The 143,869-nt window shown below is 39.4% G+C and overlaps 9 protein-coding genes and 1 long non-coding RNA gene across 18 annotated transcripts in view; 4 read left to right on the forward strand and 6 right to left on the reverse strand.

Moving 5' to 3' along the window:
- txnb (thioredoxin b) overlaps positions 1–817 on the reverse strand; it is a 3,556-nt gene extending 2,739 nt beyond the window's left edge. Inside the window, exons 1-2 of the mRNA XM_083541564.1 lie at positions 662–817; positions 57–161 (exon numbers count right to left, since the gene is read on the reverse strand). Coding sequence (XP_083397690.1) covers positions 57–161; positions 662–802 — 246 coding nt within the window. The 5' untranslated portion in view covers positions 803–817. The remainder of the gene's footprint in view (positions 1–56; positions 162–661) is intronic.
- Positions 818–1,677: 860 nt separating this feature from the next.
- On the reverse strand, positions 1,678–5,254 carry LOC310726979 (prostaglandin reductase 1-like). The gene is made up of 8 exons (XM_083543013.1): positions 4,947–5,254; positions 4,815–4,860; positions 4,123–4,182; positions 3,837–4,019; positions 3,451–3,724; positions 2,918–3,023; positions 2,536–2,654; positions 1,678–1,914 (listed from the first exon to the last, which is right to left on the reverse strand). Exons 1-8 carry the CDS (start codon positions 5,140–5,142, stop codon positions 1,801–1,803), a joined length of 1,098 nt encoding a protein of 365 aa, XP_083399139.1. The 5' UTR covers positions 5,143–5,254; the 3' UTR covers positions 1,678–1,800.
- A 4,610-nt stretch (positions 5,255–9,864) lies between these two features.
- Positions 9,865–14,391, reverse strand: LOC310727002 (prostaglandin reductase 1-like). Its single transcript, XM_083543034.1, has 9 exons — positions 14,325–14,391; positions 13,086–13,234; positions 12,957–13,002; positions 12,541–12,600; positions 12,256–12,423; positions 11,448–11,721; positions 11,215–11,320; positions 10,182–10,300; positions 9,865–10,055 (listed from the first exon to the last, which is right to left on the reverse strand). The coding sequence occupies exons 2-9, from the start codon at positions 13,189–13,191 to the stop codon at positions 9,945–9,947; spliced, it is 990 nt and encodes a 329-aa protein (XP_083399160.1). The 5' UTR covers positions 13,192–13,234; positions 14,325–14,391; the 3' UTR covers positions 9,865–9,944.
- A 211-nt stretch (positions 14,392–14,602) lies between these two features.
- Positions 14,603–20,691, forward strand: haus3 (HAUS augmin-like complex, subunit 3). 3 transcript variants are annotated; one of them, XM_083541470.1, is made up of 5 exons: positions 14,603–14,747; positions 15,829–17,142; positions 17,660–18,114; positions 18,758–19,040; positions 19,506–20,691. In XM_083541470.1, the coding sequence occupies exons 2-5, from the start codon at positions 16,183–16,185 to the stop codon at positions 19,719–19,721; spliced, it is 1,914 nt and encodes a 637-aa protein (XP_083397596.1). In that variant the 5' UTR covers positions 14,603–14,747; positions 15,829–16,182; the 3' UTR covers positions 19,722–20,691. The 3 variants fall into 3 exon arrangements, with proteins under 3 accessions (XP_083397596.1, XP_083397598.1, XP_083397597.1); XM_083541472.1 differs by having other exon boundaries at positions 18,758–18,992; XM_083541471.1 differs by having other exon boundaries at positions 14,604–14,747; positions 16,097–17,142.
- On the forward strand, positions 20,249–76,815 carry poln (polymerase (DNA directed) nu; the record flags this gene model as incomplete). 6 transcript variants are annotated; one of them, XM_083541410.1, is made up of 27 exons in its annotated part: positions 20,249–20,417; positions 20,920–21,007; positions 21,290–22,212; positions 24,413–24,534; positions 26,558–27,127; positions 27,603–27,772; positions 27,898–28,010; positions 31,298–31,446; positions 34,320–34,388; positions 34,483–34,543; positions 34,971–35,035; positions 35,605–35,688; positions 35,821–35,916; positions 36,736–36,792; positions 37,002–37,055; positions 38,160–38,225; positions 53,108–53,165; positions 54,656–54,742; positions 63,180–63,291; positions 66,258–66,340; positions 70,637–70,768; positions 73,321–73,431; positions 74,322–74,400; positions 75,062–75,129; positions 75,214–75,275; positions 76,125–76,246; positions 76,400–76,815. In XM_083541410.1, the coding sequence occupies 26 exons, from the start codon at positions 20,249–20,251 to the stop codon at positions 76,218–76,220; spliced, it is 3,744 nt and encodes a 1,247-aa protein (XP_083397536.1). In that variant the 3' UTR covers positions 76,221–76,246; positions 76,400–76,815. The 6 variants fall into 6 exon arrangements, 4 of the variants coding, with proteins under 4 accessions (XP_083397536.1, XP_083397535.1, XP_083397537.1 ...); XM_083541409.1 differs by lacking the exon at positions 76,400–76,815 and having other exon boundaries at positions 76,125–76,354; XM_083541411.1 differs by lacking the exon at positions 76,400–76,815 and having other exon boundaries at positions 20,923–21,007; positions 76,125–76,354.
- Positions 76,816–79,549: 2,734 nt separating this feature from the next.
- On the reverse strand, positions 79,550–91,125 carry nat8l (N-acetyltransferase 8-like). The gene is made up of 3 exons (XM_083541546.1): positions 90,586–91,125; positions 88,821–88,985; positions 79,550–82,972 (listed from the first exon to the last, which is right to left on the reverse strand). Exons 1-3 carry the CDS (start codon positions 90,878–90,880, stop codon positions 82,605–82,607), a joined length of 828 nt encoding a protein of 275 aa, XP_083397672.1. The 5' UTR covers positions 90,881–91,125; the 3' UTR covers positions 79,550–82,604.
- On the forward strand, positions 81,237–85,963 carry LOC310726235. The gene is made up of 2 exons (XR_014533663.1): positions 81,237–83,707; positions 83,928–85,963. It is a non-coding gene; the product is annotated as an uncharacterized lncRNA (long non-coding RNA).
- A 17,864-nt stretch (positions 91,126–108,989) lies between the features above and the next one.
- On the reverse strand, positions 108,990–113,008 carry nicol1 (NELL2 interacting cell ontogeny regulator 1). 2 transcript variants are annotated; one of them, XM_083541574.1, is made up of 4 exons: positions 112,880–113,008; positions 112,504–112,628; positions 111,802–111,890; positions 108,990–109,855 (listed from the first exon to the last, which is right to left on the reverse strand). In XM_083541574.1, exons 2-4 carry the CDS (start codon positions 112,610–112,612, stop codon positions 109,784–109,786), a joined length of 270 nt encoding a protein of 89 aa, XP_083397700.1. In that variant the 5' UTR covers positions 112,613–112,628; positions 112,880–113,008; the 3' UTR covers positions 108,990–109,783. The 2 variants fall into 2 exon arrangements, with proteins under 2 accessions (XP_083397700.1, XP_083397701.1); XM_083541575.1 differs by having other exon boundaries at positions 112,504–112,753; positions 112,880–112,975.
- Positions 113,009–116,347: 3,339 nt separating this feature from the next.
- Positions 116,348–127,642, forward strand: nelfa (negative elongation factor complex member A). The gene is made up of 11 exons (XM_083541584.1): positions 116,348–116,599; positions 120,326–120,497; positions 122,678–122,839; positions 122,973–123,062; positions 123,186–123,310; positions 123,440–123,509; positions 123,605–123,693; positions 123,838–123,949; positions 125,085–125,380; positions 125,506–125,605; positions 126,859–127,642. The coding sequence occupies exons 1-11, from the start codon at positions 116,390–116,392 to the stop codon at positions 127,041–127,043; spliced, it is 1,611 nt and encodes a 536-aa protein (XP_083397710.1). The 5' UTR covers positions 116,348–116,389; the 3' UTR covers positions 127,044–127,642.
- Positions 127,643–129,957: 2,315 nt separating this feature from the next.
- On the reverse strand, positions 129,958–138,049 carry faah2b (fatty acid amide hydrolase 2b). The gene is made up of 11 exons (XM_083541587.1): positions 137,802–138,049; positions 134,839–134,921; positions 134,200–134,336; positions 133,910–134,119; positions 133,537–133,656; positions 133,312–133,447; positions 132,285–132,402; positions 132,075–132,194; positions 131,722–131,833; positions 131,426–131,602; positions 129,958–131,343 (listed from the first exon to the last, which is right to left on the reverse strand). Exons 1-11 carry the CDS (start codon positions 137,979–137,981, stop codon positions 131,168–131,170), a joined length of 1,569 nt encoding a protein of 522 aa, XP_083397713.1. The 5' UTR covers positions 137,982–138,049; the 3' UTR covers positions 129,958–131,167.
- Between the last annotated feature and the right edge of the window lie 5,820 nt (positions 138,050–143,869).

The following is a 143,869-nucleotide window of genomic DNA, read 5'->3' on the forward strand; positions in this document are numbered from 1 at the left end:
TTCAGAAAGTCACTGAGCATACACTCTGACAACTGCAGATTAACAGAAGTTCTTACTTTAAAGACGGGGCCAATCATTTGGCATGGGCCGCACCATGTGGCTGTGAAGTCCACTACAACTAATTTACCCCCTGCATTTTTCAGGGCTGCTTCGAAAGCAACCTGAGGAGAAACAAAAGCGTGCTTGTCAGTAATGGGTAAAGCAAGTACAAAAAAAAAAAATCACTATGGGCAGACACAAACAACATATTTAGCACATAAATCATTTTGTTCAACATGACGTAGTAAGTGCACTAAGAGTGGTCCTCTTTAATAAACATTTTCAGAGTTATCGGGTAATTGCGATGTGTAATACAGTCATTTCAATTATGCAACAGTGCAATAGATCCAAAGTCTGCCTACAGATTTATCTGAATAGTAGTGCTGTTATACATGGACACTGAGGTTGTGTCCTAATACTGATATATATATATATATCTATATATATCTATATTGTTGTCAAAGGTCATGTATTATCAGCAGAATCTAGTCATAATGTTGCTTCGACCATAAAACTAGAATTCCAATAAATTAAACAAGCATGCCTGATGCTGAATTATATATAGGATATTATGTAACAATTATATCTGAATATACTAAATAAATAAATAAATACAACTTACCAAATCTTCGATTACAATAACCATGGTGAATGTTTCTCTGGGTCTCAAGTGGGACAATGTCGCGTCATTCGTGTTATAAACGTGCCTCTTGCTCCGCCCTCCTGTCCACAGCGAACCAATCAGTAGCTGCAATGGCGACATAACCCCGCCCACTTCATTCAAGAACCATTTTCCGGGAATGAAATGAAGAAGTGAAGTGGTCCCTCCTTTTCCTTTATATGGGAAAATGTGGACGCAACCCATTGTGTTTGTTAGGAGTAGGAATGGCTGATTTAAAGTATAGAATAAGCTGTAGGCAGTTTATGAACACGCCAGAGAGAATGACAGTGCATAGTGAGACGTGATGGAGGTAGCAGGCGAGTAAAAGTGAAGTTGAGACTGTCCAATGTTTCCAGTCACCATGACTAGACAGTTCTCTGAAATTCCGGAATGGGGTTAGGTAGTGACGCATAGCGAGGTCTTACCTGATTGGCTGCTTTTTTTTCCCACTCAATCTCTGTATTCATGTTTAACCTTTTTTTTTTCCAATCTACAGTAATAAGCTTTTTTTTATGTTATGATCTGTAAAGCTATCAAATGGAAGACCAAAAAACTTCTACATATAATTTTCTATAAATACAAAAAATAAAATTGTATGTACAGTAGTAACTGTGCTGAAAACTAAACATGGTACAAGAGTAAATTTTTTTTTTAGTATAATAATGATATTAGAAACCAAATTCAGCTTCAACTTCAGAATAAACTACATCTTGACGAAATATATCATACAGGTATATCTGTAGTCAGTAAGTCTAGAATGCCATAAATGCATGCAAGATGGAACATGCCTGAGATTGAAATTGTATGGAAATTTTGGATTAGCCAATTCGAACGAAACCAGCTGGAAACAGAGCTACCTGCTGTACTATGTAGTAAATATTTGTATGCGCATTTACACATACAGTACATTACTATTATACACATGCATATATACATAATATACATATCCCTTGGAAGTAAAACACCAGAAAATCTAATTTCATGAAACTTGTATTGTTTATTTGTGTTCCAAATTTTTTTAGAGCAAGCATGCACTAAATATTCAAAATGTGCCATTCTATTTTTTTTTTTTTACATATGTGGCATTACAAAAATCGAAGTCATTCCACTTTCACGACAGCTTTTCCCAGTTCTGTCCCTTTCAGCATCTGGATGAAGGCAGCAGGCATCTTCTCAAAGCCCACTGTGACATGTTCCTTGGCCTTAATTTTCCCCTACAACACACAAAAAAATTTATTTGTTGTTGTGATGTGGTCTTGTTTTCTGGATAGATACATTCAATTATCAATTCAGGCTGAAATAAAGTTGACATTTTAAGCCTAAGCATAACATTATGTTCTCCACCACGGGGCAGTGTTTAGGGCCGAGGTGGTTTCTTAGTAACAAGCTGCTTTGTTGGTCAAATTAATGACTGGTCACATGTGCTCTAATGTAAGTAATTTGTTTTGTGAGTGTAACACAGTAGTGGTTTCTACAGAAGAATTTGTAAAATTATGTTCTTTAATACATTTTTTTTTAAAGGCAAAGGTATCTTTTGTAAGCATTTCACTGCCCCTAAAATACTCAGTCAGTTTGTCAATAAATCAGAGGTCTACAGGTCTTGACATCCCCACTTCTCCCCCAAAATGAACACACTGATTTAAACTTTTCTGATTATTACTCTGCTGCGCCAATGGTGATTTACAGTAGACATGCTGATTTAGCAGAAACCCCCAAACCTTAGAACAGAAGGCATTTTATCTAGATCAGCTAAACCTGACATGACTACAGCTTTCACCTCATATCTTTTAAGGTAATTCATTGCAATTAATTCGGCCCACTTATTTGAAACTTGCCTCCTTGAGCCATGTAAGCAGTCTTCTGACAGATGCCTCATCTTTCTCTGGCCACTGAGTGACTTGGAATCCTTCCATCCTAATGCTCTTGACCAGCATGGCCATGTGAGGAAATGGACCTAGAGTGCATTTGGAGAAAGCATAAAAAGCATGGCTGCACGAGTTCATCAATATCTTTAAACATAAAATTTCAGTTCAGTGGAAACTTTAGTTCACTTGACAATATTGAGCCATAGCACCATCTTGTGGTTATATACACCATATGAGCTGTAATAATAGGAGGAAAACCTCAAGTAAAAACCTGCAAATCATTAATCCGTGCCTCGGCATGTGTAATATCAGTTGGCAAAGAGACATTAAAGTCACATTACCCAGCACTTACACATCTGAGGTGTGGTGGCATTGTACAGCGATATTGCACCACACACAGCTATGCGTCCTCGAGGCCTCATCTGATTAAGTGCTGCATTAAAGAAAGCACCTCCAACCTGCACATGAAGGACACACTTATAGGACCAAAAACATAAATTATTTCATTATCCTTAATGCAACAATCCAACATCAAGAAGAGGATAAGTTTTCCTTTGAGTCTGGTTCCATTCAAGGCTCTTTCAAGCATCTAAATTTCAATCAAGATTGCCTTGACAATTTGAATTAAAACATATTATTATTATTATTATTATTATTATTATTATTATTATTATTATTATTATTATTATTATTATTATTGTTGTTGTTGTTGTTGTTGTTGTTTTTGTGGTTGTTATTGCACTCTTATTGAGTAATTATTTTTCTTCATTTTCTTAGTGTAAAATGTCACCATCATGTTAGTTTAGAGCGTGTGTAATTCATAAAAAAATTGGGAGTAAAAAACAATTTTTTTTATTATATTAATAATCTGAGCATCTTACTTACATTCTCAAAGTAGCAGTCATAACCTTCAGGTGAAGCTTGCATCAGTGCCTCATCCAGAGATTGAATGGTCTTGTAGTTGAAAACACAGTCAAAGCCCAACTCCTTCAGGTAGGCCACTTTTTCCTCACTCCCAGCAGAACCCACCACTTTACAGCCTTTAATCTTACAAATCTGACCCACCATGGTGCCCACGGCACCAGCTGCTGCACTCACAAGCACAATCTCACCTGGCTTTACCTGCAGAATATCCTCTAATCCATACAGGGCAGTCAACCTGATGCATAAAGAATTAGCGCATAAGGCAACATTCATGTTGCGAATCTGTTTTGTTTACTTTAGAGATGGTTGGAATTAACAGCTTGTTCTTAATGATAAAACATAATTACCCAGGCATCCCTAGTGCCCCAAGATTTAAGGAAAGTGGGACATTTTTGGGCCAATCATGAGGAATTCGCCTCATGTCAAGGCTAAAGATTGCTTTTCCATTGGTCACGCTGTGTGTCCTCCATCCACATGGAGCGACCACATAACAGCCCACAGGATATTCTGGGTTTCTGCTTTGCAATACCCTAGTAAAAAAAATAACATGCATTGATGTAAGATTTGTTTTATTTTATAAAACCACAAATTACAGCAGAACTGTCTGATCAGTGGTGTGTTTGTTTGTCTTACTTTGCAACTTGAGCTCCAATCTGAACATCACCTTCTTTCATTAAGGTTGAACTCACACCTCTGCAGTAACAGATAAACATACTAACATTTCGCAGCCCAAACAATAAATCATTTGATTACCCAAAAGTCCATCTTGTAACATAATCATGCAAAAATGACATATTGCAGTATTACACTGTATTTTGCTGTATCCAGGACATCAATTTCAGGCTGAGGTAAGCAATAGGTAATGTTGTAGTTGTTATTGTCCTCCCTTATGATTTCAGCTGAAATAATTTACTAAAATACTTCACACCTAAGTATGATCTGAACACGGTCCCCATGAAGACCCTATCAAATTTTTTTTAAGCCACATATAACATGAGGTACATATAAAATACACTAATGGTATGATGTCTCTGTGCAGAATTACAGGGCAAAATGCGTAAGCATGTTTAATAAATTAGTAACTTTTAAACACATTTTTTTTTTTAAATGGCATGTAAACATTGTGATGTTTTCTCTAATATCAGTCAAGCTGTTTGCATGCAATGTCACCATGTTACAATCCATTCTGCTGCTTTCTTTCTAGCCAGGATTAAAAATACATTTCTAGATAAAACCTTTTGCAATAGCACAATCCCTTTATTACATTATCACTGAAAAGCTTTCACATCACAGTGAATACAAATCATGCATTGCAACTAATGTACCTCATATATGGATCAAGGCTGAGAAAGACGGCCTCCAAGAGAACCTCTGAAACAGTTCAATCACATATTATATGTCAGCAATATTTCCTGTATATGCCATGCACCTCTGCCAGCAAACAGGCACACAGTTACCTCCATTTTGCAGCTCAGGTAGTGTTTCCTCTTTAAGCTCAAAATCACTTTCCTTTGGAAAGCCAACAAAATGCTTCCGAAGTGTCCAGACCTTAGCTTTCACCATGTTTCTTTCGCAGTGAAAAACTTTCCTTCTAACACGCTCTACTGTATAAACACTGGAACACCCTGCTTTCATTTCGAGCACTCCACCCATCAACAGCAGATTTCTACGTCCAATCACTGGATGTAGGATAAAGTTAGGTATGCTGTGTAAGTAAACAGTGTCTAAATGAAGAAAGAGAATGCATGCTCATGCCTGTTGGCTCGACTTATACCATTTACTTACTAAAAAGATCAGTTTCGGGTTGAGCTGCATGACTGCAACACGCAAGTCAGTGCATAAGTAAATGCTATTGTATTGTTGCAAGTCAGGATTTCAGCTCATTCCTCAATCTGACAGATTTTTCTTTCCCACCAAATTTACACAATAGTTTAAATGTTTAAATCATTGGTCACAGTGATTCAGGTTTAACCAGTGACGATAGAGTTCACATGTCCTTAAATTATCTGTATTTTCAACTCTTTATAATTCCAAACGTCTAATTTTTACATTTATATACAAACTCTACTGCTCCATCACACCTAAGCACACAAAATAGCCTCAAAACATACAAAGAAAACACTACTTTCCCTCAACTCCACTCAACTATGCATACATTCATTCGTTTATTTGTCTATTTGTAATTGTCAGAGGTTTTTGTTGATCCTGCATCTGCCGAGTCTTTAGTGTCATGGTTTCACGGCAACCTGCTCAGCATCTGAAGATTTAAGCTCTTTGTAGAGAAGCTAGCATTATTATTGTTTAAAATCAGTCATGAATGAAAACCTGACCATCACAACCATCTGTTTATTGAACATCATTTTTCAAATACAGTCCCCATTTGCTGTCATGATTATCTCCACTTCTGTTGAATGACTTTCTAATAGATTTTGAAACTTAACTGTGGAAATTAGTGCTCATTGAAGCAAAAGCATTAGTGAAGCCTGATGTGTAACTGCTGTTTTAATTAATTCCCACAGGCGTTCATTGGGGTTTGTGAGTCCCTGCTTTGCCACAGTGTAATCACAACAAGTAATTAAGCTTTTTATTTAAGCAATCATTTTTTGCAACCCCCACATTTGTTTGCATGTTTTGCTGTTAGACAAAGTAATTTTTTAGTTTGGAAATTTAGGAATGTGTTACGTTTCTACATATGATGATGCAGTTTACTACAGCCTATTACTACATGCTCTGATGACATTTTCAAGTAATATAATATATATATATATTTATTTATTTATTTATTTTTTTTTTTTAATGCTATATATGATAACATGAATCGTCAAGTTTTATGCAAATTTGTGGAATGTCATATTGAATAGACACATTAAAACAAACAGAGGAATGAGTAAACGGGAATATTAAGAAACTTATGTGAAAGATTCTATGATCACACAAATTGTTGGTGAGAATATTGTTTGGATTTTAGACTTTTAGACATTATTGTAGGTCTAATGTGAAAAGCATGCATTTTAGTTGTGTTAAATTATTATACTTGATGGATGCTTCATTGTGTTAATTGTACAACAACACTGAAGGCACACAGCAGGATGCCTTTGGTATATAATAACATTACATTTTCACTTCACTTGAACCAGGAGACCCAAACCTGTTTCAGCATGACCTTGCTCCTGTGCACAATGTAAGCTCTATGAAGATATGATTTACATGGATTGGAGTAGAAGATCTTAAATGGCCTGTTGCAGAGCTCTGACCTCAACCCTACTAAACACCTTTGGGATAAATTGGAACGCTGGCTGGACCCCAGGCCTCCTCACCCTACATCAGATCCTGACTTTACTTACATTCTTGTGGATGAATCAGCACAAATCTTTACAAGCATGTTCTAAAATCTGGAACATCTTTCCAGAAGAGTGAAGGTTACTATAACAGCAAATAGGAATGGGATGTTCACAAAGCACATATGAATCTTATAGTCAGGTGTCCAAAAGGTTTGTCCATGTGTACTGTATGTGTGTAGTACATCATGCAATGGACCAGTGCCCTATCCAGGGTGTATTCCTTCTTCACATCCAGTGCTCCAAGGATAGTTTGGAGATCCACCACAGCCCTTGTTCCAGTGAAAGTAAAAAAAAATGGCATAATGGTAATGCATCATAGTAAAGACACAGTGGGAGAAGTTAGTCATAAATAAATATGCCCATTTACCACTGCATTAGCAGATATTGATAATTCATGTAATCCTTTTATTCTGGCTCACTACTCCCAGTGCATTCAACAAGATATTCCATTTAAAAACCCTGGAGATTTATGCAGACCAGACTCATTTGCTTTAATGCGGCACAAGCAGTTGATGGCATGTTTTTGTAACCTCTCATGTGGACAGTACTGCCAATTCCTACTGAAGTAAAGCAGTTAAATAATAAGCATGGCAAACTATTGTTTTACAATATGTCATTAAATAGCAGATAAAATAACAATTGCCTAATCTGGCTGACTAATGTACAAAGCAATTTGTAATTGAGACACACCCTTGATGTGACCCAAAATGAGGATGGGTTCCCCTTTTGAGTCTGGTTCCTCTCAAGGTTTCTTCTTCGTTCATCTAGAGATTTTGCAAGAACTTGCAAGTGATAACCTACACTATTAGATAAAAAGTTTGTCACTCAATGATTATGAATGATGTTAAAAAAAATGAGTGAAAAAAAACTATTTAAATCACTAATGTGGTACAAAAATTCAGATATTTCCTCACTGGATATTCTTTTGTTAAAAATAATGAGCTTCGGGTTATTAACAGGACCCCTGCTAAATCAGTTTTCTTTTTCTTATCTTCCAAACTGAGATGTATTACTTAGAAAATGTTATATGAGCAATGCATTTTTGAACAGCTATACCAACTAATCATGTGAGCCATGTAAAAGCCAAAATGCCACCCAGCACCTCAACTGTCAACAATATATAAAAATCATTAAAGGGCTAATATTTTAAATGTTTTAATTCACAACAATGCTTTAAGGACAGATTGAGACTGGTGTAATAAGTCATTAAATGTGGAAAAACATTTGACATGATTTATCTTGTTTGCATTTTCTAAGATCATGAACAATTTTATCACTTTGTAGACTTTTGCTTTGTAGCTTTTTATACTCACCTAAATCCTTACATAATGTGCAAATGTTTAATAAACTAATGAGAAAAAAAACCAAAATATATACAGTTTTAGACACATAAAAGGTCATTTCATTCATTCATTATCAATTTATGCTACTTAATGTGTAAAGAACTGTATCACACTCTGAGCATGAGGTGGCAGTACTGTAAATGCTCAAGGTCATGTAGAGAAAAGCATGAAAACACAGAAATCACCACAAAAGAATTCATCAATAATTTAAATAAATATTTCAAGAAACCTGTTGAAAAACATTAAGCCATTTTAGAATATTTTATCATAGCACCATATAGAGGGTGTCAACCATTCTGAGCTGTAATAATAACTCCCCTATCATTACCACCTGATGAGGGGCCTTCTCATCTTAAATCATTTTTTTTGCACTATAGGGCTCTAACGGTATTTTTTTTGGGTACAGGGCTTTCGGTTCGATATTGCAATCATTTTTATGTGCAGAACAGTTCAAATCTAAGTTTCCTTAAAAACGTATAAAGTGGCAAGTTTGTTTATTATCCACTCCGCACTTTGATTTATTTTATTTAATCAATTTAATTCGTGCCTATTTAATTGATTTCTCAATTTAATCAATATAAATAAATTTGTAAAAAGTATTTGATTTATTCTATATTTTTATACAAATATATTATTTAACTAAGCAGACATTTCATTTAAAATTGTTTTAAAAATGCAAACTGTTCAAATGTTGATCATAAATATTAATAATAATAATAATAAAAAACTGTTTATAAAAAAAAAAAAAAAAATTACAAGCAATTCTATGTTTTGCATTTCTTCCCTTTAAATGTACCAACATTAAACCAATTTATAACACGGCTTAAAAACCGAGGCACGTACCATGACTTTTGTGTACCGTTACACCCCTATTGTGCCAAGTGGACAGTGATTTTTGACATAGTTAACATTGTTGACATCTACGGTTGCTCATTTATCAGTACGACAGATTAGTTTTTTCCACTTACACAACAGTAATAACATTTAAAGCCATGGTCACAGTGATTCAGCAGAGTTTGAATCATACCCAGTGACTAATGTGGTCACATCTCTTAAAAGTCTAGATCTTGAACACCTGAAACTGTAAATTTTAATTCACATGGACATGATTTTTCTCAGAGGTGTCAGGGAGAGAGAGAGAGATACTTTATTCATCCCAATGGGAAATGTACAGCTTCCAGCAGTTTCCACAAACATAGGCAATAAGGCATGCAAAATACTAGAAATGTAAAAGGTACATTAAGGGTAAAAAAAAAAAAAAAATATATATATATATATATATATATATATATATATATATATATATATATATATATATATATATATATATATATATATATATATATATATGTTTGTTTAGTCTGTCCAAGTTTAGTGTCTAGACTATCGAGTCCTGTGTGACTAAAAGCTTTTGGAGAGTTATGTGCAATCCGGAGTGTTAATGTGCATAGTGTACAGTGTGTAATGCAAAATAAAGGTTTTACATTAAGAGAAAGTGTTTAGTAAAGCGGCCTTCATTACATTGCAGGGGTTTCAATAAAATATAGGCTCTGAAATACCAAACTGATCTAAACCACAAGCATTCAACCAATACTATAAGATCTTTAAATCTTCTGCCACAGTGCATTCTGAACAAAAGTAACAGCATCACATCTTTACTTGTAAACCACTACAAACCAAAAGAAAAAAAATCTCTGCAAAACAAGATTTTATTACATAGTGTAGTAGGAGACAGTTTATCAGTTGCCATACTGAGCAGGAAGAAAAACCCTCAGACTTTAACAATTGCTTTCCCAATGTTTTCTCCCTGCAGCATCCCCATGAAGGCAGCTGGCATGTTCTCAAATCCAACAGTCACATGCTCTCTACACTTCAGCTTTCCCTGCAGAAGAACACAAAAGACAGTCCACAAAACATGAATTCATGCTGACCCTGAAAGACTGATTATAATCTAACCAGGATGCGTTCAGTGATGTGCAGTCAAAGATTTTAAAGAACTACGACTTGCCTCCTGCAGCCAAATCAACATCCTTCTCTGAGACTCCTCATTCTTATGCTCCCATCTTCCCACCAGGAAACCCTCCATCCGCAACTGCTTAAAGATCATAGGCAGGTGTGGATATGGACCTGTGAGAAGCACACACACATTCAATTCACCATTTGTGATATGCTAGAGAATATATGGCAAACGTAAGTGGACACAAAACGTAAGTGAATCACAACCAAGCAAATTGTTGCTGAAAACTTAGAAGCGCAACATTTAGTAAAACTCCCTTCATCACTGGAAAGAAGCACAAACCCTGTTCCAGCATGACACTCTGCACAAAGCAAGCTCCATTAATACATAGTCAGCCCAAGTTTGGAGTAGAAGAGCTTGAGTGATCTGCACAGAGCCCTGACCACAACTCCAATGAATCACTTCAGACCTCAAATCAGCAAGTGCCTCACTAATAAGCAACACAAATTATTAACACAAATCTTCATCCAGAATATACTGAAAATCCTTCCCAGAACAATGAAAGGTATTATAACTCTGTTAATGACCATGGTTTTGAATTTGGCACATTTGGTCTAGTAGGATGATCACATGCCATAGAGGATGTGCATTAAAATTTGTTCAGTCGTTCATTAATTCATACTTAATAAAAAGAACTGTTCAACCTTTGATTGAAAAAATTCCCCTGCATATGGAGACACACTGAGTGCCTGAACTCGCTCTCTCACATGTTCACCATTTACTGTTCTACACAACACTATATTGGGCCAACAGAAAAAAAAAAAAAAAAAAAAAAAAAGACTGAACTCAAACAACCCTCAACACTCTAGAAAACCATTATCGTGACTTCACATTATATAAATCTGAATGTAACATATATCCTGTTAACTAAAATAAATAAATATGACCATTACAATATACCAGTAACAAAACCTGTTGGCTGTAGGAGTCTTTGGATTATTGATTTACATTTATATAGCAGATTTTTCAGCTCTGGTATCTATCCTAACAAATAAATAAAGTTCATCGTTTAATGTAGACTGACCTGTTTGAGGTTCTATATCGTTGTAAAGAGAAATTCCTCCACAAACAGCGATCCTTCCAAACTGCTTCATCTGGGAGAGAGCAACGCTGGAGAAATGACCTCCAACCTGTTAAAATACATCCAGGTTGTCTTTTACAGCATCAACAAACTCAGATCATCAGTTAATTTCTATTTTATCATCAATTAGGTACTTAAAATAACTTGCTTTTAGAGCAGGAAAAAAAACCTCTTACGTTCTCAAAGAAGCACTCATATCCATCTGGCGAGGCCTGGTTTAGAGCTTCCTCCAGCGAGGGAACACTTTTGTAGTTAAAGGCATAGTCAAAGCCCAGTTCTTTCAGATAGGCCACTTTAGCATCGCTCCCTGCTGAACCCACCACCTTACAGCCTTTCAGTTTAGCGATCTGACCCACGACGCTTCCTACAGCACCAGCCGCCGCGTTCACCAGGAGCGTTTCCCCCTGTTTAATGTCCAACACCTCTTCTAAACCATATAGAGCGGTCAGCCTGTGGCAAGAAATAGGCACATGTGATCTTAACAACAGCAACAAATAGTAAACTGAAAATGAATTGCAGCGAAAATGGATTGTATTGAAAATGGAAATACATATGCTTAAAGCAGCAAGCCCTGCAAACCAGACTAGCAGCGCCATTAAACACAACAAAAATAAAAAAATCACAAAGAATGGCTAAAAGCATTCAAGCTTCCCTTAAAACCATTCAAAACAAGCGGCATGATTCATAAATATTTAATAATTGCAAGTTTTCCAGTGAACCCCAAAGCTGCCAGTCATGATAAAGCCAGCAGCAATTATAAATATTAGCAAATTAGAAATCATCTGTTTCTTCGGAATGAGGCGCGATCACTCACAGCACACATCAGTCTCGAAAGGAAGAGAGTATCTCTAATTGGATTTTCGGTCATCACAGGTAATGCTGATGGCATTAAACAAATGCAAACATTTTAATACATACGTGTAATTTTCCACCTTTATCCTTACTGTTTATTTGAATTCCATATGATTTATCAAGAATGTGTACCCTGGCATGCCGATGCCTCCAAGAGCAAGAGAAAGAGGAACATTCTCAGGCCAGTCGCTCAGGATCTGGGAGAATCCTGTTCCGTTCGATACCGTATGAGTCCTCCATCCGCATCTACCGACCACATGACTGCCCTCAGGAAACGCTGGGTTTTTACTCTGAATTACTCTAAAGAGAAAACATGAGGTGACGAATGAGGTGAAGAAGGGATGAACAGAAATGGCAGAATATAGGCATAAACCGTTTCAATAATGTACAATAAACAACAGAGTTTGTCTTTCTTACTTGGCCACCTGAGTTCCTATCATCACATCTCCTGGGTTCATTCGTACTCTACTGAAAGGCCTGAAATTTTGATCACAATTAATACAACTGTTTTCTCAAAATAAATATGATTAACTCTGCAAACAGATGGTAGCAAATAAAAATATTCATGTTCATATCCAATGTGTGAACTATGAAACAATAATATACTGTAATAGATATAAACAAAATAAAAAATTAACACTATTCAGATTCTGTAAACAATTCTGTAAACAAATATGGAGCAGAATTTTATTTTAAAAAATATCATGACAGTATGCCCAATCTCAGGTCTTAATGCAAAAACTATGAAAGGCAATGTCCAGTATTTACAGAGTAAAAAAAAACACTTTCACTGACCTCAAATCAGGCCTAAGAACAAACAGATGGATGCTTACCGCATGTAGGGATCCACACTTAGGAAAACTGCTTCCACAAGCATTTCTGCAACAATTATTCATAATGAGCAAAAAAACAATACAAGCATCAGTCGGAGCGAAATAGAAATAATGCATTTATACACAAACCTCCATCTTTCGGCTCAGACAGCTGCTCCAGCTTCAGCTCAAAATCACTGTCTTTAGGAAAACCCTTAAAGTGTTGCTTCAGGATCCATACTTTGGCTTGGACCATGATTCCTTGCAGGAGGTACTGTACTGTAAACTTAGCTATGTATCTTGAATTGGGAATGCAGACAGAATTAAAAAAAAAAGTTAATATCAAATGTTACATACTGAGATTCATTATACCAGACTTCATACTCAAATTCCACTTTTAGCCCCAAGGTAATATCATACTGCTATTATAACTGACAACGTTTGACTCACAATATCTACACGTCATCCCTGAAACAATGCCACATCCCTGCCTACAGGCTGTTTAAAGACTCTGCATGTTTGAAAGTACATAACTGTGTGAGCAACTGCTCTGAAGATGAACAAAAGCACATGTAGGTTTCATCCCACTGATGCACACCTTCACTGAATTCTGAGTTCCTCCAGCACAGAACCTAAACCCAAACAATAAATGATGCCATAAATCTTCCTCAGGCAAATGTAAATAAGAACTGAATGTAGTATTTTTACTTACTTATTACTTTATTTTCACACTTTATTATTCTGTATCCTGTCTGTCTTTTTTGTTCATTAAATGTTGTCCATGTTTGGCCTTCTACTTACACCCAGTATTTCATTCTGGACCCCTTCTACTTTTAGATTAACACCAGTGATTTATGCAGTACCTTGAGATTTAATATTATACTAAAGTGTAATTGATTGGAAAGATAATTACACCTGTGCTGTTGCCTACAAAGCTCATTCATGTAGGAAAACTGTACATGTAAAGTAATTGTTTTATTATTATTTTTTTTTCTTATATCAGATTTTAAATGTTGGGAGTTTTTTGTGGGAAAAATAATGAATCCTAGTCCTCCCATTAATAAATAAATACAACAACAACAACAACAACAACAACAACAATAATAATAATAATAATAATAATAATAATAATAAATTATTCAATTCCAGATTCTGCCACACAAACATCAGCAGACTGAAACTAAAATATGAGAAAAGTTCCCATAATTATCCCATTATTTCTGGAATCAAACAGCAGACTATCAGTGCAGCTTGAACTATAACCGAAAGTAAAATCTATTTCCACGCCATCATACCAAATTATACAAAATGTATTTTATTTAAATAATTTTATAAATAGTTTATAAAGTCTAAATATTATCCATATATATGTATAATTCTTGTTCTCACTTCGTGCTCTGGCTCTCCCCGCAACTCTGCGCTCGTGAACCGGACGTGTGAGGGCGGGCGTTCGGCGTGATTCCTTCCTTTTCATAGGTTGACGCTTTATCGTCTGGATTTTGATTGACTGTTAGAGTTGCAAAAAAAATACATATTTTTATTTTAAGTAACCGTAATTGTAAATCGCATATTTATATGTTTTCCATAATGAAATTACCATTTTTGAAATGTAATATTTATTTAATACTTTTTAATATAAATAAACCGCCCACTCGCAAGAAATGACGTAGGCGTGCGCGCGCCCTTTCTGTCGGTTTTTGAAAAGGCTTCGCGAGACGATGATGCACGCGCGTTCACTGAGGTGTTAGCCACACTGCTAACGGTTTGCGACAAACGGGCACAAACTGGCCACAATTACAGCATTATAAACAGGTAAAAAATATATCTATCTATATATAAAATATAATATATATTAAATATATATCAATGTATATATGTAATTATCCAGTTGGTGTGTATTTGTTTACTGTCTTTAGCTAGTCCGCTAGCTCGACCTAACCCTTACCTTAGTTCGGGTATTTTACAAAAAAGTTATTTACTGATTAGTAAGTTATCATTTTAATAAGGGGACATGAGTTATTAGTTATTATATCGCACAGTACCATAGTGTCTGTAATAAGTCTCTAACTGACTGCAGCAACTCAAATCACAGGATTGTATTACTGCTCTGGATCTAATGTTGTGCTTCGTTTTATAACAAATCATTAATAAGTATGTGCATTAATAATATGATCATTATAATCAGGTGTGGGGCAATTTTGCGTTGAAAATTGACTATAAATATTACTGTGGTAAATTTTGTGTAAGGAGACGTTCATGTGACTTTTATAAAAAGGAGTTTCTTGAATTTAGGAGCATGCACTGTCTCTACATTTATCTATCAGTCTTTCTGTATCACTCTCTCGTCTGTATGTCTGTCTGTCTGTCTGTCTGTCTAATTCACCCATCTACTTAATGTCCCTTAATGATTCCACTTCTGTTGCTCTTTCTACCAGCAGCCATCTCTGTCATGTTTTTATTTCTTATGTAATGTGAATTGTGGTCTTCTGAAGTCTGGCATCACATCACTTCGGGGTAACTAGATCATTAAATTGGTATCAATGTCTATAGACACATTACTTGTGTACTGATTCTTATATACACAAAATCTTATTAGTCAATGGTCTACTAGCAAACTGTGCATAACATTTTTTGAAATTTTTTGTGCCCAAATATTTTTGGAAATTATAATATTTTCAAAAATATTAATAATATTATTATGACAACAAACAGCTAAATAATTATTGAAAATATTTGGGCATGCGCACATTTAAAAAAAAAAATAAAAAAAAAAAAAATAAAATAAAATAAAATTATATAATGTGCGCATGCCCAAATATTTTCAAAAATTATTTAGCTGTTTGTTGTCATAATAATAATAATATTAATGCAAATTTTGTTTGTCATTCCACAGTCTTTTGTACTATAGCAATACTGAAGAAAAAAAATCAAGCATCTGTAACATTTCTCTTATTTTATTTTCCTAATATGCATGACATGCTTCCACTTGCTCTCCATCAACTTCTTCCACAATTTTGTTCAAAGGCCAATTAACAACCAGATGCATCTTTCAATAAATGACACCAATCCTCTTGTGTTCATTTAATGCTCTGTAAAAACAAAACAAAAATCTCCTAGGAGCAGTTTTATTTTGTAAATTCCTTTATTTCTTTGGTCTGTAGGTACAATATATCTGACTTTTAATTTCATAATTTACTGCAGGTAAAAAAAGTTTAAGCTTTTTTGGGGGCTCCACTTTCAATCAATCATGCTTGATGGGGAGCGGTTCATTGAGGCGCTGTCACGGTTGGGTTATCCAAATGCATCTGCACTTAAAAGTTCAGAATTTGATTGGTTGTTTGAAGCTGCACCGGACAACCTGCATCTTTTGCGTGTCTTTTGTCACCGTCTGAACCGCAAGAATGCTCTCACACCAGAAGAAGTGCAAGCCTTTCTGGTGCTACGTGAATCTGGAAAGCCCATCTTGGATGAAGCAACACTTGGTGATCTCTTAAAAACATGTGGAACTAGCGATGCAGGTGGATCGCTATCCTCTCTTTGTGGAGAGGAGGACGTTTCGGTGGAAGATTTAGAGGCTGAACTCCAGGCCCTTCGGAAAGAGAAGCAGCTGAAGTTGCGAAGACTAAAAAAGTTGCAGGTGTTGGCTGCCAGCCGGGGTGCCGACTCGTCTGCATGTCTAGGGCTACTCCAGAAAGGTAGCAGCGCAATGAAAGATGCCAGCTCTGCTCTCGCTGTTGAAAATGCAGCAACAAATGCTGCCTTGGAAGGTCTTGTGAAGGAGACGCAGAAGCTTGCTGGTTTCTTAAATACCGAGGTCTTTTCAGTGGAACAAAATAATGAAACCTCTGCACCTCCCACTACTCAGTCAGTGCTGGTCTCTCAGCTTCGTCTGGAACCCTACCTCCACCAAGAGGAACAAAACACCAAAGCTTTAGCCACCTACACCCAGCATCAGTTCTTCCAGGGCATCTCAGACTTGGTAGAGACCTCAACAGCAAAACGCTTCCAGCTGACCGAGCTGAGCAGCTGCAGTGAGAGTGAGGAAGAGGATAATGAGAAGCTTGTGGAGAGCAGGAGGAAGGAGATGGCCCAGTTGCAGTGGGCTCACATTGTAGCACAGCACCAGTTGCTAAAGGAGCAGGCAGAGGAGCATGGAGATCAAGCATTGAGAAACTGGCTCACTGAGAAGCTCAGCAGCCAAACGCAGGTATATGTACACACTAAATAATTTTTATTTAGATGTTTTTATGATTCCTCTTCAAAGATTTAATGTAGGACCATCTTAAAATGAAAACGCATGCATCAAAATTTACTGTGGCCCAATCATGACTATGATTTTTATGCCCTAGATGAGAATAAACAATATGATGAATAAAAATATTCCTTAATAAAACGTTACCTGGGCTGCTTACAAAATGTAGCTAAATACATTACAAGAATTGCTACTTTCATATTTGTTCTCCTTAAAAATTGTGTTTTCATGTGCTTTTCACTTTTTACTTGTGCTGTAATGCTAAAAGTAATTTTTTCATTTTTTGGATACACTTTCAAAGAAATGTTGCAGGCCCTTTTATAAACACTAATGATTGCAAAAACATATACATTTAGTTGACTAATATCTATACAATTATGTTGGTTAGTGCAGCATTGTTTCTTGCACTGTAATATTTTTCCATCTTTTGTATTTTTTTTTTATTGTTTCTCTTTTTCTCTCCCCTTTCTAGCCAATGAGCTCACTGCAAGCCTCCAGACGTGAACCTGCTCTGCACTCTGAACTGCTCTCTGTTCAGTCTGATCTCAATGTTCTGATGCAAGAGCCTGTCCGATCTGCTCTGCGTGACAGTGCGCGTCTGCTGAACGTGCCTGTGGTGCGCGGTGACCTGGCGCTTCAAATAGCCAGACAGAACTATTACACAGCCAGGCAGACTGAGGTCAGGGACCAGCTCCTCAGACAGAAGGCATCGTTTGAGGTGCTGCGGATGGCGCAGGACACTGAGCTCAAGAGGGGGCAAAAGACTGTGACTCAACTCGACGAGGTCATCAACAGGCTTGAGGGGGCATCTCGGCGTGCAGCTCAGAGAGGGAACATGATGACCCAGCCTGAGCTGACCCAATCACCCTGCCTAGGGCTCAACGCAAAACTGCAGGTTATCAGCTCTAAAGATGTAGCTTTTAGCAGGTGAGGATAAATTAATGAAGACTGAAACTGTGTTTGCTCATTGCTGTGCTATAGATTAAACAAATTACCTTTTAACCTGGACATCATCTAATGCAGTGGTCCCCAACCCCTGGGCGGTCAGCGGGTCAATTGGTACACACAAAAAATGCATAACTTACATTATTTTCGTTGTATGTATAATCTGATTCTGAACAATGTTTTATTTTGGAAAATTACCGGATTCTTTCCGCCACATCTGTCTATGACTCACTCTTGATGCATGTCAAGATGCTTGCCTCGGTCACATGTCTTACCTCCATCTGCTAACCTCTAAAAGGGGCTGTTCCGGCCAGTAACACAATACATTGCCGTTAAATTAAAACCCCCAGGCTAGCACAACAAACAAAAAAAAAAAAAACACATTGGATTCACATTTATTATAATATATAGAAAGTACCCGTCGTATCGTTTGATTTTGTTGTATTTATCTGCCACACCTTAAAGGCCGGTCCTATATTGTCTGACATTAAACCGGTCCGTTGTGCAAAAAAGGTTGGGGACCGCTGATCTAACTTTATTTCATTCTCATTGTACCTGTGCTCTTTTCAGCGATTCACAATTAAATTACATACTAGCTTCTAATTTCTGTGTGTGTGTGTCTCAGACTTTTGCACATGCTGGAACTGGGTGATCTCTCTCAGTGTAAGGATCCTCTCCTGACATATGGGAGGTTGGAAACTAAGGCATCCAGCTTACAAAAAGAGCTTGCATCTGTTCAGGATGCTTTGGGACGGGCAGCTCAGGAGCAGGGCTACTGCAGTGTGCGGTTAGAGCGTGACCGTGACGCTCTGGAGCGCTCTACCTACTCGGATATTGTGCAGCCGCTCCTGAGGCCGCAGGTACGTGCTATAGCCACACCTGCTCCGGAGCTCTGCCCTAACGCACAGGTATGTTTTCCTCACACCTATAAATTCCTCAACATCATCGCCGTTTTCCATTCTGAGAGCTCGCGGGTAGCGTGAGATGGTTTTAATTATTATCCGCTTGCATATCTGGTGGCGGTACTGCATGATTTTTATTGGGTGCTTTTACATTCTGGGGTCCGGAGTGTTATCTGCCTCTCCCACTAAATTCTCTTGGTGTAATATATTGTTGGGAATCAGCTGGGAAGTATCTTGGAAAACAAAACATGTAATTCTTTATCTAATTTTTGTTTTCTTTAAATTGCATGTATGAACATTTTATGCAAAAAAAAGATCTGTAAAACAAAAACCCTATTAAAGTGTAGTTTTGTAACTTTGGCGCTTTTGCGAAAAAAAAAACCCAACTTATATCTGCACAAACTGTAGCACTGATGTATTGTCTAATTTCTTATTAAAATAAAACTGTTCGTTCAATTCTTTTGTATATAGGAAGTATCTGTTGTTCTGAGTGAGCTGGAGGAAAAGCAGAAGACCCTGTACAAGCTTTTGCAGGACATTGTGGGAGACTTGAGAACCAAAAGGGCTCGACTAGAGCAGAGTGCCATCCTCAGACGAGAGAGAGAACTGTATGTGTACTTTCATCTGGACCCCACGCTGCTCAACAAGGTTGTTAATGAAATGGAGAGCAGAGCGGGTGTTAAGTAGACCGAGGAGAAGAATGTACTTCTGACCACAAAGGAACAGAGCTCTGAAGCTGAAGCCAGGAAAGATGAGATGCAGTTTTGACTCGGCGTGCTCAAGTTTGTCCTGTGCCTTTTTTGGATTCTGGACTGCCTTTACTGCAGAGCTACTCAAAATATCAATGACCTATGACTGTAATGTAATACTTTTGCTTGTATATCAAAGGTTGACACTTTTTTAACAAGAAACCTTGTTGATAAAATATGTATGTGCCTTTTCTAAATGTGTGTTTGGTATGGTTTGACTTCCTGTTATCTATTAGCACTAGTTACTATTAAAAAATATATACTCTGATTAAAATTTTTCAATTTGAATAGACATTTTTTTGTTGAGTTTAAATCTGACCGTACAAAAATGTTTTTATGTATTTGTTAAATTTCTTCATTTTATAAAAATTCCTTATTTGATTTATCGGTAAATAATTATTTGTGTAACTTATTAATGCACATAATTTGATAATTTAATTTAAGCCTACTCTAACTAAGAAATACATGCCTTTGTGTATGGTTTTAGGTCATTTGATGAGTAAGAACAGAGAAGTAGGTGAGATGGAGTGTCGTCCCTGTAGCACATTGACTGCAGGTTGTCTGTCTGCAGCTGCTCAGAGGGTCATGACTGCCTTGAGAGCTCAGTATGCAGGCAGAATAAACGGAGCACAAAGTGAGTCAGGCTTAGGAAGAAATGTGGAGGAATGTGAGCGTGTGTTTTGTATGATCAGATTTAGCCATGGCACCAGTCTGATGATCTGTATTTAGTGATGGTAGCAGTAATTGTGAGTCTGATAAAAGGTGAAAACCTATTTGATCTTGTAACAAATATCACCATCCTTTTTGGGAAAGAAATGTATTTTTGGAACTAAAATTGCTTATGTATAGCTAAATGGAGAATGTGTGGTATAATGTGCCAGTCAATAAAATATCTAGAATTACCCAGACAGCCAACTCGACCTGAATTTATCAACTCAGTTTATTAGGTTTAACTGATGTTGCTTTTCACTGATGAACATTTCATAGCTGCTGTGTACAATATAAAGTTGCCTATTGCATATTTGCATTCCAACTAATGGGTTTTTGAATTACTTCCAAAATCTAGATGATTGTGATCTGAATTTTAAAATACTGTTTCGTTGTTCTAAAAAGAAGGTTGTATTTTGCTTGTTCAGCAGTAGACTTTCTCAGCACAGTCCCCAGGCTGTCCCAAAATCAGGGCACCTTCAACAAAACTGCAGTGCCACACACAGAGACCAACATGTGAGTTCTTGAACAAGCTAATTAAAAAAAAAGTCAGTTGTGACTGTCATTATTTTTAGATACTTTGTAGTAAAGATAAAAGACTGCCTAAGATCTGCACTTGTCCTATATAAGGCTTATGTAAGCTATAACAGGGAAAGCATTGTAAATCTTCAGCCTGACCTTGTACAGAAGCACATCTATAACAATAAATCCAGAATAAGTAGTTTCCCAGCCCCCCTAAACATTTCACCTGTAAAAATCTGGCAAAGTGATTAAAAATCCTCTGTTTGTTCTTTCCAGACTTTACAAGGGAAGAGAGAGGCAATTATTAGAACACTCCCCATTCACAGAGAAGTTCCTCTGTCATCCTGACCTCCGGCAGTTACACAATCAAGATAACACATATAATCAGTGCAGAGCAGATAACCGTGGTAATTGGAGGCAAAGGGATTGTGGAGATGATGTCAGTCTGTCAGGATTTAATTCTGGTAATAATATCCATGGTCTCAGTAGAAGCCCTCCAGAGCTAGATCTACAGGGAGAAGAGCTTTTCCAAAGGAATGGCTTTGTTAGACGGGGAAGCCCACAGGCTGTCATGGAATTACCAGAGACACGTAGTGAGATCTTCAATAAGAGCAAAAGAATCCAGCTACTGGCTTGTAATGAAGAGGATTGTAAAATAGAGGCAATAACTCACACCCCTGCTGTAAAGAGACAGCGGTTTGCTAATGTGCAAATACCCATCATCACCTGTTCGAAACAGTTTGAGGAAGACTATTCTGGGCAAAAAAACGAAGATGTGAGAACATACAAAAACCTTGATACGGTGCAGTTTTGCTGCTTTGAAGACAAAACAAAAATAACCAAAGAAGTTGATCTAAATTCTTACGCAGAAACAAGCGAGAAGCTTAAATTTAATTCAGTTTTGTTTGAGGGAGTCTTTAAAGAAAGTAGTGACAAAGTATGTGAAACTGGACAGAAAGAAATAGAAGAATACTCAAGCTCTTCAACATCCAGAAAAGAGAGTCAGAAAACTAGCCCTGTCTTGGATGACTCCTGTCATGATTCAGATACAAATAAAATACCAACTAATGAAGGCGATCTGTTTGTTCATCACAATTTGGTTTCGCTTAGTGACCGTGATCAGTACACAAAGGACAGAGAAAACGCAGCTGCGGTGGAGACAGGTCCAGCCGTAACTAAACATGTCTGTCATGATGCTGGTAAGTGTAATAACTCTTGCACTGCCAGTAGGTGGAGCTCAAACACTTGGCTTCCATGAGATCCCCAGAGCAGTGACACTTCAGTTAAACACTAGCGATTGAAAGATACACTATATTGCCAAAAGTCTGCGAACACCTGACCTTTACTGCCATATGTGGTTTTGCTCTAAACCTTTACAACAAAGCTGAAGGCACACAATAGTACAGGACGTCTTTGGATGTAGTATAATAAAACTTGGAAACCCAAACCTGTTTCAGCATTGTGCATAAAGCGAGCTCCATGAAGATATGGTTCGGAGAGGAAGATCTTGAGTGGCCTGCTATAGATCTCTGATCACATCCCTACTGAATACCTTTGTGATCAATTGGAACACTGACTGCACCCCAGGCCTCCTCATCTCACTTACATCATTACCTGACTTCACTAACACCCTTGTGGCCGATGAATACAAATGTCCACAACACACTCCAAAATATAATGGAACATCTTCCCAGAAGAGTGGAGGGAAATATAAGAGCAAATTGGGGAATGTGATGCTCAAAAAGCACATACCTACTTATGACCAGGTGTCCGCAAACTTTTGCCAATATTGTTTAGGATTATTTTAGTGACTTCTTTGAATCTTGTTCATTGAAATTAATCTTTTTTGAGTCCTTTAGTTAATTTTGTTACTTTGATAAGAAATAATGCTACATTTTTAATAAACAGATTCCCCAACACGTCTGTATACACTAACTTTCAATATAGCTCCAATAATGACTTATGACAATGCAGCTAAGCCAAAATTCAGACAACAAAAACCGATCTATTGCTATCGTGTAGCATCTGTATAGCAACAATAATCATATATATATATATATATATATATATATATATATATATATATATATATATATATATATATATATATATATATATTATAAACATATAATAGATATTATTACGATTATTAAAGACTCGTTTGCGATGAACGAGTTCATGAACGACCCATCACTATTAAACACTACTTAACAAGTACTAAATATCCATTAATAATAATAGCAATAATAATAATCTTTGATGGTGCAGCCCCTTTTACTACATACAATTCAGTTCAATGAGAGTCAAAATGAAAATGAGATAAGACCTAAGCAGAGACATGAGTGCCATGCTGAAACGTGCAGCAGTAGCAGTAAGGTGTATTGCATTACATCCTTGAAGGTAGTTCTTGCAGAAGTGAACTGATATGGGTTCCTGGCATCTAGGTTTTGTTCCTTTCTTGTAATCAGTGTGCAGTGGGTCATTAAGCAGGGTGAGTCAGGAGATACAGGCTGTACAACTTGTACCTGCTTTTATAGATTTAAGTCTTAGGTTCTCATCCTTAAGCCAAGTTTCCTCATTGATGATTGCCTTCTGCTAGTGTTCTGAGCTTGTCAATACCACAATATACTTCTATGTTTTTAAGCTTGTGTTTGCAGCAGGCATGCTTGTATCGAATGTGTTTAAATGCTACTGGGTCGAATTACAACACACTTTTGTCAGTGGTGACTGTTACAGAGCTCACACAACTGTCTAACACTGTGAAATGCTAAATGCACTATATGGCCAAAGCTATGTGGACAGCTGACCACCACACTCATGCTTTTTGAACAACCTGTTCCAGATGTAGTCCTCCTTTTGCTTGCATAATAATCTACTGTTCTGGGAAGGTTTTTCACTAGATTTTGGAGAGTAACTGTAGCGATGTTCTCATTCATCCACAAGAGCATTAGTGAGGCCAGACATTGAGGATTGATGTAGTGCAAAATGGCCTGGAGCACTGTTTCATCCACAAATTGCCCCTGCCCCCTGAGTGTGTAGGACGCATTTACTTTCTCCTTGTCAGTCAGAGGTGAATTATATAACAGTGTGCAGTTAACCCTTTTCCAAGTGCATTCAGCCACCCTGTGAGTTAGCATGAGTCCAGTGCAGATCACCAAGCACACAAACATGCACACACTAATACACATTTGGAATTCTGGATTTGTTTATTAAAAGTAACAACAATAGCAAACAATATGAACAGGACTTTTTTAATAACTGAGATGATGCATAGCATTTGGGATTTCATCTTCCTTAACTTTTTTTTTTATTGATTTTAAACTGTATTTTTCACCCAAAATGCAAGTGTGTGTATGGTGTGTACTTGTGCATTCACATGCAATTTTGTATCGTCTGCAGGCGTTCATCAGTCTGATATGAAAACCAATCAGATGGAAACCCAAAAGTGTAGCCTAGAGCCAGGGCACATTGCAGCTACTAAAGCCACAGAAGCACATCAAGACAAGCAGATCTTCTTACAGGTATATAGACCAGATAGAAGTTTATAATTTTTTGTTAAAAATGTATTTTATTAGAAATGTAAGGCTGGTCCCTTGTACATCATTAAACCTTGCAAACAATGATGTATATACCTAATGAATGCTTTAAATATTTGGTTTTTTTTCCTGCTTATGTAAATGTCAATTGTGTCTTGGATATGCTAATTACTTAGCATAATTCTTAACATTACATTTACATACATTTACTTGTTAGTACATTTAGACATTCTAACAAGCCACTTCAATTGTATTGCTACAAAATTTATCTCTGGGACTTGACTTGAATCTTCTTTTTGCTGTTGAGAACAGTAACAGCTGAATCAATTGATCTTTCTGACCTCTATAAACTGCTTTGCAACACCTCAGAAATTAGCTGACATCATCAGGGTGTGTGTGTGTATATGTGTGCCCTGCATGTGTATGTGGAGTTTTATTAAAATGAGGAGATCTGGAGTTATTCACACCTGCTGCCCAGGGAGTAGTAATACATCCAAGTTATTGACCTTTGCATTTCATTTAGAGTTGACCACACTGCAGTCCTCTGCACTGCAGTACGTTATGGGTGTGAATATTTTGTGCTGACTAGATGGATGTATATTCAGAACCTGCTTTAATCTACAGTACAGACCAAAAGTTTGGACACACCTTCTCATTCAAAGATTTTTCTTTATTTTCATGACTATAAAAATTGTAGATTCACACTGAAGGCATCAAAACTATGAATTAACACATGTGGAATTATATATGGAATTATATACATAACAAAAAAGTGTGAAACAACTGAAAAATGTCATATTGTAGGTTCTTCAAAGTTTGATTACTGCTTTGCACACTCTTGGCATTCTCTTGATGAGCTTCAAGAGGTAGTCACCTGAAATGGTCTTCCAACAGTCTTGAAGGAGTTCCCCGAGAGATGCTTGGCACTTGTTGGCCCTTTTGCCTTCACTCTGTGGTCCAGCTCACCCCTAAACTATCTCAATTGGGTTCAGGTCCGGTGACTGTGGAGGCCAGGTCATCTGGCGCAGCACCCCAACACTCTCCTTCTTGGTCAAATAGCCCTTGATGCCTTCAGTGTGACTCTACAATTTTCATAGTCATGAAAATAAAGAAAACTCTTTGAATGAGAAGGTGTGTCCAAACTTTTGGTCTGTACTGTATGTATAAATCAATAATTTAAACCCTACCCTGTGTTTGTAACATGTGACACATTTGAACACACTTTCATCTTAACTTTAGATAGTGATGTTAGTTTATTATACATCCATATGTATCCATAGAAAGCACATACAATGTGCAAGCAGAGGCATGCCTGCTACTTTTCTATTCTACTTGTATATTTATGTATAGGGCATTACCTCAAGATGAAACCGAACCTGATAAATAATAGCTGCATGCTTAGATTTTGTGCAGAACCAAAATGCTTTTATAACTGATCAAGATTGAAAAGACTGTTTATGGTCAGTGACTTAAATGGAAGAAAATTGTTCAGTTTAATGTAATGTCTTAGTGTTCACGTTGCTTTCATGTTTTCCTAAATACTATTTCCAATGAGACAGAGATCATACCTTGGTCATGTTAAATGGTATAACATCAATAAAATGTTTCATATAAAAACAAAATTTAAATACCAATACAAATACCCCTTGTTCAGACAAGCAAATAATTTTAAATCTGAAATGATTGTAAATTGCTGGTCAGCAAAATTGATCTGTAGGTTGGGGTTTTGTGCGTTTGCATACAGACGGTCCCTGATCTTGTAGGGTCAATTGTGTATAGCTTTTTAGCAGATAAAGAGAAAATTATGAGTAAATATGCTTCTAATATGCAGTATACATTTTACAGTAAAATCTTCCTGATGAATTTTTGTTCTTTTATTATTTAAAAAAAATGCAATGTTTAATTTGACATACAATTCTTTACAGTATATTTTTGTACAATTCAGTACAGTAACACATTATTTTAACCTTTTTTTTTTACTCAGTCATTTCTTGCTATTCATTTGTAGGTAGGTCAGAGGAGCTCTGGAGTAGCGCGTATACATAATGTGAACCTTCCATCCAAGCAGTCTGCAAAGTGGAAGCCTCCTCAGTCATCCCAAGGGACTTCTCAGATCACATTGTTGCAGAAGCCATGCTCTAAACCAACCTCCAGCATAAGTAGAGACAGCAAAGTTCAAATTGTTCACAAGGCACTGCAGAGCAAAGCCAGAAGGCGTTTCTTATACCCGCAGAAAAGTACTCAAAATCAGGAAGAAATGCCAGGACACACAACAATCCCTTCAATAGAAGGTAACCAACAGTCCAATGTGGAAATCCTCTCCCCCGTGCCTAAAGCTGTCCAACAGAGGCACTCTGCTTCAGAGGGGAACGAGCAGACACATCTGGAGATGGACTGGAACAAGACCCCAGATCCAACTAAACACGCTCTAGCACTAATCTCTGACCCCCAAGTTTGTGATGCCAGCCGTTTCTCACAGGAAGAGAGGATGTGTGTGTTGGAGGAGACTGCAAGAGCAAGGGCACTGGTGGTTACGATGGTTTATCAGGATGGAACCACACAGCTGGACCCTGAGCAGGTGGGCTGAAAAATAGACTGACTGTTATACCAGTTTTGCACTACTTGAAGAGGCCTGTCTGATACTATTTACTGCACACAGCCTTTTAACTCTTTGAAAAATGTTTCCCCTTTTTTGTATTTTAAGCTTCCATTTTGTTTTCATTCCTCGAACGAGTCTCAGTGATACTATTGGTTATTCTATTATATTAGATCTTACATGCTAAGGCATTAAACCTGCTTCTCAAATTGTATTGGCCAATATGATGCTCTGTAGATTTCACAATGGTTTTATTGTATATGGTACATACTGATTATATATTGGGAATAAGACCATTTCTTGGATTTGGCCATGCAAGTATGTGTTGAAGAAGCTTTTTTTTTTTTTATTGGTTTTGGTTTATGTGAGGCAAATGCACACTGCATTTATTTCCTTTAGAATAAATGTTGCTTATTGATCAGATTTACTGTGTTGCGTTTTGACCTGTGTTAAACAGAAATGTCCCCCTGCTGTGTGTGGAGTTTTGGTTTTGCTGAAGAAGAGTTTAGATTCACTTGTTCTGGAAGAGACCAGAGCAGCTGAGGAGAGGTTGCTGTTTCTGAGATTGGACCAGAGACCTGCCTGGGCTCAGCAAAACCCACAACACAACCAGGATCTATTCACTAGGTGTGTACACACACACACATACACACACACACACACACACACACACAGTCGTACAAGTCTGGAGTTCAGGTAATGCATTATTTTTGCTTTATTTCTGACAGATGGTTCTTGTTTATTTGTTCTAGAGAGATGATGTTGAAGATGGTGTGTGGAACACAAATATTGGTGTGTTATAAATCTAAAGACCTCCTCCGAACAGTGCTCAGGCATTTTAGCAAGGATCTGAGCTGGAAACAAGGCAAGACATTAACATCTGTTACACACACCATGACTGTTATACAGCTGGAGGCTCTTAGCACAGGTGTAGACTGAAGATTGAACAAATACCATTCTGCTTCATTTATTTTCCATCAGTTGCTGAATATTAACAGCCGATCTTGTGCATTTATCACTCGTCCACTCACTGTTCATGTAATCAGAAATACAAAGAGATTGAATTGTGACAAAACTCTGCAGCTATGTAGCGGTTTTCATGCTACAATCTGTAAGCAAATCTAAAAAAAAAAATAAAAAAAAACATTAAATGTGATTGGGAGCTGTGAATAACTATTAGCAAATATGTAGAGTATATTAAAATAAAGACATGGAAATATTCACCTGTAAGATTTCTTTCCTTTCCTCTTCAGAAAAATTAGCAAACGTTCATGCAAGAATTGTTCAAATAACTGCAGTAATATTTAGGCTCATTATTGAACTCATTTTAATCATTAAAACTCATTGTTTCTTTTTCCTTTTACCAAATGTTTGCCTCAAAGATCAGTTCCACGTCGCTTCCCTTTTATCATATTTATTTTAACTCGATAAGTCACGATAATTTGGCAGCGTTGTCCTAGCTTGCAGTGTTATGTAGATGACACTGAGATCTGTTATGTGGCTATGTGATCCATCATAAGGCTACCACCCACATCTCTAACAGCATGTGTTTATGGGTTATGAAGAATTATGGATGAACTGTTAAATAGAAGGTGAATGTTTGCTGAAAGCTTTTCTGTAGCATCACAACATTTTTTTCACTTAGAAGATAATTTAATTTGAAAGATGCAGAAACTCCAGTTTATGCTTTTATAATCTAATGCCTATGCAACTGCAGTTCTCTTGTCATTTAAATATCCATTTAAGTTAGTTGCCGGGACCTTCAAACACATTTATAGAGACATTTCAAACTGATCTGTTTCCCTACAATGGCTGTCTATCTCCTGAGTATTACCTCTTATATTTAAAGTACTTAAAATCTAATTAGTATCTCACAGATCAGCTAACAAAATCCTTTCCATAATTTCTGTGTCATTGTACTTTGTCTTCTGTCAATAATATTCAGGGTTGGTTTTTTTTTTTTTTTTTTACCTTTCTTTCTTGTTTTGAGCATTAGAAAGGCATACATATATATATATATATATATATATATATATATATATATATATATATATATATATATATATATATATATGATAAAATAAGATAAGATATACCTTTATTCGTCCCACAGTGGGATAATTTATTTGTTACAGCAGCAAGAAAAACAAAATGCAGATAGATAGATAGATAGATAAATAGATAAATAGATAGATAGATAGATAGATAGATAGATAGATAGATAGATAGATAGATAGATAGATAGATAGATAGATAGATAGATAGATAGATAGATAGATAGATAGATAAGGAAATATCTGTATGTACACTCTACACCATATGACTTAAAAGGACCTTATTCTGTTTGCTGATGGATAAAAAGTCGAATACACTAATTTAAACAGCATAATCTTTTAATGAATTATATTTATGGGGTGACAAAGATACCCTTACAGTGAGGAAAATAAGTATTTGAACACCCTGCTATTTTGCAAGTTCTCCCACTTAGAAATCATGGAGGGGTCTGAAATTGTCATCGTAGGTGCATGTCCACTGTGAGAGACATAATCTAAAAAAAAAAAAAATCCAGAAATCACAATGTATGATTTTTAAACTATTTATTTGTATGATACAGCTGCAAATAAGTATTTGAACACCTGTCTATTAGCTAGAATTCTGACCCTCAAAGACCTGTTAGTCTGCCTTTAAAATGTCCACCTCCACTACATTTATTATCCTAAATTAGATGCACCTGTTTGAGGTCATTAGCTGCATAAAGACACCTGTCCACCCCATACAATCAGTAAGAATCCAACTACTAACATGGCCAAGACCAAAGAGCTGTCCAAAGACACTAGAGACAAAATTGTACACGTCCACAAGGCTGGAAAGGGCTACGGGGAAATTGCCAAGCAGCTTGGTGAAAAAAGGTCCACTGTTGGAGCAATCATTAGAAAATGGAAGAAGCTAAACATGACTGTCAATCTCCCTCAGACTGGGACTCCATGCAAGATCTCACCTCATGGGGTCTCAATGATCCTAAGGAAGGTGAGAAATCAGGCCAAAACTACACCGGAGGAGCTGGTCAATGACCTGAAAAGAGCTGGGACCACCGTTTCCAAGGTTACTGTTGGTAATACACTAAGACGTCATGGTTTAAAATCATGCATGGCACGGAAGGTTCCCCTGCTTAAACCAGTACATGTCCAGGCACGTCTTAAGTTTGCCAATGACCATTTGGATGATCCAGAGGAGTCATGGGAGAAAGTCATGTGGTCAGATGAGACCAAAATAGAACTTTTGGGTCATAATTCCACTAAACGTGTTTGGAGGAAGAAGAATGATGAGTACCATCCCAAGAACACCATCCCTACTGTGAAGCATGGGGGTGGTAGCATCATGCTTTGAGGGTGTTTTTCTGCACATGGGACAGGGCGACTGCACTGTATTAAAGAGAGGATGACCGGGGCCATGTATTGTGAGATTTTGGGGAACAACCTCCTTCCCTCAGTTAGAGCATTGAAGATGGGTCGAGGCTGGGTCTTCCAACATGACAATGACCCGAAGCACACAGCCAGGATAACCAAGGAGTGGCTCTGCAAGAAGCATATCAAGGTTCTGCCGTGGCCTAGCCAGTCTCCAGACCTAAACCCAATGGAGAATCTTTGGAGGGAGCTCAAACTCCGTGTTTCTCAGCGACAGGCCAGAAACCTGACTGATCTAGAGAAGATCTGTGTGGAGAAGTGGGCCAAAATCCCTCCTGCAGTGTGTGCAAACCTGGTGAAAAACTACAGGAAACGTTTGACCTCTGTAATTGCAAACAAAGGCTACTGTACCAAATATTAACATTGACTTTCTCAGGTGTTCAAATACTTATTTGCAGCTGTATCATACAAATAAATAGTTTAAAAATCATACATTGTGATTTCTGGATTTTTTTTTTTTTTTTAGATTATGTCTCTCACAGTGGACATGCACCTACGATGAAAATTTCAGACCCCTTCATGATTTCTAAGTGGGAGAACTTGCAAAATAGCAGGGTGTTCAAATACTTATTTTCCTCACTGTATATAGTGTATTATATTTATAGTATGAACAGTCTTTATCTTTACTGTGAAGAGATACTGTGGCTGGTTATTGAAGACGTCCTGATCTGTCTGCTTTTTTCCTCAGTGACTGGTTGTCAGGTTTTGGATCCTCAGATTGCTGCCTGGTTACTAGATCCTGCTGATTCTGCTCCCTGCTTTCAGAACCTTTTCAACAAGTACTGTACTCATCCTACCACAAATACACCTGCACAGGCTGAGCCCAGACATAAGACGGTCAGAACACACACAGATGACTTTTTTACACAAAATAAACCTTAAACCACATCACCAGAGCACAGGCATGCGCGCGCACACACAAACACACACACACACACACACACACACACACACACACACACACACACACACACACACACTGTATATATATACACACAGGTACATATGCATATATAAAACACTTTTTCATGTTTTGCACTACACCTACAACCCCAGTTCCAAAACAGCTGGGACACTGTGTAAATTGTAAATAAAAACAGAATGCAATGATTTGCCAAACTCATAAATCCATGTTCTATTCACAATAAAAAATAAAAATACAAAAAAAGTTTAAGTTGAGAATATATACAATTTTAAGGAAAAAATAAGGTCATTTTAAATTAAATGGCTGCAACAGATCTCAAATAGGGCCAGAGCCATATTCACGCAGACCTTCTTCTTTGCATGATAGAGATTAAACCTGCATTTGTGGATGTCATGGCAAAATGTGTTCACAGACAATAATTTCTGTAAGTGTTAATGTTAAAAGTTAATGAGCCCATGCAGTGATTTTCATTACAGAAAAAATGTGTTGAACACTTTTGAACACTTTAACCAGACTTTTGTTGCTCCATCCCAACTTTTCTGAGACGTGGTGCAGCCATGGAATTCAAAATTACCAAAATTTTTTCTAAAAAAAAAAAATTATAATTCCACAGTTAAGACTTTTGATATGTTTTCTGTGTTTTATTGTAAATAAAATATTGGTTTATGAGATTTGTAAAGCATTCTTTTACACAATATTTTACAGTGTCACAGCTAATTTGGAATTGAGGTTGTATGAACGAGAATGACACAAACGAGTAAAACTCAATTATTGGTCAGTCTAATGATAGGTGAAAGTGATACTTTCACATGGCATGTAATTAAATCAAAAAGCACAAATATTTAAAGTGCATCGTGGGATGGTTAGAGAACATATTAGAAACCCTTTCTTACTGGTCAGTAATATGGCAATGATTAAGAGTACAAATTTGGCAAGTGCATGAAAATTATTTGAGCAAAAATTCCAACTAAAAATCATATATATATATATATATATATACAGTGAGGAAAATAAGTATTTGAACACGCTGCTATTTTGCAAGTTCTCCCACTTAGAAATCATGGAGGGGTCTAAAATTGTCATCGTAGGTGCATGTCCACTGTGAGAGACATAATCTAAAAAAATAAAATCCAGAAATCACAATATATGATTTTTAAACTATTTATTTGTATGATACAGCTGCAAATAAGTATTTGAACACCTGTCTATCAGCTAGAATTCTGACCCTCAAAGACCTGTTAGTCTGCCTTTAAAATGTCCACCTCCACTACATTTATTATCCTAAATTAGATGCACCTGTTTGAGGTCGTTAGCTGCATAAAGACACCTGTCCACCCCATACAATCAGTAAGAATCCAACTACTAACATGGCCAAGACCAAAGAGCTGTCCAAAGACACTAGAGACAAAATTGTACACCTCCACAAGGCTGGAAAAGGCTACTGGGAAATTGCCAAGCAGCTTGGTGAAAAAAGGTCCACTGTTGGAGCAATCATTAAAAAATGGAAGAAGCTAAACATCACTGTCAATCTCCCTCGGACTGGGACTCCATGCAAGATCTCATCTCGTGGGGTCTCAATGATCCTAAGGAAGGTGAGAAATCAGCCCAGAACTACACGGGAGGAGCTGGTCAATGACCTGAAAAGAGCTGGGACCACCGTTTCCAAGGTTACTGTTGGTAATACACTAAGATGTCATGGTTTGAAATCAGAAGGTTCCCCTGCTTAAACCAGCACATGTCCAGGCACGTCTTAAGTTTGCCAATGACCATTTGAATCATCCAGAGGCGTCATGGGAGAAAGTCATGTGGTCAGATGAGACCAAAATAGAACTTTTGGGTCATAATTCCACTAAACATGTTTGGAGGAAGAACAATGATGAGTACCATCCCAAGAACACCATCCCTACTGTAAAGCATGGGGGTGGTAGCATCATGCTTTGGGGGTGTTTTTCTGCACATGGGACAGGGTGACTGCACTGTATTAAAGAGAGGATGACCGGGGCCATGTATTGTGAGATTTTGGGGAACAACCTCCTTCCCTCAGTTAGAGCATTGAAGATGGGTCGAGGCTGGGTCTTCCAACATGACAATGACCCGAAGCACACAGCCAGGATAACCAAGGAGTGGCTCTGTAAGAAGCATATCAAGGTTCTGGCGTGGCCTAGCCAGTCTCCAGACCTAAACCCAATAGAGAATCTTTGGAGGGAGCTCAAACTCCGTGTTTCTCAGCAACAGGCCAGAAACCTGACTGATCTAGAGAAGATCTGTGTGAAGGAGTGGGCCAAAATCCCTCCTGCAGTGTGTGCAAACCTGGTGAAAAACTACAGGAAACGTTTGACCTCTGTATTTGCAAACAAAGGCTCCTGTACCAAATATTAACATTGACTTTCTCAGGTGTTCAAATACTTATTTGCAGCTGTATCATACAAATAAATAGTTATAAAATCATATATTGTGATTTCTGGATTTTTTTTTTAGATTATGTCTCTCACAGTGGACATGCACATTCGATGACAATTTCAGACCCCTCCATGATTTCTAAGTGGGAGAACTTGCAAAATAGCAGGGTGTTCAAATACTTATTTTCCTCACTGTATATATATATATATATATATATATATATATATATATATATATAATTTTTTTTATTTTTATTTTTAAACCGTGGTGTGAGATTTATTTTTTGTTATTACTTTTACTTCAGTAACAACATCAGCATCTTTTTAGCTATTGTAATTATTGTCATGTAAATTCATTATTTTTGTTTATTCCAAATTGAATTCAGGTATCCCATGTGATCTTCAGCCTGTCACGACTACACAGGGTAATGGTAGAACTTCGGAACAAGCTGGAGGTACATTCTTTTGACCCAAAATATAATACAATATAATACAAAAAAGAAAAACATTATTAAACATAATTTTGCCATTGCTTGTCTCCCTCTGTAGACGCAGGGTCTGTGGCAGCTCTACTTTTGCGTTGAACAGAAGATGATTCCAGTTTTAGCAGGTACAAACAGTTTTTCCATGTACAGCATTTGGCAGATGCCCTTATCCAGAGCGACTTACAATTTATCTCATCTATACAACTGCGCAGTTCAGGGTTTGGGGCCTTGCTTTTTTAGTAGTGCTGGGATTTCAACTCATGACCTTTCGATCAGAAGTCCAAAATTATAACCACTGTGCTACCACTGTGATACTCTCTATAGGAGGTGTCTGCTACTTAAAATTTGGTTCTACTTTTAGATCTGGGCAAAAGGAATTTAAGAGTGCATATAAGTAGTAACGATTACAGTCTGGTGCATTTATCTTCATTAATACAGTATCATGTAAGGAAGTTATTTATAATGGGATATATGATGCACATTTAATTACTCTGAGTAGATACTAACTCCAGTCTAGTTTACCTAAGTGCTTTCTATATCTATTTCTCTTAGCTATGGAGAGCCACAGGATCCATGTGGACAGATTTGCCCTAAAGAAGACATCGGAGATGCTGGGGGTAATAGATTCTGTGTGTTTATGTAGGAAAGTAGGGGTTTGTCAGTACCCTTTTTACATTGTATTGCCTTTGGGATTTTAATAAAAGAAATCTCAGACAAGTGCTGTAATATCTAGCACATAGTGTGCATGTACAGTGGAGAGAGAGAGGGTGGGGGATGGGGGGTCAATTGTGATAAAGAACGCTCTCGAAGGAACATTCTGCCCCAGGGAGGTATGCTGTAAATTTAATATTGATGCCAGGACCTGCTACTTTTGGCACTTACCTGTTCACAGAGTACAGTGTGACCTGCCTCCCTCTTTCTGCCTCTAAAATTATCCACCTCCTTTTAACTTTATCAGAGATCTCTCTCTCTCTCTCTCTCTCTCTCTCTCTCTCTCTCTCTCTCTCTCTCTCTCTCTCTCTCTCTCTCTCTCTCTCTCTCTCACTCTCTCTCTCTCTCTCTCTCTCTCTCTCTTTGCTCTCTCTCTCTCTCTCTCTCTCTCTCTCTCTCTCTCTCTCTTTTGCTCTCTCTCTCTCTCTCTCTCTCTCTCTCTCTCTCTCTCTCTCTTTTGCTCTCTCTCTTTCAGACTAAAATGAAGCAGTTGGAGCAAGAGGCTCATCAAAGTGCTGGTCAGAAGTTCCTGGTGTCCAGCAGTTCCCAGCTGCGACTGGTCAGGGTTCACAAGACAAGCTGTGGTCAAATGTTAATAGTATTTATAAAGAATGCGAGCCATGTATATGTCTTTGTTAGATACATATGTCTCTCATGTCTCCATACTTACATTAATTCTACCTGTCGTCAGGTTCTGTTCGAGAAGCTTCGCCTGCATGAACGCTGTGAGAATAAGAAGCTCCCCAAAACCATGCTCAAACAGCAGCAGTCCACCTCAGAGGCTGTGGTATAAACACTTCCACACAAACGCAATCTACAAACTGCAGTCTAAATGAACACCCCTGAAACACCCACACCACCCTACTATGATTTGTTTATTCGGGTAATTTTCACAATAAAATATGAAGGCCATGCTTTATCATGAGGCAACACAAAGCAACTACATTTTTCATCGTCTCTTCAAAGGAACTGTTTTGTTATTGCGTGATTTATTTTGAAAAAAATTCTGAGGATATTCAAATGATGCTGAATATAATGTTTGTTTTTGTTTTTGCAGATCTGTTGGTAGAGAAATTGTAGAGATGCCAAAAAGATAAAGATTTGATTGTCCTGCCTCATTATGCAGAATTTCTTTTTCCTGAATACGCCCATATTTTAAGCTTAAAGCCATTTACACTGTAACGGTTTCTGTGATTTATGGCTTTTGTACTTTGGTATGTTCAACTTAAAATAACACAATGACTGTCAGTGATGGCTTTAATGTTAAATTCCCATTTCACATGAATGCTTTAGAAGGATTTATGCTCATTATTTGCACCTTCAATATGCAGTCTGATTTTAAATCTGTAATCCCAAAATATATTTTGTGTCTTCCCAAAGGCTAAACTGCATGTTTAGTTGCTGCTTGTTATGGGTTATTAGTTTCAGCTTTATGTTCAGGGCGTGATGGATGAAACGATTTAGTTGTCATGTCAAACTTTTCACTCACCCCTAAAAGCCCTGCTCTGTTTTATGTGACTTAAATTCTTAAGTCAAACATACCAATACTAACTAACAAAAAAGTCTTGGCATTTTTCCATTTTATCTCTTTCTTTGACTCTTACAGCTCTTAAAGCTCCAGGACCTGCACCCTCTTCCCAGAATTGTTCTTGAATACAGGCAGGTGAGTGTTTGTATGGGCCTTCGGCTCAGATTGAGTGCTTTTGCCCTGTGTGTGTGTGTGTGTGTGTGTGTGTGTGTGTGTGTGTGTGTGTGTGTGTGTGTGTGTGTGTGTGTGTGTGTGTGTGTGTCTGTGTGTGTGTGTGTGTGTGTTCCTTTACAACCTCCAGTCTGTGTGTAACCTTTTCTCGTACTTTTGGTTTTCCTCCATAGGTTCACAAGATCAAGTCTACATTTCTGGATGGGATTCTGTCTTGTATGACAAAGGTTGTCCAACTGATAATTAAAAAAAAGAAAAAGAAATTGAGGCCTCATATTGACCTAATTTATTGGTAGCCTTAAGAGAAAAAACTCCTCTTGTGCTCTCTAAGCACTACAATATCAGCAGTAACTCTAACACCTTACCAACTGTTTTCTCCAAGCTGTAGCAATCAAATTTATCTCTTTCTGTCTGCTATTTAAAAAATACAATATTGTAAGTGTAAATCAAGTGTAATATTCCTTTTATTGCAATTTACTTCATTGCTTTTTTGTTCTTTTAGTTATTTATTACATCTTGCAATTATTGGATTAAGGGTTTTCCCCCAAAATATCATAGTTGTAGTAGTAGTACTAGTAGTATATTTTATCAGCAATGGCAAATCGTTGTAAAGTTGATTAAATGTACCAGAAATATAAGTTTAGCTGTAGCATATTGTAGTGTATTATCTGCGTATTCATCTATTGTGCTCATAATCAATAAGTTGTGAATCAACATGTATTTAAATATATATGTAGTTATTAAGCAAATGCACCTCTCCAGAGAGGTTTATAAACCTTTCAGACAGCTTAAAGCATAGCATAGTGTGCACATAGTGAAACTGTAGGAATGTGTACTCTGATGGAGACTAATGCAGGTTAGTGTTTTGGAGTGGGCTTGGTGCTGACTCACAAAATTAACATTAATGCATTAACAATACATAAGGCACTAAAGATGAATTCAGATCTAAGTGTGTACATTATAATAAAAAATTCAAACCGAATCCATACAGAAGTAAAATTGCTCCCATTTTGAAAGACATGGTGCTGTTTGGCATTGTTTCATTGCTGCATTATTAATTATTAAAATTTACATTTACACATATGCTTATATGTATTTTAAAATCCAATCTCATTGTTTACAGATACTGATTTTTATTATTTAATTTTCTACATACACAAGCAACACCAGATAGCACAGTGTGACAACTGTAAGATTATTAGAAATACTAAAATCAGTGTGCCTTAATTGGTCAAATGAGTCTTGACTGACGCTAATGCTGTTTTAATTCTACTATTCATTTTTATAATATTAAATTGACTTTTGTTTTCTTTCTCTTTTTTTGGACCCAGACGTTCATCTCCTCCACATGGAATCAGACAAGTACTGTGAGTGGTCGACTGTCTGCCAAACATCCAGTGAGTGTTCTCCATTCCTTGTTTATCTAATTTATTTTCCTTCATCATTCTTAATACTCTTTCCTGCTTACCCTTTCTTTCTTTTTTTCTTTTTATGACCACTGAGTTTCCTCTTTTGGTTCATGCACAATACAGTATGGTATATATATATATATATATATATATATATATATATATATATATATATATATATATATATATATATATATATATATATATATATAGATGTTGACTGAGTCATTGGTTTTGCTGATAAATTGGCAACGATAGTTGATTGATGGAACGTTCTTCTATCAGCAAAAATCAATACCAATAGTTTTTCCGGGTTTTGGTGGAGAAGGTCCACTGTCATTACAAGAGTAGCCTCTAGAGGCGAACGACTGAAGCTGACTGATGCTGTTTGTTTTACACACACGCATGCCTAACTTGTTTTTTTTTTCTTTAATGCCTGCACTTTTATAACCTCTCCAATCACTCAGCTTTTATGAACACCCTCATTTTTTGACTGCAGTGCCGGATTTATGGACACAATTTGTGCTCCAAAACCTTTTGTGATTGTGGTCTATTGTAGTTTTGTCATTCTTTGCTTTTTATTTTTGTAACAGTGAAGCAAAAGTGATTAAAAGCCCCAGTATTGTTCTTCTACTTGCTATACATGACTTTAAACAATGAAGGTGTGAAAGACTGTAGAAAATGACAAAACTCATTTACATTTACAACTTACATTTACTACAAATTATTTTCTCTGAAGAGAGAGCGTTGAAAATCTTCTATAAATGTGTGTGCAGGGTTTGCAGAGTGCATTGCACTTCTGCTTCGATGAGATTGTCAGAATCTAATGTGGGTCTTGTAGAATGTTCAACTCTCCTTCGTGTGCATGTGTGTGTTCGAAGTGAGTGGATCGATAGCTCATCTCTCATGTCGTTGTACAATCGAATTTTGGCAAGCTGAGATTGACCTCTCTCTCTCTCTCTCTCTCTCTCTCTCTCTCTCTCTCTCTCTGTCTCTCTCTCGCACACTCACTCACTCACTCACTCACTTACACACACACACACAGAGCGGAGTCAGATATCCACAAAAAGCTCTTCTTTTTAATCTGGCAAATGAATCCATTATTTGCTTGCCACTCTTTCCATGCAGTGTGATGTTCATGTCTCTCATGTCAAAGTCTGTTTTGCTTTTGCCAGCTACAATGTATTTTAGTCTTCATTCTCATGCTGGAGTTTAATCAGTGTCACTTTACAAGCTATCATTTCTCTATTGAGTTACATTCTAGCCTGAAAGACCTGGTTTTGTCATAACTGAAAAAATCGATTAATAGTCATCTATTGAAACAGCAAGGTTTGAGCAGTCAAAATGTATAAATTGATTACCTACCTTTCACTTTCATATTTTCTTTTACTTATATCATAGTGTGATATCTTTGTTTAATGGAGATTTTAAACTATACAAAATTAAGTCTAAAATCCTGTTATACCAAACTTATAACAAAATGGGAGAAATGTGGACATTAGGGGACATTTTTGCTTTTTATGCATCTGCTTTTCTCCAACACAAACACAAATGGGAAAGTACAGCATATTGCATCTCCTCCTCTGCCTCCTGCAGTTTTCTTGTACTTCCTCATGCACTTTCGGCTGACGTCTCGGTCACTGCTTCAAACAGAGAAACACACACAGGAAACTTTCATACACACAAATAGAACGGGCTGCTTTCATATAGGTTTATTTAAAGCACAGTGTGTGAAAATGCAGCAGCACATCCTTCAGACTTGGAAAGAAAACTTCTAAGGGACTGGTGTCTTTCACCAACCACAGTCAGTTAAGAGGAAAGAAAACCTTCCCCCAGTCACACATGAGCACAAGTCACTCACACACAGATAAAATGCACCCACAAACTTCACATACAAACCAAATGAGTTGTTTAGATGCATTTAGAAACTTACCAGATTGTAATTACATTTTTTTGTTTTACTGTGTAAAAAGATTCAATTAAAATTGAAAATTAAATTGTGTGCTTTATCCTATTAATAACCAAAATAAATGAATAATGCAGGAAATATTAAATATGCTGTACAAATGAGGCCTTTTTAAAAGTATTTATAGGTTCCTTAAATAGCTTTAATTCAAACTAAGTGACCGAAAACGTAATGTCTCATAAAATATAATAAAAAAAAAAATTATATTATTTGTGCAAGTGGCTGAAGCTTTGTGACTTTTTTCGAGAGTGAGAGAGCGATAAGATTGAGCACGTTGAGCCTGTAACATTAGAGAGAACAGAAACGAACCTGTGTCTCGGATGTTCTATAATAATACAATTACAAATTAACTGTCAAAACGCATGTTGTTATTAATTAATGAATGAAATATTGTAATCACGTTTATGTAAGGGGAATAACACATTCCAGACCATGCAGTTGCACAAAAGTAATGCAAATATGAGGTGACACTGGTGCACTATGCAGGCGGGTCATGTCGCATCAGGAATTCAGAAATGGGGTGTAATAATGATAATAATTAGGTTTAAGTGGAGCTGGTGGTTAACCCAGCCATTAGGGGGGCACAAGCCAGTGTACTCTTAGTGCCGGTCCCAAGCCCGGGTAAATGGGGAGGGTTGCGTTAGGGAGGGCATCCAGCGTAAAACATGTGCCAAATCAAATATGCGGATCACAAATGAGAATTTCATACCGGATCGGTCGAGGCCCGGGTTAACAACGACCGCCACAGGTATCGTTAGCCGACAGGGTACCGGTGGAAATTGGGCTACTGTTGGCCGAAGGAGGAGAAGGAGAGGAGGAAGGCGTCTACAGAGACGGCAGGAAAAGGAGCAGTGTAGGAGAGTAGAGGTTCGGGTTGGTACTTTAAATGTTGGTACTATGACGGGTAAAGGGAGAGAGATAGCTGATATGATGGAGAGGAGAAAGGTAGATGTGTTGTGTGTTCAGGAGACCAAGTGGAAAGGGAGTAAGGCCAGGAACATTGGAGGTGGGTTTAAACTGTTTTATCATGGTGTGGATGGGAAGAGAAATGGTTTAGGGGTGATTCTGAAGGAAGAGTACAGTAAGAGTGTAGTGGAGGTGAAGAGAGTTTCTGATAGGGTGATGATCGTGAAGGTGGAAGTTGAAGGGATGATGATAAATGTCATCAGTGCCTATGCTCCACAAGTTGGCTGTGAGATGGAGGAGAAGGAAAGATTCTGGAGTGAATTAGATGAAGTGGTCGATGGTGTACCTAGGAAAGAACGATTGGTGATTGGGGCAGACTTTAATGGGCATGTAGGTGAAGGGAACAGAGGTGATGAGGAGGTGATGGGTAGGTATGGTTTTAAGGAGAGGAATGTGGAAGGGCAGATGGTGGTAGATTTTGCTAAAAGGATGGAAATGGCAGTGGTGAACACGTATTTTAAGAAGAAGGAGGATCATAGGGTGACGTATAAGAGTGGAGGAAGGTGCACACAGGTGGATTATCTTCTGTGTAGGAGATGCAACCTGAAGGAGATTGGAGACTGTAAGGTGTTGGCGGGGGACAGTGTAGCTAGACAGCATCGAATGGTGGTCTGTAGGATGGTTTTGAAGGCGAAGAAGAAGAGGAGGAAAGTAAGGTTTGAAAGAAGAATAAGATGGTGGAAACTGAAGGAGGAAGAGTGTAGTGTGAGGTTCAGGGAAGAGGTCAGACAGGGGCTTGGTGGTGGTGAAGAGGTGCCGGATGATTGGGCAACTACCGCAGGAGTGATGAGGGAGGCAGCTAGAAAAGTACTTGGTGTGACATCTGGAAATAGAAAGCAAGACAAGGAGACGTGGTGGTGGAATGAGGAAGTGCAGGAGAGCATTAGGGGAAAGAGATTGGCAAAACAGAAGTGGGATCGACAGAGTGATGAGAAAAGTAGGCAGGAGTACAAGGAGATGCGGCAGCAGGTTAAAAGGGATGTGGCGAAAGCCAAGGAAAAGGCATATGAGGAACTGTATAAGAGGTTGGACACTAAGGAAGGAGAAAAGGATTTATACCGATTGGCCAAGCAGAGGGACCGAGCTGGGAAGGATGTACTGCAAGTTAGAGCAATAAAGGATGGAGAGGGAAATGTGTTGACTAGTGAGGAGAGTGTGTTGAGAAGATGGAGGGAGTATTTTGAGCAGCTGATGAATGAGGAAAATCAGAGAGAGAGAAGGTTGGAGGATGTGGAGTTGGTGAAGCAGGATGTAGATAGGATTAGTAAGGAGGAAGTGAGAGCAGCGATTAAGAGGATGAAGAATGGAAAGTCGGTTGGACCAGATGACATACCGGTAGAAGCGTGGAGATGTTTAGGAGAGATGGCAGTGGAGTTTTTAACCAGATTGTTTAACAGGATTCTGGAAGGGGAGAGGATGCCTGAGGAATGGAGAAGGAGTGTGCTGGTACCGATCTTTAAGCATAAGGGAGATGTGCAAACCTGCAGTAACTACAGGGGAATTAAGTTGATCAGTCACACCATGAAGTTATGGGAAAGAGTAGTGGAAGCCAGGCTGAGAGAAGAGGTGACCATCTGTGAGCAACAGTATGGTTTCATGCCGAGGAAGAGCACCACAGATGCCTTATTTGCTTTGAGGATGTTGATGGAGAAGTATAGAGAAGGACAGAAGGAGCTGCATTGTGTATTTGTGGATTTAGAGAAAGCGTACGACAGGGTGCCGAGAGAGGAGTTGTGGTATTGTATGAGGAAGTCAGGTGTGTCAGAGAAGTATTTGAGGGTGGTGCAGGACATGTATGAGGACAGTGTGACGGCAGTAAAGTGTGCAGTAGGTACGACAGACTGGTTCAGGGTGAAGGTTGGACTACATCAAGGATCGGCCCTGAGCCCTTTCCTGTTTGCAGTGGTGATGGACAGGTTGACGGACGAGGTCAGACAGGAGTCTCCCTGGACTATGATGTTTGCAGATGATATTGTGATTTGTGGTGAGAGTAGAGAGCAGGTTGAGAAGAGCCTGGAGAGGTGGAGATATGCGCTGGAGAGAAGGGGAATGAAAGTCAGTAGGAGTAAGACAGAGTACATGTGTGTGAATGAGAGGGAGGGCAGTGGAGTGATGCGGTTGCAGGGTGAAGAGGTGAAGAAGGTGGAGGAGTTCAGGTACCTGGGGTCAACAGTGCAAAGTAATGGAGAGTGTGTTAGGGAAGTAAAGAAAAGAGTGCAGGCAGGGTGGAGTGGGTGGAGAAGAGTGACAGGAGTGATTTGTGATAGAAGAGTATCTGCAAGAATGAAAGGGAAAGTTTATAGGACTGTGGTGAGACCTGCGATGTTGTATGGATTAGAGACAGTGGCATTGAGTAAAAGACAGGAGGTGGAGCTGGAGGTAGCAGAGCTGAAGATGTTGAGGTTTTCGTTGGGAGTGACGAGGATGGACAAGATTAGAAATGAGTTTATTAGAGGGACAGCACATGTAGGATGTTGTGGTGACAAGGTGAGGGAGGCGAGATTGAGATGGTTTGGACATGTGCAGAGAAGGGACATGAATTATATTGGTAGAAAAATGCTGAAGATGGAGCCACCAGGTAGGAGGAAAAGAGGAAGGCCAAGGAGGAGGTTCATGGATGTGGTGAGGGAAGACATGCAGGTAGTTGGTGTAAAAGAGGCAGATATAGAGGACAGGGTGGTATGGAGACGGATGATCCGCTGTGGCGACCCCTAATGGGAGCAGCCGAAAGAAAAAGAAGAAGAAGAAGTGGAGCTGGTGGTTGTCTTTGTCAGTCTAATTTAATAATGTGGTTTGGAGCAGAGCTCTATGTGGTGTTTATCGGTGCTAGTTATTGTGTAGTGTGAGTCATTCTACGAACCTGCTAGGAACTGCCACACTTTCAGGATCAGGCTGCACTGTCTACAGCTGCTCCTCTTAAAACCTGAATTATAGCTCTTAAGCTTTCCTGTGCTTGTTTATATTTTAACACTGTGCAGTAGATTAGCATTTTCACACTTCATTTTAGCACTCCCATGTTTACAGTGTATAGGAAAGTTGTGTGTTTATTTAGATGTGTTTGCGTTCTTGTGACTCTGTTCAGATTAAGAGGTCAGACAAGAAGCATCTGTAAGCTATCTCTCAGCATTACGCACCCCCATTCTTATCCTCATATATCCTCACACACTCACAGGTTCAAAAATCCTTCATTTTACACACACACACACACACACACAAACACACACACACACATGCGCGCAATTCTCGTGAAAGCCATTTACTCTGCTTTTCTGTAGCTGTAGTCAGCACAGTCGTTTTCCTGCTGCCAGCTTCTGGCTCGATGTACAATGCATTAGGTAGACGTCTCTGAAACGCTGTCTGTATCATCAGCACTCGCATTAATAGTGAAGCTCAGTGCAGTCGGCTACATACAGCAAGGTGTGTGTCTGTGATATAAATGGTGGGTGGGGGGTGAAGATGTCTACATATCAATATAGAAAGAATGAGTGTAAACAACCTTTTCCCTGTAACATTCTACTAATTGTTTCATTTTGAGTTGTTTCTCCAACAGTAGCAGACTTTGTATTGCTGCTTAGCTGAACACAAATTTTCAGCTACTCGAAGAAAAGCAATTTCTTAATTATATCTATAAATAAATCTTTTAAATGTAGGTGCTGCCGGTCCTGTTCAGTGCGTTTAATCCTGTCTGTGGTCTAGCAGGTTTTAGTGTGAGGTTAAATAAGTTCTTGGTCTGTTCTTAATTCAAGCTGTGTGTGTCCACCGATGTTTTTTCCTTTGTTCATTGACATTCATTTGTAATATAAATTTTAAGGTATTTTACTAATCTGTGAATTCTCTTTGAATGATCCTAATTGTGCTGTTTGAAAAAAATATATATTTCGAACTATTCAAATAACTTTATAAGGTGGAATAAATCGTTTTAGGTCAGATCTTTGTTCTTTAGTCTGAGGAGCCACAAGGTTTGGTCTGCATTGAAGTTGTAATTGTGGAGAACACCGTGTTGGAGTGCTGGAATTGTTTGAAATTTCAAATCTGCTAACTACAGGTTGCTATCCAAAAGACTGTCAGTGAATGAAAACGATTCACAATTGGAACACAATTTATAGTCCTGTTTAACCTGATGCCGCCTCTGCCAAGTTCATGTCAGTAATGTTGCAGTCACTGAAACTGCTGGTGGCCAGTGTTCAGTACGTTCAGCTTGATGTTACAGAGCAGAGAGCATTTAGTCAAACTCACAGTCAGTGAGTGGCAGAGCAAAGCTGTTAGAGTATTAATAAATCACAGTGCCAGGTGCAGCAGTGCCTTTAAAGCATAAAACAATAGCAAGAAAGCAGGACAGCACTCTTATCAGGCCTCTATTCAAAGTCAATGAGGTGCTTTAGTACTTAATGCAGGTCTTTTACTCAGGACGTGTTCGTCGTTCGAGCCTGCGACAGTCCATCATGTTTTATTCACTGTATTGGATTTGATTAGTTGCAAAGCAACAGCCACCAGTGTTTAATTGGGTTTTATGGTGCGGTGCTGTGCTTTGTGTTGTGTTAAGCAGTGCAAACAGTGGATGAGCAATAATTGCAGGAGGAGACAGAAATAGCAACAGCATGCTAATTCAATAAACTGGGAAGGGCTGATACAAAAGAATGGATGCGTGCTTTTACCAAAAACAAAACCCTTTTGTAGCCACCTTTTGCAGCTTTGCCCACTTTTAGCATTCACACAGTCAGCCTCATGAGGTTTCAAACCTAAAATGGTTTTCCATAAAGCTTGAGGAGTTCCCAGAGGTGTTGAGTGCTTGTTGGCTGCTTTTCATTCGATCTCATGTCCAAGTCGTCTGATGCAGTCCAATGGTTTAGGAGACTTCACATGGGGATACATTTGAAGTTCTTAAGATTTTTTGGCTTGACTAATCTTCATATCTAAAATTAATGATGGACTCTTTTTTCTCTTTTTTTCCACAATATGGATTTGTACAGTAGCTGTAGTAGCACTCATAGGGCTGTTTTTCCTCTGCACAAGACTGATACTCTTCTTACAAATTAACTTTAGACAATGCCCATCTGTGAACTGCAACCCAGTCCAGGTGACCAGGTGTGTGTGTGTGTGTGTGTGTGTGTGTGTGTGTGTGTGTGTGTGTGTGTGTGTGTGTGTGTGTGTGTGTGTGTGTGTGTGTGATAGCAGACATTTGTTTCAGGTAGAACATGTTGGAAGAAAATCAGCAGCAACAAAGATTATTCAGCTCTCTTTTCTTTTTTTGTTTTCCACACTAACACCTGAATCCCAAATTATGGTAAACTGGATTTACTCTTGTGTAATGTGTTGTGTGTACATAATCTGTAATGAAAGTAATGATAATTAATTCATAATCCAGTTTGCCCCGCAGTGTAGATTAGAAACGGGATCTCGGTTCAGATCACTTGACCATCTTTGTTCTTAGAAAACAAAATATGTACAATGGTTTATGGTGAATTGTTTAATTTGATTTGTGGTGTGTGTGTGTGTGTGTGTGTGTGTGTGTGTGTGTGTGTGTGTGTGTGTGTGTGTGTGTGTGTGTGTGTGTGTGTGTGTGTTGAATTCTGCCACCTCTTTAATTCACCCACAGAAAAAGCACATGCAGCGTGTTCACTGTTGTCATACCAACCGGCTATTACTATGGGATGTCAGTGGAGCTCGCCCATCGCCAGGAGGATTGAGAGGGTGCAGTTGCCATAGCGACCGCTTAGCTAGTGAGAGAGTGCAGTGAGTGGGTAATTAGGTTTGAAATGTGTCGAGAAAAGGAAGGTGTTATTTTGATCAAAGATAACAGCAGGGAAGGAAAATACACTCCTTTGTCTCAGAGACGGGGGTTGGGGGGAGGGGTGCAGGGGGCAGGTCTGTGACATGGCACCACTTTGTTTTCACTGTCACTTTATGTGCTTAAGGCCACATTTGCATTTGGATGATTGATCTCCGTACGAGGCTCTGGGAGACTTGGAAGCACTGAAATAGATGAGTTTTACAGATCATGATTTCCTTTCCAATTAGATCTCTGCCTCTCTTCAAAGGCTTTGTGTGTCCACTGTTTTGAAGTAGCATTGGTGCAGGTTTAAACTGAGCAGGTAGCTTTACTGCTATGATTCAATTACTCAGTTTATTAAAGCCGGTTGTCACAGTGTATGAGAATTCTGTAATGGACTGTCTGATAATGTTCTCCATGTCAGACTATATGATAAACATCCTCTAATTTTAGACTTGTGATAAAAGCTAATTACTATATTCTGCTTACATCATTATTTAGTCTGAAAGCAGCTGTTTAGAGAATTTGCTAATAGAATAGAAACATTATTTAAAGTGGGCTTTGAGATAATATGGATATTTTTTCTGTTTCGTCGTTTGCCTGTAAAATCGTTATAAACCTGTGAGTTTTGTTAAATAAGTCATAGCACTTTGACTTCTTCTAAGTTTGAATGCTGTGCCACTGAAAGCCACCAATAGTCTCGCCATGACCAGAAGTGAGCATGTTACCTGTTTTATGACCATCATTCTGAACTCATGACCCAATTATTATTTTACCCATGCTAGGCCCAGGTTTAGTTCATATGCACTGCTGGTCTACTCCAGTTTATCCCCTAATTTACCATAAGCTTGACTCAGGACACCTGGCTGTGTACCCTGCATATTCCACTTCCATGGGAAACTCATTCAATGAATAACGTATCATTTTTCAGCCTAATCTTAGAGTGCATTTGTATTGTGTATTAAGAATTTCAGCACCTTTCCCTGTACAGTGAAAAGAACAGGAAACTAGTTTCCTCGATTAAAATTGAACACTTGTAATAGAAGTTGAAGGGCAGCTGTTGAACTCAAGTGTATATGAAAATATATATAATGTTGTAAAATGTTACATTTTGCCTTTTGTCTGTGGTAATTGTAAGCGCTAATAAGAGAGCGAGAGGATTACTTTTCTCAGGGTAATATTTGCGGTTCTGAGTGTAGGCAGTGTAGCTCAAAGTAAACACAGAAGCGCCTCAGGTTCTCCCTGAAAGAAACTAAAATAACCAATCAATAACCGGAGTTACTTTTTTCTGTATTGCACTAGAGGCAGCAAGATAGAAATTTTCCTCATGTTGAAATTATTTAGCAATCACACATACATGGACATCCTGGAGTAGTTCCTTTAAATCCAATTACTTCTTTCATCTCCTACTTCCATTACAGTGCAAAAAAATACAGCCACTCATTAAAGTGGACAGAAAACCCCCTCATCAGCTTTATTACCAAGGTATTGGTGTGTGAGGGAAGTGTGTGTGGGGTGGGGAGGGGGGATCTGGACCTATTCCAGCTGTGTGTATGAACGTTTTATATCTTGCAGAGACCCACACATCCAGCAGGTGGCAGCATGAGCAGTGACTGGCATAAACTCCTTGCACATAATGGACTGCTGGTGTGGAGAGCCTCATCCTCTCACTCTGATAGTAGTGAGTGTACCTCTAGTCAACTTGAGTGTGTGCTAATACACTCTTTAGTAGGTCTAAGTGAGATTTCACTACAGCACAATTCTTCCAGTATCTTAATTCCTTATACAAACTTCCTTGTACAGACCTGCATTTACAACTTCTTCACACTTTTTTTTTTTGCCAAATCCTGGATCAGATTCCCAGCAAGGCGTGCTGTTATAGAAAAAAAAATCAACAACCTGAGTGAAGTGTTACATTCCTTTTGTAACACAGCAGCATTCCATCGGTTACTTTGGTAAAAAACTGTTATCGGGAGCACGTTAAAGAGGCTGTTGTTTGCTCTTTTTTCCCCTCTTGAAGTTAATAAGATCGAGTTTGCTGTTTATCAAAAAAACCACAAAGTGTAAACTCATCAGTCCTGATAACTTTCATCTGAAAGAAGCCACTTTCACTTTTTCCACAAGTGTTGTACTTAATGAAGCTGATGTTTAATAAACATTTACACCATTGTCTTTAGCATGGACCACACTACAGTTTGATTAACTAGCAGAACCATGGAGATATTCTTCTTCTTTTGGCTTCTCCCATTACGAGTTGCCACAGCGGATTCCCCCCCACGCTAACAAAATCTCCATTACTTTGCACTGTTGTCCACAGGTACCTGAACTCCTCCACCTTCTCCACCTTTTCGCCCTCCCTCTCATTCACACACATGTACTCTGTCTTACTCCTACTGACTTTTATTCCCCTTCTCTCCAGCGCATATCTCCACCTCTCCAGGCTCTTCTCAACCTGCTCCCTACTATCAGCACAACAAGGAGAAATTAATGCTTCTAAATATGTCAGGGAGCTCCTGACTAAACCTCCTGCAGAAACGCTGTGTGACTGATGTTTATTGACTCTGTGTGTGTGTGTGTGTGTGTGTGTGTGTGTGTGTGTGTGTGTGTGTGTGTGTGTGTGTGTGTGTGTGTGTGTGTGTCAGCAGTTATACAGAGAGCTGACCCAAGCTTCTTCATTTCTGCCCCCATCTTCTGTCTGTGTTACCGCTGAGCCAAACTGTCAGCACACTCTCTAACACTTACACCCTCACAGAAACACACGCGTGTATGTAGCTGAGAGCATTAGTATTTTTCCTGGAGAGTGATGGCCTCATTATTCACCGCTAATGAGAGAGAGCTTCCACTCAGTGGAACACAAAAATAGAACACATATGGTGTTTATTTTTATTATATTAGATTTGAAAATTGATCCATGCTTTTGAAAATACGTGGAAATAAACAAGAAATTGCATGCATTTACACTGCTTCTTGTAAAAAAAGTTTCTAGAAGTGAGTAGAACATTTTGTTTGCCTTTAAAGTGTAAATATTATGCAAATGCACACAGTGTTTGAACAGTGAAGCTGTGTTCACTATGTAAACCATAAAATATATAAACTCCAAAATCATACAAAATGAAAACACTTTTATATGAAATTTCATCCGTATGGATACACTTGGATGTGCATGTGCATGTCTGTGTCGTGTGTGTGTGTGTGTGTGTGTGTGTGTGTGTGTGTGTGTGTGTGTGTGTGTGTGTGTGTGTGTATGTGTGTGTGTGTGCACACTGATAGTGTTTCGAGTGTAGCATATGCTTAGGAGAAGAAGCCCGCAGGGTGGAGTCCATCCTTCTGTCACCCTGGCAACATTCCCCTCTTTGCCTGCCTCACAATGTGCAGCACATTAGTGTGTGTGTGTGTGTGTGTGTGTGTGTGTGTGTGTGTGTGTGTGTGTGTGTGAGAGAGAGAGAGAGAGAGAGAGAGAGAGAGAGAGAGCAAGAGATAGATAGAGAGAGAGAGCAAGAGAGAGAGAGAGAGAGAAAGAGCGAGAGAGAGAGAGAGAGAGAGAGAGAGAGAGAGAGAGAGTTATCCAAGTTCATGATCAAACGAGGTACACTGAAGCTGTGAGGAACACTAGCCACTGCACCATTTTGGTAAAAGATATATGTCTTGCTTGCTTTGCTCCAAAGCTTTGTGGCTCAGTAAGCCACCTTCTTCCTATTCTTTTTCTTACTCTCTCGCTCTCTTTCTTTCTCTCTCTCTTGTTTTAAAAAGAATCGAAAATTATTCGACTGCTGAATAATTAACAGGTTTACTTGTGGATGTACTGTGCTGGAGAGAGAGAGAGAGAGAGAGAGAGAGAGAGAGAGAGAGAGAGAGAGAGAGAGAGAGAGAGAGAGAGAGAGAGAGAGAGAGAGAGAGAGAGAGAGAGAGAGAGAGAGAGAGAGAGAGAGAGAGAGAGAGAGAGAGAGAGAGAGAGAGAGAGAGAGAGAGAGAGAGAGAGAGAGAGAGAGAGAGAGAATATATATATTCAGGCTAAAAATCCTCTTAAAGCAGCTTAGTGTCAGTGCCTGCACATGTTCTCAGATGTACACTTTATTGTCAAAAGTTTGCAGACACCTTGTCATAAGTATGGTATGAGCTTTTTGAGCATCGCATTCCATGTTTCGTCACAATTTGCTCTTATAATCCCCTCCACTCTTCTGGGAAGATGTTCCACTAGATTTTGGTTTGTGCTGGTGGAGATTTGTGTTCATTCAGACACAAGGGTGTTAGTAAATTCAGGTACTGATGTAGGTGAGGTGAGGAGGCCTGAGGTGCAGTCAGCGTTCACCCTAATGCCAAAGGTGTTCAATAGGGTTGAGGTCAGAGCTCTACAGCAGGAGATTTTCCACTCCAACACATGCAAACCATATCTTCATTAAGTTTGCTTTGTGCACAGGGGCTTTGTCATGCTGGAACAGGTTTGGGTCTTCAAATTCAAGTGAAGGTAAATTTCATGCTTCGGCCTCCAAAGATACACTGTACAGCTGTGTGCCTTCAGCTTTGAGATAACAGTTTGGGAAAGAACCGCATATGGTTGGGAAAATCAGGTGTCCCAATACTTTTGTCCATATAGTGTATATTCAAATCAGCCAATCTTGACTTGTGCATGGGCAGTGGAAATGTTTAGAGCCAAACTAATTTATCATGTCCAGTAAATTTGAGTTTAGTTCCCAGAATGAGTGCGTTGTGTCTGTCTGTCTGACCGCGAGTAAGAATGCATTTGATATCTAAGAGTGCAGAGAACAATGCTGAGTCATTATTATCATCTGTAGTGTTATCTCCATCTCTGCTCCCTTTCTCACAGAGCAGGAGTGTTGTATCCTTTAGCTCAGAGAAGGAAAAAGCTGCTGGGACTTGTGACTTTCACACCCTGAGAATGAAGTCAAGCTTATTGAATAAATGAACTTTTGTAATGTAAATATGCACCCCTGATGGAGCGAGAATCTATTTATCAATGTTGAGAGCTAGAAACGTGTCTTCACGATGAGTAATTAAACCCACGATTGATTGCTGCGCTACAGCCTTTTCATTTTCATCTCCCTCATACCGTGCGTGCTGTTCCCCTCTTCTACTATTTTAATCCGTCTGCTCCCTAGCTAGCTAACATTAAGTGCGTCCGAGGGCACAATCAGCTCGACGTTTACAAACACGACTCTCCTGCTCTGTAAACACAGTCACACTGGTACCTTCTCCACAAATTTCCCCCGAAGCGTCCTAGTAAAGATATATTGTTCTTGACAGCGATGTTTCAGCACTGTGCTGCAGTGTACAGCGTCACCACACTCACTGATCCGAGACGCTTTCAGCCTGTCGTCCACATTTACACTGCCACAGACCAGAGCACACGCTAAACACAATGCTGCAACAGCTGTGAAAACACTGTAAGATATAAATAATGTCCTGGAGTGCAATACAGATTATTACATTGTTGTGGTGTAATATAGTAAGTTGCAAAGAAGAAAAAAAAGATAAGTGTGTGTATGTGAGGTTGTGAAAGTTCAGCTTCTAAGCAGTCTATCATTTCTCTCTCAGCATGCAGGTTTAATGCTTTAATAAAGTGCTATAAGGAGTGTAGAGGTGACCTTCATTGAGGTTACACATCCTCTACACACACACACAGTTACCTAAACTTTACCACAGAGTTGGAGGCACACAATTGAATGTGAACATTGACTGCACCCCAGGCCTCCTCACCTCACCTACATCAGTACCTGACTTTACTAACATCCTTGTTATAGCACCCTCCAAAATCTAGTGGAACATCATCACAGAAGAGTGGTGGTTATTCCAATCCATGTGAACCACATTTTATGGTCAGGTGTCCACAAATGTTTGTTTATGTCTGTCACACCATGTTACATACTCATACTGATTATTTTATAAACCTGATCTATGTATTAGCTCTCTTCAGAACCTCTCAGCACTCTCATACTGCTGTAATCTTCTCATGATCCAGTCTATCATCTCTGGGTTGACTGAACAGTTTAATAGTTTTTAAAAGTTTTCTAGGCTGCTAAAGGAAGGTCAGATTTTTAAGACATTTTTCCAGTAAACTGTGCATGACTACTCTCGCTCAAAATCTCTGAATCAGTGGGATAAATGTGTAAATCTGTTATTATATTTATTATATCTTATTATATTTTGCAGAATTTCCAGGCTCTGCCCAGGCAGCCAGTACAGATCTCAAAGAGGCAGTGTGTCGAAGGTAAAGTACGCTATAAGTGTAAGAGACATTTCGTCTGCAGACAGCGTACTATTACTGCGTAATATCTGTAAGGTCAGAGGCGTTCTCTTTAGTGCTGACAACAGGAAATGTTGTGATAGGCAACTCACAGAGACTTTATAATGCGACTGCCGGCATCGAGACAGAGCAGAACCCTCCTGGGGTTTTTACTTAGTACATTTTTTAAAATATCGGTACGGCTTTTTTGTGACTCAGTGATATAACTGTTAGGTCGATGTCAGCATTTTCTTGCTTTGCATTTTCAATACTATCTTTGTTCTGTTCCTGGTAAAGACACGACACTTTTCGTAATTTCTCTTCAAAATGTACTGATATAGAAAAAGAATTATTCATAACTTGACAATTTGTTGCATGCTGATAAGATTCAATGTCACCATCTCCACATTTTGGAGCTGTTTTATTCCTGCTATACCGCAGCTATTGCACTGTTTCTATGACGTGTTAATTAAAAATAAGCCATAATACTTTTCTATATTGTGGAATGTCAAAAACAAGTTTTCATTCAGCACTTGCTATTAGAGCCGATATAAACTCGTGTAAATACTGCAAGAACCTAAATACCTCACTGTTGTCCATGTAGATGACTTCCCAATGTCAGAGGAACAAAAAGACTACTGCAAATCAGTGTCTCCGCATAGAAAAGTTCACCATATGTTTTTCTTTGTTATGCGAGTGAGTGTGCTCCTCTTTTAATTATTAGATAGAATGATTTATGAACATGCAGGATTTACCAAAATACATCTGAAAACAGCTGAAAGAGAGTAAATGAAGGACAGTGATTGGGTATTCACTTTATATCATTGCTAGTTGGTCATCTAAAGTCTGTAAAGGTGTAGAAAAAGGAACAATAAGGTAAAGATTTAGTTTGTAATAAAACACGATAATACAACCGAGTGATGCGCAGAAGCTGCTTACAGCAGCGGGCGCATGCTTCTGCACTTTCATACGCCCCCAGAGCCTCATTCTGTTAGCTCCTCTATCTCTCTCACATTCTTGCCCACTCTCTCTCTCTCTTTCTCTCTCACTCTCTGCACATTTGTCCTATCTATCTCATTGCTTTGTCTCCCTCTCTCACGGCCTTATCTTTTTTCGACTCCTCCTCTCATGTTGTTCTGCTCTTCTTTTGTTCCTCCTCTCTGTGCATTTTCTATGCATTTGTGTTTCCTGTGTTTTACAGCAGCTCTACATCAGTGCCTCAGAGGCATTGATTTTTAGAACAGTTTTATACTCCATTCTTACACACACACACTCACACACACACACACACACACACACACACACACACACAAACCCATCAATCTGCTCCTGCAGTGCCTTCACCTCACACTCTCTAAATAAGTTTGTGCTTATGGCTGTTTTCTATGCTGGTCCAAATAAAAAGGTTAAACACTGTGTATTTATGCAGGAGAATGTTTTCAGGTTGTCTAAATAAACTTGTTTCCTGTGATTAGCCGCTACGGGGAAGGAGGCAGAGCTGGTAACGGTTCACCCTCGTACCATGTTCATACCACGAGAGGGCTGGAGTTTCCTTTCTGCAGGTGAGAAGCGACAACTAGTTTAGAGTTCCTCAATCAGTCTATCAGTACGGCAAAGCAGCCTTCATCTTTGTGTTTTTTTCTTTTTTTAATAGTCAATAGCCACTGAGCTAAAGGAATAGAGATTAGCATTAGCAGCAATACCAAACATACTACATTATATAGCGTCTTAATGAGTACTGCTTAGGAACCACAATAGTACCCATGCGCTTCATTTGGAAGAACATACTGACTGGCACAAATGCACCAGGCAATAGCTAACTGCCTCATAAAACATATCACTTCATGGTCGGGAATCTCGTTCTTGATTTTCCATGTGCAGTTTATGTTAAACATGAGATACGTCAGATAAAGACCACAGGTCAATGTCACAGCCCACCAATTATCCTCAGATGTTTAAATTAGCAACACAGTTTTACCTGATAAACTGCTACAATACACACTATCATGGATGAAAAATGATCTGACCAGGGATGATCCTCTTCTATGGTCTTCTTCTTCTTCTTCTTCTTTCGGCTGCTCCCATTAGGGGTCGCCACAGCGGATCATCCGTCTCCATACCACCCTGTCCTCTACATCTGCCTCTTTCACACCAACTACCTGCATGTCTTCCCTCACCACATCCATGAACCTCCTCCTTGGCCTTTCTCTTTTCCTCCTACCTGGTGGCTCCATCTTCAGCATTTTTCTACCAATATAATTCATGTCCCTTCTCTGCACATGTCCAAACCATCTCAATCTCGCCTCCCTCACCTTGTCACCAAAACATCCTACATGTGCTGTCCCTCTAATAAACTCATTTCTAATCTTGTCCATCCTCGTCACTCCCAACGAAAACCTTAACATTTTCAGCTCTGCTACCTCCAGCTCCACCTCCAGTCTTTTACTCAATGCCACTGTCTCTAATCCATACAACATCGCAGGTCTCACCACAGTCCTATAAACTTTCCCTTTCATTCTTGCAGATACCCTACTATCACAAATCACTCCTGTCACTCTTCTCCACCCACTCCACCCTGCCTGCACTCTTTTCTTTACTTCTCTAACACACTCTCCATTACTTTGCACTGTTGACCCCAGATACCTGAACTCCTTCACCTTCTCCACCTCTTCTCCCTGCAACCGCATCACTCCACTGCCCTCCCTCTCATTCACACACATGTACTCTGTCTTACTCCTACTGACTTTCATTCCCCTTCTCTCAAGCGCATATCTCCACCTCTCCAGGCTCTTCCCAACCTGCTCTCTACACTCACCACAAATCACAATATCATCTGCAAACATCATAGTCCAGGGAGACTCCTGTCTGACCTCGTCCGTCAACCTGTCCATCACCACTGCAAACAGGAAAGGGCTCAGGGCCGATCCTTGATGCAGTCCAACCTTCACCCTGAATCAGTCTGTCGTACCTACTGCACACTTCACTGCCGTCACACTGTCCTCATACATGTCCTGCACCACCCTCACATACTTCTCTGACACACCTGACTTCCTCATACAATACCACAATTCCTCTCTCGGCACCCTGTCGTACGCTTTCTCTAAATCCACAAATACACAATGCAGCTCCTTCTGTCCTTCTCTATACTTCTCCATCAACATCCTCAAAGCAAATAAGGCATCTGTGGTGCTCTTCCTCGGCATAAAACCATACTGTTGCTCACAGATGGTCACCTCTTCTCTCAGCATGGCTTCCACTACTCTTTCCCATAACTTCATGGTGTGACTGATCAACTTAATTCCCCTGTAGTTACTGCAGGTCTGCACATCTCCCTTATGCTTAAAGATCGGTACCAGCACACTCCTTCTCCATTCCTCAGGCATCCTCTCCCCTTCCAGAATCCTGTTAAACAATCTGGTTAAAAACTCCACTGCCATCTCTCCTAAACATCTCCACGCTTCTACCGGTATGTCAATTGGTCCAACCGACTTTCCATTCTTCATCCTCTTAATCGCTGCTCTCACTTCCTCCTTACTAATCCTATCTACATCCTGCTTCACCAACTCCACATCCTCCAACCTTCTCTCTCTCTGATTTTCCTCATTCATCAGCTGCTCAAAATACTCCCTCCATCTTCTCAACACACTCTCCTCATTAGTCAACACATTTCCCTCTCCATCCTTTATTGCTCTAACTTGCAGTACATCCTTCCCAGCTCCCTCCCTCTGCCTGGCCAATCGGTATAAATCCTTTTCTCCTTCCTTAGTGTCCAACCTCTTATACAGCTCCACATATGCCTTTTCCTTGGCTTTCGCCACATCCCTTTTTACCTGCTGCCGCATCTCCTTGTACTCCTGCCTACTTTTCTCATCACTCTGTCGATCCCACTTCTGTTTTGCCAACCTCTTTCCCCTATTGCTCTCCTGCACTTCCTCATTCCACCACCACGTCTCCTTGTCTTGCTTTCTATTTCCAGATGTCACACCAAGTACTTTTCTAGCTGCCTCCCTCATCACTCCTGCAGTAGTTGCCCAATCATCCGGCACCTCTTCACCACCACCAAGCCCCTGTCTGACCTCTTCCCTGAACCTCACACTACACTCTTCCTCCTTCAGTTTCCACCATCTTATTCTTCTTTCAATCCTTACTTTCCTCCTCTTCTTCTTCGCCTCCAAAACCATCCTACAGACCACCATCCGATGCTGTCTAGCTACACTGTCCCCCGCCAACACCTTACAGTCTCCAATCTCCTTCAGGTTGCATCTCCTACACAGAACATAATCCACCTGTGTGCACCTTCCTCCACTCTTATACGTCACCCTATGATCCTCCTTCTTCTTAAAATACGTGTTCACCACTGCCATTTCCATCCTTTTAGCAAAATCTACCACCATCTGCCCTTCCACATTCCTCTCCTTAAAACCATACCTACCCATCACCTCCTCATCACCTCTGTTCCCTTCACCTACATGCCCATTAAAGTCTGCCCCAATCACCAATCGTTCTTTCCTAGGTACACCATCTACCACTTCATCTAATTCACTCCAGAATCTTTCCTTCTCCTCCATCTCACAGCCAACTTGTGGAGCATAGGCACTGATGACATTTATCATCATCCCTTCAACCTCCACCTTCACGATCATCACCCTATCAGAAACTCTCTTCACCTCCACTACACTCTTACTGTACTCTTCCTTCAGAATCACCCCTACACCATTTCTCTTCCCATCCACACCCTGATAAAACAGTTTAAACCCACCTCCAATGTTCCTGGCCTCACTCCCTTTCCACTTGGTCTCCTGAACACACAGCATATCTACCTTTCTCCTCTCCATCATATCAGCTATCTCTCTCCCTTTACCCGTCATAGTACCAACATTTAAAGTACCAACCCGAACCTCTACTCTCCTACACTGCTCCTTTTCCTGCCGTCTCTGTAGACGTCTTCCTCCTCTCCTTCTCCTCCTTCGGCCAACAGTAGCCTAATTTCCACCGGTACCCTGTCGGCTAACGATACCTGTGACGGTCGTTGTTAACCCGGGCCTCGACCGATCCGGTATGAAATTCTCATTTGTGATCCGCATATTTGATTTGGCACATGTTTTACGCTGGATGCCCTTCCTAACGCAACCCTCCCCATTTACCCGGGCTTGGGACCGGCACTAAGAGTGCACTGGCTTGTGCCCCCCTAATGGCTGGGTTATCCTCTTCTATGGTCTACAGTATCTAATAATTCTAGGGTTATCTGCAGGGCCACTGGTTATACTCTGGATACATAATTTGGATATATAAAGTAGTTTTTTCCTGATAAACAGGTGGAGATAAAACACATTAACTCAGAGCAAAGAGAGGAACAGTCATGTTGGATTTTTTCAGATCAGAGGGAACGGTGAAGCTGCTTTGACTGCAACTGTCACTGGCCCTAACTGTGTCTCTTGTCATTTCTTGTTGTGTCTCTTTCTGGTACTGAGGGTCTGTTATTACTGAGAGGGAGGGAGACAGAGGATTGTGTGTGTGTGTGTGTGTGTGTGTGTGTGTGTGTGTGTGTGTGTGTGTGTGTGTGTGTGTGTGTGTGTGTGTGGTGAACCTGCTGTTCTCATGCACCATGGGAAAAGAATGTTCTAAGTGTTCTGACCCAGCTAAGTACAGACGCCCTGACGCCCGCCTCAAAACTGTGTCACAGCACAAGATAGAAACGGAGGGAATAAACGAGGAGGAATAGAAACAGCAAGAGCGAGATGGAGCGATCATTAAAATAGGGCCAGTCTCTTTGTTGTCATTACCGAGATGAATCAAGGACACCAGCACTGTGTGTTCCTGCTCCACAGGGTTTGTGTGTGTTTGCTGTGTGTGTGAGTAAGAGATAGTATGCGAGGCCTGTAGTGGTCTTGAAATATTTGATTATAGGCTGCAAACAGGAGAAAAGGTTTTTATTTTTTTTATTTTTATTACAATCACAACCAATCATATAGCTTGACACCTGTTAAAATATATACAGGTTTTCAATAATCTTCTCAAATACTCAATAGATCGTGTAAATGTTGTTTTTTTAATGAAACGAACAGGAAATAATTTTCCATTTAGAGATTGTTTGGTACTTTTTTGCGATATAGTTCTAACAGTCATCACTGTGAATCGTCTTTGTAAAAGAAACACAATGTATGTGGAGTATTGTATATTGTACACAGTCACATGTTTATGATGCAAAATCAAGTAATACTGCCGTTTCCCCAGTGTTTCTACTGCAGCTTCAAAACGGTACCAAACCACCACATTAATGAATCAAGCAAAACTATAAAGCGTTGGTATTTCTATATGAAAGCAATAATTTTAAGTCCCAGTGCTGCCAAAGAGTTGAATAATGTGGATAATTTACTCTAAAGGTATTTACCTTAAAGCACTTCACAACGTGGGAATTTTTCCGTGGACAGAAAGTTCTTTTACCGTCAACCTCGGCAGTAAGAGTTAGAAAGAGAGAGTAGTGAAATGCAGTCGGTCGCTACACCACTTTTACATCGAAGGGAAAGCATTCAGAGACACTTAGCAGTGGTTATCACAGGAGACCGTTCTCATTTCCACAGTTACACATCAGGTTACTATTGCAGTTCTGATCACATGATCACAGAGCAGACTTCAGTATCAGTAGCACACATATGCTGTATCTTACTGTGCAAAGAGAAAAGTGTGTGCATTCCCATAATAGTAGTTACACGGGTGGATAAACAGACAGATAAAAAGGTAATGGAAATGCAAACAGGGTCACATTTATGTGTCACATGCAGGCACATGGATTTTGGTGATGGGTAGATTTAAAGAGGTCGGGGGGAAAAGTTGTGCAGTAAAACTTATAAAATTTGAGATTTAATAGTTCAATCACACACACACACAGACACACACACACACACACACACACACACACATACAAACACACACTATCGTTTTGCTGGGAATTGAAGTTAATAATAACCTAAATGTTATATGTAGTTTAATATATATAGTTGTAGTAACATATGTAGTTGGTGATCCTATAACGGTTGCAAAGAAGTGGAAACTTACCTGGAATTTATGGGAATTCAGAAAGTTTGCATAAACAGTATTATATACAAACATAAATATAAAGATTTTATTTAGTCATAGGCTGACATGCATGCCCAAATAATACAGATTTAAAAAAAAATACATTTTTTACATTGATTTAATTGTTAGTTTAATTTTGGTGCGCGACAGCTTTACACAAAAGTTTAAAACCATAAATGTATGTAATGTTAAATGTAACGTGAATACTCACCAAGGTGAACATTTTTAACATGCAGGATTGTAAAAATGATGTGTGTTATGGAAGAATGCAGAGTGCATGTAGGGGGCGTTGCCTCAGTGGCCCTGCATTAAGGGTGCTGTGTGCATGTGATCGATGAATGTATAGGGTAGAAATTTATCTGAAATTGCATTAAATCTGGTTGTTTAATCTCAAATTATCCTGCAAGATATTTTCCAACTACATTTAAGTTCCCTGTTATTGGCTATCCTGCAATTTAGTAAATTCCCAGGTTATTCACATTAATTCCCATGGAAAGTTTCCAGTGTTAAAAATTCCTGGAATTTTGCAATCTTCATCCCCATTCTCTTTTAATGAGGACTGAATCAGGAATATCAACAGACAGAATCTATTAAAGGTAGAATAATATTCATAAAATGTGCACATTATTATAACACTAAAGGGTAAGTTAGTTAGTTTTTACTTTCTAAAGCAAAAGAGATGCAGAGATGCCAACTAATTAACTGTCACCTGAAAAAAAAAGCTTTCCAAAAAAAAAAAGGCAGAGGTTGTTAGCAAATTTGAGTCCTAAGTTGTGAATCAGTAGGAACACATGGATAGTGGAGTGGGGCTGTTTGTTGGATAAAATAAAGGTGGAGCAATTTTTTTATTATTATTAGCATTTTATATATATATATATATATATATATATATATATATATATATATATATATATATATATATATATATATATATATAGCTCTAGCTTTTGAGTTGTACTTGTCTACATTTATTTTAAGATATACTTGTCTACCTTCTATATACACTTTATGGACAAAAGTATTGGGACACCTGATTTTCCCAACCATATGTGGTTCTTTTCTCAAAGCTGAAGGCACACAGCTGTACAATGTATCTTTGTAGGCGGAAGCATGAAATTTTACCTTCACTTGAACTTGGTGACCCAAACCTGTCCCTGCATGACAAAGCTCCAAACTCCATGAAGATATGGTTTGTGATATGGTGGGTTGAAGTGGAAAATCTCCTGCTGTAGAGCTCCGACCTCAACCCTATTGAACACCTTTGGCAGAAATGTGAACGCTGACTGTACCTCAGGCCTCCTCACCTCACCTACATCAGTACCTGACTTTACTAACACCCTTGTTAGCACCCTCCAAAATCTAGTGGAACATCATCTCAGAAGAGTGGAGGTTATTCTAACAGAAAAAAGGTCATAGATGTGGCATCTTGAAGCTGAAGGTGTGACCAAAATGCCTCAGTAAATCCTGTCCTTTTCAGTGCTTACATTAAAAGTCAGTGCACTTTATCCACTGTAGTGTTTTATGCACATGTACAATCCAGCAATTTCAGGAATATGTATGAAACAGGAGGCAGATTGGCTGTTCTAGATTGCTGCTTCATGTGAATGTGCATTTATGGAGTCATTTCCTTGGTACATTTTCCACCTTTGGTGTCTTTAATCGACTCTGGAGCCACTGTGATACTGAGCCCAGGATTAAAGTGAACATGAATAAATAAAAAAGGAGCAGTTACTTAGACAACGTATTCAAACATATAGAGGCTTTTAAATTATAAGACTTACGTCCAAGACAAATTTCAAGCAACTGGTTACTGAGTCCATGTAAAATTTCTGCAACCTGTGGCTTAAATCTACTTTTTGAAAAAGGAAAATTGCTTATGGCCTGTCCTGTCCTGTCCTGGCCTGGCCTGTCCTGTCTTATCCTGGCCTGGCCTGCCCTATCCTATCATGTGTCCCATGTGTTTTGTTGTTTGCATTTTGTCTTCATTGACGTTCGTCTAATGAGCAGTTTAGGTCAAACATTACAATCATTGATGTCTCTGACTCCCTGATCACACAGTGTGACAAGAACTCAATAACTCATTCATATTACAGAAATCCCCCCTCCCTCCCTCCACACACACACACACACACACACATACTGTTGTATGTGTGTATGTCTCTTTACTGTGTCACTCATCACGCAACACTACACAAACAAAACACAAGGACGGGTAAACCGAGCATACATTTGTGAGTGGAGAAAGTTGTTAAAAGAACAGTTTCCTTCTCTTTTTTTTTACATTACGTAACGTATTTGAGGGGAAACACCATTGAATAAATGTGTGTGTTTGTGTGTGAGAGTTTCTTTAGCAGTATACACACCCTTGGGTTGAAGTGTAAGCTCATTCCTTAACACTTTCTTTTATCAGACAGTGAGACTGCTGGGACGATTACTGTGCCTGTTCACAGAGAGGGGGATATGCCAAACACACGCACACACACAGATTTTTACATCCACACGTGAACGTTCTGTTTCTTGCTTTCTGGTCTCACTTTCTTTCTTTGTCTAAAAAATTGTATTTGATGATAAAGTGTGTTTTTACCTGGAAAGTATGGTGATACAGAACTATTTACGCTATGTTGCATGTGTTTGTTCTCCTCAGCACCTCCCACGTCCCATCATTTCCCATATCCTACTAATGTTAACAGAGTTCGATTTTACATGATGGGAATGTTATTACTGAAAATTGCATTGCTGTATAATTTAGTGTTCTAGATGTAACCCTAACTCCCTGGTACAACTGGCTTCACTTCTTAAGCTACATCTCTCTCTCTCTCTCTCTCTCTCTCTCTCTCTCTCTCTCTCTCTCTCTCTCTCTCTCACTCTCTCTCTCTCTCTCTCTCTCTCTCTCTCTCTCTCTCTCTCTCTCTCTCTCTGTAGATTTCTGCCAAGTAGAGTTGCGTCTGTTGGCTCATCTGTCATCTGACCCAGAGCTGTTGAGAATCTTCCAAAACCCAGAAGCAGACGTTTTTAATATGCTTGCCTCTCAGTGGTGGGTACAAACTCACACTCACACATCTTGATACCTGAGAAGCTTATATCCCTCACAGACACACACACACACACACACACACACACACACACACACACACACACACACACACACACACACACACACACACACACACACACACACATACATATCCAGCCTCTGATTTGTACATGAAGGAGAACTCCAAGAACATGATTTCAGTCCTTCCACTAACATGTTCTGGGCATGCGCTGCGAATTGGGGGGAGCAACGGATCTAAGCATCCCTTTACACATTGTCAATGCTGTTGCCATGACGACCCACTAGAGGCATCACAAGTGTTTTGTTTTGGCTCCCTGCCTGCATTAGACACACTAAACTCCACTTCACCACTGAACAACATGTTTTTGTGGCATATAATGAACAAGAATCCAGAGAAATTTATGTAATGTGCTAGTCAAAGTTACAGGTAGTTTAACTAATGGTGCATGTCAAAGTATTTTAGATAACCATTCAACAAGTGTATAGTATTTATTGTTTTACTATTATTATTTGAGTCATACATTTGAGTAAGGAATATAGAATTTGGGGTCAGTGGCTTATTCCTCTTATCCTTAAGCAATACTTTTTAAAATTCATTTTACATTAAATGTTGTGGAATGTGCATGAAATAACTGACTTCCTGTTATTATTTAATTCTGTTACAGTAACTGTAAAAGCTGTATTGTTACAGAATACTTTACCTTATTCAGTACTATACATTTTACTTAAGAAAGAAAAATGTATAGTAGTGGATAAGGTGAAGTATTCTGTAAGAAGTATTCTGGGGATGAATGAGCTGTTACCATAGAAGTGTTAACATATTAGAATAATTATATATATATATATATATATATTAGTTAGTTAGGGTTATATATATATATATATATATATATATATATATATATATATATATATATATATATATATATATATATATATATAAAATTATATATTCAAATATAAACTCAAATTTTAGCAACAATTTTAGCGTATCTTTTTAAGGGACAATACTATAAAAATTAAACTTGGATATATTTTACGGTAGTCAATGTGCATCTTGTATAGCAGTACAGATTTACTGTCCCTTGGAAAAGAATTTAACATACAGCCATTATTTTCTAAATAAAAGGCAGCAAAAGTGAGTACACCCTGAGTAATAACAGTTGTATGTCATGTAACAATGTAAAGCCACATGTCCTACTCATCATGTTCATGTTTTTATCTGCTTGACAGGACAATACAAATGTGTGTATCTTGTATTAGAGCAGTTAAAATTTGGTGCTTTGAGTACAATTCTCTAATACTGACCACTGGATGTTTAACATAAAAACCTCATAGCAAAGACTCTCTGAGGTTCTGAGAATTAGAATTGTTGCTCTCCACTAAGATGGCTGAGGCTTTAAGAAGATCTGTAGCACCCTGAAACTGAGTGACAGTACAGTGGCCAGGTTCATACAGAGGAGTCTTCCTGCTGTGCATCAGGTGCTAAACAAACTGTTAAACAAACAGATATATGAGTGCTGACAACATTGCTTTAGAGGTTGCAGAAGTGGAAGGTCCGCTTGTCAGTGCTCAGACCATACGCTACACAATGCACTGAAGCTGAATCAAAGAGCAAAGAGTTTGCTGAAGACTCTCTGTCTAAGAGCATGACTTACTGGTGTTGTGATGTCCTGTAGCCTAATGAGACTAAAATTTTTATTATTTGACTCAGGATGGTGTCCAGCATGTGTGGTGATGCCTGGTAAGGAAAAGCAAGAAAATTGTGTCTTGTCTACAGTCAAGCATGGTGGTGGTAGCATCATGGTCTGGGGCTGCATGAGTGTAACATGGATTCCAATTGTAAAGTGACATTTTGAATCTGAACATGATACTCTCCCTTTAGAAACTGGGCCAAAGGTGATGAAGTGACCAAGTCCATGTCGAGATCATGTCTCCAGACCTGAATCCTATTGAGCACATGTGGGGCATCCTTAAACGGAAGATAGAGAAGCATCATGTGTCTAACATCCAGCAGCTCTGTGATGTCATTAGGGAGGAGTGGAAGAGGATCTCAGCAACAACCTGTGCAGCTCTGGTGAATTCTATGCCCAGGAGGAATAGGGGAATTACTACATAACATTGTACATTAACATGTTCATTTAGAGTGTACTCCCTTTTGTTGCCAGTTATTTAGACAATAATGGCTGTATGTTGAGTTATTTACAGAGGACAGTAAATCTGTACTGCTGTACACGCTGCACATTGACTACTCTAAAATATATCTGTTTCATTACTATATTATTGTCCCTTGATTAAATGATTAGAATAAAACTAAAATCTCGTGCCTACACCCAAATCATTATAAGTTGCTTAAGCCCCATGCACATAAAATCTCTGAATAGTCAGTGTCATCGTCTAAATAATCAATTAAATAGAAATTAAGATCATTATACGAACTGCTGAATCGAAAACATTTTGATTGCTTTCGTAATTAAAATGTGCGTACATTCTGCCCAGTCAAAGACACACAATAATGCAGTGCACAAACGCTTCATCTAGCTGTCATTTTAATGAGGACATCTGGAGGGACGGATTGCTGAGACAGACATCATTTATGACTTCTCAAAAAAAACATGACCAGCCTGAACCCCTGCCTAGTACAAAATCTGCATGCACAGTGATCTCATTCAGACTGACTTACATAGTGCTGTGTGCATAACAAGAGGTGTGTGTGTGTGTGTGAGACCCTTAAAGTCTGACATAATTCAGTCTAAAAGTTGACCTGATATTAGCCACTTGCTGCTGATTTTGCCAAGTCAAATTCGGACTCACTGTCACTCTGTGGGTGTGCCTTCACCACTGACACTGCTGTCAGATACGTTCTTATATAACTCTCTCTCTCTCTCTCTCTCTCTCTCTCTCTCTCTCTCTCTCTCTCTCTCTCTCTCTCTCTCTCTCTGTAGGAAGGGTATAAGTGAGGACAGTGTAAGTGCAGAGGACAGAGAGCACGCCAAGCGCATTGTCTATTCTGTGGTCTATGGAGCTGGTGAGATCTCTTGCCAACACCCATATACTCAAAGTCACAGAATTCAGAGTCAGTTATTTAGGTACAGGCAAATCTCAAAGGTTTGTGGACAACTGATCATACCACTAATTATGATTGTTACACAGCCAATTCTACATTTATGCCCTCTTTGCTGTTCAAATAATCTCCACACTTCTGGGAAAGCTTTGGATTTGGGGATTTGCTCATTCAGCCTCAAGAGCATTATTGAAGTCAGGCAGGACTTATTGAGGTCTCAGAACAATGTTGAAATGCAACTGAAATATATGGACACCTGCACTATTCGAATCACAAGAGGATTCACGGTTGGAGAAGACGTTGAAGTGAAACTAGGCCTATTATTAAACATATGATACTTTTTGAAAGTGAATCACAGTCAGTGTAATGAGAAGTTGAATTCTGAAATAATTTTGTTTAACAGACTGTAGTGTCAGACTCTGATAAACAGGATGAGACAGGCTGGCACAGGGTTTGCTTATTATCAGATCAGACTGAATTCTGTGGTACTTAAATGACGATAAGAATAAGATCGAGCTCGAATGAGCATAGTCATTTTTTTACAGACGGTATCACAGTGACAATCATAAGGATTTTTTTGGTTTGATTCCTGTTTGCTTATAGATCACTCAGTAAAACTAATTTACACTTCAATTACACTGAGCACTGCATGAGCTTTTATAGGCTTGAAACAGATTGTGTCCACAGAGCTGTTAGAAGATTTCTAAAGCTGTGGATATGAAAAGAGTGGGCCAATCTGAGGTTAATGTATTACTACCTTTATTGAGTCTAATAAGAGCTATAGCATGTTAAATGTTCAATAATATTCAGGTTCATTTTAGGGTTATCATCCATGATATGGTTGATCCTTATTAATATATATTGTCATTATCTTTTATTTTACATCCCTCCGGCGCTCACAAAAAGACCAATTTAGGTACTTAGACTCTCGGCCATCCAGACGTCTACCAATCTCAGTTTTAGAAGTCATGACTGTTAGATGATTGATTACTGGATTAAACATTGTAAGCTGTTTAAGCTTCATTCAGATTCCAGCATCTTTAAGGTGGAAAAAATTGCACAATGTATTAGTGCAGGCATACTCCATTTATAATGACTTACAATTAAATTTCACATTGACCATAAAGTTTTGCTCTTGACATTTAAAGCTTTAATGGGCTGACTCTGCCGTATCTTGGCGAAGCTCTGAAGCTTTATAGCCACTTCAGAACATTCAGCTTAGATGAGGCAAATCCCTAGGATCACTTCCAGCTCAGTCAGTGGAGGATCCTTTTTCTCACAGAGGGCTGTGGAATGCGAGCTCCTCTGGGTTTTAATTTAGATACATAATGTACTTTTTCTGACCTTTAAGCAGTATTGTATTTTGTTAGTATATATAATTTTTGCACTTTCCCAAATGTAGAGAAGTGTAGGACAGTAATGAACTAAATGTAATTCATTACTGTATTTAAGTAGCTTTTTTATGTATCTGTATTTTACTCAACCACATTTAGCAAAATCAGTTGTTCCTTTTTATTTATGTGCAGATTAAAACGTAACTGGTCAATCACACAGCAAACCGCCAATCAGGGTGGAGCACATGCTCTGTTTTGAACTCATAATTGCCGGTTGGTGGTAGCTACTTATTACAAGCATACAGTTCAGCGTCAGTTCAACAGCAAGCAGAACGAAAGGAAGAAACTCCTGACTTAAACTTGCTGCAGCACCTGTGGCCTTGTTTACCAGATTTAATTTGAAATAGTTGAAAAGAAGGTTTTGGGCTCATAATCATTTTAAGGGCTATCAATCATTGTTTGACTCGTTAATAAAATAAAGTATAATAGGAACATTATTGCCATAATAAATCATAGTACTTTGGATATTTAAATGGATTCGAAGGCAAATACTTTTGTAAATTTTCCTCAAGTGAAAATTTAAAGGGACACTTTTACTGGAGTAATATTTTATCATGTGTGTCTTTATTTTAGTTCAAATGGTTTGGGTACTCGGTCCACCACAGTTTGAGAGACTGTGCGATGTTTTGAATTACACTGAGAGTCTTCTAAATACAATGGGGGGTTTTATTATGACTGTTCGGCTCTGTTTATCGAACTTAACTGGGTTGCCACTGTTGTTGATTTTGAGCTTATATCAGTGAGCATGTGACACTCACTGACACTCTCTTGCTGTGTCTATCAACAAGGTTTTACAGCATTTTGACCTCCAAATGCATTCTTCAGTGTTACACTTCCTGTGCGAACCGAGCACAACATGAAACAATGAAACATTTTCAACAAAAATCACTGCAACATGTACAAGATCCTGGAGGAAGAAGATGGAGTGTCATAAAAAGTACAGTCTTTCAAAGATCTGTACATAACCATGGTAACAGACTACTAAAAGAAAAAAGACATACAAGACGCACACAATTTAAAGGGCTGACAGGAATGAGCTCATGCACTTGCACTGGCACCGGTCAGAAGATAAAGTACAGTTCGATGCTCATGAGATGAAAGGTGATTTAGAGGAGAGGCATAAATAATCCGGTGAAGGGGTGTTTCAGAGGAGTGTGTGACTTCACCTAATAAAAATGTTCAAGTGTGTTGCTGTAACACACACTGGCATTGAAAGCTCACAGGTCCCAGTTATCCAGTTTATCAGTGTAAAGTGCATCTTCAGCAAAAGTGCGCATGTCTTTTTAAATACATGGCATACAGACTGGACGAAGTCTAACGTAGAAAGGATCTTTCCACTGTTTGGACTTCTTTGGAGATAAACACATCTCAATAACCGAAGATTTTTTTACCAGAGAGTTTGAAATCTGATCAGATCTATGATACACCGGACAATACAGTTTACTTTAATATCAGCATCATTAAAGTATTGAAGTATCACATTATTAGTATGCATGTAAATACAACAAACTTGAACGCACATAAACCTGAGCTACTAAAACGTTTTTGTTCTTTTTTATTCATTGCAGTTTTCACCTGTTTGTTCTCCCTCACTTTTTTTTGTTATCATCTCGCATGCTGTCTCTCTTTAATCCCATCTTATTCCTCTACTAATTCTGAACACAGATGAGGAAATGAGCTTTAAAGATGACTTGGGGGAAAAACCCATAGCCTGCATCTGTATCTCTGTTGGCTAGGTAACAGTGGAGCCTTTGATATGCCACAATGTGGTGACTGTGTATAGCTGCTTTCCTGTGAGGTGGGAATGAACATAATAGCTCATTAATTTTGCCACAAAGTTGTGGCCATAGCAATGCACAAGGAGGCCGAATTTCTCACTCCTGTACCATTCACACAATTTAATATCGACAATTAAAGGAGTCACGTATCTTAGTTAACTTGGGTGTATAGAGATTAGTGAATCTACCGTGGAAAGTAAAAGAGAACCTGAATTCATTCTTACTGTAATGAAGATGCGTTACAATCCGAAGGAGGAAATATGTGTGGAAAAAGTGTGCTCTGCTTCAGTGTCACAGCCTGGGTTTAAAAAGTGACAACGAATACACACCATCTTATAATGTGTAACTTTACAAATGAAGGCATCACATTTAATGGCAATAATTATCATATAACAAACAAAACTCTTTAATAGGAAGATAATCGGTGATGTAACTCTAACTAATTAGAGATACATAGAATTCTGTGGAATCTTTCATAGACAAGTATGACATTCATTTGTGCCTCGGATCCTGTCTATCAGTATGACCAAAAAAAAATATGGTACTGAGAAACTGCAAGTGCAAACTTCTTCCAGAGTCAGAAAATGTTAAAGGATTCTGACCAAGACTCCATAATGTTACATGTGTTTAATGTAGAGAGTTTGTTACCATAGAAACAATAATTAGAATGCATAATCAAATTTTGTAATATGGATGATGTCAGAGCTGTTCTTACAAAAACCTTTAATCAGTACCTTCCAATCAGTCAGATATGAGAATTCATTTGCGCTCTGATATAATGATGTTTAACACAGGTTTAAAAAAGACTTCGTATCACACAGCCAAGTGGTTCATGCTTTGTTGCATCCAGCGAGTTTTATATACAGATGTACCTGTAAGTTATCAACTATGAATGATGTCATAAGTCATTTTGCGAGAAAAACTGTTGCTTATTAGTCGTGGTCTGAAAGTAATGAGCTTAAAAAAGAATAACACCTGGGTTTGCTTTATTCTTTCCTTCTCATCCAAAATACTTTCTTTTAACTGCTTTTTTTTTTTACTACCAAAATGTTTCACTCTGTCTCAATCTTTGTGTCCTCGCTCTGCAGGAAAGGAGCGTCTCTCTGGTATTCTGGGTGTGAACGCTGAAGAGGCGAGTCGTTTTCAGGAAAGTTTTCTCCAGAAGTACAAAGAGGTGCAGGCTTTTATCCAGTGCACTGTCCAGCACTGCCACAAATACGGTGCGTGTCTGTGTGTTATTTGGTTACTGTATAATTGCCTATGAGTAATGAGAACAGGGTAAATAGTTTGCCCTTTGTATATTAGGTTTGCTAAAGAGTGCATGTGGAGGATGTAGAGAAGAGAGAAAAATGAGCACGAGAGAAATGAAGGGCAAACCGCTGATATTCGATACCTTCTGAAAGTGGCCACTCAATATGTTTACTAAAATGTCAGCATCACGAAGTGATTCAATTCTCACAACAAATACATACACAACCTATAGTCCTCAGACTTATGTGCAACACAGATCAATCACTGCCCAATGTTACACACCTAGATCTAATTATATGCACACAATTATGCTAAAAAGAAGGCTGAGGGTGTTACGAACGAAAATCCCAAATTCTAGCAATCAAGTTTAAACTTGAACTTGGGCCTTAGTTAATCTCTCAATACACATTCAGTCGCATAATGGGCTTCATGCCAGGACTGAAGAGTCAAAGCCAAAGAATGTGAGATTTTGTTCTGAAGTTGGGTTTCCCAGGCCAGAAATAATAAAGAGGTGCCTTGTCTGTGTGTACTGTATATCGACTTACCCACCTGCCAACCAAGCAAACATAAACTTCTTATGATTGATCACCTTTACCTTTTGATGTCACATTTATCCTAATGGAAGTAGCCCAGCCCCACTAAACATATTCATATAGATGAAAATGACCATAGATGCATTAAACACGTGCTGTGGTTTTCACAGTGACCACATCGCAGCACATCTGTACCCCCAGTACATATACAAGGTAGTATCGAAATGTTTTGAGATTAGTTTTTAAGCACACCAACAGAGGGCAGCACAAAACTCCACGCACATTCACAGGGAGCACTGACCTTCATAAGTCAGTGTGCCAAAGGATATCACTCTGTTTACATCGGGAGCTGTGCAACTGGTGTTATTCTGACCACGTGCATTACCGTGTCTGTTATTCTGACCACATGCAAGTTTCTCGCCGGGAACAGCATGACCTCACTTCTGGTGATACCTTTTGATGAGGTATGAGGATAGGTTTCTTTCTCATACCATCTGAGGGAGTTTTTTCTCACCACAGTCGCCACTGCCTCGCTCATTAGGTACAAACTTATAATGAACAAACGTGTAGGGACTAATCTCTTTATCTCTGTAAAGCTGCTTTGGGACATTGTTTAATTTTGTTTATGCGCTATGCAAATAAAACTGAATTAACTGAATATAGTACATTTTGGAGCAATGCTAGACAGCACTCTTCAACATCATCAAAAAACCAACTTGAAACATTGATGATCAATGTCAAGTAGTATTGAGTTATCTGTCAACAGCCTCTGTTTAACTCCTGTTAGTGCCTGCGAGCACATCCGTCTTCTATGATCATCTCCCATTTCACCAGAAGGTGATAATAAGGTTGCTATATTTGTAATAGTCTCCTGGTGTTATGATCCAGGTCCATAAGGTTAAAGGTCATGGGGTGGACACCATGTCTTTGATGACAATCAGTCTTCCAGCCAGCTGAAACCTAATTTATAGTCACGACATGGCAGAGTGACTTTACTCTGAGCATCTGGCAACTTTGGCACGTGGCACGTCTGCCTGCCTGATAATGTGCATGTTTCCTTTGCGTATGATGATATCTGTAGCATTATGAAACACACGGGAAAATGACTGAGCAGAATCTATTAAATTGCAAGATCTTAAGAATTAAATTTGTGGCTTGGGTTTTGCTCTATTCCAAATGTAATAATGTCAGTTTTTATAGTCCTTGTCAATTTCATGCGATTTTAAAAATACCCCAAAAGACGCAATCACCTTCCTTTAATAATGAAAGGACAGAGGGAAGCAGGACTTATATAACATCACTGTATCTGTCAGCACAACTCACAAGCTTCTTGTACATTGTTTAAAAATATTCTACCATAGTGGCTAAGGTATTTGACTTTGGATCCAAAGGTTGTGAGTTCAAATCCCAGCTCCACCCAGCAGCTACTCTTGGGCCCCTGAGCAAGGCTCTTCACCGCTTAGCTGCTCAGATGTTTGAATGCACCATAAATGTAAACGTTCAGAAAATGCATTGTGTGAGAGTTTACATGATCAAACTGTGGAATGTGCTGACTCTGCTAATGATTCCTCTGACAGGTCATTTGTGACGGCTTTCACACATATACATCATTACAGCAAAGCTTTTCCCCAAGCCAAACAGACACATTCCTGTGTGTATGTCATTATTGCTCATCAGTCTATTGTTGCCATCTTACACACACCCACACATCAGCCAGGTGCATTCCTCACCCAGCATCAGTGTCCCATTGTGGCCTGTAGCTCCCAGGCGTCACTGTGATTCTGGGAAAGAGATTTGTCCATGTGAGAAGCTCTGACTCATTTTACAGAAGGCTTTAACTGTAAAGCCGTGCCTTTGTCCTGTTGGAATGCACTGTAAGGGGAATACACAGCGCTGATATGTGAGCATGGGTTTTGCAAAAAAACACCCCGTGAGATCAAAGTTATTTAATATAGATTCTGCGTATTTGTGTGTGTGTGTACGCACAGGTTACGTTAAGTCCATAATGGGTCGGCGCCGTTTCCTCCCTCATATCCATTCAACAGATTGGAGCATCCGGAACCAGGCCGAGAGACAAGCAGTCAACTTTGTAGTGCAAGGTAGTGTGGCATTGTGCAGGTGGTCCTTAGCTTCATTATTAATAAACCGTTACCCTCTGCCATAAACTGTAAAGGTCATGATGAGACAGGCCTGAGATAAACCATAGTCAGAATTGGCTTCATCCAGTTTTCCAGCACTGGAACATTACAGTAAAAAGGTTTTGTGATTTCGATCAGGTTGAAACTGGAGAACTTCAGTGATTGTTTTTTTTTTTTATATTATCATGTTTCATCCCCTATAGAGGAAAGTATTGGAAGCACACACTTGTATAGAATGTCTTTGTATTCTGTAGCATAACATTTCCCTTTCACTGCAGTAAAGAGGCCCAAACCCGTTTCAGCAAGACCGTGTAGGTGTGCAGAAAACCAACCCAGAAATACCTGGTTTGTCAGTGGAAGGTTATCTGCACACCTACACTGTAATGCTGAAATGCTCCCAGTTTGTGTTTTGTTTTTTCAGAAATGTAAACACTTTAATTTCCTGGTCTGAGAGAGCATGAACAACATGGTCCCAGTTTTCATTTGGACATTTTAAATCGCTGGAATAAATAAACTGTCGCAATATCACTGCGTATAAACTCTCCTGCCAATGTTCTGAATGTGTGCCTTAGCTAACCGGAAACGTCCAAGGACCAAAGACGTCACTTACATGAACGAATTGTTGTTGAAATAGTGTATATGCAGCTGTTAGTTTATATTGTCTATTATAATGAAACTACTGAGGTTGGGATTTTTAGCTAAAAGGAACACATTCATATGATGCCTGTAACAGTAATAATTATTTGGATTTGTTTTTTATTATGATCATTTTAAAGTGTAAATCTACAGGAATCGTGGCCATCAGAACCAAATTTGTGTGTGCATGCATGTGTGTGTGTGTGATAAATCAGGTTCTGCTGCGGACCTCTGTAAAATGGCCATGATACACATCTGCTCACTTGTAGCCTCTTCCACCACTCTCACTGCCAGGTATGTCCAACTCCAAAATTCAGCAAGTCCACTCTTTATATCTGCTCATTATTCAACTGACCATCCAGTCCCATCTCTAGCATCTGTCTCGAATCTATCGTTTTATATACACGTGTCCAGAGGGTCAACTGCTCAGTCTGCCCTGTGTGTGTTTGGAGGCCTTTCACATTTCATTCTGTATCTTTATGGCCATCTCTAAATTGCATTTTTTGCCCAATAGAGAATGCTTTTCTGATTTCTGCTTATCTTTCCCTTTGACACGTCAGTGGATTGGTGTATTATTATTTTTCCCATATTACTTCTTTACCATCCTCAGACTCTGTTAAGAAGGAGATAGAAATCTAAGCTGTAACCCACAGGGATGTTCTTTTAGAAATGCACTCTGCCCACTGATCTAATAATACCTTTGGTTGCAATCTAGAGTGTAGCCAGAAGTTACAAACCACTTACTGTATATCTTACATAGACTGCACATGTTTTATTTAATTTTATCTTTGTTTCATGGTACATCCTGTTGTCTTAAAGGTTCACTAAGTAGCATGTGATAAAGATACGAGTTCCCTTTAAGGTTTAAATCTTTTGGAATAGACATGTAGCTATTTACAGTCATTCACTGAAAGAAATACATTGAATACATCCCGAATATTCTACATGCGCTCAGGCTGCTGGCTCAGATCCATGATGAACTACTGTTTGAGGTGGAGGACTCGCAGGTGGAAGACTTTGCAGGTTAACAAAACACACTCCTGTGACTCTTAACAGTTTTGCTGAAACCATTTATGTTTATGAGAATGTGTCTGTACTTTGAAACAGTGTTGGTGAAGGAAACAATGGAGTCTCTTCAGCATATCAGCTGTCTTGGAGTTAGTCTTTCAGTGAGTAATCCAAATAGTAGAAATGTACATTGTACACCACGTCAACACTGCAATCATAATGTATAATATACACAATTCTACGAATACATTTTTTTTTACCTCCACATGGGTTTGATATGTTGTATTCTTATAGGTGATGGCTAATGCTTGGGTTTTTCAGAATTTTTTTTAATCTGAAAGGCTTCATTCATTGTGAGGTCCATAAGATACATTTAGGTGTGTGATCAGTACACAATCAATGATCTCATTAATTAGAAACATTTCTGATGGTTTTGATTAAACTGCAAGAAATGTATTTAAAAAGGAAATCCTCTAGAACCTAAAAAGCCGAGTAAGAGTTACTGAAATGTAGCTTATTATTTTATAGGGGAAAATGAAATGTAGCAGGAAAGCTGTCTGGATCACTCTCAGCACAGCATGAGCTTTCATACAGTTAATAATAACAATATTTACTATTAACTGTACAAACAAAACTCAGACATGCAGTAACTAAACCACCGCATACACTCACATGTGGGGAGACTGGTCTTAAAGATTTCTCTATTTGATGTCTAAATGTCTTGGAATGTGTTGGCTGAGGAGTTCATTAACATACTAATGTTCACGAATAATTGCTTGCAGCAACCATTCATTAATCAGTCAATGATCCAACAATTTATTGCCTCATTAACTACAGAGGTGTGTGTGTGTGTGTGTGTGTGTGTGTGTGTGTGTGTGTGTGTGTGTGTGTGTGTGTGTGTGTGTGTGTACACAGGCCTGTTGGTAGATCAATACAGACTGCAGTAAACAGTGATTAGTAAACACTAGGCTGTTGATCTGACCTGGATGTCTGTATGCTTCTATATTCAGGTTCCTCTGAAGGTCTCTGTCTCTACAGGACGATCGTGGGGATCCATGTGTGAAGTCAATTTCGCCCATGCTGCTACCTCACACACCTCAGTTTGAGCCTGCTTTGAGGTTTCCCAGTGCCAGTGTGTGCTTCTCTGCTCAGCTCTCTGCCTCTTGATCTTTTTTCCGAATCGCTGACTGCCTCGTTGTCTCTCATTTTCATTGGCTCATTTATTTTTTTTTTTTGTCCTTTTTTTAATTTCCCTGCCCTTCTCATTTCTTTTCTCCTTCTCTAGGTCTTTCTCTGAGCTGAAAACCCATCACCATGGTAACTGGGCTGCTGCAGCTCCCGCTTCTTTTTCCTCGCTTGCTGTATCTGGGGGCAACCGTAGGCGCCTAGACTGGATCGCGCCAGTTTGTGTCTTTCTCTTCTTTTAGGCGTTTCACCAAAACTCGTTCCATTTGTGTTCTGCACTCTGGTTTCTGCCAATCTCTTGTCCAGTTTCTTATGTTAACATTAAGCTGTTCATTAAGCTTTCGGCCTCATCACAAATGTAGCTCTTTTCTTACAGATTTTAGAAGTTATTAAAGGTATTATTGGTTATATTTAAACATCACATTCTGATCCCTCTTTCACTGCGGCTTCTTGATAATTACAGTACTGATTTTATTACCGCAATAGAAGAGGAAAGCAAGAGCACAGATTAGCACTGTGATGTGCATGTATAAAATCAGGAAAGTGTATACTGCATACACACACACACACACACACAGACCTGAAGGCCAAGCATTTAGTCTCAGTTTCCCAGTCTGGAAAAAGGTGTTGTGTCCCTGAAGTCACTTCCCCTTAAGAGCCCTTAATCATACACACAGACATGCACCTGCATTTCAATTACATGATTATAAAAACATGAAATGTATGAATTCATTAACAAATGTCGACATGACTATTCACTTCCTGACTATTCACTTCGATCTGAATATATTCAAAGCTTTAAAAAAAAGTTTAGTTTTGATATTAGGTTTGAGGAAAATAAGTGAAAAAAAAAAGCACAGAAGCAATTACAAGTCAATTGGTTTAATTAATACAATATTTACAGCCATTTCTTTTGTAATGCAGGATCTCCTTTCTTTACATCTTTACAATGCTCCTATTTGTTAAGCCAAAAAAAAATAATACGTTACAGCAGTTGGAAAGGAAAGAACACATTAAAATGAAAGAACATCTAAAGGAACTGAGGCATCTTTATAATGACAAACCCTGAAGGATCCAGGTGATCACTGCAGCCACAGAGATTTTCAGCACGGCCTTTGCCCTTCACATGCTTATACCAGCTATTCTACACCCCCACCCCCCTTCTTCTTTTTTTTTTACTCCTAATTTGGCCTGTTCATTGGCATATTTAACTTTCAAGCACACAAATCCATCCCTCTGTTTCAGGTGACCCGCTTCCTTGAGTGCTTGCATATAATTTTATCTGCTGTGCTTTATGTGGGCTTGTTTCCATAGTGACAGTCAGCAAAGAAGTGGACCAAAAAGAAAGGACACCACAGGTTTTCCTGTGCCGATGTATAAAGAGGATTTTCTAGCATTCCCTGACAATCAGCAGCACAGGTACGAGAAACTGTTTGAAGCACCACTCAAACTACAGGGAATAAAAAAAAATTCTATTTTCCTCACACTGGAAGATTTTCACTGTTAACTATGAGGGAATGATCTTATAAAATGCTGGAATTTATCTTTACTTTGCTACAGCAGTACCAGTTTACTGCAAACATCGAAGGCCTGAATATGTTGGGTACTGAGGAGATGTCCTTCACTCTGAAAGCTGTTCTTACTTCCATGTGTGCTGTTGGGTTTTTTTTTTTTTTTTTTTTTCTTCTTCTTTTTTGAGGAATACAATTGTGTCTCAGTTTGCAGGTCAATGTGTTTGTAAACATCCAAAGATATCATTTCTGTTATAAAAGGATCAGAAAATATCCCTATTTACACTAAATTACACTTTACAATATACATTTAACAAAATGCTTAAAAAAAAAGTAAATAAAAAAAAGTCCTCGTTCTTAAGAAAAGTCGTTCTTCTCAGTGTGAAAATGTGCATCATTTGGTTAACAGGTTGCTACTCTTCAACATTCTTCAAAAAGTTCCCTTCTCTGTAGTTTGCTGAAAGAGACTTTTTTGTTGTGGTTGTTGTTGTTGTTGTTGTTGAGATTTTGTTGACCAAACAGAGATAAGAACCTGGAACAGCTTTCAGAGTGGGTGTGGCATCACTCATGTACAGTGGGCTTGAGTGGTCACTTCTTTCCACGGGCTGCCAGAATGTACAACACGTTATATGCATCGTCATTCATCTTCACATTTATAAAAACATTAATCACAATAGTTAAGAAAAGAAAAAAACAGTTCAGAGTCATGCCCCATAATCTCTTACCCTGCCAGTGGTAATGCTCACAATCAGCACAGCATTAGGGCTAGAAAACAAATGCAGCATTTTTACTTTTGAATTCTTTACTTTTAGCTTTTTCGAGTGTGCATTTTATTGCTCGGGTAAATGGCACGAGGACTTGATCTCCAAAAGATTTCTGAATGTTAAGAAACGAAAAAAAGAAAAAAGAAAATAAAGAAATAAAATGCAGCAAAAACCCCCTTTGGCAAATTCAGCCTCATGAAAAAAGGTTTCTCGTGAATAAATTTTTTATCATACATTTGCATATGGTACATACTTGCTATTAGCAAAAAAATAAAAAATAAAATAAAAAGAGCAGTAAATAGAACATCAAAATAAATTCAGAAAAATAAAAAATACAATTTGTTACAAGTGCTTCTGCATCCTTGGCACCTCCAGCCACAATCAAGAGAGTGCTTTTAACCAGAAGAGTAAATTGGGATGTAAGAAGGGGATCCAGTCTTAGCTTGTACCAAAGTTCCATCAAGGGAGCCGAACTGTGAAAGCAAGGCACTCAAGGCTTTCTTCCACTATAAATCCCCCTCGTCTTCTTAAAAGTGGAACATTCCTGTAGCAGCCATCTTCTCATGCAGGTCGCAGGTCTTCTGAATGCTTTGCATCATCAGTCATTTTCAGACACTGGATATTTATGTACAAAAGACACACTTGAATGCTGAAAGGATGGGGGAGAGGGTCGGGAAGGTTGAGTCGCTCATAAAAGTTTCACTGTTCCGATTAGCAGAAATAATCCTTTTTTTGAGCATTTTAAAACGAACATCTGTGATTACTGTAACTGATAATGAACTCGAGGAATTCCCCATGCTTTTTCCCGAAAGCCTTGAACAACGAGAGCTTTCATTTTATCCTCCCAACCTTGATCTATCACAGCCGTCAGTGTCATAATTCTTGAATCTTAGCAGCATGCTTACATTTTCATCCAAATACATGTCATGTTGAATTGACTTTTCTGCTTGTGCAAAGCTCAATAACACACCAAAATTGGTTGCACTTGTAACACGTGCTATCATATGGCAGACAGACCAGCAGTAAAGCAGTATTTAGTGTTATTCAGCCCGGATCTGTCCAGAAGCGTATACATTACAGCTTGCCTTTTTTACATTCAATCATCCGTAATCAGCCAACATCCACCTTAGACATGTACTGAACAAAAACACTGTTAACTCACAGACAAACTGACATGTGTGCAGTAATGTCAACATCTACATAGCCTGTGTAGGTGAGTGTGGGATTCAGCTTCAGCTAAAGCCAATTATCTCTCAAAATTACATGCTGATATTTACATTTTTGCAAGGAAGCTTCATGGAAACTTTATTTAGTTCATTTTTTCGAATTTGGAATCAAGACTGATCGAATCTTTGGCTTCTCCCGTTAGGGGTCGCCACAGCGGACCATCCGCATGTTTGATTTGGCACGTTTTTTTTGGATGCCCTTCCTAACGCAACCCTCCCCATTTATCCGGGCTTGGGACCGGCACTAAGGCTTGTGCAACCTTAGTGGCTGGGGTTGGTTCCCTGACCGGGGATTGAACCCGAGCCGCAGGGGTGAGAGCGCCGCATCCTAACCACTAGACCACCAGGGGACCAATCAAGACTGATCGAATATACTTCGAATATACTTATTAACATAAGCGCTCCGTTATTGGTTTAGCTCTGTATCGACACCTTCACCTACAGATGGCGTCATTACATGCCTAATTTGTGCATGCAGATTCTTTCGAAACAGTTTTATCCACTTATCCCACACAAGTACATTTTCATTTTGTTTTTAGGTTGTTCGAGTTAAAGCAATCCTAACACTGGTGCTAACACTCAATATTTAATGCATCTGATATGTATACTGTCCTAAATAAGTGAGTAGTCAGGCAGCTCTGCCATTCATTTGGTGTTTTAGGTTCAGCAAGTGAGTTGTTCTGGTGTTAACAGTGAAGAACTCTTTAAATGGCATGTAATATAATAAGTAATGCTGCATTTAGCTGGGTGTTTTTTGGACACTTTTTTTTTCTTACAGTAAACTGGATACTTATCACCCCAGTAGTAAAAGGTAAAAACAAATGTAAAATGTTTGTTATACAAATAACATTAATCGAAAACAAAACTTTAACTCCACTGTTAAGACATCAATTTGATAAGATTGTGTTTTCTTAAACATTTTTCATTCATGTTTCATGCAAAACAGTAGTTTCTTTTAACAAAGACACATTGTTATATGTTCAGCTAAAAAAGAAGCTTGTTCTACGTATTATTATTTTTTTAAACAGAGTTACATCATTTCCAGGGCAGGCACTGTACGTACAAACCAGGTACAGAGGCATGCCACATATTTGCATTGCTTTTGCATTCTACTTTTGGCAGCTGTGATGTCATGGCAGCAAGTAAGTGGGTACGTTTCTTACGCCATACCCTCGACATTTTTCGCTATCAATCCGTCATCTTTACTTGAGTTGCTTGAGCGAATGTTTAGTGCTGCTACTATAACATCACAGAGGGGTTTTTAGGAGTACAAGCTCGAATGGAGATAAAAGCAGCGCAACAAGGCTCAGTGGCACATGCAGAGATGGGGTGGGGGCTGAACGAGTGCTGTTAGGGTATGGGAGGGTCTGGCCCAGGGCTGCAGTCAGTTTCGTGGATGGGTAAAATCAAGTCAAGGAAAATTGGCAAGGGCCAAGGTTGTGGTTTTTTTTTTGTTTTTTTTTTTTGTTTTTTTTTTTGCGTTACGTTAGTTGTAATCACATTTAGTTTTGTTAACTTTATACAAGAATATTTCACAAGTGAGGCTCGTTGTGGCTTTTATCTCTCCCATTGCTGGTACTTTCATAGGAGAATAGATATGGTGAGAGATTTTTAGTTATATCTGTCATAGATATGTAACAAATGTTTCACATTTACATAATCTATACTTATGTAAAATATAAAGGTTTATATATCGCAAATTCGCACAGTCCATTTGTCATCCAAATTTGTGCTCAGATTTGTGTCTGATCAACCAAGTTTCAACCAATGCAGCGATCAGATGCATATTACATGTATTAATTCTGCAAAAAAATCAATTAGCATTGTTGTCAACTTGGAAGTGATCAGTTTGTTTTCCAATCGAATTTGACTGACTGCAAATTAATATCATGGTCCAATTAATTCCAATTGTATTAGGTGGGTATTTGAATCATGTTAAAGACCCAATAATATAGATCTTGTACAGCAATACAATCTGTGCAATATCTCAACTGTTCCAGCAACACAAAAGGAAAGATTGAGAGATTGGCCTGTTATTTAAAACAAAACAAAAACCCAGTACGAGTAGAGGGAAAATATCAGTGTGTATCACCTCTCATATATATCACCTCTCCCTTATGGTAAAATCACCACTCTTGAGTTAAATTGTACATGATTAACAGTAGGAGTTAATTGACTTAGGGCTAACGTCACTAATTATTTCTCTTCTTGTTCTTAATACATAGAAAAACCTGCTGTGCTTTAGTCAATATCATTTGTTTGACTGCTAGAGTTACTTGCATTTCCATTTTAAAGAGTTCAAGACCTGCATTTGTGTACGTTTACCAGAGTGGTATGACATTGGAGAGAGGAGTATAACTGTATCCACTCTCCTTTCCTCTGCACACCCCCCTTATTCATTCTGCTATCTTTGAGAAAAAGATCAGATCAGCCCTTACAAGAGATTTAAAGGAGAGTCTGACAGACCGACCTATTGCCTCGGTTTGTTGTGTGGCATTTTCAACTTGTCATAACCATCGATTTTATCGTTACTTTTTCTATATAAACGAATTGGGAGGTTCAGTTGATATTGATAAAAAGTTAAGAAAATAAATTAATAAATGTTAATAGAAAAAAAAAAAACATAACGGTTAAGGAATTAATAGAAATAGTGATAGAAATAACATTTGTGATAAAAAAAAAATATATATGATATTAAGGTTTAAGAGGTGAATTGGGTTTTGGTGATTTAAGGGTTGGTCGGCGTTCATACTCTCACTCGCTTTCTTACGTCCGCCCACGCTTCCATTCACTCTCACACACTCTCACTCTTCGTTGAGCTGTAGCCGGTAGCGGCTGTAGCGGATCTGGAAGAAGAGCCTTTCCGTCAGTGAGCGGCTCATTCCAGGGAGAATGTAGTTCTCAGTCTCTCCCACCTTTTGAAAACCCAATGATTCATAGAGCTTGTGGGCGGCCATCTTGACTGCTGTCGTCCCCAGAACCACGGCTGAGTAGTTGTTAAGCATAGCGAACTCTAGAACCCGTCGTCCTAGCAGCTTGGCAATGCCTTTTCCGCGGAAACGAGAGTCCACAGACATGCGACGCAGTTCTACCGTGTTGTCGTCTTCTCGTCCCTGTGCTGCGACGATGCCCACCACCTGACTGTCCAGCACCGCCACCCAGAAACAAGAACCTGCACAAACACAACACAACAAAAGATCTCAGCATGTGTCTGACTGCATGACGAGATATACAAAAAGAAATGTAACTAAAGACTGTAGCTACAAGCTGTGCTGTATAGTTCATTTATATTATAATGGAATTCAAAGAACGTTACACATGCAAGAGATTGTAACCTAAACTTATTTGAAATATAAATGCAATGAGGAAACTATTTCCAAACATGGTGTAAATCTGTTACATAATGTAGCTGGAAGACGGATATTTTAACTATAAACAGTAATAAGTGATTTCTGTATAAAACACAGACCTGGCATTTAAACACAAAACGTTTTTTAGGCAAAAATTATTTCTCCTCATTATAAGCGGCTTTTTGCATGGCTTGTGACAATCCAGGTGGTAATTCACACGATTGTATTATGTATTTGGCCTTTAACTGGGCCAAGACAGTTTCCTAAACCCCCATAGGCTTGGCTTCTCTGGCAATTCCTTTTAAGTGCACTGTTTTCAATATTCTACCAGGAGACGATAGAACAAAAAAAGAAGAGTTTCTTTTTGCTCACAGAATTGGAATCTACCAGATCTTATATACTGTATATATACAGATAGACTTATAAAGAACATATTCATTTTTATCACCATATTATCTGTGAAAAGCTGCTTTGAGACAATGTTTATTGTTAAAAGCGCTTTACAAATAACAATGAATTGGATGGATGGATGGATGGATGGATGGATGGATGGATGGGTGGATGGATGGATGGATGGATGGATGGATGGATGGATGGATGGATAGATAGATAGATAGATAGATAGATAGATAGATAGATAGATAGATAGATAGATAGATAGATAGATAGATAGATAGATAGATAGATAGATAGATAGATAGATAGACAGACAGACAGACAGATAGATAGATAGATAGATAGATAGATAGATAGATAGATAGATAGATAGATAGATAGATAGATAGATTACTAAACATTTTATAGAAGGTTTACAGTCTAATTTGAGGCACTAATCATTTGAACAGATTTTGACAGCCTTCCAAATCTTTCACTCCGACTCCACATGTAAACCTAATCCAATTCATGGGGGTCTAATTGAATCTAAGTGAGACATTTGTATTGCAGATGATGTCAGTATAACTGTTTAAAGCTCGATTATTTTTTTTAGCTTTAGAACCAAGAGAAAGGTTTTGGCTTCATTTCTTTCTGTATCTGTTTTTAATGGTTTTCCCCCTTTGGTTCATAATAAAACTGAACCTGTGCCTTTCAAAGTAAATCACACATGCTCATGCTTTGATAAAGGGTTCTTGTGCTAAAGGGTTAAATCTCTCTTAAGCTTGCTAAGCTGTGGATTAAGCAAATATTCCAATTATGTTGGCTTCTGTTTAAAAATAAAATGGAAAGAAAAATCCTTTATTACATCACCTCCCTTCTATAAAAAAACAGGGGAACCAAATGTCTTTGCAAACATCATTATGAAAATCTGGTATCTTACTAGTGGCACCTCTGGCACCAGATTTTCAAATTCAGCGTTATTGAAAACAAAGAAAAAAAAAGCTGTCAGTAATCAGTCATTTATAAATAAAACCACAGTACATTCAGTGTGTCAGACTCAGGGGACTAAATTAGTAAAAAAACTACATGTGCAGATGCACTGAGACCCAGCTGTTTCTATTATGTGTGTGTCCAGCTCCAGATCTCAGAGTCCAGGGATTAAACCAGACAGGAGGTGCTGAACATGCCTGTCACCGCAGTGATAAAAGAGACCTGCGTGTCAGCTTTAAAACAGTGTCTGCCATCTGCTTCAAGCGAATCCATGCCAAGAAAATCATAAGTATGAGCTAAGTGTTTATCTGGAGCTGCTACCATGCATTTATTTATTGGGTACATGCTAAGGCTTAAAACGCACATGTAGTAGTTGAAAGAGTTGCAGAAAAGATCGAGCGACAAGCGATTGGAATGTCACTAATGAAGTCAAGATCTTACTGGAACTCGAACGGAGAGAGTGAAACTGATACCATGTATCCGGTGTGTGTGTGTGTGTGGGCAGCAGGTGTAGGACTTAGAAGCCATGCGGTATGAATGTGTATGAAGCACGAGACATACTGTGTGCTGTTTTGGTGGGGGGGGGGGGGGGGGGGTTCGCATTATTCACATCTGCTTGACATTTTCCAAAACAATTTTCCTAAAAAATTTTCAGTATAATGCAGATCTAGAATTTCTTTTACAAATATCGTTTTCTGAGAGAAAAAAAAATCTTTGGATATTTATTTGTAAGGTGCATCACTGACAGTCTGAAACAGAGCATACGTAACTTTCTTACTAATTACTGCTGTGTATTGTAATGTAAACTCTGCATACTGCAACATGCTGCATCTCTGCAGTCTTTCAGGCCCCTCCCTCAGGTCCCTGGGTGCAGCGTGTGTGTGTGTGTGTGTGTGTGTGTGTGTGTGTGTGTGTGTGTGTGTGTGTTAGTATGGTTTAGACTGTCACGTTTGCTCGGACTGGGCCAAATCAGCGCTTTCACGTTGTCAAACGAAACACCCACAATTACATATGGCCTAATGCATACAGCAGTGTGTCAGACGCAACCATACACCTTTCTACATCAGTGTTATTAGCACATAGATGGATACAACTTAACTTGTATATATAAGCCATTACCGTTATGATTTTATTCGTCCATCTTATTACACACACATTATCATTTCCCCTCGTGATCTAATTCTCTGCATTTCTCTCATTGCAAACACCCACCTGAACAAACACACCCTTCCAGTGAGAGTCATAGTTCCAAAAACTCTTCCAATAGTATCTGTGCACTATATCTTGTATTACATTTTTTCCTGTTGAACATATACCTACATGAACACACACGTGCTATCGCAAAGCCTCCGACCAGCTGTATTTATTTGTCAAGCCAATCTGTCAACTACGACCACAGATGCTTTTTCAGTAGTATTTTAATTAAAGCTGGATTACCAGGAAAAAAAGAGAGAGACACACATTTTCATCTTTTGTGTGTCCCTGAATGCAAACCCCAATCACACAAACTGTATTTTCCTTCGGATGTGTGTGACAGTAGCCTTGAGGGGAGGCTGTTCCCAAAATCAAGAGCCTACTCCACCTACTCTATGGGTCATGACCTGTCATTAAGATATATTGAACCGTATTATATTAGATATGTTAAAGGCGTATTAGTTTGTTACTGTGCAGTAATCGAGTAATAAAATTTTACTTTTTATTTTTCTTTAAATACCAAAAACACAATATGGAGTGCATAAATAATAATAAATCATCTACCGGTTCTTTCAGGATTTAACACTAATGGCAGGCTCCACTACATTCCACAGCTTTGGTACCTTCTTGTCTTGCCTGAAGGGTCAACGGAAGCAGACGATTCTGCACAATATCTAGAATTTGTTTCGTGTGGGAATGACTTCACTATTTGTTTGGGGCCCCAAATATTTTCAAAAATCTATCATGGGAGATGTGGCTTCTATATTTATTAATATCATTATTCCTTATTAATAATTATCTCATTATTATGACACTGCTGTAGACATTGCTGTGTTCTATTTAATAGGCTAACAGTGTTAGTGTAACTGTGTTCTTAAATGCTCTTCTATTATCTGGACAGAATGATCCTTTGTGCCCCATGAACTACCAGATTAGCTCTCTGTAAAACTAATCAAAGGGAACTGAAAAGAAATGGAAAGCTGCAACATTAAAGGAACCACTCACTCCCTCTCCCACTCTGTCTTCCACTCCCACTCCCTCTCCCTCTCTGTCTCCCACTCCCACTCCCTCTCCCTCTCTGAGCATGACAGATAATTCGGTTAGTCCTGCACCACAGCCACAGCTTGTAAAAGAGATGGAGAGACCGAGGCTTCCACATTAACAAAGAGAGATGGAGACAGTCAGAGAGAGCGAGGTCCCCCTGGGAGATCTCTTTGTCTGCATGCTGCCAGTATGCAAAACCATTTCACAGCTTCTCATCTATTCCTTCCCCCATCTCCTGACCCAACACTCAATTCCCTTCCTCCTTATATCCGTGCTAAAATAGGAAACCTGTACCAAGCTGATATTCTAAGGAGAACGATCAGGTGGTATTCTAAAGGGGAGAAAATACAACAGCCTCAGTTTTTGCTGCTTTTCTCTGAAGTCAAAACTACTCTGAACTACCTGATTTAAAATCTGCTGTGGATTATACATTCAGGCTGGGGGGGTGTACAAGTCAGTAGAGACCACTGAGAACAAAAGGATGGACATTATAGACTTCACTGGTGACCGCTGCAGGAAGTGCACTGATGTGCCATGTGTGAGACTGAAACTGGGGCTGTGAATGCTGATTTCCCCAGCAGGGGATGTTTGTGTGATCACTCTTACACTGGTAGACATACTGAAATAGAAAGGATTGAAAAAAAACGACTGCTTTAAAGAAACCCCGCTGATATGCATGAGCACCCCCCCATACACCCACCGCTTCCTTTCGTTATGAACACAGGGACACTTAACCTTTAGGAAAAAATTAGGTTATTTCCCTTGTCCGTGTACAAACGACCCCGACGAGATTAAAGTATCGATCGTATAGATTATGCAGGGACTGGATGATGTATGTCACGGGCCACCTGACCTGACTCAGCCTCTAGTGATTCACCGTGAGCGCTGACACACAGTGTTCTGTTTGAGCTGCCGTGTACACTTTCTGATTAGTAACTGAACAGCAATTTATCAGTGTAGCACGAGGGGAAAATGATCGACACTGGTCCATCTACTGGATGACTTGCGATTTAGACATCAACATAATGACAGGCAACGATGAACTTGCAAAAAAATCTGCACAGGAACAGTTACCTCGCAATTCTGATCTTCTCCATGAGCATAGGCTAGCACTATTATTACCTCTGTTTTTTTTCGAAACTATTATAGTAACGTGAATCATCGTAGCCGTGTAATGATTTGGAATGAACGCAGAAATCAGGGCAATTACTCTAGAAATTTAATCAGTTCTGAAACTATGGTCAAAAATACAAAGTACTGAATTTAACACTGTGACCGTCTGGTAATTATTATTATTTTTTTATTAATTCTTTGACACATGTAGCAGGAACCAGTCCTGTCATGCTTGGTGCTATGCGGCAATAAAGAAGCAATTTTCCCCCCCTCTCACTATCAGTGAGCGGTGAGTCCGGTCCAACTGCTGCATATTTAATAAGTCCATTGCATTAAAGCAGCACTGCAGTCAATTAATCCATACTGAACTGCGAAAGAGGAGAATCTTCTGTCCTGTAGCTGCTAAAATGGTTGTAGATCGAGTCTGGAGGGATTTTGTAGTTTTGAGCGCCTGCACTGTGTGGCGAAAGACAAGGACTAAAAGTGAGATGCACTAGTGTCACTGCTTGTGTATCATTCATGCTCAGATGTGGGAACCGGGTTAAAGATTAGGGGGGGGGGGGGGGGGGGAAACCAGGAATGGGATCCTGATGCATGCAACAAATATGTCATGCAGTGGATGGGTTGTGCTTTCATGCAGGCCAGTGGTCAGATAATAAATGGGTTAAGCAGGTCAATATTTGGGAAAATGACTACAGCATTCATTCCTTCATTCTTAGTAACTGCTTGGTCACAGTTCAGGTGGTTTAAATGAGGTTGTTATTAGTTTCTATTTTGGCCAACAAACCTTTAGATTTGATATTAGAGAGCTCTTTGTTTGATGGTATAATTCGGATTTGTTTGAAGTCAGTGCTGCATGGTATTTTTGGTGTAATTATTGTGTGAGGAAAAACATGAGGTATTTGTTAACAACCTTGTACTTGTTTTTGTTTTATGAGCGGGTGCTCCCCTTACCTGTGGGCTTCATGTAGTATTCCTCTATATCAGCCATATCTGTGTGGAGTGCGCAGTCCAAGTAGTTGAGGATGACTTGTCTGCTATAGTAATAGCGCGCTCCCATTAGAATGAAAGGTGTGCAGCATGTCAGCGTGACAGATTTGGTCATAACAAAGCACATTACTATGGAGAAATGGAAAAAAATAAACGTCACCTGTCAGAAAAGAGAACCACAAAGTTTGAATTCTGGAAGAGAAGAGACACACACACACACACACACACACACACACACACACACACACACACACACACACACAAAGACACAACAGGAAAGCAAATGGAGTCCACATTTTTATCAGTATATAAACAGTTGTCCTGACTGGAGAAAAGAAACAGTGGGGGGTGTCAAAGTATTCCAGCAGTGCTAATGTGATTTCCATGGGCGGAACATCTGCACTGGTGTGGGTGCAGCTGTACACGTGTGTGCTTTGAACGCACGAGGGCGCCCTTCTGGGAGCATGCACAGTGCACCATACTGGGTGTGCATAACTACAACCCAGACCACATGCTGCCTTAGTCAGCAGTGACAACACAACTCTTCAGGACGCTTCTCTAGTGGAGCAGGATGCCGTCCGAGACGCGGGACAGCGCATGGGTTTTTATGTCGTGAGAAACTCGTTCTTACAGTTACTCTGAACTACTCACCGAAAAAAAACACACACACCCCAGACTACAAATACAGCCTCATTGTGCACTGTTCTTCCTGAGAAGAGCAGATCTGACCAGTTCATCTTTAAACCTAAGTGTGTATTTACTTTTTTTTTTGTGTTTGTCTCCATCTAACAGATCTTTCTCTGTTACTGTGGAAGTCTCAGACTCCACTTGATGTTTTCTTGCCTCTGCAGCGATAATCCTATTTTAACTTTGATCATCTGGTACAGCAAGGTAATCTAAAACCCATTTCAGATACAAAGTACCATTAACTATAACATAATACTTCAATTGGTACTTCCTTTCATACTTTAAACGTACCATAAACTCTCATTGTACTGCTTATTACCTTCACCTTTCTGGTTTAAAGGTGAAGACTAGAGGTTTAAACCCGTGTCTGCCTGAGGGCACCACTCCAGTCACGAGGAAATGTGCAGTTTTTTTCTGCAACTCATAGATACACACTACAGGGAAGCTGAGTTCAGCAATGATACAGTGCCCCTGGAGCAGAAAGTGTTAAGGGCCATGCTCAAGGGCCCAACAGTGGCTGGAACCCCTAAACATCTGATCAGTAAGCATGAGATTTAACATCTGAATCTCCTATAAGTTCCATGTAGTTTATTTCTAACACGGTTTGTAGAAGGCATTTAGGTAGCTTGGGAAACACGGTTTTTATAAGTGTGCATGTGTGTGATTGTGTGTGTGCGGAAAGAAAAAACGGAAATACTTTGCCCTATATAAATAAGGCATGTGGGCTAATTTGCGGCCAGGTTTTATTTGATTTCTCATATTGCACTATCGAATGCAGTGAAAAAGAACAAGTATTAGGCGGATTTTGCGCTAAATAATAAATGAAGAGTGGATCTCAAACACAGTAACTCTAGACTTCCGCTGCAGCAGCGGCAAGATTCATTCATTCATTCATTCTCTCAGTGCGCGCGCTGCTCCTCTACAGGCTTCTTTGTGTGCTGATGGCCGGCGCTGTTCACCCTCAGTCAAGTGTTCTGCACATTTCTGATCTTTGTAATAATACGTGCTGTAAGTGAATAAGTGCCCCGGTTCCTCCTCTTACCTGTGAGCACGGCGTAAATGAACTGGGTGTGTGGCTGGTGTTTGAGACCGCGGAAGGCCGTGTTGGGTATCCGCTCCATGATGCCTTCGTTGAAGATGCGGCGCACCTCCGCCTTATCGCCGCGCTCGAACTCGCGGATTAAAACCCCCTCCCCTCTCGCGTCTTTGCGCTCGAACGCGTCGGAGGGCGACGTCCACATCTGCGCCGAGGACACGATCTTGTTCCCAGCTATGGCGTCGGGGTCGTCCGCAACTATTTTAGTCTCGCAAACCATTTTGGGAGACGAACAATGCATGCAAATAGCCTCGGGTGAAATAAAATCTGGGAGAATATGGTCAAAAACAATAAAGACGACGAAATAATAGAAACAATTGTGCGCGTTTCTCGGGGTGTGGAATGAAACAAAAAAAGAAGACAAAAATGTGGTGCGGTGAAACCCTGAACTCCCTCACGACCGAAGAGATGCCGGCGAAGTGCACGAGCTCTTTATAGCGGGTTGTGCCGGCGCATTCAGGTTCCGGGGTGGGCGTGGCCTCCTCCAGCTGCTGATTGGGCGAAGAATACGTTCTCATACCCACACTTCCATACCCCATTATCTTATACCCACACTTCCATACCCCATTATCTTATACCCACACTTCCATACCCCATTATCTTATACCCACACTTCCATACCCCATTATCTTATACCCACACTTTCATACCCTGATATCTCATACCCCATTATCTTATACCCACACTTCCATACCCCATTATCTTATACCCACACTTCCATACCCCATTATCTTATACCCACACTTCCATACCCCATTATCTTATACCCACACTTCCATACCCCATTATCTTATACCCACACTTCCATACCCTGATATCTCATACCCCATTATCTTATACCCACACTTCCATACCCCATTATCTTATACCCACACTTTCATACCCTGATATCTCATACCCCATTATCTTATACCCACACTTCCATACCCCATTATCTTATACCCACACTTTCATACCCTGATATCTCATACCCCATTATCTTATACCCCACACTTCCATACCCCATTATCTTATACCCACACTTCCATACCCCATTATCTTATACCCACACTTTCATACCCTGATATCTCATACCCCATTATCTTATACCCACACTTTCATACCCCATTATCTTATACACACACTTTCATACCCTGATATCTTATACCCACACTTGCATACCCTGATATCTCATACCCCATTATCTCATACCCCACACTTCCATACCCCATTATCTTATACCCACACTTTCATACCCTGATATCTTATACCCACACTTGCATACCCTGATATCTCATACCCCATTATCTCATACCCCACACTTCCATACCCCATTATCTTATACCCACACTTCCATACCCTGATATCTTATACCCCACACTTCCATACCCCATTATTTTATACCCCACACGTCCATACTCTAATATCTCATACCCCATTATCTTATACCCCACACTTCCATACCCCATTATCTTATACCCCACACTTCCATACCCCAATATCTTATACCCACACTTCCATACCCCAATATTATATACCCCAGCACCCCATGGCCCACTATCTCATACCTGAGCTAACCACGGCTAATTCCTGTCCAGAACATGTGGATGAAACTCCACACGTATGCAATGTGTGTGTGTGTGTGTGTGTGTGTGTGTGTGTGTGTGTGTGTGTGTGTGTGTGTGTGTGTGTGTTTGTGAGTGAGTGAGTGTGTGTGTGTGTAGGAGTGAGAGTGTGTGGGGAACGGCTTGGTTTTGCTGCACTGCAGTGCCTCCCTATTTTTTGTTCACCACCCAAACCCGCCCTTTTTTCCTTTCTCGTGAAGGCTCGTGCACGGGGTTCCCGTCTCTCCTCGTGGGCGGTATGGTGCACACTAACCTCACACACACACACACACACACACACACACACTAGCGTACTTCCGTACCGGCAATACAGCTGTGCACACGTGTTACACTACAGACTTATGACACGCTTTGGGGAAATTGTTTGGTGCGCATTGGATGAACGTCCAAAAAAAAGGCGCGCGCATGAGAATGAACTGTGCATCGCATCGTATTGTTCATAAAACTAAGAAAAGTGTGCATGATAAATGAACATGTTTTCTCGGTGATGCACTGATCAGCCATCAGCCTCAAAAGAGCCTTCGTCTTAATAAAAGTGCATTGTGACGAACTAGCTGAAACTGGATCGTTTCCTCTTCTGCTTCCCTCCCTCTAATCAGACAGACAGACAGACAGACAGACAGAGAGAAAGCATCTCGTGCGTTATAGCTGACGTTTCCTGCGCTTGTCTAAAGCAACATCTAACACATAACCCGAGCGAAAAGGGAAGAGGCAGAGGATTTTCTCTTCTCCTTTCTCAGCATCAGCACCTGCGGCGAGCCCCGGGTGTGCCGACGCGCATGCGCGTTACAGCACAAAAATGAGTCAGGCTGTTAAACTTGGACACTGAAAACTGCTGATCCTTATTATTTTTATAAAAAAGAGAAGGAGGAGGAGGAGGAGAAGAAAAGGCTTGTGATGTACATATAGGAAGTGGACACTGTTATGAATGTGTGTGTGAGGTAGTTATGCATGGGGGCACTGCCTGATACATGATTGATGTCTGATCATGTGTTTGTGCATAAGAAATAAAATCTTGATGTGAATCATTTATTGTTTTTAGGTTGAAGGCAGATATCTGCAGACGTCTAGGGATTAGCCAGAAGAAGACTGATTTATCGTTCAGAACAGCCATTTATAGACATAAAAGCATAACCTATTTGCTTTATTCCTTATTTATTTTTGCATTTCATTGTCGTTCTTGTTTCCTTACTTCACCTTTGACCCTTGTCTTACGTAGTGGAAGGAAGCGGTGACCTGAAAGGCCAAACAAAGTGATCGAAATTCCACAAACTGCATTCCTGTTTGACATTAACAACAGGCTGGCTGCTGGTAGAACTGGGCTTTGGGATTCAGAAACAGCTGCACCACAACTGTGGTGAAATACAGAAAATGGCTCAGGAACAGAAGAGGTTTTTGCCACAAGCCAATTTTTTTGGTGGCCAAAACGTAAAAAGATCAGAGACCTGTAGACAAAACTGAAGGTTTCTGAAGGTCTGTTAACAACGTGGGTTCATTTTTATTGAAAGCATGTGAATATACAAAGTTTAAAAAAAAATAATAATAATAAAATAATAATAAGCTTAAAAACCTTCACACAAAAATTTAATAAGCAATAAATAAGCACATAGTGTTTATATTCAACACAAATGCATGATTCCTTAAGTGCCCGTTACCGAGTCTGGAGTTCAGTGAATTGCTGCTGCCATGTGTAAGGCCTCAAGGTCTCTGGGTTAAACTTGAGAGATTGAGGTGGACTGATGCAAATTAACTTGTTGAAAGAATGTGGGCCTCCTGTGAATGAATGCCTGTGGGTGAGAGAAAGAGCACATGTGTATGCACTGCGCATACGTGCCCTGTGGGTGTACTGAACCCGGCTCAGCATGAGGCCACTCTCTAGACACACACACACACACACACACACACACACACATGCACACAGAGTAACTAGGTTTACAGAACTCTCCCTCTCTCTTCTGGTTTAAGAAGGGAGTGTCTGTGAAAGTTTTAAAAGCAATATTAGCACAGTGGTGCTCTGAAATGAAACAATTTCTACCATTGTATGTTACTAAGAAGGTTTATGGACAACACCATGACCAAGAGTGAGCTTTAAAAACAAAACAAAAAAGACATGTTCTGACTTTTAGGGCAAGTTGAACTTCTTTGCATTCCAATGCAAATTTCAAATCCACTGTTGCATGTGGTGCTACTGAGAACCAAATTCACGCGCTAAATCAGGTTTAGTTAGTAAAATTGTTAGTAAAATCAAATGCTTGAATTAAACCCTCCTGTTCACTGGAGGTGGAATATTAAGCTCTGAGGTGAGCTCGGGCTATGGATCGATTCATTCTGATCATTTTAGTCATAAACACTGAGGCTGATTATGGATTTAGAGGCTACTTTTAGACTTATTTTGTTGTTTAAGGCCAATGTGGTATCCTATAAATAGAACTGTCACTGCAGATAAACGGATAATGCAGGACCATGTTCCTGACGTTCCTGATGATTTTTTTTTTAGCTGTTTTTTAAATTGAACAACAAATCAACATGCCGAATCCCATTAATATTGCACTTGGTGACATTTCATTACATTTTATTGAGGTGTATGTGAGCACTGAGTTTGATTGGTTTCCTGCGATTGTTTTTTTTTTCCACCAGAGATTAAGGCCTGTCTCATGGGGAAAATTGATCACTATCTCTGATCTAAGACTCACCGACCGTGTTAAGCCCCAGAGCATATGGAAGCTCATTTATTTACCCGTTTTGTTTATTTTTTGTTCTGTGTTAGTAATATTGTTACAAGAATTGTTTTGAGGGATGGATTTTTTTTTTCCTTGGAACACTTCATATTCAGTATTTTATAGAGGTTGCCATGACTAATTGTTTGTAACAAAATCATCTCTAGGTTCGAATGTTTTTCATTGCCATGAGCAACAATTTTTTTGAGCACCATTTATTAACATCTGTGGTTAAACTTCAAGAAATGGTTTTAACTGGCTTTAGAATAAGTTTCAAGTCAAGTCAAGTTTATTTCTATAGTGCTTTTCACAACACACATTGTTTTAAAGCAGCTTTACAGAATTTAACAGTTAAGGTGAATGGTGTGTATTTATCCCTGATGAGCAGCCATGGCAACTGTGGCAAGGAAAAACTCCCTTAGATGTTATGAGGAAGAAACCTTGAGAGGAACCAGACTCAAAAGAGGAACCCATCCTCATTTGGGTGACATCAAGAGCGTGATCATAAATCTTTAAACAATACAGAACACTGGAGAGTGAGAACTAACATGAGCACTGAAGTGTAAGATTATGAGTAATGTTCTTTCTACAGTCTTATACAGTCAGTTGTGGAACCAGGAGCTACTGAGCAACTCATAACATAGCTCAACATTTGAGATCATCATAGATCCAACACCAGCTTCTCCATGCCAGAGCCTTTAAACGGTCCAATGTCCAAACTCTACATCAGGTGGAATCCAAATGGTGCTGGTACGTCTCTAGATGGTTCGGGATTGTTAAGTCCTTGTCATACTGTAATGCAGAGTAAAGCTGCTGCTGCTGCCAGGCTGCTCACAAGCACAGATAACTTTAAAATAAGCTCATGACACCAGTCGTCCCATCACATTATTAACTCCCAGTTCATTTCAGAGTTCACGTGTTCTTATCTTTTATACTTTACCCCAATTGTAATTTATTCATCAGTTCGTTCCATATATATATACATATCACTTTGGTTAATAGGTTTAAATACAATCATAACAATTTGGGTATTTAATAAAACACTTGGTAACTGTTTTACCTTTTTAATTGATTTTGTAGGATGTCCCCCAAGAGTACAAATATAGTATATTAGTATTTATATAACTTTGCTTACATGCATATATTCATCATTCTTTAAAACATATACTTTCTTTTCCTCATTAAAAAAGCTGTTAAAGAGAGCAGGAGCTGATCTCTCACACCTTTAGTCTTAAGTGGCCAAATAATGGACTGGTCATTTCCATTTAAAGATGTAAAAAGCATGTCAATAGGCACTAAACAAAGATGAGTTCTTTGTATCTGGGTTCACTAAACTCCATCAGCACTTTGTGTATGGGTTTATGAGTCTGTCATTCAAACTTAACCCCAACGTTGTTATTCAAAACCATTCACCCACAATGACTGTTATTTCAAGCTTTGTGATCTACATTTCAATTCCAATATGATGCTGATTTTAGAGAAAACTCTTCCCTAAATGACATTGTATATATTTATATTGAGATTAAAATACTATAAAATTAATAAGATTTTCTGAGAGAAATGAGCTGATCAATAGTTTCAGTAGGACACAGCTAAAATTGTGGGTAAATATAAATGATAAGTTTGCTGGCTGCTGTAGTAGTTAGAAATTAATTTGTTGTTATTTTAACGTTAACTAGATTGTAGCAGGCAGCTGAAGGTCAATGGCTGTTGTTGCGTATAAAGGATCTCAATGGCGGCACATCTGGTAGGTAGAGAGAGAGAGAGAGAGAGAGAGAGAGAGAGAGAGAGAGAGAGAGAGAGAGAGAGAGAGAGAGAGAGAGAGAGAGAGAGAGAGAGAGAGAGAGAGAGAGAGAGAGAGAGAGAGAGAGAGAGAGAGAGAGAGAGAGAGAGAGAGAGAGAGAGAGAGAGAGAGATCAAAGGCACAGGAGAGAAAAGTTCAAAGGCTTGTTTAAACCTGGAGGAAACTTCTCAAACCTGTGCTCCCAGAGCTTGGTGTTCAAGTCGATCATTAAGTTTACACACCAAAAACCAGTGACCTTCAGCTGCCTGATACAACCGAAGCAAACCGAGCCAAAACAACAACAAATTAATTTCTTATTACTACAGTGACCCTATTTTTTTGGAGCAACCAGACAAATCAGACCATTATTAGTTATATATGAAGTATTATGCACTTTTTTTTATTATTATAACTATTCTAGCTGTGAAACCACACATCAGCACAGGAATAAGAAATGCACAGCAACAACCAAAGTCATATATCAATATATATATAGAATAATTTGATATATATATATATACCCATCGTAAATCAATGGTACCCATCTAAAAACCATTCTTATGTAGACAATCTACAGAGATAATTCACTGAAGATCTTTGAAGCGGTCACTGCATGTACTTAAACAAAATACTTTTAGATGTGACTACATATGAAAAATATATACATCCGTTCAATACCATGCTGAAATCGAATGGCTTCGGTTCTTGTCGAAAGCTCTAGACGTTTCAGGTTTACTCCAAAAGCTGACTTGGTTGCCTGGGGGACATTTTCTGAGTGGCATCATACATTCCATGACGCTGTTGTATATGTGTATTTCCTTGCAAAGGTCAGGTCTGACTGACATTGTGTCCCTTCAGGCTTTACATCCCAACCACTGACTAGACATCAACTTATGATTACGATACAACTGAGGCATGATTTTTTGGAGTAAATTGATCCAATTTTTCCTTTTTCTTACTCACATCTGAGTTTGTACATAATAGTGATGGAATATACAGAAAAACCTTAACTGCCCTCTTTGGTGTGCATGAGTTACCAGACACCTACAGGTACTACAGTTACTACAGTTACAGCTACTGCTGCCTTTTCTCTATTCTTCTCAAACACAAATATAACCAGCGACATTCTCTCTGCATGTCATGAACATTCCAATGCATTGATTAAAGCATTTATTAAAGCATTTTCCCCATTTCCCTGGACTATGTGTCAGTTCTGGTGCTGCCACCAGCCCACATGTTCACTCAGATTAATAACATGGTTTAAATAGTTATATAGTGACATTTACTGTAGAGTTTTTACTGTTTACTGTCTGAATTTACTGTCTATACAAAGTGCAAAAACATTGTCTGCTATTTTTTTTCAGACCACATACATATTTTTTTGGGATACTGATACTGAAATTAGTCAACTATTTAATAATAATTAGTCAGTGACATTATAAGTTTGAATAGCAGCCGTGAAAGCACACGTGCATGCTGATGCTCATGCTGATGCTCATGCTGTTATACTACTAGGCTTGTTCTTTGTGCTAGGATTGCTCCCTGCTTGGGAATGCCATAATGTGCATGCAATTCATAGCATGTTAGCACTCACTCCGTGTTCTGGGCTGTCATACTCTCTGCGTATGTTTGAACAGTATGTTTTCTGTTCATTCCCTCAGCGGCATACGTTAGGCTTATATCATTTAACATCACATGGTATAAGAGCATTTCTTGTACGAGTATGAGTAAATGAGCATGTTGTTGGGCTTGCATCCAATATTAGTGCTGGTGTCAAAGCAGTTTATGTAGCTCCTGTTTAGTTTATTGGAATTGTCAGTAAAACAAGAAATGTGCTTTTTAATACTATTGAATCCTGCTGCAATATTTAATATTAAAAATTTTTCCCAACAGTTATTTTTTCACAACTCCTGGCGTATTCTAATTTGTTTTGGCAGAGGAACATGCCCGCCACATCCCCCCCAAAGCCCCATTGTCCCCGGTTATTAGTTTCAGACCTGCAGCTTTTTAGTCCTGAACTTCAACTTTCTGTGCAGGTTTAAGGGCAACAGTGGCAACGCACAGGAAGGCCAAAGGTTATGGAGCAGAACTGATATACAATAACTATGTCACATCATTTTACGGATTAAACTGAATCTGGACCGAAATAATAAACTCACACAAGTTAAACCAGGGGCGAAAGTGTCTGGTGTGGGGGGTTTAGGCTGCAACGTGGAGTGAGTCTGCTTCAGTACAGCTGAAACTGATCTAGGAGCAGCGTCACGCAGACGTTGGGGGAGGAGTGGGTAGTGAGAGTTGGCGGAAAACCAACAGTGCTGTGGTGTGGAATATCTGATAATGGAGCTCAATGGGTCCTTGTGTCACCCCAATCTGATTTGTACACTTTATCACACACACACACACACACACACACACACACACACACACACACACACACACACACACACAAGCACTAGGAGCATCCAGATTCATTTAGATGCACATTTGATGTGGAATTTTAGGTTATAACACCGCAGTTCCATGCTGCACTGCTTCTCTTCTTTCTCTGACTTGATTCAACTATTTGTAATGTTGTTAATTCCATTTCAGTCCCCACAATATAATTGTATTTGTATAGTGCTTTTAACAATGGAAATGATCCCTAAGCAGCTTTACACAAATAAATAGATTACCAATATAAATGTTGCATTTAATAATTACATTTCTAAGTTAATCCCTAATGAGTGTGCCGATAAATTGCACTTTTAGTGTTCTGATGCAGGACCCCTTTCAGGACAGGGGGAGGTCTTTCAGTAAAGATGTCTTTTTGTGTCTTATTTCCTTTCGAGAGAGAAAACCAGATTCTATTGAGAGAATTGGTGCTGTAATGGTGATAACATTCACAATATTGAACATAACCAAACATCTAAAATATACACTGTATTATCTATTACTGAATGAAATTCTGGCAAAAAAATGAAAATAATTGTTAGTGAAAATAATTAAATTTGCAGTCCATATCAGATTACGCTGCCTCATATTGCCACATCCTAAATCATTGTCCTGTTTTATACTTTACTGAATTGTTTATTACATTGTGAGTCTATGTAAACGTATGATCTAGTTCTTTTAAACTAATATTGTAAGTAGAAATATAAAAAATTGTAAATAGTTACAAACTAAAATAAAAATAAAAGGGTTATTCAAGTACTCAAACCTAAATAAGTATCAGTGTCACAGGTCACATGCTGCACCTGTTTCCTATTTCACCTAATTAGTGTCATTATTTAAGCTCTGGATTCTGTGTTTTTTCTCATAGTCTTGCTTTTGTTCTTCCGTGCTCGGTCGCCTTGCTGGAGTTCAGGTTATGGTTTTCTTGTCTCGGTTTCATGGACATTGTTTTGCTTCTTTGTTTTTTTTAAATACATTTTCAGATCTAGTATTCGGTTATCTGCATTGCGTCGTCCTTAATCTTGTCACATGCATCATGTCTCATTAAAATGATGTCTTCATGGCATCAATATAACCAGGAGGTTGTTGAGGGTCAGTCAGGATCTGCAATCTGTGCTGACCTTAAATAATAAGAGGGGAAAAAAAAAATTCAGGGCATTTTTTGTTGTCAGTGTGTACCAGCATCAAATCTATCTGACATACTGTCTGACTCACTGTGTGCTTGTGTATGACCTAGGATGCCCGGTGTCTGCTCTGAAACCAGTGCCATGGGCATGAACTTGCCTGGCATCACTAGTGCACACCCATGAACAAGGGTAGGGAGGGCTGAGGGGGGATGGCCCTGTCCAGTCTAATGAGAGAGAGAGAGAGAGAGCGAGAGAGAGAGAGAGAGAGAGAGAGAGAGAGAGAGAGAAAAAAAAAACAGAAAACAGGCTGGAACCGGATTCTGTGACCTGAGAGAGCCAGACAGACAAACAGACTGGCAGGCAGGCAGAGCTGAGGGGTGCTGATGGAGGAGGAGGAGGACGGCTAAAAAACAACAACAACAAAAAAAAACAGGACAGTGACTGCTATTGAAAATAAACACCCTTTCTTCCCCCCTGCATAACAGATATTGCAGCATGTATTTAGAGAAATGAAAGCTAAAGAGCTCTACCCTCTCAAAACCCACTGCCAGCAATCTCCCACTTCAGAGGGCGAAGTGAATAGTTCATTGTCGGAGATGCCTAAGCCTGGGACTATTTATAGATCGGGTTGCTAATGGTGAATTCATCTCAAGACCACAGGAAAATATAGATGCATAATTAATGCATTATCAGCTGTATTAATTATTCATGAGGGCCTCCTTACCACGGCAGGATTATAAAATACACCCAATAGGTATATTTAAGTGAGAAGAAATGCACCTTTCTCATGAATAGCATAAGGACTGAAAAGTAACTGATTTAGAAAATACTATTATTGTTGTTGTAGGTAAAATATACAGTAGAATGAAATAGTATCCTGCATGGCCTCGGTGCAGCAGATTATAGAAAAGTCAATGGAACATTATCTTCAAAGAACAGCCTTATTTTAAAGAATGTCGGTTATTTAGAAAGGGATCATTAGCATTCTAAGTAAATTGGGGATTTTATAAAGAATGGCATTTGTTCACTGGCTGGTATCAATGCTGAGGCTTGGCACCACCTGCCCCTACAGTGCAAATAAAGAGCAAGTTTCAAGACAAACACGAGGCTGGCGTAGCTGCTGCACTTACTGTCTACACACTGACATATTGGATTAGTCTTGATTAACTATCAGCAGTGTTTGGGTATAAATTGATTATAATGGTGATAGGATCCTTCTATATTGACAAACTCAACATGCTTAACTGTTGTAGTTGATCATTTCGAACATCTTTATCTGCTCCCCAACCTGAAATATGGAGCAATCATTACAAAGAACTTTTTTTTGACACTGTCTAAGTCATTTAGTTTATTTTCCTTCCCATCTGTCAGCAAGGAAAAGCCAAATATGGATTGTTTATTGGAAAAAAAATGCTTGTCAGATCTTTTTCACCTGTTATATCAATTTTTTCTCCTCAGTTTTCTTGATTTAGAAACATGATCAGTGCTGATACTGCAGTAATGGAAGAACAATGGATTTTATTATACACAACCAAAACATGAATAGAGAAAGGGATCTCCACTCTTCTGGGAAGATGTTCCACTAGATTTTGGAGTGTCAGGTACTGATGTAGGGTGAGGAGCCCTGGGGTGCAGTGTTCCAATTCACTCCAAAGGTGTTCAGTAGGGTTGAGATCAGAGCTCTATAGCAGGCCACTCAAGATCTTCCTCTGCAACCCATGTAACGCTTATCTTCATCAAGCTCTCTTTGTGCACCTTGTAATGCTTGAACAGATTTGGGTCTCCTAGTTCAAATAAAGGAAAAATCCAAAGACACACTATACAATTGTGTGCCTCCAACTTTGTGGTAACAGTAAGCACATATGGCTGGAGAAGTCAGGTATCCCACTGTAGATGTCCATGTAGAGTTTATCAAGAAGTTCAATTATAAATTTTGGTGAGTGTTAATTTAATGCAACCGATATTTGGATCTCCTACTCAGTTTTGGTTACGGATGTTGGATATTTTTTTATTTTTCTAAACATGCAGAAAAAGAAGTAATCAACCATTAGCATGTTATTGCTTTTGATTAGACAAACTAGAAGCTCAAAATTCTGATTCACTTTCTACTTCTCTGGCTGCATTAATGATTTGCACGTCCAAAAAGCAGCTGGAGTCTCATTCTTGCTTAAGCGGATCTCATCTGCATTCTATCGATCTTTACCTCAGAACTGCTGCATAGTGTTTGAACTTGTATTGTTTGCTTTTACTCTTCTACACCTGTATACTCTAATACTTCTCTCAAGGTTTCTTCCTCTCAGGGACTTTTCTTTCCTACTCTCATCTCTGGCTCCATTATTAAGAATATACAGTGAGGAAAATAAGTATTTGAACACCCTGCTATTTTGCAAGTTCTCCCACTTAGAAATCATGGAGGGGTCTGAAATTGTCATTGTAGGTGCATGTCCACTGTGAGAGACATAATCTAAAAAAAAAAATCCAGAAATCACAATGTATGATTTTTTAACTATTTATTTGTATGGTACAGCTGCAAATAAGTATTTGAACACCTGAGAAAGTCAATGTTAATATTTGGTACAGGAGCCTTTGTTTGCAATTACAGAGGTCAAACGTTTCCTGTAGTTTTTCACCAGGTTTGCACACACTGCAGGAGGGATTTTGGCCCACTCCTCCACACAGATCTTCTCTAGATCAGTCAGGTTTCTGGCCTGTCGCTGAGAAACACGGAGTTTGAGCTCCCTCCAAAGATTCTCTATTGGGTTTAGGTCTGGACACTGGCTAGGCCACGCCAGAACCTTAATATGCTTCTTACAGAGCCACTCCTTGGTTATCCTGGCTGTGTGATTCAGGTCATTGTCATGTTGGAAGACCCAGCCTCGACCCATCTTCAATGCTCTAACTAAGGGAAGGAGGTTGTTCCCCATAATCTCGCAATACATGGCCCCGGTCATCCTCTCCTTAATACAGTGCAGTCGCCCTGTCCCATGTGCAGAAAAACACCCCAAAGCATGATGCTACCACCCCCATGCTTCACAGTAGGGATGGTGTTCTTGGGATGGTACTCATCATTCTTCTTCCTCCAAACACGTTTAGTGGAATTATGACCCAAAAGTTCTATTTTGGTCTCATCTGACCACATGACTTTCTCCCATGACTTCTCTGGGTCATCCAAATGGTCATTGGCAAACTTAAGACGTGCCTGGACATGTGCTGGTTTAAGCAGGGGAACCTTCCGTGCCATGCATGATTTCAAACCATGACGTCTTAGTGTATTACCAACAGTAACCTTGGTAATGGTGGTCCCAGCTCTTTTCAGGTCATTGACCAGCTCCTCCCGTGTAGTTTTGGGCTGATTTCTCACCTTCCTTAGGATCATTGAGACCCCACGAGATGAGATCTTGCATGGAGCCCCAGTCCGAGGGAGATTGACAGTCATGTTTAGCTTCTTCCATTTTCTAATGATTGCTCCAACAGTGGACCTTTTTTCACCAAGCTGCTTGGCAATTTCCCCGTAGCCCTTTCCAGCCTTGTGGAGGTGTACAATTTTGTCTCTAGTGTCTTTGGACAGCTCTTTGGTCTTGGCCATGTTAGTAGTTGGATTCTTACTGATTGTATGGGGTGGACAGGTGTCTTTATGCAGCTAACGACCTCAAACAGGTGCATCTAATTTGGGATAATAAATGTAGTGGAGGTGGACATTTTAAAGGCAGACTAACAGGTCTTTGGGGGTCAGAATTCTAGCTGATAGACAGGTGTTCAAATACTTATTTGCAGCTGTATCATACAAATAAATAGTTTAAAAATCATATATTGTGATTTCTGGATTTTTTTTTTTTAGATTATGTCTCTCACAGTGGACATGCACCTACGATGACAATTTCAGACCCCTCCATGATTTCTAAGTGGGAGAACTTGCAAAATAGCAGGGTGTTCAAATACTTATTTTCCTCACTGTAAATGTACATACATCAACCTTTTCATAACAGCTATTGTAAAAAGAAATATTCTGCTTTTAGTAAAAAAAAATATACTCTCTAACTATCTCAGGAAGGTCAGTCCTGGTTTGTCATCAGCACTTCTTAGTTCATGTCCTGCTCAGTGGAAATTAATTAAGTAAGTCTTCTCAACTTATTAGGATCTGAAATGGATCTGTTTCATTTCTTTTTTTTTTTTTGTCTAAATCATGTCAGTTGTTAAACTTTGCTTTTATGTATTGCTCAAATTGTTTGTTTAATATTTATAATCTTTGTGCACAAACTAAACATTTATTTATTTATTTGATTTATTTATTTATTTATTTATTAAGTTCATTACTACAGTATTAAATCTAGCATGTTGAAAGCTCTTAATTCATACATTAAAACAACTGAGATGTTCATTTGTGATTAGCATTTATGGCGTTATATAATGTATTCTGACTCTGAGTTATTGACATTTTTTTACTAATCAGAAGGTTGAGGGTTTAAGCCCCAGGGCCGTCCAGCTGCCACGTTTAACCCTCAGCTTCAGGGCTCTGTATGGTGAGTGACCCTGCTGATCATGTTCTGACCTCAGCTTCCTAACAAGCTCTGATGTGAAGAAAAAAATTTCACTGTGCTTAAGTGACAAAAGCTTCTTCGAAACGCCATCGTAGGTATGAATCCTGCTAGATGTATCTTAGGCCTGGATGCACTGCATATGATTGGATTTACAAAACTGAACACTGTTTTTTTTTTCTTCTTCTTTTTCTTTTTTCATAAAAATAAAAATGTTAAAAGGATTTGTTGCCACTTTCCAGAAATAGGGATCAGCTAAAAGTGTCAACTTCTTCAAGAGCAACATTTTATCTATCTATCTATCTATCTATCTATCTATCTATCTATCTATCTATCTATCTATCTATCTATCTATCTATCTGTCTGTCTGTCTGTCTGTCTGTCTGTCTGTCTGTCTGTCTGTCATAGTTATTTTGGTTACATGTATCTCCCACTCTTTATTACTTTTTCAAGTTCCCAAAACTCTAAGTTCAGGTATTTCTGATGAAAGTATTTAATATGATTAATTTTATTTCACCAGTGTATCATTCTCTCACCTCACACAAACTCATGCAATATTATCTAGGCATAATTATGGGAAGAAATAATCCAAAAACCGGATGTGTGCGGTACACAGAGTCTGTTGTGCTTTTCCCTCTCTCACTGCGACATACTGGCCAGTTTTTGGCAGCCTCCTGCATGCTGGACTCTGCAGTTTTACAATTGAAGCCCATGGCGCTGTGTTGGGATCTCAGGTCTCTTTAGAGGCTGCTGTGTGTGTGTGTGTGTGTGTGTGTGTGTGTGTGTGTGTGTGTGTGTGTGTGTGTGTGTGTGTGTGTGTGTGTGTGTGTGTTTTGTTGGAGCCGATCACTTGATCTCCTGTAAATTCTGCAGCGATGCGACACCGGAGCTGAGCTGTGCTGTGCTGTGCGCGCCCCCGCGAGCCCACTTAGAGAGGCACGCTCGAATCACGGGTTGCCAGATTGGGCTTTAACCAGAGTTTTAAAACTGTTGCATTGATCAGTAATAATGTTAACTGCATTTTTTTTTAAAGCAAATTCTAAACAAAACATCAAAATATATCTGATAAACACTAACATGTATCTTATTCATCATTGAGCATGGCCTTAAATGCTTATAAATGTACGCTATATTTAACAGATTGTACTGTAATATGTTAAGCAGGACCCTTTGTATTTAGAATCAATTTATGGAAAAGCTTTTATACAGGATTTCTTATATACAGGATTCCTTATACAGTGCTTCAGGAACAGTTTAATACTCTCCCCATTGTGCAATAAAGATATCTCCAATGCCATTTGACCACATTTTTTTGTATTTTATTTACATATCATATTTTTTTATTATCTGTGTGTTGTTGCTCTGTGTACTGGAGGCATCTGTCACAAAAACGAAATCCCTCCTTGTAAGTGCATAATTGGCAATAAAGCTCTGATTCTGATTCCAAATCTTATCTAACTATATATATATATATATATATATATATATATATATATATATATATATATATATATATATATATATATATATATATACAGTGAGGAAAATAAGTATTTGAACACCCAGCTATTTTGCAAGTTCTCCCACTTAGAAATCATGGAGGGGTCTGAAATTGTCATCGTAGGTGCATGTCCACTGTGAGAGACATAATCTAAAAAAAAAAATCCAGAAATGACAATGTATGAATTTTTTAACTATATATTTGGATGATACAGCTGCAAATAAGTATTTGAACACCTAAGAAGGTCAATGTTAATATTTGGTACAGTAGCCTTTGTTTGCAATTACAGAGGTCAAACGTTTCCTGTAGTTTTTCACCAGGTTTGCACACACTGCAGGAGGGATTTTGGCCCACTGCTCCACACAGATCTTCTCTAGATCAGTCAGGTTTCTGGCCTGTCGCTGAGAAACACGGAGTTTGAGCTCCCTCCAAAGATTCTCTATTGGGTTTAGGTCTGGAGACTGGCTAGGCCACGCCAGAACCTTGATATGCTTCTTACAGAGCCACTCCTTGGTTATCCTGGCTGTGTGCTTCGGGTCATTGTCATGTTGGAAGACCCAGCCTCGACCCATCTTCAATGCTCTAACTGAGGAAAGGAGGTTGTTCCCCAAAATCTCGCAATACATGGCCCCGGTCATCCTCTCCTTAATACAGTGCAGTCGCCCTGTCCCATGTGCAGAAAACCACCCCCATGCTTCACAGTAGGGATGGTGTTCTTGGGATGGTACTCATCATTCTTCTTCCTCCAAACACGTTTAGTGAAATTATGACCCAAAAGTTCTATTTTGGTCTTATCTGACCACATGACTTTCTCCCATGACTCCTCTGGATCATCCAAATGGTCATTGGCAAACTTAAGACGTGCCTGGACATGTGCTGGTTTAAGCAGGGAAACCTTCCGTGCCATGCATGATTTCAAACCATGACGTCTTAGTGTATTACCAACAGTAACCTTGGAAACGGTGGTCCCAGCTCTTTTCAGGTCATTGACCAGCTCCTCCCTTGTAGTTCTGGGCTGATTTCTCACCTTCCTTAGGATCATTAAGACCCCACGAGGTGAGATCTTGCATGGAGCCCCAGTCTGAGGGAGATTGACAGTCATGTTTAGCTTCTTCCATTTTCTAATGATTGCTCCAACAGTGGACCTTTTTTCACCAAGCTGCTTGGCAATTTCCCCGTAGGGGAAATTTTACGACCTCAAACAGGTGCATGTAATTTAGGATAATAAATGTAGTGGAGGTGGACATTTTAAAGGCAGACTAACAGGTCTTTGACGGTCAGAATTCTAGCTGATAGACAGGTGTTCAAATACTTATTTGCAGCTGTATCATACAAATAAATAGTTTAAAAATCATATATTGTGATTTCTGGATTTTTTTTTTAGATTATGTCTCTCACAGTGGACATGCACCTACGATGACAATTTCAGACCCCTCAATGATTTCTAAGTGGGAGAACTTGCAAAATAGCAGGGTGTTCAAATACTTATTTTCCTCACTGTATATGTGTGTGTGTGTGTGTGTGTGTGTGTGTGTGTGTGTGTGTGTGTGTTAAAGTAATGCATGCATAATATCTACAGTGCCTGTCAAAAGTTTTGAAACACCTCATTTTTGAGGTCATTCAATTTAACAAGAAGTTTTAGTTTGACAAAAATCTATAAATGTACAGATTTAAAATGTCATTTTCATTGAAAAATCCTGCCTTAGCATAAATATAATAGCTTTCCACACTCTTGGCATCCAGACAGTTCATTTCTCCAAACATTTAACTGAAATTCTTCACTACTTGGAGATTTCTTTCTGACCTTGTGACCTTGCAGTTCAGTAGGATTTAGGTACAGTGACTGGGCAGGATTTTCCATGATAGATAACACTCCAGCCTGTATGTTTGCTCTCTAAATAACATTGCGAGCACTTGGATGTATTCTTCAGGTCATTGTCTTGTATGTTGAACTTGGTTCTAATTAGCTGCAGTCTCAAACCTTTCTTGCTCGAAAGCAACCACTAAACAAGCTTCTGTTTGAGCCAAAAATATCAAATTTGGACTCATCTGTTCACAGACTTTTTTCCAGTCATTCACTGTCCAAAAAGTGCCCTTTTCACCTGATACATGCACATATCTGCACAAAGATAAAAGACACTTTACATAGCTGCTCGTCATCAATGTATCAGTCATGATACGTTCCTTCTGGTATCTCTGCATTAATTCTTCTACAAGAATATATAATCATCTTCATATGTACTTGATGAGAGTTCTTAAATGAGTTTGGACACACTTATGAATTTGATGAAAGATGGGATGAAAAATCTTCCCATTGAGGGCTTAAGTGATAAAACATCAACTTTTAGGCTTACCAGGAAAAAAGGGGAAAAAAAAGTTAACAGAACAGCACCAAAGAAAACAGAACTCTGTAGACCTGCTGATTGAATTTTACAAACCTGACAGCAAAAATGTTCAATTCTGTCATTGTTTTTGTATCAAGAAAAAATTGTACATGCTACGATTTGGGTGAGCTGCAGATAAAGTGTTGAACAATAGAACTTTCCCAGGAGAAACATTCACATTGTCTGTTACTACTGAACTTTTTTCTCTTTCATAAAACAACATTCTGTACATTAACACGTGGAGAAACTAACACAACGAAAGGCCGCACTCACGTCTGTGTTCAATTTTGTTTCAGACACGTTAAAAATGGTTTCAACTAAAAATGTGTACAAATGACAAAAAACATTAAAGTTACTTATACTCTAAACTGGTGACCGTTTCAGCTACATGTAGTGAGCCACTGTGTATTGACCTTCACAGCTCTGCAGATCAGCACAAACTCTATTCAACTCAGCGTCACACCAACATGGCAATCAGAGTTGTGATTGTTTTAATGACAGTATAAAACAACCAATGTGTCCATTTATCCTGCCTTTTCTTAGCAATACATTGACAAAACTCAGAGAACTACCTTTTCTACACACATCATACATTTGTATTATAAAATTTCTTCAAAGATATTTCTTCTCTACAGATTTCTACATGAAAATACTTCTATCTGCTGCATGTCTAATATCAAACAGTCCCATATTTAAAATGTAACTCTAGAAGCCCACAGTGCGACACAGAAGAGCAGTACTAATGTGCAAATTATATCCGGCCCATTTAGGTGTAATAAGTATTAAGTAATATAAATATTAAGAAATCAAGCCTTAACATTACATACACTGTATATCCACGACATTTATTATAGAATCATAAAATAAAAACCTATAATGATTAAGATAGTCTTGGCTCATACAGCTCTGTAACATGCCAGTCTTGTGTTCTGTAAGAAGTTATTTAGACCACACACGTAAAGAAAATGTTGCATTTGGCTAGTGTTCATGTTTTGTTTTGTTTTTTTATAAGAATAAGTACACAATACATTGGCACGATGGGCTGAAAACCCTCCATTGGTGTTTAGTTTAAGGTGTTGATAGGTGTGCAGTCGCACAGCGCCCTCCTCTCGGCTCTCAACACCAGATTCTCAGTCTGATGAACAAAGCAAACACACAGTGAACAGGTTAGCGATTAGTTTCAGGTGAATTACTGACTCAGTGCTCTAGATATCACACGTCATTGAAACACTTTAAACATTTAAACATTTCACTGTCATCAACCGACTGAACGAAATTTAACCCGTGTGTTCAACATAAATGTTCAACCTGTTGTTGTCCATTAGATATTTTTTTTTTTTTTTTTTAACAGGTGACACCAGATGTACTGAAATATTTATTCAATCAAAGTAAAGCAAATTTACACCAAGGAAGTGGTAAAAAAAAGATTTCAGGCTTCTTAGTGGTAATACAGGGGGAATTACAGTCAAGATAATAATGATAACTTTGAAGAAGGAAAACTAGAGCTTAATTATGAGCTTTATGAAAGAAAGATTAGCAGAATTATTATTCAATGTTATAAGCCTGAGTTTATTAGAGGGAGAGCGCATGTAGGACATTTTGGAGCCAAGAAGAGGTAGGTAAGCTTGAGATGGTTTGGAGGTGTACAGAGGAGGGACATGGGGTATATCAGTAGAAGAATGCTGAGAATGGAGCCACCAGGAAGGAGGAAAAGAGGAAGACCAAGGAGGAGGTTTATGGATGTGGTGAGGGGAGACATGCAGGTAGTTGGTTTGAAAGAGGCAGATGTAGAGGACAGGGGGTATGGAGACGGATGATCCGCTGTGGCAAATTTAAGCATACAGTTAAAACTAAATGAGTTGCAATAACTCATAACACAGACAGAACCTCAATCTGATTAAGACTTTATAACAACATTTACAAATTAATGCTCACCGACAATCTCTATGCAATCTGAGAGAACAATTTTGCCAGGAAGAAACAGCAAAATGATCAAAATCCATACATGAGAGACATATCTGGGAAGATTCTGCACAAGTACTGACCCAGAGGAATGAGTACTTGTGCAACCAAAAATGACTGCATTTTGTTTAATCTTTGTATCATAATAAAAATATTTTGCACCTTCAAATGTTAGACATTGTGTAAAGCAGATCCCAAATGAGTCCATTTCAGCTCTAGATTTGTAACACTACCAAATGAGGATAAGAAAAGGACATGCAAACAAATTCAATAGACTGTAGATTGTTTTCTTTCCAATAATAAGGATACTACATTAGTAGTTTGGATAAATATATAACTAATTCCCTGTTTTATGGCACACAAATTTGACAAATTCATGACTGGTAGGAATCCTGCTTGTTACTTTTTCACTATCCAGAGCAACTACAGTGCATCCAGAACGCATTCACAGCGCTTTACTTTTTCCACATGTTGTTATGTTCCAGCCTTATGGTGGTTCTAAACTTCCTCCATTTACAGGGCACTGTGCTCATTGGGACCTTCAATGCTGCTGAGATTTTATTTTATCTCCTTCCCGAGATCTGTGCCTCAATACGATCCTGTCTCTGAGTTCTCCAGACAATTCCCTGGACTTCATGGCTTGGTTTGTGCTCTGACATTCACTAACTGTGGGAGCTTATATAGAGATGTGTGCCCCTTTCCAAATCATGTCCAATCAACTGAATATACCACAGGTGGACTCTAATCAAGTTGTAGAAACATCTCCAGGATGATCAGTAGAAACAGGATGCACCTGTGCTCAATTTGCAGTGTCATGGCAAAGGCAGTGAATACTTATGTACATGTGATTTTTGTCAGGATTTTTAATTTGTAAATAAATGTACACACTTCTTTCACGTTGTCATTATGGGGTATTGTTTGTAGAGTTTTAAAGAAGATAGTGAATTTAATCCATTTTGGAATAAAGCTGTAACATAACAATGTGGAAAAAGTGAAACGCTGAATACTTTCCGAATGCACTGTATGTTTACAAGAATAATGCATCCTGTATGATTTTTCATTTTATAAATGATATGTAAAGGGTCCTCGGGAAAACCGGATGGTGTACTGCTGACCTACCCGTGAGTCGAGATTAAACGCCGTCTTCTTCAGGTCCTGCAGTGCTCGTTGCATGAATTCGAACGCATGGCAGTCCACACACGGCCGACCTGACACAAGAGCAAAGGCTCATCAACTCAACCAGGTCTGTCCTACAACTGCTCTTATATTTCCCATGTGTATGCAGAAATAAAACATCTCTTCCTCTCATGTGAAATTACTCCAATAGTAGGTATTAAGTTTTGCACTCTATAGTGCACTACATGTCCAATCAGAATACAAATTTAGATATTACATCAGTGTACAGGTATAATAATAGCATAAGGGTGTTGATTATTTTTCTATAATCATTTGTATAATCGATTCTCATTTCTATAACGGGATCTGACCTGCATTGTGGGCGATGTAGAAATCCATTACCCAAAGTAAAAAACTATCAAATGATCCAGATTTCTTATAAAGCACCACTGAAAAGCAGATGGTATTTACAAAGTTGTAAAAGTGGTTGTATATCCAAATGCATGACTGGAATTAGTAGTTCTTGTGACAGAATTTGGTCCACATGGATGCCATACATAAGGATGCATTAACTGTATCATCTTAAGATTTCATGCAAGAACTGTGGAGTCTACTGGGTTTATCCTTCATCTCTTACCATTAACAAATAAATAAAGGCAGTCGATGAACTAAGGGAAAAAGGAGAATTTGTTATTAATATCTCACTCTCAGCTGGAATAACAGTGCCAGAGTCGGGCTCTGTGCGAATCATCGGAACCGCCAGCACCAGCAGCATCAGCAACAGCGGAGCCCAAACACAGCTCGACCTCATCATGTCTCTCACCTGCGGCCTGCAAAACAGCACATCGCTTAGCCTGGGAAACCCCAGAAACTCCTTCTACACCTCCTTCACCCTTATCCATGCACCATCTCAACAGCAGCATCCATCTTCCCCGGTCCAAATGCAGGCCAGCGCCTGTCTCAACCAAGCGCTTCGTAAGATACATATGATTAGGAAGCGCACTTCAATTTGGAAAAACCTGAAAACACGATGATGATATATTTATTTATTTATTACTGGGAAAAAAAGAGAGATACCAACCAACTGAACGGAACTGAAGCTGCACTTCTGGATCTAAAGATGCTCCAGGTGTCTCGTCTGAAATCCTACAGCACAATATGGAGCCTCATGTTTTATTCAACAGACTGATGGAGACCTGCTCTCTGATTCGTCCGGTGTAGTCACGTGGGAGAAAGCCACGCCCATCACTGGTGCTCAGCCTGTTCCTGCTTTAGTCCATGTAGAGCTCTACTACTACCACTACTATTATTATTATTATTATTATTATTATTATTATTATTATTACTTTTACTGTGTATCATCCACCTGGTTCAAAAAGTAAAAAAAAATTGATTATCAAACTTATATTTAATTATTAAAAAAAAAGATCAAACTGATATTTCTGTTAGAAGAAGTTTATTTAACACTTATAACAGCATCAATCGTGTCAGTATTTTTCTAAACCTTCCAGAAATAAAGCTTTTCCTTTAAAAATATCCAGTGTAAGTGTATACAGTGTAAGATTATAGTCATAATACTGCTGGAAGATGTGAGGAAAAGACGGGCGCAGGAAATTGAACTTTTTGGTGGCTGTGTATCTCTAAGGAGCATCTCAATCTCTCTCTCTCTTTCTCTCTCTCTCTCTCCTTCGAACAACAGATGAAGGTCTGTAGTAGGAACTGGTGGGAGTGGGATGTATTGCTGGATTTTAGGCAGTCATTCACGCCGGTCATTCAAACGTTGACCACGTTGGCCTCAGAGAAAGAAACCATCAGAAATTCAATTCATCTAATTCTGCTGTCGCAGTTGTTTTATACAAAGTCAGATATGAGATCTGATACGGATGCCAGGTGAAGAGGAGGCTTCCGAAATTGCACAGCGATTTAAGAAAGCGCATTTTGTCCCTTAAGTAATAGGTCTTATCAATGGCAGTAATCAATTGTAACGCATTTACATGGAAGAATTTTTTTTTTGTTCGGTTTATAGAAATGTTTATCCCACCCCTCTCAGACCGATTATAATTTTAATCGGTTTGAACATCTTTATTCTGACTAAGGTGTTTACATAGAGCATTAATCCAGTCATTGGGGTTGCACAAGCTAGTGCATTCTTAATGCCGGTCCCAAGCCCGGGTAAATTAGGAGGTTTACATTAGGAAGGGCATCCAGCGTAAAACATGTGCAATGATGGTACTATGACTGGTAAAGTGAGAGAGGTACCTGATATTGTGGAGAGGAGAAAGGTAGATATGTTGTGTGTTCAGGAGACCAAGTGGAAAGGGAGTAAGGCCAGGAACATTGAAAATGGGTTTAAACTGGTTTATCATGGTGTGGATGGAAAGAGAAATGGTGTAGGGGTGATCCTGAAGGAAAAGAACAGTAAGAGTGTAGTGGAGGTGAGGAGGGTTTCTGATAGGGTGATGAACGTAAAAACTGGGTGATGATACATGTCATAGGTGCCTATGCTCCACAAGTGGGTTGTGAGATGAAGGAGAAGGAAAAGTTCTGGAGTGAGATAAAGTGGTGGAGAGAGAACCTAGGAATGAAGGATTGGTGATTGGGGCAGACTTAAATGGGCATGTAGTTAAAGGAAACAGAGGTGATGAAGAGGTGATGGGAAGATATGGGCTCAAGGAGAGGAATTTGGAAGGGCAGATGGTGAACATTTATTTTAAGAAGAAGGAGGAGCATAAGGTGACGTATAAGAGTGAAGGAAGGTGCACACAGATAGACTATGTTCTCTGCAGGAGATGCAACCTGAAGGAGATTGGAGACTGTAAGGTGTTGGCAGGGGACAGTGTATCCAGACAGCTTCGAATGGTGGGCTGTAGGATGGTTTTGGATTTGAAGAAGAGGAGGAGAGTGAAGACTAAAAGAAGAATAGGATGGTGAAAATTAAAGGAGGAAGACTGTAGTGTGAGATTAAGGGAAGAGGTCAGACAGGGGCTCGGTGGTGGTGAAGAGGTGCTGGATGATTGGGCAACTACTGTAGAAGTAATAAGGGAGACAGCTAGAAAGGTACTTGGTGTGACTTCTGGAAATAGAAAGGAAGATAAAAAAGATGTGGTGGTGGAATGAGGAAGAGCACTATGATGTTTGTGAAAGATATTGTGATTTGTGGTGAGAGTAGGGAGCAGTTCGAGAAGAGCCTGGAGAGGAGGAGGTACACGCTGGAGAGAAGGGGAATGAAAGTCAGTAGGAGTAAGACAGAGTACATGTATGTAAATGAGAGGGAGGGCAGTGGAGTGGTGCGGTTGCACAGAGAAGAGGTGGAGAAGGTGGAGGAGTTCAGGTACCTGGGGTCAACAGTGCAAAGTAATGGAGAGTGTGTTAGAGAAGTGAAGAAAAGAGTGCGGGCAGGGTGGAGTGGGTGGAGAAGAGTGATAGCAAGAGTGATTTGTGATAGAAGAGGCATTCTTCTTTGGCAATGAGTTAAAGACAGGAGGTGGAGCTGGAGGTAGCAGAGCTGAAGGTGTTGAGATTTTTTAATTGGAAGTGATGACGATGGACAAAATTAAAAATTAGTTTATTAGAGGGACAGCGCATGTAGGATGTTTTGGAGACAAAGTGAGAGAAGCCCACACTCAACTGTCTGACTGATCTGTACAACCTGGACTCAACACACACTCGTACTCACTTTACACATCCATGTCTTCAGCACCACACATTCTATATCACCATTTATTATTACAAACTGTTTTACAAACTGTTTTACATGCTGTTTTTGTGCATCATTTTGACTGCTGATGTTGCTGTTTTGCACAAACCCATTTGTTTAATAACAAGTGCACTTCTGTACTCAGTTCTCTTTTACACACTGCACTGTATAATATACAGTTGGTTTACTGGCAGCGCTACTTTATGTTTTTTGTATTTGTCCTACACTGTCTCGTGTTGTCTTTGCACTGTTTGCACCAGGTTGCGCACGATGCATTTTATGTGGTGAGGACACTTACTAGTCCTGTTAGCTCTGTGTTTTCTGTTATGTATCTTTATGTTGTTTATGTAGCACAAGGCTTCTGGAGAACCGTTGTCTAATTTCGCTGTGTACTGCATCAGCTATATATGGTTGAAATGACTAAAAGTTTATTGACTTGACTGAGATGGTTTGGACATGTGCAGAGGAGGGAAATGGGGCATATCAGTAGGAGAATGTTGAGGATGGAGCCACCAGGAAGGAGGGGACAAAACAGAAGACTAAGTAGGAGATTTATGGATGTGTTGAAGAAAGACATGCAGGTAGTAAATTTGAAAGAGGCAAGATGTAGAGGACAGAGGGTATATGGGTACAGATGATCCGCTGTGGCGGCCCCTAACGGGAGCAGCCCAAAAAAAAAGAAGAAGAAGAAGAAGAAGAAGAAGAAGATTGTCAATCGAATTTGACTTTCATAAACTCCTACAGTGCTCTATGTAAACGCAAGAACTTAAAATCATTGCGCGCGCACGTTCGGGGTCCTGCGGATCAGTGCGCATGCGCGTAAGCGCGTGCAGGGTTTTTTTTTTTTAGGTAGTCCGTTAAAATGCCGGAACTGATGATTCGCCTTTTTCCAAGATGGCGTCGATGAGGGACAGCGACACCGGCCTGTGGCTTCATAACAAACTGGGCTCTACGGACGAGTTGTGGACGCCGTTGAGCATCGGCTCGCTGCTCACCGTGTCGGTTATCGACAACATCCGACTGTGTTTCTCCAATTTATCTCCTCCGGTGAAGTTGAAACTGCTGCTCGGCATGCTGCATCTCCCGCGCAGGACTGTGGACGAGGTGGGGCTGAGCTTACACACTGCGGCCTGATCCCGAACGCCTTTCAGTCGAAACATTGTAGTGCACTATCTAGAGGTGTGCGAGCCTTTCCGTAGTGCCTGCATAGTGCACTCGAGTAGGGAACGGAGACGCGTTTGGGATTGGACGCGGGACTCTGAAGCGATAGCAGGGTTAGCCCGGTGCAAGAGTTGCTGTTCAGTTTGCAACGAAATACGGAGGATAAAAACGAGATGTGGGAAATGTGAGGATCGCTGCAGTTCAGTACAACAGCAATAAATATTTGTGCATAAGTTAATGCAGAGTAACACAGTTACAAAGTTTCTGAGCAGCAGCAGCTGCAGAGGCTAACAGGCTAATATAGCTAGCCTGGTCACTTTGGATTGAGTAGCGTGGACGTGTCCCAGGAGAGGATGTGCTGTGGAATTGAAGTCCTGATTATTTATTAATCAGTTTTATCCACATTGTAGGTTAAGGGAAGTTCAAATCATGATGACCTGGAAGTGATTCTGTCAGGCAGTCAGTAACTCCCGAAACTTCAGTCAGGCTGAATCAAGGGAGTCTTATATTTGAGATGTTTCCCCACATCAGGTTTATTATTATATCTTTTGTAACCATGTGAACCACGCCCCCTTTCCTGAACTGGCTTCATATTCCTCTCTGTGTCTGTGCGGTACACACTGATCTTCACCCATCTGTGCATTTCCAGCTGTCAGGCTTAATTAATAATGTGGGAGGTGGTCACCCAACCCAGGAATCATCAAGCTGCCACTCTTGGGCCCCTGAGTAAAGCCCTTACCCATCAGTGCTCATTGGTGCTGTATCATGGCTGACCCTGCACTCTGGCCCCAGTTCCCAACATGGCTGCGATATGCGAAGAAAGAATTTCACTGTGCGGTAAAAGCACGTGTGACAAAGTATAAAGCACCTTTCTGTCTTTCTTTCTTGTTTTGGTTACATCCTTTACATTTAGACATCAATCAATCCATACATGATTATATATTGAACTCCTCGATCTCAACAGTGGATCACTCGCTATTAACAAAGGCTCGTTTACCCTTATGGCGCCCTTATTCACAGAGTGAAAGTGATCTCACTTATACAACTGATCAGGTGAAGCTTAAGGGTCTTGCTCAAGGGCCCAGTCATGGCAGCATGCTGGTGGTGGGATCTGAACTCGTGTCCTACTGATCGGAAGTCCATCATCATATTTAGGATCTTTTAGGAAATAATAACAGCAGGTGGAAAAAATCCTTACAGAAGAGTATAAAGAAGTGGGGCTGGGACTGGTTTCCTCCACACTTTGACCGTAGACTCGCGATACATTCATCCTGCTGCACAGTGGTTAAAAAGGTGCACACGATCAGTGTATTGAACACAAGAGTTGGATTGCTCTGTCATGTTTGTTTGTTTGTGTTTTTGCAGAGAAGTAAACGTATCGAAATTAGGTTCACTTTTCATGCGCCCAAAAAGTTGGTGACTGTAGTAATGTACATCACCGGCTAGAACTGTATGTCAATAAACTGCAGCTCTTAACTGTGGACACACGTGTGTAAACAGGTTGTGGTGTTTGAGCAGTGCTTTTTAGATGTAGGGGGTATAGAAGGAACATTATTCAGCAGCATGTAAAAAAAAAGATTGGCTAATACATGATAACAGTCCAAGGGGACATTTTAAACCATTTCATGCCATAGATTGTATCTTTTGTTCATGTGTTTGGTCTGGAATAAGTTGAGAATATATCAACATGAAATACATCAACAGATGGGATTGTTGGAATAAAAGTTTTGTCCTACAGATGCACTATGTTTCAGTCCAGTTTAATCAGTACATCTGTGAACCCGATTCTGCCTTCACATGCTCCTTCAAAATCCTGTTTGTACATGAAGTTCTACAGCTGGAGGTATTAAGTGCTGCTTAAAATGCACTAGGTCACCAGCCTGATCTGTTTGGTAGAACTGTAACATCTCTTTATTGTAAAATATTGCGTAATCACTATATTAGTTGCAGATAAAGCAACTACAGTGAGTAAAATTTTCCCCAAGAGGCTGTACTGTCCAATAGAGTTTTTCCTGAAGCTGTATTGTCCAATAGAGTTTTTCCTGAAGCTGTACTGTCCAATAGAGTTTTGTTCTGAAGATGTACTGTCCAATTGAGTTTTGTTCTGAAGATGTACTGTCCAATTGAGTTTTTTCTGAAGATGTACTGTCCAATAGTGTATTTTTCCTGAAGCTGTACTGTCCAATAGTGTATTTTTCCTAAAGATGTACTGTCCAATAGTTTTTTTTCTGAAGCTGTACTGTCCAATAGTTTCTCCTGAAGCTGTACTGTCCAATAGTTTCTCCTGAAGATGTACTGTCCAATAGTTTTTTTTCTGAAGCTGTACTGTCCAATAGTTTCTCCTGAAGCTGTACTGTCCAATAGTTTCTCCTGAAGCTGTACTGTCCAATAGTTTTTTCCTGAAGCTGTACTGTCCCAATAGTTTCTCCTGAAGCTGTACTGTCCAATAGTTTCTCCTGAAGCTGTACTGTCCAATAGTTTCTCCTGAAGCTGTACTGTCCCAATAGTTTTTTCCTGAAGCTGTACTGTCCCAATAGTTTTTTCCTGAAGCTGTACTGTCCCAATAGTTTTTTCCTGAAGCTGTACTGTCCCAATAGTTTCTCCTGAAGCTGTACTGTCCCAATAGTTTCTCCTGAAGCTGTACTGTCCAATAGTTTTTTCCTGAAGCTGTACTGTCCCAATAGTTTTTTCCTGAAGCTGTACTGTCCCAATAGTTTTTTCCTGAAGCTGTACTGTCCCAATAGTTTCTCCTGAAGCTGTACTGTCCCAATAGTTTTTTCCTGAAGCTGTACTGTCCCAATAGTTTTTTCCTGAAGCTGTACTGTCCCAATAGTTTCTCCTGAAGCTGTACTGTCCAATAGTTTTTTCCTGAAGCTGTACTGTCCCAATAGTTTTTTTTCTGAAGCTGTACTGTCCCAATAGTTTTTTTTCTGAAGCTGTACTGTCCCAATAGTTTCTCCTGAAGCTGTACTGTCCAATAGAGTTTTGTTCTGAAGCTGTACTGTCCAATAGAGTTTTGTTCTGAAGCTGTACTGTCCCAATAGTTTTTTTTCTGAAGCTGTACTGTCCCAATAGTTTCTCCTGAAGCTGTACTGTCCAATAGAGTTTTGTTCTGAAGCTGTACTGTCCAATAGAGTTTTGTTCTGAAGCTGTTCTGTCCAATAGAGTTTTGTTCTGAAGCTGTACTGTCCAGTAGTGTTTATCCTATGTAGTGAGCATGCATTGTTCTGCACGGTACAGGTAGTCCCTGATTTACGATGAGGATGACCCCATCGTAACTTGAAAAAGTCGAGACATGACCTATCCTACTCATGAGTCTTAGAGAATGGTGATTAGTATGGGGTAGTACACTGTAATTTGTTAATATTTAGCAAAACAGAGCAATTTGCAGTACCATAATGTATTAGTAATATATGTAAATTTATAATATACAGTACTTCAGAATAGAAATTAAATTCGTTTCGGAACAGGTACGGAAGAACCCTCATCCCTTCGAATTTTAGCCCGCGAGATTTCGGAATTTTTAATGCGTGAACCAATACGGAAATTTTAATGAATTTTGATTTGTATTCTGAGCTAAATAAAATCAAATCTTCATTTATTATCTGGTAAATGATGACCTTTCCTGCATTTAAACTTTTTCAATCTTCTGATCTGTTTTCCTGTCAGATGAAGGATCCTCTGTCAGAAATCATTCAGTTGGCTACAGTGGACTCGGAGCCCTGGGTGCTGATGGTGGCAGATATTCTAAAGTCATTCCCTGAGACGGGTTCTCTCAATTTGGACCTGGAGGAGCAGAACCCCAATGTGCAGGACATCCTGGGAGAACTGAGAGAAAAAGGTCCGCACACAGTCCCATTACCTTGTATAATAAATCACTTTTATTTTTGTTCTGTTTGCTTTCCAAGATCGCTACTAGAGCTCTGAGGCTACGAGTATGGAAAACTTGTAAGCTACCGGTTAAGCATTGAATAAGCAGCCGAAAATATTGCTTGAATGTCTATAGTAGCAGCTCTGGTAGTAATGTTGTTGGCAGTAATTCAGATTATGGTTTGTATAATAGTTGATAAAATGGACATTGGAGGGAGTCTCCACTTTCAGCAATTTGACAGTCGGGCATGTACCTTCTGCATACAACTGAGCTTTAAGGGCCTTGATTAAGGGCCCCAGCAGTGGCAGATTTATGTGACTACCCCGAATAGTCAAAGATTCAATGCTTCAGTAGGAGGAACCTGATTCAACTACCAATCTCACAGTCTATTCTTCACATGGGTGTTATGAATTGAGGATCAACTCATATATGGGGATGCTCAATGTGTGATTTTATATAAAACTACCGGTTTTCTCGAAATAAGTTAACATACAGAACGTTATAATAGTGTTGTAAATAAAATTGTGAAAAGAAATGTAAATTTTTCATGCACAAGAAAAATCTTTTAGTAAATTTTTCATGTGCATGAATGGCTTCCACCACCCCTGTGACAGATTTAAGTTTCCGTGATCTGTAAATTCATGATCCATAACCGACACAGGAGCATCTTGGGGGCAGAGATTTAAATATTTAACAATGTCTGGTCACACACAGAAACAGACACAGAGGATTTGACTACAAGCAGGACTTGAACTGATTCGACAATTTAAATCCCCAGTCAATGACACCAGATTGGTGTTGCTGGGATTTGAACTTACAACCTTCTGATCAGAAGTCCAACATCCTATACACTAAGCTACCTCTTTCCTCTTTAACTTGTTCAGGGGAATGACACGTTGCTTTTTTGTCTTATTCACATCAAGAAAAAGGAAGATTTTGAGAACATTTGTATATAAACCACTAGGTGATGCCTAACCATCGGTCGACAGTAACGAAATGTGACCACCTCAGCCTTCAGAGTTTCCTGTGGGAGATCTGATGAGACCTGGAGTGACATCATGTCAGGAAGAAGAGATGAATCCAAGGTTATGGATGATAAAAAAAAAAAAAGTCTAAACCCTCAGGAGCCCAATTAAAATATAAATAAAAGAGGAAAGACATAGAGGGGAAATGTGCTAAAGATAAAGGTGTGTATGCAGCTGATCTTTAGGAGGATAGTGTAGGGTACTGCGTTTAATGAAATACGCTACATCATTTAGGTTATTCCGTGTTGACTGCTGCTTTGTACGCATAAAGCAACAATATTTCTTGTATCTTCATCACAATGTGTGTAGCAAATTCTAGTTAGATTGCAGTTAAACAGCACTTATTGATTTGGTTACCTTTAATTGAGGTGATGTCATAAAGGTTTTCTGTGATTGGACTGAAAGGGTCCTGAACTGAGCTTATTAAAGGGGAATAGTCTAGTGTCCAGTGGTTCACAGAGGGTCATTCATACTAGAACAGCCATTGCCGGCTGGTGGTTTCTACTTATAACAAACATACAGTAGAGCATCAGTTCAACGTCAAGCAGAACATTTTGAGAGAAATAAATGATTATAGAAATCCCTGACTCGAACTTTATATTATACTTTATATTATAACAACACCCGTGACCTTCATTATATACGTTTTATACAAGTTTATTGTTGAAGTCGTTGAAAAGAAGGTTTTGGGCTCATGATCATTTATTGGATATTAGTGGTTGACTCATTATTATAAATCTATTAGTAGATTGGTGTGTAAAGAGTAACAGAGTTTTTACATGAACTGAGTTGATTAAGCAAAAGTCTTGTGATAAAAATAGTAATAAGTCATTATAGCTGTAATAAATCAAAGTACTTTGGATACTTGAGTGCATTTAAGGGCAAATACTTTCACTCAAGTGAAAGTTTAAAGGGAGCACTTTTACCGGAGTAATATTTTACCTACTGTATCTTTCCTTTTCCTCGAGTACATGCTTTGTGTATTTCGTCCACCACTGTGCCTTGTTTCCCCCACATTTCATAACTGTAAATGTAACTGTAAATGGATACAAAATTGTGTAATCTGTAGCTGAGCGTTTTTCTCGACTTATGATTTGTGTTGCCGTGTTCATGTTCACCTTTCAGTGAGTGAGTGTGAGGCGTCGGCCATGTTGCCACTTGAGTGTCAGTATCTGAATAAGAGTGCTCTGACCACACTGGTGGGTCCACTCACACCTCCCATCAAACACTTCCAGCTCAAGAGAAAACCCAAAAGCGCCACACTGAGAGCTGAGCTCCTCCAGAAGTGTAAGTGCTGGCGTGTGTGTGTGTGTGTGTGTGTGTGTGTGTACTTTTACATCAGAGTAATAGCTTCATTCGTTTTAATGTGTTAGGAACCTAATTTAGGATCTGTGTAAGAGTTTTTCTATTCATCTTGCAGCCACAGAAACTGCACAGCAGCTGAAGAAAACCGCCGGAGTGCCTTTCCATGCTAAAGGACGAGGTCTCGTCAAGAAAATTGACACTACAAGTGAGTTGGATAACGCGCTGCTATTTTATTTCACGCTTTCTTTTGTGCACTCGCATTCATTAAACACAACCCCTCAAACAGTGAATACGGTATAATAATTCTGCTTTTCCACCTCCACATCAGCACCACTAAAGGGGATCCCCAAAGCTCCGTTCCGCAGTCCCACCGCTCCCAGCATGTTCCCTTCCAGTAACCGGACGCCCATCGCCCCAGCTCGCACGCCGCTGCGCAAAGAGAGAGGGGTCAAGGTAACGCTGTAGCACACACCCGGCACTTATCCAACAACTGTTTGCAATTATGTCTGACATGCAGCTGGACTGAGCAAGAAGAATAAATCATGTAGAAGATCAACTTCCTCTGTTTGTTTTGTCTTTTAGTTATTAGACATCTCGGAGTTGGACATGGTTGGAGCAGGCAGAGAAGCTAAGAGGAGAAGAAAAACCCTGGGTACCTCAGAGCTGTTGTACTTAAAGCACTCTACTGTATTGCGATTTGTGTTTTTATTTATTTTTGATTCCAATGGTTTCCTCTTTCTCTCTCAGACACTGAAGCAGGCGAGAAGGTTGCTAAAGAGGAGGCAGTGGTGGAGAACGCAACCCCCGACTATGCCGCCGGTCTGGTATCTACACAGGTATGTATTAAATGAGCTAAAAATAAACGTTTGTAAATGTCAAATATGATAGAGTTTCTACATTACCTGCAAGCAGCGCTTCGGTCACAGAGACTTGACCCTGTGATTTATATGAATAAGTAAATCCACTGATTTGTCTATCAGAAATTGGGGGCGCTGAACAACGAGAGTGCTCTACCATCGACCAGCTACCTTCCAGCCACGCCCAGCATGGTGCCCTCATCCTCGTACATTCCCAGCTCAGAGACACAGCAGGGTGAGACACCGAACCTTCACCTCTTCACATTTAATGTAAAATTGTATAGTCTAAGTCAACAGTTAGTTCATAGTATGTAATCTGAATGCAACAATTATACTTTATATTAGGCAATTACAAGAATTCTACACTTTCTCCATAATGCAGAGTCAGCAGGAGCTTTAGTAGCAGGAAGAATCTGTTCTCACCCATTAGTAAAGGACTTCTTAGCTTTAGCAATTCAGTCCGCAACTAAGAATGATGCTTTCAGCGCAGGCAGACACATTTGTTGAAGTGGTGGCCCTCATTAACTGTGTTTGTTTTTGCTACCTCTAAAAAATTCCAAGGGCTTGTCTTTTATGCAGGGTGTTTTGTCTCAGTGAGGCGAAGCAGAAAGAGTCTGCCTCTTTCAAACCTTTTCAAACTATCTGCATGTCTTCCTTCACCACATCTATAAACCTCCTCCCTGGGCTTCCTTTTTTTCCTCCTTCCTGGTGGCTCCATCCTCAGCATTCTATTACTGATCTACACCATGTCCCTCCTCTGCACATGTCCAAACCATCTCAATTTCACCCCCCTCACCTTGTCACCAAAACATCCTACATGCGCTGTCCCTCTAATAAACTTGTTTCTAATCCTGTCCATCCTCGTCACTCCCAATGAAAATCTCAACATCTTCAGCTCTGCTACCTCCAGCTCCACCTCCTGTCTTTTACTCAATGCCACTGTCTCTAATCCATACAACATCGCAGGTCTCACCACAGTCCTATAAACCTTCCCTTTCACTCTTGCAGATAATCTTCTATCACAGATCACTCCTGCTATCACTCTTCTCCACCCACTCCACCCTGCCTGCACTTTTTTCTTCACTTCTCTAACACACTCTCTATTACTTTGCACTGTTAACGCCAGGTACCTGAACTCCTCCACCTTCTCCACCTCTTCTCCCTGCAACTGCACCAATCCACTGCCCTCCCTCTCATTCACACACATGTATTAATCCTTTTCTCCATCCTTAGTGTCCAACTTATAATTATACAGCTCCTCATATGCCTTTTCTTTTGCTAGCGGGGAATAATAATATAGTGGTATTTTAACTTTGTAACTTTATTTAAAGTGCATTGTTATAACTTTATTGTTTTTTTGTGTCCTCTAGCCAGCACAGGTGCTACAAACCGGCAGCCGGAAGAATCGGCAGCGAGCGGCACCGCTGCCTCCACCCTCCCGGGCCAGTTTAAACAGAGAGCACCCATGTACAACGCCAGCACTGCCAGTCCCACTGCACCGACCTCGCCCACAACACCCACCAGCACACCCCACAACAACGCCCCGCCCACCGCCGCCACTGCAACACAACCAGACACGGCCACGCCTCCATCCACCACAGCGGCTCAGGCCACCCCTACGCCCGCACCCCCACAACCACAACCCAAAAAGAATCTGTCGCTCACGGTGAGGATGGCATACTGCACTGATCTCTCACTCACCACACCTTTCTCACACTTTCTGACAGTTCTGCTCTCTGTCTGTCTCTATGTTATTGTTTGTCTTAATGTATGTTTTTTTGGTCACTTTAGAGAGAACAGATGTACGCAGCGCAGGAAATGTTCAAAACTGCAAACAAAGTCACCCGACCAGAGAAAGCTCTTATCCTGGGCTTCATGGCAGGATCAAGAGGTACTCTGTCCAGACACATGCACGTTAATATTTATTCCTTCATATACCTTTTATATTTTATTATAATTAAACACACCTTTTAACCCTAACCCTTATCTCATATACATATACAACTATAATCAGGCTGTAGCGAATAAAATGCAATAAAGCGCATTCAGCTTCATTAAACGTAACAGCAAGCTATCAGTCAATATGATAAATAAATCAAAGTTGGATTATTAATGGTAATGTGGCACACACACACTTTATGCGTCAGTGCGTTTCTATAAACTATACAAATGCAATATTAAATATCCGCGCAATACTGGGTGTGTAAATGTCCACTAGGGGGCGGTAAAGCCGTAGTAATGGTTCTGACACACTCAAAGTGAAATTACGATGCAGATATCATTCATTCATTCCACTATTTAAAATATAAATAATTGTAATATAATCACCAAAAAATACATCCAACACATCTAAAAATATTACAGCTGTACATTGTTCTATATCTGTTCTATAGCTTGTGTATTTTGTAAAGTCAATTTGGCATTCAAATAATTCTGGGGCATGTTCATGAAGCTCCACCCTGAAGGATCTACTCTGGTCTAGAATATGACTAACAGAAAAATGATAAACAAATGTAAATCATGTTATATCGAGTATTAGTCATTGAAGCTTTAAATATGATTTAATTATTGATAAACTCGATGCACTTTATAGTTATTATTATTAGGTTAGGTTTATTTTGCTTTGCTGAAAGCTCAGGCTAATTTTGTTTTAGAGATATATGATGTTTCCCTAGAGGTCATCCAACACCAAAACATTACTTTAAATACATTTTAATATGTCACGTTTTGTGTTTTGCTTATCCCACAGTCCCTGATGTTCTAAATGATCTGACAAATTGTACATTTTAACTGTTTGTTTAGCGACATTCAAAATGCAGCTATAAAGTCGTACGTCAGCTTTAAGGCAAAAAATTTCGCAGAAACTGTGAAGCAAAAAGACTTCAGTGCAGAACGCTTTACCATTCCAGAAAGCTTTCAGAAACTCCTTCCAGAACCGCTTAATGATCTCCTCATAGATCATCATCAGTCAGTCTCTCATGTACAGATCCATTATACAGTCTATTAATACAAACTGTAATACTGAGTGTATTATTTATTATTTTAATGCTTTAGATTGCAGTATGCTATTAAGTACACAGTGTAGGAGGTGCTCTCTGTCCTGTGCGCATGTCGTCCAAACTTGTCTCGTTCTCACTGTTACAGAGAACCCATGTCCGGAGCAGGGTGACATCATCCAGATCAAGCTGAGCGAGCACACGGAGATTCTTAATAAAGCGGATGGTACAGGCAGCACCACCATGCTGGTGGACACAGTGTTTGAGATGAACTACTCCACAGGCCAGTGGACCCGCCTTAAAAAATACAAACCCATCACCAATGCATCCTGAGGCACCGAAAATTCTCTCACACACACATATTTACATACACACAAGTCCATCACATTGTCTTTTGAAGAAGGCATCAGACAGACAAATCATAACTTTTGCTCTGAGAAAGACAGACACACAATATCTGGGCCAAAATGACTGACTAAGCAAATGTGTTGATGATAAAGAGGTGTTTAAGCGCAGTGAAGTGAACTTAATCTCACTTCTTGTTATTTGTGTTCCTGTATTGCCAAAAGTCAGGGACTTGACTTTCTTTGTATAATTTTCATCTGGGTTTTTTTTTTGTGGTTTGTAATACGTTCTTTAATGACCATCGCCCGGTTTGAAGATGGGCAGGATTTAGAGCAGTGGTTGTTCTGGGATGCTTTTCGCTTCCATGATTGACACCAGTAAGTTTGGCCTTACACGCCATTACATTTTCCAAAACATGTTCATCTGTTTTAATGTGAGAAAAACAAGGATTAATATGTAGGTTGTTGGCTGGTTACTTTGTTTTTCTTTTCGAAACTTCCAGTAGATGTTCGTTTTTTCATCCATCTGGAAATAGCAAAGAAATAAATCGATCCGGAAAACAATAAACGTTCGCTCATTTCAACATATTAACCTGAAGTGTTGTTTTATTATGGTGAAGTTTTCAGTCAGTCTCTGCTGACGCAAGGTGAAGTGTGACTGCGGTCGCAAAATTTCAGTATATACAGTGAGGAAAATAAGTATTTGAACACCCTGCTATTTTGCAAGTTCTGCCACTTAGAAATCATGGAGGGGTCTGAAATTGTCATCGTAGGTGCATGTCCACTGTGAGAGACATAATCTAAAAAAGAAATCCAGAAATCACAATGTATGATTTTTTTAACTATTTATTTGAATGATACAGCTGCAAATAAGTATTTGAACACCTGAGAAAGTCAATGTTAATATTTGGAACAGGAGCCTTTGTTTGCAATTACAGAGGTCAAACGTTTCCTATAGTTTTTCAACTGGTTTGCACACACTGCAGGAGGGATTTTGGCCCACTCCTCCACACAGATCTTCTCTAGATCAGTCAGGTTTCTGGCCTGTTGCTGAGAAACACGGAGTTTGAGCTCCCTCCAAAGATTCTCTATTGGGTTTAGGTCTGGAGACTGGCTAGGCCACGCCAGAACCTTGATATGCTTCTTACAGAGCCACTCCTTGGTTATCCTGGCTGTGTGCTTCGGGTCATTGTCATGTTGGAAGACCCAGCCTCGACCCATCTTCAATGCTCTAACTGAGGGAAGGAGGTTGTTCCCCAAAATCTCGCAATACATGGCCCCGGTCATCCTCTCCTTAATACAATGCAGTCGCCCTGTCCCATGTGCAGAAAAACACCCCAAAGCATGATGCTACCACCCCCATGCTTCACAGTAGGGATGGTGTTCTTGGGATGGTACTCATCATTCTTCTTCCTCCAAACACGTTTAGTGGAATTATGACCCAAAAGTTCTATTTTGGTCTCATCTGACCACATGACTTTCTCCCATGACTTCTCTGGGTCATCCAAATGGTCATTGGCAAACTTAAGACGTGCCTGGACATGTGCTGGTTTAAGCAGGGGAACCTTCCGTGCCATGCATGATTTCAAACCATGACGTCTTAGTGTATTACCAACAGTAACCTTGGAAACGATGGTCCCAGCTCTTTTCAGGTCAATGACCAGCTCCTCCAGTGTAGTTCTGGGCTGATTTCTCACCTTCCTTAGGATCATTGAGACCCCACGAGGTGAGATCTTGCATGGAGCCCCAGTCTGAGGGAGATTGACAGTCATGTTTAGCTTCTTCTATTTTCTAATGATTGCTCCAACAGTGGACCTTTTTTCACCAAGCTGCTTGGCAATTTCCCCGTAGCCCTTTCCAGCCTTGTGGACGTGTACCATTTTGTCTCTATAGTCTTTGGACAGCTTTTTGGTCTTGGCCATGTTAGTAGTTGGATTCTTACTGATTGTATGGGGTGGACAGGTGTCTTTATGCAGCTAACGACCTCAAACAGGTGCATCTAATTTAGGATAATAAATGTAGTGGAGGTGGACATTTTAAAGGCAGACTAACAGGTCTTTGAGGGTCAGAATTCTAGCTGATAGACAGGTGTTCAAATACTTATTTGCAGCTGTATCATACAAATAAATAGTTTAAAAATCATACATTGTGATTTCTGGATTTTTTATTTAGATTATGTCTCTCACAGTGGACATGCACCTACGATGACAATTTCAGACCCCTCCATGATTTCTAAGTGGGAGAACTTGCAAAATAGCATGGTGTTCAAATACTTATTTTCCTCACTGTAGATGCTGATGCAGTGTTCATTATGCACCGAATGTCTTACCTTCAATTAAGAAGCTCAAATAAAACAAGAAATTCCTATTTGCAGACTTGTAGATAGTCAAATTAACCCTGATCAACAAGTGATGTCACATCAACGTGACTGCTCACAGCATCAGCAATACATGAAACAGTAGTGGACAGTAATGAAGTCAATGTAATTGGTTACTGTGCTTAAGTAGATTTTTCACGTATCTGTACTTTACTGCAGGATCTCAATTTGGGGAGACTTTTACTTTAACTTCAGTACATTTTAAAATCAAATATTTTACTTTGTACTCAACTACATTTTGCAAAATCAGTCGTTCCTTTTTATCTAAAAGCCACCAATCAGGGTCGAGCGCACGCCCCGTTTTAAACTTGTATTGATCCCCGCAAGCAGAACATTTCAAGAAGAATAAACGATGGAAGAAACTCCTGACTGTAACTTTTCACAGCACCTTTGGCCTTAATTTTGTGATTTTCTTTTTTTTAAATAGTTAAAAAAAAAAAAAGGTTTTGGGCTCGTGATAATTTTATTGGATATCAATCAGTGTTCGACTCGTTAATATTAGTCTATTAACAGATCGGTGCACTAAAAGTAGAGTCTTTTCACATGAACTGAGTTGAATGAGTCTTGTGAAAGTTTAAAGGGAGCACTTTTATTGGAGTAATATTTTACCTCATCTATCTCTAATTTAACTCAAATACATGCTTTGGTGTACTTCACTCACCACTTAAATGAAGTTGTATTTCTTACATTTGAGTATTGAGTTTGAATGAAATGAGCAGCACAGGAGTTCAGTGGGGTTGAGGTCAGGGCTTTGTGCAATACATCTGAACATGTTCTTTATTAAGCTCAGATCTTGTCCACAGGTTTTATAGGTGCAGTGAAGGGAACACAAATGTTTGACCATATATTCCAGCCTGTCGTTTATTAATACCAGCTATTTTTCATTTTTATTCTGTGAACAAAATATTTAGTTGATTGTTGCAATCAAACATGAGGGTCTGATCTAAGCCTCTCATCTATTCAACTTCAAATAGAAATGGCAAATATATTTTATTAAACAAATGTTTTCCAATAGTTACGTTTAAACTATACATTTTTCCCAACTGCCAGGACCAGTAAGAGCAACATATCATACACATATTCAAACACGTCATCAATTTCAGCCAAGTCAGGACATTATTTATTCTGGGGTGTAACTGTATGTTTCCTGTACTGGGCTTTTGGTTTGGTACACGTGTACTGATTGCAATCATTTTTATGAGCAGAACATAGTTAACTGAGTTCCCTCACGAACGTATAAAGTGGCGGACTGCAAGTTTGTTTATTTTCCGCCTCACACTTACAGTGCATTATATTATTATTATTATTATTATTATTATTATTATTATTATTATTTATATTGTTATTAAATTCAAAAAACATACACAACAATGCAAGGGGTATAAAACAAGAAACTAGAGTTAGCGCAGTGTACCGCTACCCGCTATTACTTACAATGTCGGTATTCAAATGCTTATAATGGGATGGTAAATGAAAACCCTGGAACCTAAAAACCCATTTTACTTTGATCATCTTTTGTTTGTTATGTGCTTATTTTCTTACATTAATTTCCTTTTGAAACCTTTTCTAATAATCTCAGAATCGAAGCATTCAAGAGTCCACCAGAACCTCTCCAGTGACCCTACTTCTCTAAAACTCAAACTGCTTTAATAAATGTTCAGTAGACACGAGTAAAAGTTGATCATTAGTATATTTAATAATTTCATGAAAGTTGCAGCTCCATGTGGTCCACTCTCTCAGGCGGTTCCTGGGTTCCTCCAACCTCCGAAAGCTTTCTCCAGATACAGAGCCACAGCTAGCGTTAACCGGTCCTGCAGCTTCCCTCCCACCACCTGCACCCCGAGGGGAAGACCCTCCACACTCAACCCTAAAGGACACTGGGTAACAGGAAGGCACAGTGCATTGAAGATCCCTGCAGACAGGTGAGAAGAAAAGAATCATGAATATGCTTAAATGATGTATATGAGTTTTTGTTCAAGTTTCTGTGGTGTCACCTGTGTAGGAGAAGTTGAACAATGTGAATAGCGGATGATGGTGTTTGGGGGCCAGCAGAGGATGTGAGGGGTACAGCAGCACACCATCCTTTCCCAACACCTCATTCATGTCATGCTGCAGTGCCTCTTTCTGCTTAAGGTAGAATGGTGATGGTTTGCTGTGCATTAGAGACACACCTGAATAATCGATAGGAAGAAGTGGATCGTTAAAATTATTTATACCTTTTCTTTATAGTGGAGATGTGTGAGGACTTATCTAGTAATGTACAGGCTTGTTATTTAATTTGGTGTGTTACCAATAGAAGGCAGTGTGTGGTCAGATTTCCCAAAAATCCACTTAATCAGTTCCCACACCGGCCACACGGTCGAACCTCCATCTGCCATCAGCTCCACCATAGGCTGTGGTGGCTGGAACACAAATGAGAGTATATTCACTACATTTGGCAGATGCCTTCATTCAGAGCAAATTATATCTCTTTTGTATGCAGATTAACAGTTGAGGGTTGAGGGCTTTGCTCAGAGGCTCTTCTGTGGCATCTTAGTGGAATTAGGATTTGAACTCATGAGCTTTCTATCTGAGTGGCAAAATAATCTCTGCTGCACCAGGTGTATAACTAAAATAGCACTATTAGAACATTCAGAAACTAACCTTGCCATCTTCATCTGGCAGTGCCATGCATGTATCCCACATCTGGAATGAGTATTTTAGCTGTGGAAAGCTAATTTCCTTAACTTTGACTCCCAAATCTGCCTCTAGTCGCTGAACCACCTGCAAACACCAAAAAAACAACAAATGATTTGGCATTTGTTTGTTCAATGTAATTTGTACAGACGTATTAGAACCTTCCCAGTATCCCACCTTTCTCTGTGCTTCAACCAGCTGTTTGTCCACAGGAGATGTCCATGGAGATCCGCCATCGTCTACTACTGTGAAAAAGCGCAGCTTCTTCAGGTCCACCTCCGAGGACAGGGATAATCTATACAGGCACATCAGGGCAAGAAACAGTGTTTAACAGCTACTTTGTACAGCAATGCAGTTAAAATGTTCATAATCTTTTACTTTAATCATGACACAGGAAAGGACCTCAGAACTTTTGCTGTTCAGAGTACAAGTGAATTCATAAGGGTTATCAGTACTCTCTGGAGTGAGAGTGAAAAGCTCTTGAACCACTTGTTCACCACAGAATTTCTTTACACCTCAGAGCCCAGCTATGACACCATGAATTATAAATAACATCTAAATGGGTATTTTATTCCATGTCACTTGGCTGTGAAAGAAAAATAGAAATGGAATCAAACTCGGAAGTTTGGAATCAAAGAAGCAGCATAAACAGCATTTTGTTGCAGAACCACCAGCTCATTCTACATGACAAAGACCTGCTTGTGACTCTCATGTAGGTGTTTGGTGAGGACAGGAGTGTATGTTCTCTTCTGCTTTTATAGCCCAACTGCCCAAAAGTTCAAATGGGTTGAGTATGTTGAGATGGTTGTGAAATCTCAAAACAGTCTGGTCAATCACCTCTGATCTTTCTTGATTGGAGAATTATGCTTCCCTCTGTTTGCTCTTTAATCACTGTTCATACAATGATTCTGTTAGAGATCCAGTGCAGATTTGGAACCACCTTCTGAAGCTTATGAAGAATAATGGAGATACCACATCTGCTTTTTTTCACTCCATTTTGGGAAGGCTTTGGAGATTGTGGTGTGTGAAAATCTCAAGAGACGCAGATTCCAAAATGCTCAGAAATGAGCTGGTCTGGTAGCAACACTCATCTGATTGGCCCCACAAATTGCTTTGGCCATCCCATTGATATACTTCTAACAAATTTTTTTTTGCCTTTGATGTGACAGGTTTGCAGTTGATATATTGGTGTATGTTTGTTTACTTGTCTGCATTTTCTCCAGCCATTATCCTCAGCATAGGCAGCAGGTCTGCTGCATAGCGACACATTGGACCAGTACTCAGAAGTTCCTCCTGAAGCCCTGAGCTGTGAGGGAGCTGGCCGTCATTTGAGATGATTCCTGCAACACAGTTTAATTATGTACTTCACAAACACCCACATGGACAAAATCTGAACCGCTATCTAGCATGTGCAATAACACGCACGAACCTGGAGTGCCTTTGTGTCCAAATATGCCGTTAAAGAAACAGGGAATGCGAATGCTGCCGCCAATGTCTGAACCAATTCCAATCACTGAGCCCCCGCTACCCAGAATACTGCCCTCCCCACCTACAGGAGAAAGAATGAATGAGGAAGACACATTTCTCAATCACAGACGTTACCATTTTATAGGCATTATAACATGACATTTTATGGTGTATGGTCAAAGAGGCCTTAATCTTATAACCTTTGACCGGTGTGCATTTTATTCAAAGAATTAAAACCTTCACACTATTAGTACATGATTGTTTTACACAAGTATCTCTAAAATGGTGAGAGCAGCAAAAACTACATATAAACTGCTTGTCTATGTCTCTCGCACCTGAGCTTCCTCCACATATCCTGCTCGTGTCATAGGGGTTACAGGTGATGCCGTACAAGTGATTGTGAGACTCCAGCCACATGCACAGCTCGCTGGTGTTAGTCACTCCCAGAGGAATGGCTCCGGCTCTCTTCAGAAGGGCAACAGCAGGAGCATCTGAACTGGCAACAAAGCCAGCACGAGAGACCAGGCCTGTAGTGCAGGGCATACCTGAAACACAAATACCATGTTAGACAAAGATAAATGCTTGGAATTCACTAATTATAGTGATACTGTTTTAAGTGTTTTACCCTGCAAGAAAAAAGACTCTTTGACAGATAATGGGACCCCCAGCAGAGGAAATCGGTCTGCAAGAGTCTTTTCACCCTCAGTCTCCTCCTTTATCAGCCTGTCCACCTGAGCTGCTTCTGCCAAAGCTGCTGAAAATCTGAGAGATATTAGATGAGGTGAAGGTAGAAATATATTTACACACACTTTGAATATGATGAAACATTTTGATTAACTATTGTCAGTTTGCAAAGACCAAAGATCAGACACACACACACACACACACACACACACACACACAAAACATAACCGACTCATCTAAAACTATTTTCCTGTTCTTGATATATATGAAAAAAACTAAATATATATTTTCTAAGGTAAAGGTAGCTCAGACCTTTCACCAGAGGCAGTCTGAAATTCTGGCAGTGCACTTTATTTAAATTAATGTAAATAAAGCGCCAATGCAAATGTGAATTTGAGCATAGCTAGGTCAAGCCTTTAATAAACACGACAGAGTGCTGCTCGGTTCACCTTGAATTTACAGTGAAGTGCCATTAGAGGTGTGGATGTGTGTGTGTATTGGGTCGCGTGATGCTCAGATCATGTATGAACATTGCGGTTGTGTGTAAATTGACACTAAGGCTGTAAATGTGTGGACTCACCTGTCTTTAACCACAGCATTCAGGAGGGGGTTCACCTGCTGGATCCTGTCTATGTAGGCCTGAACCACCTCTACACTCGACGCCTGCGCTCAGAACAAACAGGAGTGTTTGTGTGTGTGTATAAAATAACTACACTAACTGTGTCCGTATAGAGTATGTGGAAATATCAGTGTCTGGTTTCACTATAGAGGAACAGTACAACTGTGCTCTAGTCATTCCGAAGCAGTGTAGTTTCATGTGCTTAGGCAATATGTATCATGCTATTTGTTTGCATTTTCGAGATTTCTGTTCAGCGGCTAAAATTTAACATTTACAGTGAGGAAAATAAGTATTTGAACACCCGGCTTTTTTGCAAGTTCTCCCACTTAGAAATCATGGAGGGGTCTGAAATTGTCATCGTAGGTGCATGTCCACTGTGAGAGACATAATCTAAAAAAAAAAAAATCCAGAAATCACAATATATGATTTTTTAACTATTTATTTGTATGAAACAGCTGCAAATAAGTATTTGAACACCTGAGAAAGTCAATGTTAATATTTGGTACAGGAGCCTTTGTTTGCAATTACAGAGGTCAAACGTTTCCTGTAGTTTTTCACCAGGTTTGCACACACTGCAGGAGGGATTTTGGCCCACTCCTCCACACAGATCTTCTCTAGATCAGTCAGGTTTCTGGCCTGTCGCTGAGAAACACGGAGTTTGAGCTCCCTCCAAAGATTCTCTATTGGGTTTAGGTCTGGAGACTGGTTAGGCCATGCCAGAACCTTGATATGCTTCTTACAGAGCCACTCCTTGGTTATCCTGGCTGTGTGCTTTGGGTCATTGTCATGTTGGAAAACCCAGCCTCGACCCATCTTCAATGCTCTAACTGAGGAAAGGAGGTTGTTCCCCAAAATCTCGCAATACATGGCCCCGGTCATCCTCTCCTTAATACAGTGCAGTCGCCCTGTCCCATGTGCAGAAAAACACCCTCAAAGCATGATGCTACCACCCCCATGCTTCGCATTTGACCACATGAATTTCTCCCATGACTCCTCTGGATCATCCAAATGGTCATTGGCAAACTTAAGACGTGCCTGGACATGTGCTGGTTTAAGCAGGGGAGCCTTCCGTGCCATGCATGATTTCAAACCATGACGTTTTAGTGTATTACCAACAGTAACCTTGGAAACGGTGGTCCCAGCTCTTTTTAGGTCAATGACCAGCTCTTCCCGTGTAGTTCTGGGCTGATTTCTCACCTTCCTTAGGATCATTGTGACCCCACAAGGTGAGATCTTGCATGGAGCCCCAGTCCGAGGGAGATTGACAGTCATGTTTAGCTTCTTCCATTTTCTAATGATTGCTCCAACAGTGGACCTTTTTTCACCAAGCTGTTTGGCAATTTCCCCGTAGCCCTTTCCAGCCTTGTGGAGGTGTACAATTTTTTCTTTAGTGTCTTTGGACAGCTCTTTGGTCTTGGCCATGTTAGTAGTTGGATTCTTACTGATTGTATGGGGTGGACAGGTGTCTTTATGCAGCTAACGACCTCAAAGAGGTGCATCTGGATTTATGGATGTGGTGAGGGAAGACATGCAGGTAGTTGGGTTGAAAGAGGCAGATGTAGAGGACAGGGGGGTATGGAGACGGATGATCCGCTGTGGCGACCCCTAATGGGAGAAGCCGAAAGAAGATAATGGACTTTTGTAATTACATCATTATTTTACTGGGGGCTATTTTCAGCACAGTTACAAGAGCCTTCCATAGGATAAAAATGTAAATGATAAGTCAGATTTTCCAATTGCCTCCTAAGAAACATGTTTCTTCTTTTTCTTGGTTCATGCAGTGTCTGATGAAAGAGAAATCAACTGTATAATAAGTGTGGGAAACAATTATTCAAAGTGAAAATAGACCAATATAATGATGGTGAAACAACAAAATGTGCATTTAGAATTTTATTACAAAATTAATCTTGGTAGATGGCAGGAATTTAAGGCCATTAAAACCACTGACAGGTGAGGTAAATACCAATAATTTTCCCATTATGTGGCACCTGAATACTGAATAAATATTGCTATAATAGAAAGATGTCAAAACACCCAGTGTATCACAGCTCACTGCTTTCGGATCTGCTTAGCAACAAACTGATCAGTGTGCCAATACTGACCCCATCCATTACAAAAAGAACCTACAACAAACACGTAAACATCAGAAATAAACCATAGAGCAATGATCCCCTTTGTTTTTGTTTGTTTTTTTTAAACATCATGTAACTGGCTGGGTGCATGTGTGTTGCTTATGAGGGGAAGAAATGGCACCTAGGTATAGAAGGCAAGCTGGCAGAGGAGGTGTAATGCTCTGGGCAGGGTTCTGCTGGGAAACATTTGGTCCTGGCATTCATGTGGGTTTTACTTTGTCACATATTGTACAACCTTCATAAACATTGCTGTAACATCTTAATGGCCACTGCATTCCCTAATAACCTTGTGACCTCTTTTACAAAGAAAATGCTTTTTGAAACACTGCAAAATAAGTTTGGGGAATGGTGTGAGGAACATGAGAAAGTGTTCAAGGTGTTGATTTGGCCTTCAGATTCCCCAGATCTCAATTTGATCTAGAATCTGTTGGATGTCCTGGATGAACACATAAAAGCATACAACTTACAAGATCTACTGTTCATGTTTCGTTGCCAGATCCCACAGCACACCATTGGAGGTCTTGTGGAGTCTGTGCCTTGATGGGTGAGGTTTGTTTTAATGGTAAAAGAGGGGACACATTAGGGGGTTGACTGAATAACATCAGCATTGAGATCTTGCTTTGTCTTCCTACACAGCAGATCTGTACGTTTCTTTTTGTCCACTATAAAAACTACATATGCAACTGTTATCCAGGTTTTTTTCTGGAAACCTGTCGTTTCGAGTTGCTGAAGTTCATTTGGGTTGTGTTGAGTTTGTGGGTGAGGGTGTGGAGTGTGAGCGGAAGTACAGACCTGTCTGCGGCGGATCTTCTCGGCCAGCTGTGTGGCGGGGATGAGGAGCAGCTTCTCGGTGACCGGTGGCACTTTTTCAGCTTTGCGTCGCGGCGACACCAAAACAAAAAGCCTGTAGAAAAAGCCGGAGACTGCATGGTAGAGCCACTGCAAAATCCTCTCTCCTGCTGTTAAACCCATAGTAAAACAACTATATATACATATATCTATACAAACACAGGTATACACTTAATGTGCAGCCTGAGAAATCAAAGCATGCACTTTGCAGTATAAGGGCAGAGTTCATGCGCAAAGTTATGACACCATTAACAGTGCAATAAACTTTAACCCGAGAAGGGGGGGATATAATAAAAATTAACCTTTAACCTTGAAAGCTGGATATAAGTATTACATATTGGATCTAATGTGAATTACTGAACACAATGCAGGGATTATACTTTTGTTGCTCACAGAGCTCGTCATTTCAAGAAGCTTTTATTGTCATTTTAACCATAAATAGCTGATGCAGTTCACAGTGACATGAGAAACGTACATAAACAACATAAAGCTACAAAAACACAGAGCTGAGGACTAAAGTAAATTGTCCTCACCACCTGAAGTGCATCGTGTACAACCTGGAAAATAGCTCTATCAGTAAACCTGCTGTATGTTATACAGTACAGTGTGCAAAAGAGAACTGTATACAGGAGTTTACCTGTAAATAAACACAAAATGTAAACAAGAGATTGTGCAAAACAGCAATAGCAGCAGTCAAATGAATGTGCAAAAACAGCGTGTAAACAGTTACATAGTTACAATTCAATAATATGTGGTGTTGAAGACACGGATGTGTGAAATGAAGATTACGTTTTCAGAGTTCAGATTTGTAGCAGCTCAGTAACACACAGTTGACTAAGTGTGTGCGTCTGAGTTTTAGTTCCATTTCAGTTCTGTGTGTTGAAGAGCCTGATGGCTTGAGGGAAAAAACTGTTGTGTGAGGATGTGGATGTGAGGCCTGGATGGTTCAGAATCTCTTTCCTGATGTCCGTGATAGAGGGGAGAGAGACTCCTATGATCTTCTCATCTGTCCTCACTCTCCTCTGCAGGGTCTTGGCACTGATGCAGCTGATCAGAATGTTCTCAATGGTCCCTCTGTAGAACTTGGTTAGATGGGGGGGGGCTTTTTTCAGGATTCTTAGAAAGTAAAGACACGGCTTTCTTAGTGATGGAGCTGTTGTTGGGTGACCAGGTGGAGATAAACACCAAGGAATTTGGTGCTCTTGTTGATCTCCACAAGGGATCCATCAATGATCAGTGGAGAATGGGTCATCTGTGCTCTCCTAAAGTCAACAAACATCTCTTTGGTTTTGTCAACATTCAGAGACATTTTGTTGGCTCTAGACCAGGCTGTTAGTGGTTGCACCTCCTCTCTTTAAGCAGACTCGTCGTTCTTGCTGATGAGACCCACCATGGTCGTGTTATCCGTGAACTTGATGATGTGATTCAAGCTGTGCATTGCTACACAGTCGTGATTCAGCAGAGTTAACAGCAGAGTGCTGAGTGCTTGAGTGCTGGAGATGCTGTTCCCGATCCAGACTGACTGAGGTCTCACATTCAGAAATTCCTGGATCCAGTTGCAGAAGGGAGGTGTTCAGGCCCAGTAGGCTCAGCTTCTCTATCAAGTGCTGACCGATGATTATGTGGAACGTTGAACTGAAGTCTATGAACAGCATCATACGTATGTTGCTTTATTAGCCAGGTGGGTGAGATGCAAATGGAGGGTCGTGGTGATGGCATCGTACGTGGAACGGCCGATGCTCCCGCTTATATAAAAGGCTGTGTGCATGCCATACAAACACTGCATGACTTACATATAATCCTTGGAACTAGAAATTGTTTTAATTGTAATAAATCTGGACATGAAAACCTGCAGGTTTAATTTTATTAGCATTATTGACTGAATGTAGGCTGCAATTCCAGTTATAAACAGCAGGTGGCGACAGAGTTTTACCTCTTCTTTGTACTAGAAGAGAGCGTGTGTGTGTGTGTGTGTGTGTGTGTGTGTGTGTGTGTGTGTGTGTGTGTGTGTGTGTGTGTGTGTGTCTGGGTCAGTGGCCTTCTTCAGTCCTTCAGGCCAAAGAATTAAAAATTTTAGACCTGCCTATATTTTATACCCAAGCACTGATGCGACAAATTGAAGGCAATGTTGTGATTGTATATCTTTATTTTTTTATCTTTATCTGTCTTTATGCTGTCATGGTTTAGCTATCCATGTGTCCTTAGAGAGAAGTGTAACCTCAAATCAATACAATGTTATTATGTTTACTACTATGATGATGCAGGTCTATCTTGATGAAAGACATTGGCAGGAGGATGCACACATACACATGTAGAAGAGCTTTTCGTAAGTGGTTGATGGGAACAAAAAAAAGCACTCCAATCATATTACGCATGTATGGGAGATTTTGGAGCAATGTGTTTGATGTCTCTCTCTCTCTCTCTCTCTCTCTCTCTCTCTCTCTCTCGCTCTCTCTCTCTCTCTCTCTCTCTCTCTCTCTCTCTCTCTCACTCTCTCAACAAATGAAAGAGTATATTTTGCTGCCAGGCTGTTTCAGCAACTCCTGACTGCAACTAACTGACATGTATGACATGTTAGTGTAGTGTAAGTGCTGAAACGTGGCTTTAGGCACAAGTAGAGTACGACAAACCATTGTTTGTGTCAGTGTTAGTGATAAATATATGTTACTGAGGAATAACGGTGTAAAAAAACATACATATGTGAATAAAATGTGTTACTCAGTGTTAAATGTACATGTGTCTCTTTAAGTTATTAACATACTGTACATTCTCTACGAGGAAGCCTGTTTCTCAGTACACACTCTTTGTTCCCTGGTTAAAAAAAAAAGATCAGCTGGGACCAGCATTCTGCAGGTGCTTGTCTTCACTCCAACAATCCCACTGGGAGCCTCAAGTGTCTCAGACAGCTGGGGAGCTTCAGGACCAGGACAAAACACTTACACCTGCATACACACACTTTCCAATTCCATTTACAAACTCACAATGTATAATTATTGCATATATTCATAAGTAAGACATATATTTATCACTTCACCACAACTAGCACACGGTGAAACCCTGCACTTCTTAACACCCTGGAAAAGGATTTTAATGAGCGCTGAGCATTCACATCTGTCCTGTTATAATAGATGGCAAACATACACTTCATTTAATACATGCCATCTTCATTCAGCAGTTATTTGTGGTTTGGCATCTCAACTTCCTTTTAAATTGTTTTGTACAATGCCAGAATGTTATATGTGAGTCAACAGCTTTAGTACTGCACAATATATGGTTTGTTAATTGCTTTCACAATGTGCTCTTGCACTACTGATAACTGTAGAAGTGAGTAAATTATAGCAGAATTTATAGCAGATGTTTATTACATTGTCAACTTTCTGAACACTCGACAGAATGAAATTATCTTTTTCTCAAGGATCACTGATATACTTTTGGAGCCTCCATTATGACATGTTTCCAAAATCCAATAGAAACTATTTCACAGCTGGTAAATAAGTCAATAGTGTTCTTTAATAATTTAGACTTGATTGCTTTCTCCACACAATGGTATCACTCTGGCATTAGTTTCTCACATTTCCTTTAAAAGCTCCCCAGTCATGAATAAGCAGGCCAGCAAAGCGGACAATTAATAATATATTGTGGTCATGGCGCATTACATGGAGATACCGCTTATCCCTGTGCACTTTGAATGATGACCTTGAGCAATATACTGGGGCCAAAGTATTGCACAGCTGTGTTATAATCCCAAGAATGTGGATACGAGGTGATATATAGCAGTACACTATTAGATAATCCATCAGTGCACTCGCCTCGCTCTGATTTGCTGGAGTACAGCAGGGTTTTAAGTCATGAGCTGAGTAAAAGTGTCCATTTGGAGCAGAAGGAAGTTCACATGCACACTATTCATCTTGCTTACGACGACTGCAATAATGCTGCTATCTACATACTAAAATGAAGAACGTGTGAAACTTGGTCTACAATTGTTCAATTATTTTGCATACGTATATATATATATATATATATATATATATATATATATATATATATATATATATATATATATATATATATATATATATATATACAGTGAGGAAAATAAGTATTTGAACACCCTGCTATTTTGCAAGTTCTCCCACTTAGAAATCATGGAGGGGTCTGAAATTTTCATCGTAGGTGCATGTCCACTGTGAGAGACATAATCTAAAAAAAAAATCCAGAAATCACAATATATGATTTTTTAACAATTTATTTGTATGATACAGCTGCAAATAAGTATTTGAACACCTGTCTATCAGCTAGAATTCTGACCCTCAAAGACTTGTTAGTCTGCCTTTAAAATGTCCACCTCCACTACATTTATTATCCTAAATTAGATGCACCTGTTTGAGGTCGTTAGCTGCATAAAGACACCTGTCCACCCCATACAATCAGTAAGAATCCAACTACTAACTTGGCCAAGACCAAAGAGCTGTCCAAAGACACTAGAGACAAAATTGTACACCTCCACAAGGCTGGAAAGGGCTACGGGGAAATTGCCAAGCAGCTCGGTGAAAAAAGGTCCACTGTTGGAGCAATCATTAGAAAATGGAAAAAGCTAAACATGACTGTCAATCTCCCTCGGACTGGGGCTCCATGCAAGATCTCACCTCGTGGGGTCTCAATGATCCTAAGGAAGGTGAGAAATCAACCCAGAACTACACGGGAGGAGCTGGTCAATGACCTGAAAAGAGCTGAGACCACCGTTTCCAAGGTTACTGATGGTAATACACTAAGACGTCATGGTTTGAAATCATGCATGGCACGGAAGGTTCCCCTGCTTAAACCAGCATATGTCCAGGCATGTCTTAAGTTTGCCAATGACCATTTGGATGATCCAGAGGAGTCATGGGAGAAAGTCATGTGGTCAGATGCGACCAAAATAGAACTTTTGGGTCATAATTTCACTAAACGTGTTTGGAGGAAGAAGAATGATGAGTACCATCCCAAGAACACCATCACTACTGTGAAGCATGGGGGTGGTAGCATCATGCTTTGGGGGTGTTTTTCTGCACATGGGACAGGGCGACTGCACTGTATTAAGGAGAGGATGACCGGGGCCATGTATTGCGAGATTTTGGGGAACAACCTCCTTCCCTCAGTTAAAGCATTGAAGATGGGGCAAGGCTGGGTCTTCCAACATGACAATGACCCGAAGCACACAGCCAGGATAACCAAGGAGTGGCTCTGTAAGAAGCATATCAAGGTTCTGGCGTGGCCTAGCCAGTCTCCAGACCTAAACCCAATAGAGAATCTTTGGAGGGAGCGCAAACTCCGTGTTCCTCAGTGACAGGATATAAACCTGACTGATCTAGAGAAGATCTGTGTGGAGGAGTGGGCCAAAATCCCTCCTGCAGTGTGTGCAAACCTGATGAAAAACTACAGGAAACGTTTGACCTCAAACAAAGGCTACTGTACCAAATATTAACATTGACTTTCTCAGGTGTTCAAATACTTATTTGCAGCTGTATCATACAAATAAATAGTTAAAAAATCATACATTGTGATTTCTGGATTTTTTTTTAGATTATGTCTCTCACAGTGGACATGCACCTACGATGACAATTTCAGACCCCTCCATGATTTCTAAGTGGGAGAACTTGCAAAATAGCAGGGTGTTCAAATACTTATTTTCCTCACTGTATATATATATATATATATATATATATATATATATATATATATATATATATATATATATATATATATATATATAAATATACACTAATTGCACTACTTGGTCACTTTGTAGGCTACAACTAGTGCTTTTATTTCATGCATTAATAGGTACAATATATTATGCACAATACATGATGTTATGAGTGTATCAGGTACAATAGCATCCACTAACTAACTCATTTATCAAACACATTTCTACTGTTGGTCCTACATAAAGTACCTAATAAAATGGCCAGTGAGATTTTATTAGCAAATACATGCATTATCATTTATCAATTTCGTGTACTGTATAAACA

This window comes from Silurus aristotelis (genome assembly GCF_946808225.1).
Source record: "Silurus aristotelis genome assembly, chromosome: 5".
Classification (NCBI taxonomy): Eukaryota; Metazoa; Chordata; class Actinopteri; order Siluriformes; family Siluridae; genus Silurus; species Silurus aristotelis.

What these genes read in the sequence shown, in the direction of transcription:
- faah2b (XM_083541587.1), bottom strand. Translation starts at nt 137,981, where the DNA reads ATGGGTTTAACAGCAGGAGAGAGGATTTTGCAGTGGCTCTACCATGCA. An exon ending in TGGACACAAAGGCACTCCAG is followed by an intron (nt 133,448 to 133,536) that starts GTTCGTGCGTGT and finishes ACTGTGTTGCAG; the next exon opens with GAATCATCTCAAATGACGGC. An exon ending in TGGTTGAAGCACAGAGAAAG is followed by an intron (nt 132,195 to 132,284) that starts GTGGGATACTGG and finishes TGGTGTTTGCAG; the next exon opens with GTGGTTCAGCGACTAGAGGC.
- LOC310726979 (XM_083543013.1), bottom strand. Translation starts at nt 5,142, where the DNA reads ATGGGTGGAGTGCTCGAAATGAAAGCAGGGTGTTCCAGTGTTTATACA. An exon ending in AGCCTTGATCCATATATGAG is followed by an intron (nt 4,183 to 4,814) that starts GTACATTAGTTG and finishes CTGTTACTGCAG; the next exon opens with AGGTGTGAGTTCAACCTTAA. An exon ending in ATTGGAGCTCAAGTTGCAAA is followed by an intron (nt 4,020 to 4,122) that starts GTAAGACAAACA and finishes TTTTTTTACTAG; the next exon opens with GGTATTGCAAAGCAGAAACC.
- nat8l (XM_083541546.1), bottom strand. Translation starts at nt 90,880, where the DNA reads ATGCATTGTTCGTCTCCCAAAATGGTTTGCGAGACTAAAATAGTTGCG. An exon ending in CATTTACGCCGTGCTCACAG is followed by an intron (nt 88,986 to 90,585) that starts GTAAGAGGAGGA and finishes ATTTCTCCATAG; the next exon opens with TAATGTGCTTTGTTATGACC. An exon ending in ATACTACATGAAGCCCACAG is followed by an intron (nt 82,973 to 88,820) that starts GTAAGGGGAGCA and finishes GTGTTTGTGCAG; the next exon opens with GTTCTTGTTTCTGGGTGGCG.
- haus3 (XM_083541470.1), top strand. Translation starts at nt 16,183, where the DNA reads ATGCTTGATGGGGAGCGGTTCATTGAGGCGCTGTCACGGTTGGGTTAT. An exon ending in AGCTCAGCAGCCAAACGCAG is followed by an intron (nt 17,143 to 17,659) that starts GTATATGTACAC and finishes TCCCCTTTCTAG; the next exon opens with CCAATGAGCTCACTGCAAGC. An exon ending in AAAGATGTAGCTTTTAGCAG is followed by an intron (nt 18,115 to 18,757) that starts GTGAGGATAAAT and finishes TGTGTGTCTCAG; the next exon opens with ACTTTTGCACATGCTGGAAC.
- nelfa (XM_083541584.1), top strand. Translation starts at nt 116,390, where the DNA reads ATGGCGTCGATGAGGGACAGCGACACCGGCCTGTGGCTTCATAACAAA. An exon ending in GCAAAGAGAGAGGGGTCAAG is followed by an intron (nt 123,311 to 123,439) that starts GTAACGCTGTAG and finishes TTTGTCTTTTAG; the next exon opens with TTATTAGACATCTCGGAGTT. An exon ending in CAGCTCAGAGACACAGCAGG is followed by an intron (nt 123,950 to 125,084) that starts GTGAGACACCGA and finishes TGTGTCCTCTAG; the next exon opens with CCAGCACAGGTGCTACAAAC.
- nicol1 (XM_083541574.1), bottom strand. Translation starts at nt 112,612, where the DNA reads ATGATGAGGTCGAGCTGTGTTTGGGCTCCGCTGTTGCTGATGCTGCTG. An exon ending in CACTGTTATTCCAGCTGAGA is followed by an intron (nt 111,891 to 112,503) that starts GTGAGATATTAA and finishes CTCTTGTGTCAG; the next exon opens with GTCGGCCGTGTGTGGACTGC. An exon ending in CGTTTAATCTCGACTCACGG is followed by an intron (nt 109,856 to 111,801) that starts GTAGGTCAGCAG and finishes TTTGTTCATCAG; the next exon opens with ACTGAGAATCTGGTGTTGAG.
- LOC310727002 (XM_083543034.1), bottom strand. Translation starts at nt 13,191, where the DNA reads ATGGTCCAAGCCAAAGTATGGATCCTGAAGCAACACTTTAAGGGTTTT. An exon ending in GTCTGAGCCGAAAGATGGAG is followed by an intron (nt 13,003 to 13,085) that starts GTTTGTGTATAA and finishes TAATTGTTGCAG; the next exon opens with AAATGCTTGTGGAAGCAGTT. An exon ending in TGTTGATTTGGCTGCAGGAG is followed by an intron (nt 10,056 to 10,181) that starts GCAAGTCGTAGT and finishes GTTCTTCTGCAG; the next exon opens with GGAAAGCTGAAGTGTAGAGA.